Below are 144,179 nucleotides of genomic sequence, written 5' to 3'. Positions count from 1 at the left end.
ACAGGCGAGCGTGTCGTCTACATACGACTTGTAAGTGGCGCTCGACTGAAAACAGTTCGAAGGCCAAATCAAATACCATTTTGAAAAGTATTAAAATCCATGCTGTGGGAATTATGCCTAGTGTTTCAGATAATTTAATATTTTCTACAGCTAATTTACAGAAAAGAACATACAATGTATCAAATGCAATGATATTTCACGTAAAATTAAAAATAATTACTGAATACTGGGTTAGTGTTACATTGGTATCAACAATTCATAAAACAATTGATGCCCACTTACCTCTTTCTTAGAATTCATAATAGCTATAGTCCACCACGGAGTATATTTGTGGTCTGGGTATCTTTATAGGAGTAAGGTCTAGATAACTATCCTTTTGACATTTGTTCTTATTTTGTAATAGTTAATTTTTGCCTAAACCTTTTATATGTAATATGAAACATTGACTTGTTCGTTTGGTGTGTTTTCCGTTAACACAAGATCATACAACGCTTTTTATTCATACTTCATCTGTCATAGGATACGTTTTGTAAATCGTTGCCATGGAAATAGAATTTTACCGATATTGATCATTAATATTTCCAATATAGGTAAAACTAGATAATTACAATAAATGTATATTTGATACTAATTACAGGTAGAAATCAATATTAAATCTCAAAGTTTGAATCTCTAATTATTGTTGTATACAAATTCTTACAAAAAAAATCACTTGAGGGTAGTATAGGTGGTTCACTTTGTCTGGCACTGCGGTAAAACAGAAACAAAAAAGGTTTGGACGTACAGAAGATACCAAGAGAGACAATGATTTCAATTCAAAGTGAAAGGAATAATTAAACAAACTACTGAATAAATGTATAGTAAATTGTACGAGTAGAACATTTTAAGGATCCCAATGTAATGTATAGTTTATTACCAAGTACGCGTCGTACAAAAGTCTTGCTCCAACATCTCAACAAATTTAATTTACGAGTATTGAGCACGTAAACATTGATTAGGCAGCAATACATCAAATAATATCAAATATGAAAATGTTCATAAGAGTTCCTTATCAGATAATAATTCAAATAACACCATTTTGATATAGGAGCATCAACAATTTTGTGATTATTCTGTTTTTATTACTTTTATTTCATTTTTTTCTTAATAAATATGTGTTTATTTGTTGGGTTTATTTTTGCACTACAAGTTACCTTGTGATTAACAAAAGATGGGTTTGCTTTTCGTTTGTCTGTTGTTTTTTATTATTGGGGGAGATTAATGTCTAATTGGTCTTTTTCAATTGCAGAGGGATGTGTAAAATAATGAATGCACGTTATAAAAAATGTCCAGAATTTACACGTATGTGTAATTTATCCAATATAAGTGATGAAGCAAATTGTAATTCTAACTTATTTGAATCTTTTCAGATTGTGATTACGGCGATAAGATACAGACTGCCAAAGAGCCAAATCACTTGGTCAGTGTTCTAGATTCAGCAATTACAGGGAATCGTAGGTCCTTCAACAATGAGAAAAATCAATACCATATAGTCGGCTATAAAGAGCCCCGGCATGAAAAATGTGAAAAATTTAAACAAGACAACTAACGGTCTGATTTATAACAATAGAGTTTACGAAAAACAAATATGCCAGGCATGAACCAACGACAACCACTGAACTACAGATTCCTGACTTTGGACAGGATCGGTACGAGGCACACAAACAACTAACATAAAAACAATAGACACAACGCACTGAAATAAGAGTATTAACTAGCAGTTACTGAAAGCTAGTTCAAAGCCAACTATATATCGTCATGATTATAGAGGCAAGAAGTTACTGACGGAGGTAGCCAAATTTTCAGGAGAAGCCACCAACCTTCGGCAGGAAAACGTGCAATCATTAATTCAACAATTAGTAAAACCCATGCCGCATAGCAAGCTAAAAAAAAAACCAAGACATGACCAATCCAAACAAGAAAAGCAACGGACTGATTTATGTAAAAAAACTACAAACAAACACATATAAGATAAACAGCAACAAACATCCACAACTTAATTAAATGGTCCTGACTTGGGACAAGCACATGCAGAATATGGCGGGGTTAAAGATGTTTGCGGGCGCCAAACCCTCCTGACCTGGGACATTGGTATACAGTACAGCATAAGAACAAACTACAAGATCAGTTTACAAACGATAAAATCACCAGATCGATACAAAGCAGAAAACTTGTTGGCATAAGAGGTTTAGGGACAAGCAATGTCCAAGGAAAAATATCCATTTATTTAACTTTATAAAATGGGCTGTTTAAAGATATTTTCCATTTTTATCTAAAAAAATTAGTTTTATTCATTTTAATTTATTATTGATTATTGGTTCTTGCACTTCTGAAGCCGGGCGTAATGTTTTTTTTTTAAATTTAAACATGTCAAAGTGAACTGTCTAGTTGGAAAACATATCATTATGCTGTTAGTTCTTTATTTACTGGGCAAAGTTAGGCTAAAAATTTGAAAGCCTATTCTAAAGTCCGCGCTCAAGCCACAAAACATGACTTATTTCTAATTCAGTAACTTTTACTAAACTCGAGTAATTATATTATGCAGAACACATATGCGAAGATGTAACCTAAATATTTAATTGTCTGTAGCTAGGAATTAATAATCTATTTTTGAACACCACAGATCCTTTACATTGACTATCAGACCTTTTTTTGGTTTTGCTTTTATGTCGCTTACATCATATATAAAATTGAGAATGGAAATGGGGAATGTGTCAAAGAGACAACAACCCGACCATAGAGCAGACAACAGCCGAAGGCCACCAATGGGTCTTCAATGCAGCGAGAAACTCCCGCACCCGGAGGCGTCCTTCAGCTGGCCCATAAACAAATATGTATACTAGTTCAGTAATAATGGACGTCATACTAAACTCCAAATTATACACAAGAAACTAAAATTAAAAATGATACAAGACTAACAAAGTATATCATACCTCGACTATTTAACAGTTTAATAAGCAGGTGCTGTGAATGAATTCGAATCGAGCAGAGGCTGAAAGTAGTCAGCATGCAACAGAACACTAGATCCATTCGGTAAATTTGTTACATGTATGTATAAAGTTTTTTAGTGCTAATACCTTGATTTCGACCATTTTAGATTTATAAAAAAAACTTTAAAATGATTAAGATGCGTCATTGGTTGCATTTGACGCGGCACATAAGCACTCTCTTGTTATGTATCTCTTCAATGGCGGATCCATGTGACGTAGACGGCATACTTCCAGGCACGTGGCTACGTTTACGTCAAAACGTCGGGCGTAAACATGAATTTTCAAGAAAAAATATTTTAATCTGTCAGTGAATTGATTAAATAAACTGGATAAAAGCGTATGAGCCTTGTAATTCTTTCTTCAACGAATTGTAATTGAAGATAGAAGTGACGAAATTTTCTTTGTAATCACATGGTATCATATTTTATATATCTGTTAATATCATATTATATATATCTGTTAATTTCCTATCAAATCTTTATCTACTGTGATTTTACCCAGTTTCTCATTGTTTAAAGCAATTCATCATATGCTGAGACCTTCAGTAGGAAAACTGACAATCCTAGACTAGTCAATTGAGATTGGAGTCGAGCGCACCTGCTACGTGTGGAATTCGAACACACAACCTCAGTGTTGACAGGGTAGTCAGTATAGTTCCACCAACTACTAACACCAGTCAGCCACGGAGGCCCCTGTTCATTTACTTAATATGCGCATAAAAGGGACAGTTCCTTTAAAAAGTAAATTGATGAATGATAATTGATAAATTAAAAAAAAAGGAAAATAAAGAAAAATAAGAAACTAAAATAGGACAAAAAATAAAGTATGTGCCACCCTAATCCGGAACAAGAAAAAAGGCCAATTGACAAAGAGCAGAAGTGACGTTGTTGCAGCAGTACATCATCAGCCAAGTAAAGAGTAGAAATTTGCTATGCCAAATTGTGTATGTGCATTTAGTTTCCAAATGTGGTGTATAAACCCAAATAGGTCAAATTATGTGTTTGTGAATTAAGGAATAATGATTGGAAAAAGTTTTATATGTACATCAAAAAGATAAGGCATGCAGTGTAATAAAATAATAATACAAAAGAAAGCAAAGGGTGTATAGTATATAATTTTGACTGCTTTGTGCTAACCTACCTTAGTTGCAGGACTTTATGGTGCTACGGTAGTACATCGGGACGATGTCTGCAGGAAGACAAACGCCCCACTCTAATTAAAACTTGGTTAGCGCAAACCAGGTCTTACGAAGTACCAGTTACTAAGACTTTGATTTGACCTGTTTTATCCATAAAAATATAATAAAGTGCTTTTAATTATCCTTAACATATAACTAATATTTATCCAGGTAATTTAATTAAAAAAATAAACGCGTATATTTTCCTATGCGGTAACCCTGCAAATAGTTAGAAAAAGACATTGCTATTGATGAGTTTTTTATGACATAAACGGTATCTCTTTCTCAATAACGCCTGAGCTTAGGGGGTGGGGGTGGTTGGTCCGCCTCCTCAAATCCCTTACCTGAGGGTCCTCTGTCCTGGATCCCTGTGACCCTCAGACCACGTTGTGGTTCGGGCGTTTTTTTAAATCTCATACTTTTTCAATATATTTTATATTTACATATAAATATAAATTTTTAGCATAAAATCGTCCAAATACTGGTTCACCTCGGTCCACTCCGCAGTATATATTCAATAGTCGAGAATTACGCCCCCCCCCTCTATCCTGTTTCCTCCCCTGAAGACTCAATCACAAGATCACTAACCCGAATAATGGGTTTAGTCACGATTCTCCAACATTTAAAAAATCCAACTAACGTTTATCCAACAAGTTTCAAACAATAGATGGGCTTGGTGTTTATATCACAATTAAAATTGTTGTTTTTAGGAAGAAACCTCTTTATGATTCATAATATAAATTACATTTATAAAATTTTTAATACTAAATGTCAAATAATAAGCAAATTCAGCAAAATAAAAATATTGATGATGGGAGTTTTTAACGACCTTGACTGGCTATACAGCCCTCGCACGGTCGGCCCTGGCGTGTAAAGTACATGCATAATAACGATCTTGTCGTTTATGAATAAAATTATTGTTTATTACTGCTTATATTGTTTATCATGATTCTGTTTTTGTATGATATTATAGTGCTCTTTGATACAATAAATATATATACTTTTCTAATTTTGACATCCATTTGGTATTATTGTTATTTTATTAAATAGTTCATTTGGTTGAATTCTGGTATTAATTTTCCCTCAACTTAAAGCGTTTCAAGATTTTCTAAAGTATTTGTCTATTAGTGCTTTATCAAAAAAAATTATTCTGTTGTTTGTATGATATTAATGCTCTTAGATACAATAAATATATATTTTTTTATAATTTTGACTTTTTCATTTGGTATTATTAATATATTATTAAAAAGTTCATTCCAGCGGGATTTACTGTAACTCAAATTACAGGTACATTCCGTTAATCCCTAATGTAAAAAAATTACGTTTCTCCAACAAGAAATTCATTACCTGTATATAAAAAAATAAAATGTGATCACACCGAATAAAGTATAGGAAACACATCATTGGTGTTCTGCGGTATTCAGTTTACTGTTGTGGTATTCTGTAGGGGTTCTTTTGTAGTTTTCTGTAGGGTTCTGTGGTATTCTGCAATATTCCCATGGTTGCGTTCTGTCAGTGGTATTCTGTGGTGTTCTGTGGTATTCTGTTTTGTCTCGCGTATACGTCATTCTATGGTGTTCTACAGTATCATATGGTGTTATCATGGCTATGATGTATTCTAATCTATACCCACGGCCTACCCTCAATTACGTATTCTTTAATTTTTTAAGACATGTTTCTCTATTTTTTCCCGGGCTTTCTTTTTTGTTTGCTTAATTTGCTGTATTCTTGATTTTTTTGGCCTAAATTTCAGTAGTATTGGTCCAATATTCTCTATTTTGTTAACCCCATCCAGACCCTCATATCTCAATGAACGGACTTGGGTATTCAGAGTGCTGTATTTATTCCGAAATTTATGGTTTTTTTTTAACTTCTCTGTTTCTTAACATAAACCTCAGTGGCGGATCCAGAGGGGGGTCAAGGGTTGGACCCTTTTTAACGATAAATGCTAATGAATGGGGACATATGGTTGGACCCCCCCTCTTCCCCCCACTTTTAAAAATGGCTGGATCCTCCCCTGATGTTACCTTAATCAGTTTTGGGGTCCACCGTATAAAGACAATGCATGGTAGTAAAATGCAAACAATTACTGAGAATATAAAATACATGTACATAATGAAAATCTACTGCAATAGATAATTACTTCTCGCATTGAAACAATTTGCTACGATATATAATTGCGTGAACCCCTGAGGGTTCACGCATATATATATTAATTGATGTTGTAGTCTTTCGGAATACCGGAAATGCCTACTGTCTTTCAAAATACATCTGTTCTTTTCTATGGCCGCCTGCGTAATGGGTAATAAATTGATCTAAGGAATATGTATTAGCGTTTTACAGTTGCTATAGAGATAAGTGTTAATCGAGGCGGACTGATATCCTACATCAGTAGTTAATTAAATTAGCGTCGCATATGTTAAGTTTTCTAAATTACAAGCTGGGTTCACATTGCAGATTAAGTGACGGTCAATGAATAGGGCGTTTTAAAACAGCCATTTTAGCGTGATTAAAAATGAGCAAAGTCTGTTTGAGCAGCAATTAAAATTCTACGCCCAGGCAAGGACGTTTAACTAACATCTACGTCCTTGACCAGGAAAGATGCAAACATACAAGGAGTTTCTAAAATTGTTCCTACTTTATTTAAAATAGCAAAAAAATTTAAATGGAAATAGAAGTTCATTACTTTAATACGTAAAAAGTAAAATCACAAAAATACTGAACTCCGAGGAAAATTAAAACAGGAAAGTCCCTAATCAAATGGCAAAATCAAAAGCTCAAACACATCAAACGAATGGATAACAACTGTCATATTCCTGACTTGGTACAGACATTTTCTTATGTAGAAAATGGTGGATTAAACCTGGTTTTAAAGCTAGCTAAACCTCTCACTTGTATGACAGTCGCATCAAATTCCATTATATTGAAAACGATGTGTGAACAAAACAAACACAATAGGTAAAAATGACACAAATAGGGGTACAACCGCAACACGAACCCCACCAAAAATTGGGGTGATCTCAGGTGCTCCGGAAGGGTAAGCAGATCCTGCTCCACATCTGGCACCCGTCGTGTTGCTCATGTTATTACAAAGCCGAAAAAAGTCTAATTCGGTAGGTCACATTCGTGATTAGGGAACGGGATTGTAGTTACGACATAAGAAACATATCCGATATCATCTGAAATTTACTAGTAGGACTGTATAAAAGAAGTTTGAAATTTACTGTTCATTATTAGACATTTTGTAGATAATTAAGTCTCCCTAAACCATATATATTCTTACCCCCACCCCCCTTCAATTTGAGAATGTGCTTTTATCTTGTTCAAGATCCCCACCCCTAAACCATATATATTCTTTTATGGGACAAGTCCCGGGGTTCACCCCACCCCCCTTCTTTTTGAAAACTTGTAAACGGTCAGGATCCTCACCCTGAAACCATATATATTCTTGTATGGGACAATAAAACTAATCAAATGTAATAAAAGGCGAGCCTCCTGGGGTCACCCCCACCCCCTCCTGTTTGAGAACTTGTAAACGGTCGAGATCCCCACCCCTGAACCGTAGATATTCTTGTATGGGACAATAACACAAATCAAATGAAATATAGGGGAAGTCCGGAGGAGTCACCTCCACCCGTCTTCTTTTTGAAAACTTGTAAACGGTCAAGATCCCCAACCCAAAACCATATATATTCTTGTATGGGACAATAAAACAAATCAAATGAAATAAAAGGCGAGTCCCCAGGGGTCACCCCCACCCCACCCTATTTGAGAACTTGTAAACGGTCGAGATCCCCACCCCTATACCATATATATATGGGACAATAAAACAAATCAAATGAAATATAGGGGTAGTCCATGGGGGTAACCCCCACCCCCCTTCTTTTTGATAACTTGTAAACGGTCGAGATCCCCACCCCTAAACCATATATAGTCTTGAATGGGACAATAACACAAATCAAATGAAAATGAGGGGAAGTCCCCTGGGGTAACTTGTAAACGGTCAAGATCCCCACCCCAAAACCATATATATTCTTGTATGGGACAATAAAACAAATCAAATGAAATAAAAGGCGAGTCCCCAGGGGCCACTCCACCCCACCCTATTTGAGAACTTGTAAACAGTCGAGATCCCCACCCCTAAACCATATATATTTTCTTGAATGGGACAATAAAACAAATCAAATGAAATTGAGGGGAAGTCCCCTGGGGTAACCCCCACCCCCTTCTTTTTGAAAACTTGTAAACGGTCAAGATCCCCACCCCGAAACCATATATTTTCTTGTATGGGACAATAAAACAAATCAAATGAAATATAAGGCGAGTCCCCTGGGGTCACCCCACCCCTCCTGTTTAAGAACTTGTAAATGGTTGAGATCCCCACCCCTAAAACATATATATTCCTGTATGGGACAAAAAAACAAATCATATGAAATTAAGGGCGAGTCCCCTGGGGATCACCCCCCTTTCCCTTTTGGGAACTTGTAAATGGTCGAGATCTCCACCCCTAAACCATATATATTCCTGTTCGTAATTTCAAGAAGATTTGAATGACATACAGGGTCAATCCATAGGCTTCACTTATGCATATCACAAACCAATTTGTACTGGACTTTGCCCAATGTCAGGCGACCATGGGAATGACGAATTATTGGAGCTTTGTTTGGGAGACTTAGTAACAGCATCCTGTTACAATTATTTCTTGTTACTGATAAGTTTTATAGATTTTGATAAGACATTGTATTAATGATAAATAAAATTTTGGATTTTTTTCTTCTTTTCTTTGGTAAATTATTTGAAGAATTTTGTGTCAAGTTTGTTTGTTATTCTTTAAAAACTAATTTTCTGAATGCTATATATTTTTTTTGATGAAGTGAACTCCTTTAAAAACTAAGTCTATATTGTCTATTAATAAACATATATTAGATTTCTGATTTTGGGCCCACTTTTCAAGTTTTTCCAAATCGGGGTCCAAAATGAAACTGTGTTTGATTTCAACATAAATTGAATATATATAGGGTTCTTTGAAATGCTTAACCTTAACCTGTATTTCTCTTCATTTTTAATAAGATAATACCACATTGAGGTCCAAAGGGTCCTAAATGAAACTTTTGTTTAATTTCATCAAAAAATGAATTCTTTGGTTCTTTGATATGCTGATTCTAACAATGTTTGAGTGTTAAATCATATCTAATTTTAGAGAACTTAATCATCACTGGTTGTTGTTATTATATTATTGATTATAATTTGAAAAATTGCATCATATCTTATTTTAGAGAACTATTTATCCAGTTTGAGTTATTTCCCTTTGCACAGAAATTATTATGGATAAAATTAACCTGCGTTTCATTTTTCACATAAATTAAATATATATAGGGTTCTTTCAAATGCTGAATTATAATCCTGTATTTAAATATTAGTTTTTTGGGCCCAGTTTTCAAGTTGGTCCAAATCAGGGTCCAAAACTAAACTTTGTTTGATTCCACAAAAAATGAATTTATGGGGTTCTTTGAAATGCTGAATCTAACCATGTATTGAGAGATTTTGGATTGTGGGCTCCTTTATCAAATTGGTCCACATTGAGGTCCAAAGGGTCCTAAATTAAATTTTTGTCTGATTTCATCAAAAATTGAATTCTTGGGGTTCTTTGATATGCTTATTCTAATATGTACTTAGATTTTGGATATTGGACCATAATAGGTATTTAAATGTCCAATTTCAAATAAATTCAGTTCTTTGACCACATTCGTTTTGTGTCACAAACCTATGCTGTGTCAAATATTCAATCACTATCCAAATTCAGAGCTGTTTTAATCTTAAATGTAGTGTCCATACTTGCTCAACTGTGCAGGGTTCGACCTCTGCAGGAAAATCCGGTTTGCCGTCACTCTGACAGCCTCTTGTTAAATTTCTCAATTGGTTTATGAACTTCATATAACTTCCTTAGAGCGTCTAAATCCCTATCAACAAGTTCTTTATAGTCATTTTTAAAAAGTTAATTTTTTGAAGCCTTACTAAGATTTTCAAAATAATCCGCCCAAGCATTCTCAATAGCACGAGATGTATCATGAATAGTTCCATTTACTTTTAAACTGGTTAATTTTTGTACTGGGTTACTTCTCTGCCTACGTCTATAGAAAAGATTTTGATTATATTCGTGACTCTCCATAATTTCAAAATATATATTATTTCTGTTTTCAGCTTCTAGCTGCCTTTGAGCTTTCCTTAGATTACGTTTGGCTTCTTTACAATCTATATATAAAGTCAGTGTCCTTCCCCCTCCTTTATTTTTCCATTTCCAATGAGCTTTTTTACTTATTTAAATTAATTTCTTAATGTCTTCACTAATAGGTTTCCCCTTCTTTTCACTACTCAGTTTCCCCTTCGGTTTTACCTCATTTGATTGTATGGCACTGGTACATGTATTCAAGATTTCAGCTAGTTTTATCACTTGCAGTTGTATATCTTCTGTACCCAATATATTAACTTTATTACACTTTTCATCTACTAATAATTGATATTTGCAAATGTCAACAGTATTCCAATTTAGTTTACTATTAAAGACTAAATTATTTCTTCAGTTTTTATCTATATCCATTTCATCTTGTACATTATCATTATAAAAGTTAAAATAAATTTTTCCAATTACTGGATCATGTATAGAAGTGTTCTCATGGTTCCTTTCTAACACGTTTGTATTAAATACCAAATTGTCATTTTTAAAAGGTAAAATATAGTCTATCTGGGATGTTGACACTCCATTATAATGGTGAAACGTCAGTATTAACGGATAATTTACAGGAAGCACCAGCTCCATTTCTCGCATGGCTTCAATAAAATTTTTGTCCCTTGAAGAAACTTTATCTCTAATGAAAGATTCATTCATGTCTCCCATAATAATAAACTCACAATTTTCAAACTTTTGTCTTATTTCATGGATCTCGTCTAAACATGCATTATACAGTTGATCATAAGTCTTGTTACCAGTAGTTTGCATATAAGTAGCCATTATTCATAATGGGTTGGACTGTTTGATATAAATACCACATAACCGTTCACAACCGTCTTCTATTGGGTTAACATATTTGTCTAAAGTTTTTCTCTATAAAATTGCACTATTAGTTTGTGATTAGATCAGTTTAAGATGAACTGCTAATGTTAAGTCAATGATATTTGGTATGCAAATTTATTGGCATTTGCAAGTATCGTTTCCATGGAGATTATATAGCCCCATCTCTGATCATGGTTCATTGACTTTGAAACTTTTACACAGTTTACAAGTTAATGTTAGTGTTTAGGTTTGTTTAAAGGGAACGACTTATATTAAGTCAATGGTATTTGGTATGCAGTTGTATTAGCATTGGCACATCTCATTTCATGGAGATTGTTTAGCCATGTACCTTCAGTCATGGTTCATCGACTTTGCAATTTGCATAACTTACATGTTAAAGTATTGGTATTTTAATTTCAACATTTGCATTATCAAAATTACAAAAAGGCGAGACATATCTCTGTGATAACAGTTTATTATATATAAGCTTGAGATGTTGCAAGTTTTTGTATGGTCTCTGCCAGTTCTTTTTCCTTCTTGCAAATTTGAGCCTTTCTGGACTTTAGCTCTTTTTCCTTACTTTTAATAGAATTTTCTTGTTTAACCAGGACTTCATATTTATCTACATCAAAATTTGTTATTAAAGTATTTGACCCCATATCTATATTTTTTCCGTTTGGCTAATAGGCTGACACGGGCTTGACACAGTATTTCTACAGTCTAACATCATTAAGTCTTTACATCCCTTACAGGTAAATATACCATTATTATCTTCAATATTATTTATATCAGTCTCACTTAAGCCTTCACATTTATAATGCACCCACGAATTAAAATTGTCACACAATACTGAATCTTTTTTGCAGTATAAATTACATACAAGGCAATTTGCGTGTTTTGTCCGACAATAACATCACTAACTGGTGTGTCCACTTTAGCGGCATCTAATCTAGAGTCAGAAATGTTGGTATCGTCTAAACTAGTTTGGCTCTTACAAGAATGATTTCTACTGTTAGTTTTGGATACTAGTTCAGTGAGTTGCTGTTGTAAAAGTTTATTCATTTCAGCAAAGTTACCCATATTTTCCATCATGTCAGCTATGACTGGCAAGTGTTCAGTAATTAAATAATTGTAGCTTGGAGCCATTTACATTCACAGTAGAAGTGGTCAGGTATAGATTTATCATATACCACTGTTTACTCCCACCAACAGATATAGATTCTTCAGCAAAAACGCTACCATTTTTAGATTTTCGTCGACAAGGCACCCCACTTTACATCTGGGAATGGGTTTGAATTTAAAATGTCATTGAGAACAGCACGTAGCAGTTCAAAGGCAGCTGTGGAAAAGGTCATTACTAGATTACCCCTCGTTAGTTCTGCTGTAATGTTTTGTCTAGTGGTAGCATCTAATTTTTGTTGCAAAGCCTTTTCAGAATTAATATTATAGTTTGTTCTTAGTTGCTGGTTTCCATCCCTAGAAGGTGTATATGGAAGTTTAGACTGTCTCAATCGAAGACTTCTGTTTGTAGACATGCTGTAGTAGATTGAGACTTACAATGCCAGAGTCAAAGGACAAGGCTGGACTTTAAAATTATATATATAAAATTCTATTTACTTTTAAAATAGTAAAAACAACAGGCTTGCTCTATTTATTTCATAGCAATATTGAGACTACAAATTTCTAATGGGTTTAAAAAGTAAAAATGCAAATCTTGCTCTATTTAGTGTGTAGTAGTAATGAGACTACTAAGTCATGCTCGACAGTATGTATGACTCTATGAGGATTGAACTACGCAAAAGATATATATATATATACACACACACGAAATTAGTAATAAATTTAAAATATTCAGGTGCAATCTATACTACAGGTGAGAGATAAAAGCGCAGAAACATCAGCAAACACGCAAGGAAATGAAAATAATAAAAGATGGCTGAATAAAAAATGGCCGACCTGTGCCGGGGAAATATGAAAAAGAATTTTTACAAGAAGGTTGACGACAACGAGGTGGTGGGTTTAAAAGTACAAACATCTGTTAAAACACTAAAAACCACTCTAGGAATGTTATGCATATGAATATACAGTTCCCACACTCAGGAAATATAACTTTTCTTCAGATTCTCAGGAGCGGAAATTTCTGTCGACCTTCTCCACCCGCACATGCGCCTGCTGTTCATCACTGGTTGTTAACATTAATTGTTATTATATTATTGATTATTTGAAAAATTACATCTTATCTAATTTTAGAAAAAATATATGGATAAAATTAAACTGTGTTTCTCTTTTAACATAAATCAAATATATATAGGGTTCTTTCAAATGCTGAATCTAAACTTGTGTTTAGATATTTGATTTTTTGGCCCAGATTTCAAGTTGGTCCAAATCAGGGTCCAAAATTTAACTTTGTTTGATTCCACAAAAATTGAATTTATGGGGTTCTTTGAAATGCTGAATCTAACCATGTATTGAAAGATTTTGGATTGTGGGCTCCTTTATCAAATTTGTCCACATTGAGGTCCAAAGGGTCCTTAATTAAACTTTCGTTTTATTTGATCAAAAAATGAATTCTTGGGGTTCGTCGATATGTTGATTCTTGTAACAATGTACTTAGATTTTGGATATTAGACCATAATAGGTAAATATCCAATTTCAAATTTTTCATTTCTTTGACTACATTCATTTAGTGTCACAAACCTATGCTGTGTCAAATATTCAATCACAATCCAAATTCAGAGCTGTTTTCAGCTAAAATGGTGTGTCCATACTTGCTCAACTGTTCAATCTAGTTTGCTGTCACTCGACAGCCTCTTATTCAATTTTCCTCGGAGTTCAGTATTTTTGTGATTTTACTTTTCACTTATTTAAAGTTATTCAAATAATCAGTCTAACACATCAATTGCAAATCTGTCTCAAAATTTGCAAATTTAAGCAAAGAACTAGACCAATTGTGTAGTGCTGTTTTACAATCCAAGTTGGCGGTATACATTTAATCTACCATAAAAATAGAATGTGACATTGAGACCTTGTAAATTCTGAGAACTCTCATACATAGTAGGGTTGTTTGCCACAAAGTGTTGTTGACCATGTTGTACAGTCATTTTGTTTTAAAAAAGTAAAGGGAGTTATGGGACATTAATAATTCATTTTACTATTGTACCACATTCACACCTTGTGACACACTATTTTGTTCATCAATTACACTGTTGTGGGGAACATTTTTCTTGTACATTATATACACAAGTGAATTTTTGTATCACTTGGTAAACCATCTTTAAATTAGTATTATAATTTATATATTTATATACTAGGCTATTTTCCGTCTTGGTGGACCATCACTGCTACAGGAATCACAGTCTGCACAACATATTGTTCTAGATACATCTCTTACAGATATATTATACACACTAAAAATCTGTGAAAAAGAGGTTTGTCACCTACTGATGTCACAAGAGAAGCACACCAGCATGATAGATAATTTTCAAACAACATGTGATAATCAGAGGTCAGTAAAAGAAAAACATGAAACTGGAATTCAGCAGCTTCATATTTCCCTTCAGAAAGGTGAAACTGTGGCACAGAACCTTGCTACCAAACTTTCTGACACCACAGTATCAATTGATAAATCTAAAGAGGAAATTGAGGCCTGTCAGAAAGAAATAGAAACAAATGAAGTAAGATTTAAAGTTTTACAAGAACAATTGGTGAACAAACAAAATGAGATTGGTAAGCTAATTACACAAGTAGACAAACTTGAAATCAAAAATGGACAACATGTCAAAATGTTAAAAGAACATTGTGAACAGATGGCAAAACATGATGGAAAGCTGTCAAAACAATCTGAACATATGGCAAAACATGATGAACAGATTGCAATAAATGCAAAAAATATTGATGATATAAAGAAGAAACAACATAATACTGATGACTCATCAAGTAAGACTTGTTCTGTTATTTGTTTTAAGATGTATACTTAGAGCTAAGTCAAACCAACAGCATAATAGGTTTATGTTGACAAAGGTTGAGTATTTCCTGTTAGATTTTTATGAAATTAATATTAAATATATATATATATCAAAAGTGACACAGAAGAGGTCGGAAAGTAGTACTTGTCAACTTTTTTTTTTATCTCAACTTGGCCTATTTGCCAATTTAGCTACTGACATCACTTGGTGTTAGCTGCTATTTCCACTTGTCAGTCATTGTAAAAGTACATTTATTGTAAAGGATTTCAAAAATTTCCTCCAGAATTAGATCTACTAAAGTAAGTAACTTTGATTTGGATGTATGTCCCTAACAGTACTTGAACAGAGATCTACCAACAATCATGACAATGGAATAAGACTTGTAAAGAAATGATTAGATGTATTGGTATAAATGAGTAGATGCTCAGGTTAGACAAAATTAATTTTTAACTAGTTTAAGAGAGATTAAAAAAGTAACATTTTGATTTTAAAAAAGCAACTGTGCCAAGAAGTATAAATAGATGAACAATAAGAGAAAGGCCATTATTTAACTGTTGTATATTTTTTTAGATGAAAGTCTAAGAAAGAGACTTGAAGGTAAATATTAACTATTTAGTAATCAATGATTGTTTATGAATATTTGCATTTCTAGCCTTAAACTTTATCATTTTTTAGCTCACCAGGGCCTGCCATCACTTGGAGTCCATCATCGTCCGTAGTCTGTCTTTGTCTGTCGTCGTCGTCATCTGTCATCGTTGTTGTAAACTATTTCAAGAATCTTTTCCTCCACTACTGTGCCAAATACCTTCAAAATTTAAATTAATGTTTCTTAGGGTATCTAGTTGTAAATAGCAAAAATGTTCAGCAAAGTAAGATCTACAAGTAAGTTCATATGACAAAAATTATCAATTGACCCCTTAAGGAGTTATTGCCCTTTGAAGACAATTTTACACAATTTGTTCATCATGTTTGCTAACATTTAAAAATCTTCTCTGAAACTACTGGGCCTAATACCTCTAAACTGAATGTTCCTTAGGGTAACTGGTTTATAAATTGTATCCGAAGTTTTGATCCATTAACAAACATGGCCGCCATGGCTAAAATTAAAATATAGAGGTCAAATGCAGTTTTTGGCTTTTAACTCCAAAACTATAGCATTAAGAGCAAAATTGACCAGATTTAAAGTGATGAATAAATCAAAACTATCTGTAATGAAATTTTCAGACCAATTTGACCACCCATTGTAGGGAAATACAACTGTCCGAAATAGTTTATTTTTATTTTTATGAAATTTTACTGTTATAAGCCCCCTACCGACGAAGTCGAAGGGGACTTTAGGTTTGCACTCCGTCCGTCTGTTTGTCCTTCTGTCAGTCCGACAAATCAGCTTTCCACACTTTTTTCTTCGTTCTTGAAGATATTTTGATATTTGGTATATAGTTTTATCATGACAAGTTATAGATCAAGTTCAAATTTTGTTCCGGTCTGATGATTTAATCCAGAGTTATGGACCATAACTCTGGACCATATCTTATGTTAGAGTACTATGTTAAACCATATTTCTGTACAAAGGGAGAGAACTAATTTTTTAAAAGACATTCTCTGTTCAATCATTTGAAGAATTTATTGGCAGGTTTGTTAGTTATTTAGTATAAACTAATTTTCTGAATGCTATATATATAAAAAAAAATTATGAAGAGAAATCCTTTAATTAGACAATAATCTATTTTTATTATGTATATATTTCAATACATTACATTGTGTAGATAAAAGTTGTTGACATTTTATAGATAAGTTACAAATCTATATTAGTTTGTGACAAATGAAAAAAAAAATATTTGGAACTATTAATAATATTTGATTATAATTTGAAAATAGATATACACTGTATTACATCATATCTAATTTTAGAGAACTATTAATCATATCTAATGTTTTTTTCATCATGCTTATATGATATTGATTGATAATTGGTATATAGTTTTATCATGACAAGTTACAGATCAAGTTCAAATTTTTGTTTCGGTCTAATAATTTTGTGCAGAGTTATGGTCCTTGGACTTGAAAATCTTATTTAAAAGTATATGTTTTATTGCAATGGAACAGTAACTTGGAACTAGAAGTATAGCAAATTATGTGATATTACATCCCATTTTACAGTAGAAACTTAAATATTGTTATATGTTTTATATGTTTTATATTTGAATAGAAAATATTCTCACTTACTATTGAATATATATGATAAACAAGTTTCTTATGGTTTCTGTAATTTTCTGTAATTCAGTTATGTTTTAAAATAATTTCAGATGATACTAAAGCCCTTATAGATGAAGATTTACTAGAGGGTACATTTGTGACAATTGGGGCAGCAAAAGATGGTTTATTGCTCCTGAAACAGAATGGTGTCTTGTTGATAACTGGTCATGCAGGTACAGGGAAAAGTCGGATAAGCCGTCATATTCTTCATATGTATTGTACAGAATATTCTTTATTCAAGGGTATGAAGCTAAATAAATTGCAGGATCGGGAGAACATGGTTAGTAGAGAAGATAATGTTGTCCTTTCAATTGATGATATATTCGGTGAAACTAATTGTATTTATGATAAAGAGACAGATATACCAACTCTTGACAAGGTTCATGCATATGTACGAAAAGGTAACATTAAAGTGATTTTAACAATTAGAGACACAGTCAAACGTCAGTGTCAAGAAGTGTTTGACAGTCACAGGTTATTTAAGTTTAACTTTTGTGATCTAAGTTCAGCCAAGTATAAACTTAGTGATGGTGAGAAACAAGATATTCTAACTATGTACATGAACACAGTTCGCGAAACTGACTATATAAACTTAAAGGGATTTGTTGATCATAATGGTATTACAATATTAGGGTGGGATAAATTATATCAAAAATAAAAATGGCAAATCCAGTGTTAGGGTTTCCACTAGTAGTTAATCAATTTGTCCAAAATAATCAGTATTTTCAGCAAGGAAGCAAATTTTTTGACAGGCCAACAGAGGCAATTTTAGAAGAAATAAATGAAATAAGGCGTAAGGGTGAAATTCTTAAGAAGTTTAAGATCCGGTATGGAGTTATGGTCCTCGCAGTGATAAAAGAATATGGTTTTAACCCTGGTGACAACTCAAATGTTACAGAAGTTGTAGAAATAATTGATGCAATATACGGAGAGACCATTACAATGAATCAATGCCACATAGCAGATGCAGTTAAGGATCTCAAAGGAAGTTATTTAGTAAAAATTCCTGATCGTGCTAATCAAAGTTCCTACAGATACCACCATCCAATACTACAGGAAAGTGTCATTTTATCTTTTGCTCAAATTAATGACCAAACTATGAACATGATCATTCGTTTACTCAGCTGGACATTTTTCCTGAAAATGGTAAAACCAAATGCTTACAACGAAAAAGAGGGAGAAGTTGTACTGAGAATTCCAACTAACTCTTATAAACTATTAGCTGGTAGAATAGTTGAAATATATATGCAAAAAAACTTGCCTGTCAGAACTTGGAATTCATCTTTTTCTAGTCTATTTAAGTAATTCAGAAATATTCCAACAAAAAGATTGTGTCTTTCTGGCTTATTTAATAGATGCGGTAGAAAAGACAGATCACGAAGATAATTATACTGAAAAAATGATCAGATCTGATAATGAGATTAGTTATTTTTTATACTTGAAGAACAAAGACGTTTTCCTTGCAGTCCTCCTTGTAATTTTAGCAATGAAAGAAGGACAGTTTGCGACGTTTCAATTCATATTGCAGAAGATTAAACAAACAATCAGAACAGATAATAACTATTTCACCACTGACTACATAAAATCTGCACTAATAGCATCTTTATATCAGATCTGTCTAAAGAAAGATGTAAGAAGTGTTAAACAGGTTAAAGCATTATTGGATATTGTAGAAGAAAACAAAATACCAGTTTTACTTGATCAAAATATAAGATTAAAGGAAATTCAAGTACTTTGCATAGAATCATCCATGTGTGGTCATTATGGTAGTGTTACTACATGTGTGTTTCTTTCTTTATGCATACTGAATGCATATAAACAATGTGATTTACCTTTATTGGAGTACCTAATTTCAAGATACCATGACACTCCATTTGATGTTAATTTATTCAAGATGTGTTACTCGGAGGACTGGGTAGGAAAATTGTCATCATTATCCCATAAGTCACTGAAATGGATGATAGAAAAGTTTGAAGACCAGGAAGTAATTGATATTGACTTTATTTTAGAAACTGCTTGCCAGTGCCAGATGCTTGATACAGTGGAGTATCTTGCACCAAAAAGTAAAAGATTTGATGCCATTTCCTGTCTAAAATTGTGTCTGCATACGGGTAATTTACCTCATAATAACATCCGAATGACATATGATCATGATCTACCAAGATATAATAAAGACATGTTTAATTTTCTTGTTTCAAAAATTGACAATTTTTCCACTAATCCGACTTCTATTGCTATGTTAGTTTTACAGGAAGAAAATGTTCCTGATTATGTGTTTGATGCTTTCCTTCCAGTTTGCTTAAATAATAAAGAGATGTTGACTTTGGCTTGCAAGAATGCACATGTTTATGTTGCAAAGCAAATAATGGAAAAAAGTCAGAATGTAGACATTCAATCAGCTCTATCAGCTTGCATTGCAATACAAAGTGACAAACATAGGGTAATTTTTTTCTGGGCAATTGATAAAACGCATTTGATAGAGGAAAGACGATTTGAAATAATGAAATACATCATTGAAAAATTCGGATATGAAAAGTGTGATTTGAAAGCTTTATGTCAACAGGCATATCATTGTAAAAAAATCAAAATTATAGAATGGTGTGTTATAAACACTGATTTAACTTTGCTGGACATGGATTTCATTAGAACCTCAATTTTAGAGGAAGGGGGGTTGGACTTATTAGAATACACATTCAATAAGACTATACTCTCAAGTTTCGAAAACATGAAAATTTTAAAATCTATTACTAAGTGCTACACTACTGAATGTTCAACTAGAATATTAGAAATAGTAAGGGCAGTCTGGAATAGTACAGAAGATAAGGATGGGTTAAAAATGGAGGAAATAGTCATTGCTGCGTATAAAAGAAACTGCTTCAATTTATTGCTGTGGATTTATGAAACGTGCAACTCATACATATCTACCGATGTGAGGAAACTATTAATGAGAGCCTGTAAAGATGGAAAGTTTGAAGTGGCAAAATGGATACTTCAGGCTTTTGACACAACATTGTTGGAAATTAATGAAGGAGAATTATTCATATTAGCTTGCAATAAGATGTTAAAATCTTATTATTCAGGAAGTCGAACATGTGGAAGGCTGCGCATGGTAAAATTCGTTTATAGAAATTTTCAAATAAAACCATTGGATCTTAGATCAGGATTGTATAGGTTAATAAGTGTACTATGCAGTGAATAAATGAGAGAAAACAGAGATGAGGTTTCTGATTTATTTGTTTCTTTATTAGAAAACTGTTTTAATTTCCTTAGTGCGAAAGATTTGGAGGAAATGATGAAAATATTTCTTGATCAGAAATATTATGTTCTTGTAAATTGGTTTTTAGAAAAAGAAAACTTTTGCTCGATTAATAAACAAATTATTCTAAATAACGCATGTGCCGATGCTGAATTGGACACACTCAAGATTCTAATTAAATACTTTCTTTCTTTGGACATCAATTATGCAATGATCTATGCATGCACCTCCGACTTAAATGAGTATTTCAAACATGAACCATATAAGGGAAAAAGACAAACAGTTGCCTGTTTGGATCTCTTGTTGAAAGAAACTGGTCTCGAGTCCATTGATATAAGTAGAATAGTGAGTACAGTATGTAAGCAGGAATATGTCGGTGACAAAGTTATATCATGGATTCTTCAAAACCTTCCACATAATCAAATTCCAATCAATGAAGTTTTAAAAAGTTGTTGTGAACAAGAAAAACTTTATCATGTCAAGTATATATTTCAGAAAGTAGAAAATATACAGCTTGATATAATTGAAGCATTCTTTCATGCGTGTGGAAAGAGATCTTCAGGGTATAGTTCAAAAAAATATCATAATGTTATGCTTGTAGTTTTTTTTTTTGTTTCAAAGGTTACCTGATAAAACTTCCAGTGTATCTGCACTTCTGAATGAAATATACTATCAGAATTGCTTTGATTTAATGGTGTACCTTATGAAGAAAGGATATCACATGAACATGGACATCAAGCCTCTAATGAATCAAGTATGTAGAGCTGGTGATAGTAACATAGTGCAGTGGATCTTAGCAAATATTCAACATACAAAACTTGATATTAGATCTGCATTCCATGAAGCATGTAAATGTACACTGCAGTGTGTTGCTTTAATTTGGCATTATATACAGGATATAAACATGCTTGGAATTGACACTGTATTAGAAACTTTTAAATTAAATAAATCACCATACTACTCAGCTCATGAATATGATGTTCTAATGAACTGGATAAAGTACATACAGAACATAAATCAGAGAAGAATGAATAAATCTGAGACTTCAATGTTAAATACTGAAGAAAAGAAAACTTAACAGAGTCAGCAAGTACGTGATAATCAACATTAACAGCAAGCTTTGATCGAGGACTCATAAAGATGTGCAACAATGACATGTCTAGTAATACAGTTTGTCGATCATCTATAAAATTTTTCAATTTAAAAACTCAACATAAAGATTTGTCAAATGGATATAAAATAGTTATATCATTTAATATCTAATTGTCAATCACTTTATTGAAAATAACACGTTTAAACTTTGATAGTACTAATCACTTCATAAATCATTTATAAATGTATAGCAGGATCTGACTACTCCCAGAGGTATTTTTTGGTGCGTTTTGTTTTGCATATTTCTTTAGCTTTACTATGTTGTGGTTCGGTTTGTTTCTCGCATACTTTAAGAAATAGATCACCTTTATTTTGTGTGTAAATAATCATATGGTGTAAATGTCCCTCTTGCAGGTTTGATCTTACCTTGACATTAGTCATTGGTCAGTATTTTTAGTTTGTAAGATATTTTTGACCTGTCCGTAAGTCTGTCTATCAGTCATGTTCCTCATCTCAACTACTGTGATACCACACACTAGAATATCATGAAACTTTGTAGATAAAAAGGAATCTTTTATGGAGATGTGCATATCCACAGGAAATAACTTTTTAGCTCACCGGGGCCCGAAAAGTCCCATGCGAGCTTATGCCATCATTTGGCGTCCGTCGTTGTCCGTCGTCTGTCGTCATAAACTATTTAAAAAATCTTCTCCTCTGAAACTACTGGGCCAAATACCTTCAAACTTTAAGTAAATGTTCCTTAGGGTGTCTAGTTTATAAATTGTATCCGAAGTTTTGATCCATCGACAAACATGGTCGCCATGGCTAAAAATAGAACATAGGGGTCAAATGCAGTTTTTGGCTTATATCTCAAAAACTAAAGCTTTAAGAGCAAATCTGACATGGGGTAAAATTGTTCAATTAGTCAAGATCAATCAGCTGTAAAATTTTCAGATGAATCGAACAACCCGTTGTTGGGTTGCTGCCACTAAATTGGTAGTTTTAAGGAAATTTTGCAGTTTTTTTTGTTATTATCTTGAATATTATTATAGATAGATATAAACTGTAAATAGAAATAATGGTCAGCAAAGTAAGATCTACAAAAATGTTAATATGACCAAAATTGTCAATTGACCCCTTAAGGATTTATTACCCTTTGAAGACAATTTTACACAATTTGTTCATCAAGTTTGCTAACATTTAAAAATCTTCTCCTCTGAAACTATTGTGCCTAATACTTCTTAACTTTAAATGAATGTTCATTTAGAATCTAGTTGATGGATTGTATCCGAATTTTTTAACGTCAAACAAACATGGCCACCATGGCTTAAAATAGAAAACAGCGGTCAAATGCAGTTTTTGGCTTATATCTCAGAAACTAAAGCATTTAGAGCAAATCTAACATGGGATATAAATGTTTAAAGGTAAAGATCTATCAGCTCTGAAATTTTCAGACAAACCGAACAACCCATTGTTGGGTTGCTGCCACTAAATTGGAAATTTTAAGGAAATTATGCCGCTTTTGGTTATTATTTTGAATATTATTGAATATAAAGATAACTGTAAACAGCAAAAATGTTCAGCAAAGTAAGATCTACAATGAAGATTTTATATGACCAAAATTGTCAATTGACCCCTTAAGGAGTCATTGCCTTTAAAGACAATTTTACACAAGTTGTTTATGTTTTTTAACTTTAAAAATCTTCTCAAATGAATATAGTATAAATTTTGTATTTTATTTCCTTGTACGTTAAGAAACAGACACTATGGGTAAAATGCATTTATTTGCTTTTGAAGAAAATGTGACAGATACAGTGAACATTTAAATGGCATTTTTGGCTTATATCTCAGAAACTAAAGCATTTAGAGCAAATCTGACATGGGGTATAAATGTTTAAAGGTCGAGATGTATCAGCCCTGAAATTTTCAGACAAACCGAACAACCCATTGTTTTTTTGCAGTTTTTGGTTATTATCTTGAATATTATTGAATCTAAAGATAAACAGCAAAAATGTTCAGCAAAGTAAGATCTACAAAAAAGTTTTTATATGACCAAAATTGTCAATTGACCCCTTAAGGAGTTATTGCCCTTTAAGGACAATTTTACACAAGTTGTTTATGTTTTTTAACTTTAAAAATCTTCTCATATAAATCTAGTATAAATTTTGTATTTTATTTCCTTGTAAGTCAAGAAACATAGACATTATGGCTAAAATGGAACATATGGGTAAAATGCATTTATTTGCTTTTGAAGAAAATATGACAGATACAATGAACATTTAAATAGCATTTTTAAGCCACTCATTAATATATATTGAAAAACAAAAATAATCATTGATGAAAGATTTAAGCAAATAAATAACAGGTGAGCGATTCAGGCTCTTGAGAGCCTCTTGTTTCTATTAATTATCTCCCTTTTGGACTTAGAATTTTGGCCTAAATATACTACTGCAACAGATTGTATTCTTAACTCCTCTCACTACAAAAGTCAAAAAGTCTGAAAAGACCAGTTTCTGTCTGAATTTGCATGAATTTTTACTCGACATTCTTAATTTGTCTGAATAATTTAAAAAAATTCTTGACATAGTATGAATTTGTCTAATAAGGTTCTTGATTTTTCTTGACAAGTGTCTTGACAGTATGAACATTGTCTTAAAATTTCCCGACACTTCCTGTATCATCTGATAAGAGTCTGGATTAGTCTCGACCAATTCTTGACTGTCTTAAATTTGTCTCGATCTGTCTTGACATATTCTTGACATTCTAAATAATGTCTGAATATGTCTCGACATATTCTTGACATTCTAAATAATGTGTGAATATGTCTCGACACATTCTTGACAGTCTTAAATATGTCTTGACACTTTCTCAACAGAATAAATTTCGCCTGAAATGTGAACAGACTTATTCTGCACTGTTTATGACATTCTATTGCTGTTATATACTCCTTTTTATTATGGCTAAACTAAACTTTGAAGAATCAAGGATTAATTTGGTATATATAGTAAGATACCCTTTTGGTGCAACTAAGTTGTAATACCCTGAATAATCCCCCGTGAAGTTTAATTTTGATTTATTTTTATTAAACATTTAAGTAATTGTTTTTACTTGGAATATAAGTAGAAGGTATTGTCAAACAGCATTTAGATTTTTGCCGTTCGCAAAACTGCCAGTCAAATTTGCTTTACTAAAATAAGTGTCTTGTATCTCTTTTGGACCCCACAATTCATCTTTTGGGTTTGTGTAGCTAAAAAAAGAGGGGGGCTTTCGTTTAGGTCAAAGAATTTGTTCCCATCTTGATTCAAAAACCTTATTCATTTTTTAGAACAACCCAAAAACATTTTTTATTCAATTTTGAGTGTTGAATTTTATAATTTTTTATCAAAAATAAATATTAATAAATAATAAAAAAAACTCATTCCTGAAAAGAAAAAAATGTTTAGATCTATATTATGCATGTCTGTTTGAGAACCATTTCTATAGAAATCATTGATGGGACCCATTATAAATACATTTTTTTAATTATTCCTGGAGTAGATAATAATTTTCTTTTAATCTTTGGGAATTATTCAATTTGTTTTTATGTTAAAATAATTAACTTCATTATTTTGATGAAGAAAATCCATTTCAATTCAATTTTTTTTCATCAAAATGATGATTTTCATTTTCATCTATCAACAAACTTTTTAAATTGTAGTGGCATGGTCGGTCAACTGATAAGTTGTATGGCTGATTACAGGTAAAGCAATAACTTCTATTTGACAGTTGCGTGTACTCTGGGGTGTGGAATACCTTAATTTTTTGGGGAACATCCTGTCCATGTGTAATACTTAATATATTCCAACAGATGACATTACACAAATTTTTCTTCTGTTAAATGAATGATTTGTATATCATTATAAATTGCTATTTATATAAACCACATTTTGGTATAATAATTATTTACCATATCAACATTGAATATTATGAATGTAGAATGAAATATGTCTACAGTATGATTGGTTTGAATCATTTAATTTATAAGATTTAGGAATCAAAATTTGTAATTATTTAAAAACCCACATTGAAATTGTTTTATATCAACACAACCACATTTGAATTATTTTATACTTTAGATTTCATAGCCATATTTGCATTTGTAAAAATATTTATATACCAAATTTTCAATTAATTTACATTCCCAACTTTTATTTTTGTTGTAAAGAAGTGTAACTTGAAACAACAGTATATCATATAAAGAGAAATAAAGATTAAAGTTATATCATGAATATTGGTCATGATTTGTAAAACTCAGAACTGTCAAGTAAATTTAAGACACGATTCAAAATGTTCAGAATATGTCAAGCCATACTGAGAAAAAATAAGAATGTCGAGAATATGTCGAGAATTTGAAGACAGTATTCAAATGTCAAGAATTTGTCAAGAAATTTTAAGACCATATTCAGAATGGCGAGAATATGTCGAGTAAATTTCATACAAATTTAATATAAATGAGAATTTGTCAAGAAAAATTAAGACACAAGTCATACTTTTGGAGAATTTCGAGTAAAAGTTTATGCAAATTAAGACAAAAACTGGTCTTTTCAGACTTTTAGACTTTTGTAGTGTCTGAAACCACACAAAAGAATTTCATGAAACTTTGTAGATGATATTTATATCATATATGCATGTGCATAACAATAGGAAATTATGATTCAAGTTTTTTTCTAGGAGTTATGATCCTTTGATCTTAGAATTTTGCCGCAAATATTCTACTGCAACACATTGTCATTGCAATTTCTCTTATACCCCACAATAGAATTATATAACACTTTGTAGATGATAAGGACATAATATGTACATGTGTAAGGAGAGCCGTGGTGTAGTGGTTAGCGCATCAAACTTTTAACACAAAGGTTCCTGGTTCGATCCTAGCTTCAGGGAGAAAATTTCAGGGACTGAATTTTCGGCTCTCCCTTGACACCATTTGCGAGTATGATCTTCAGAAACGATGATACTCCGTCGGAAGGGGACGATAAATGGCTGACCCGTGTTAAGAGAGAGTCATATCTCTTGCACGTAAAAGACACCCTTGTAGATTTCGAAAAAGAGCAGGCTAATGCCACTACAAGGCAGCACTCGCACCCGCAAAGTGGAAAGGGATTAATATAAGTTGCAATTACTTGTTTCCCAATCCATTATAAATAAATATGTTTAAACTAATATGTTCAGGTGCATAACGACAGGAGATTAAGATTCAATTTTTTTTCTATGAGTTATGCTCCTTTGATCTTAGAATTTTGATACAAATATACTACTGCAACACATTGTCATTGCAATTTTTCTTAAACCTCACACACTAATTTTATGAAACTTTGTAGTTAATGAGGATAATATATGTAGATGTGAATATCAACATGACATTGTTACCAGTGGACTTATTTTTAAGAGTAAAGAGTCTTTGAACGTAGACATCTGATGAGAATTTGTGTGTCGTGTGACAATTCGGGGGCGTTGGGTATGAGAGCGTGCTCACAAAGGTTCTTTAAGTGTGGTTTGAACTTTCTCGGATACTATTATCAATATGTCAACTCTATTTTGTGTATGGAATGGTTTGAAAGTGTATACAGTCATGTCTTTCAGACAGGGTTCATCTGACTTTAATCTCATTTTCATGGTACATTGGTCGATGTTAAGCTTTCATGGTTATATCAGTTTCTCAAAAACTATAATCAGTATGTCAACTGTACGTTATGTATAGATAGTGTTCATGATGTGCATGTTCTCCTTCAGGGTTCACCTGGCCTTGATCTTAATGTCATATGAGCGTTTGCCATCATTTTGCTTCTGCCCGTCAAATTTTTATCGTTCGGAAACTTCTTCTCCTTTTAAACTGGCTAACGATTGAAATCAATGTTTGTCTGCTTCGTCCGTAGGATATCAACTATAAAGTTAAGGATTTTCAATCAGGGTGATCAATCAAAATGGCCGACATGTTTGAAAATAGAAGATAAGAGTCAAAATATTGTTTTGACTAATATCTCTAAACTATAGCATTTGAAGAAAAAAACGACAGGGTAAAATGGTCAGAATGACAATTAATATATACTAATATTTAATAGGACAGTATTAACCTGTTTCAGAGTTATTGTTTTAAAAGGTAGTTTTTTTGGGTTTTTTTTTTTACATTTTCGTGAAGTTTGTATGATAAAGTGTGTTTCTCATATACTTAAAGCAAACATTTGAAATTTTCCACCTTTTTTCATATAATAAATATAATATTAAACCTTTAAGTAGTGGTAACTATTGTTGATATCATCTTCAAACTTGGACCAGTAATAATGATTGCATAGTAAATATGCTCAATAGATAAAAGTAAATGTAATATACCAGTGTTAAAGTGCTCAAATGCAAGTGGTATTAGTAATATAAATCATAGCTTTGAAAATACATTATCATTTTTTTTTAAATCTATCAGATATAATTATTGCTGTATTGTTGTAGCATGTTTAAACGTGGACTAGAAGTAAACATTGTATATATATACATACTAAATATTATGTTCAAACTTTATTATTCATAATCGTGATGTGCACATGTGTTAGTGTTCATATTTGCAATAAATATCATGTTTTATTTGGATTTGAATGATCAATATGATTTTGCATTTTGGCTTAAATGCGAAAATAAATATACTGACAGTTTGTTAAAGCATTGATAATCGTAAAACATGTTAATCATTGTACTGTAAATATCACCGGCGGATCCTGTTCAAACATTGATTAGTAATAGTTTAAACATATTTTCATATTGAAAAGGACAAATGGATTATATAAAGTGTTTGAACTACTAAGTAACTATATCCTTATCTTTTAGAAAGACTTTTAGTTCAAACAGAGATCAGTGATAATAATTGTATTATAGATATCATTTTAAAATTATACTTTTATCAGATGATAGTCTTATTATAAGTATCGTGTTTTACACTGGAACAAAAATACCCTGTTTTAAAAATTTGGATCAGTAATATTTTTTTAAATTATAAAACACGGATCAGTTAAATAATTTCTACATTTGTAAATTAATTAACAATGTTCAGAAATAGTTGTTGTATATCTAAAATCATGTTTAAACTTGGATTAGTAAAAAAATTTGATAACACTGTTGTTCAATCATTGTTTTGTAAGTGTAATTGCTAAATAATCAACAAATAAGATATGTGGGGTAAAAGTACCATTAAAACGTTTAATCCCGCTGCAAATGTTTGCACCTGTCCTACGTCAGGAATCTGATTACAGTAGTTGTCGTCTGTTTATGTAGTTCATACGTGTTTCTCGTTTCTCGTTTTTATATAGATTAGACCGTTGGTTTTTCCGTTTGAATGGTTTTACACTAGTAATTTTTGGGGGCCCTTTATAGCTTGCTGTTCGGTGTAAGCCAATGCTCCGTGTTGTAGGCCGTACCTTGACCTGAAATGGTTTACTTTTATAAATTGTAACTTGGATGGAGAATTGTCTCATTGGCACTCATACCAAATCTTCCTATATCTATAAAACACAACATAGAAAACTGAGGACTTAGCACCACGAATCCCACAAAAAACTGGGGGCGATGTAAGGTGCTCCGGAAGAGTAAACAGATCCTGCTCCACATGTGGCAGCCGTAGTGTTGCTCATATTAGTACAAACCCAGTGATAAGTCTAATTTGGTAGGTAACATTCGGGAAAAAGAAATTAATCAACGGTCATCACCATATTCACTAAAAAAAACCAGTCTATACAGAAAATTAAAAAATGAGCAACACAAATCCAATTAAAATCAGCGTTTATTTTGGATGCTTAGCCAGTGGCCCCAAGTACCAGTTGTATGATGCCCTAATCGATGAGAAAAGGACACAATTGTGGATACGACATCTGTGGTCATCAGTGACACAGATATTTCAATAACGGCCAATCAACTTATAATGGCATTTGCAAATCATTCGAGGGATGATCTCAACTTTAACAGTAGGAAACCTTGGTTTGAGTAGCTTCCATATAAGCAACCACCATCTTTCAAGCAACTCATAATAGGACATGCGAGCTTTTAAAGGGAAATATATTCTATATAATACAGGCGATACTGAAATTTTGATAAAGAGCGATAAAAATTTACAATTGGAAAACTGGCATCGTCTTTTTGTTTTAAAGTAAAGTTTACAGCAGACTCTCGTCTATTTCTAGATGTTGATCAAAATATGCATCATTTAAGTCAACATTATCTGAGCAACCATCTTTTAAAGTACTCAGGACAGGAAACGTAAGCTTTTGAATATCGCAGTTTTATTGGTATTTTTATTACTGAAACTAATTCTTACCAAATTTAGAACAGACCTGACAAAACTACTATCCTAGCTGAAATATAAAACCAAGAAAACAAGAACACGCCTATCGGACCTGTGTCGGTTTTATAGTTGTTAAAGTGGCTGAAAAAAACAGTAACACGGAAATATAAACTATACTTTACAACAAAAAAGATCAGTTCAGCTTTGCAATTGTGAACTTTCCAGTTCTATGTTTCAACACACCAATGTCGCCTGCATATAGAGTACATATATTTCAGTTAATAAGAAATTCCAAAGTTTGCATTTCCTTACAATAGTTTCTTGAAAGATTGTAGCAGCATACATCTAAGGTATTGAATCAAAGTGTCCAACTGGTTAAGTTCAGAACATCCCTTCGGATAATTGCAGATGTCGTCATGATTTGGTTGACTCCATACACGAGTGTTCTCAGGAATCATTGAAAGAATCTGCCATAAACTATGGAAATGCGGAAGTAAATTAGCGGAGCGGGGATTTATAAACATGTCTTACAAAGAAATAAACTAATAAATGAATACCACTAACCATTGTGGCTTCCCTCCCCCACAATATTCAAATGTTCACCAGCTTTTATGAAATTACAACTGTAATTTTAATTCTAACGAAAGTACAGAAATTAGCTATTTTGTTTTCTGTGACCTTTTTTAAGCTTCAAATAAGTTTTGCCACCAAGGATTTTTACACACAATAAGCTGTAGCCAGGCATGTTTTGTAATGATTTGAAAGTTTCTTGAACAATATACATCAGTGACAATCTTGTTTGAGCTTTGCAGTCTTTCAGCTTGGGGCCCATGTTGCTCCAGCGGTCAATGTAGTTCATATACTGTGTCACTAGACTCATCATCGAACTCCGCACATGGCAGGTGCGTTTAACTTCAATCTATATTGACTAGGATTATCCGTTTGTTTTATACCGAAGGTCATAGGTTTTTTTTTACCGAGAACTAAAGCTTCCTCCTCCAAATAAAACCGACCACTATGTCTAATGATATAGCCAATTAGAGTACTGAAAGTTTATTGAAAAATACTTTTTTTTTTAATTCTGGAAAAGCCTTTAGGTACCCTTTTTTCCCACACCACCAAAATCATCATACAATAATACCTTCTAACAATAAAAAAAATAAGAAGATGTGGTACGATTGTGAATAAAACAACTATCCACTAGAGACCAAATGACGTATATTGGACCTTAAAGTTTTTATTTGTATAAAAAATATAAAAAAAAATCTTTTGGTATATGGAATGAATGTATTCTAGTGGTGGCGTGAATCAGATATGGATACTAAAAAGCTATTTAACCAAGAGTTCCAAATGATGCAGTTGAAATCATCCCTTCGTAAATTTTACGAACGTCATCACGAATTAGTTGACCGTTATGAAATATCCGTTTCACAGATGATATCGGATATGTTCCTAATGTCGTAACTACAATCCTGTTCCCTTTTCACGAATGTGACCTACCGAATTAGACTTATTTACCGGGTTTGTAATAACAAGCAGCATGACCAGTGCCACATGTGGAGCAGGATCTGCCTACCCTTCCGGTGCACCTGAGTGCACCAAGTTTTTGGTGGGGTTCCTGTTGCTTAGTCCTCATTTTTCTAGTTTGTGTTTTGTGTGCTATTGTTTGTCTGTGCAGTGTTAATCGGACCTTGACCATACAGTAATGGCTCATTGGTCAATGCTAATGTTCCATGGTTATGTCTGTTCTTGGATACTTTCAGCAATAAATCAAGTATATTTAATTTGGTGTGGAATGTTTGCGTGACAAACATGTTGTCTGGCAGAGTGCACCTGATCTTGACCTTTTTTAAAGTTCATTGTTCAAAATTCAATTTTCGTAATCATGTCCGTTTCACATATGATATAACCAATATTACGCACTATTTGGTGTATTGTATGATTGTAAGGTGAAGATGTCTGACAGGCCTCCTTATGACCTCTCAATGGACCAGATCTTGACCTAATTTCGATGAATAATGTAAAGTTTATGGTAAACTTGTGATAAAACCTTCATATAACAACCTTTAATCATAAGTATAATTGCAATCAGTAAAGCAGGCGAGACAATTCAATGGGACACTCTTGTAATAATAATAGTTTATAATGTTTAATATTATCAAAAAATAATTAGTTCTTAATTCATTCGCATTGGAATTGTTTAAAGTATTGCTATTAATTTGATGTCATAAAGCAGTGATAGAAAACCTACACATATTTTGTATAACCTGAAATAGCAAATATATAATGAAACTAAAGCCACGGCTGACCCAATGATAATGAATTCCTAGTAGTTTTATCAAGTCAACGAAAGTATGCTAGTGTTATTTTCCTCCTCATGTCAACTATGTTTGATTTTGACATCTAGATTTCATTATAATGTCAGACACGCAGAATATTTGATAGTATAGGCATTCCAGTAAAAAAAGAGTGCGCTGAAATGTCTCACCTGCTTTATTGACCATTGATTTCATGTTGATAGCCCTCAATATAAAGTTTTACTGCAAGTATCACATAAATAAAGGCAACAGTAGTATACCGCTGTTCAAAAGTCATAAATCGATTGAGAGAAAACAAATCCGGATTACAAACTAAAACCGAGGGAAACACATCAACTATAAGAGGAAAACAACGAAACAACAGAACACTGAAAAAACAAACGGCAATGCAACATACATAGAAACGAACTATTACATAACAGCTGCCATATTCCTTAACATAAACTTAACATGTGTTCAAGGTTAGATAAATAAAACCAGAAATACATGTATACCTTACAATATTTTCCTTCAACAGTTGACCTATTGCTTATAGCTTACAAGAAACGGACCAAACGATGAAAATTTTATATTCACCAAAGAACCAAGAATTGAGTCAAGGTCATAAATCCCTGCCAGACAGACATATAAACCTTACAATTATTCCATATATCAAATAAAGTTGTTTATAGTATCTAAGAAACAAACTTAACCAGGAAACTTAACATTGACCAATTAACCAATAAAATGAGGTTAAGGTCAGATGATCTCTGCCAGACAAACATATAGACCTTACAATTATTCCACACACTAAATATAGTTAATCTTTGTTCATACTTTAAGAAAAACAGATCAAATCACAAAAACTTAACATTAAGCGATGAACTGTGAAAGTGAGGTCAAGTTAAAATGAAACCTGCCAGACTGACATGTAAATCGTAAATAATTTCCAAACACCAAATATAGTTGACCTATTGTATATATTATTAGAAAACAGATCAAAACACAAAACTTAACTTAACCACTGAACCATGAAAAAGGAGGTCAAGGTCAGATGACACCTGAAAGTTGGACATATAAACCTTACAATCATTACATACACCAACTATAGAAGACCAATTGCTTATAGTATGTGAGTTATGGACGACCACGAAACTTAAACTTGTTCACTGATACATGAAATGAGGTGAAGGTCAAGTGAAAACTGTCTGACAGCCATGAGATCCTTGCAAGGTACCAACATACTAAATATAGTTATCATATTACTAATAATAAGAGAGAAATCAACATTACAAAAATTTTCACCTTTTTTTCAAGTTATCGCTGAACCCTGAAAATAAAACCAAGGACAAAAGACATGTGACAGACGGAAACATCGTAACATAAGGCATCTATATATGAAATATGAGGCTTTTAGGTCTTCTACCTTCAGAAATATCAAGCTTTTAAGTTGTAAGTTAACACAGCCACTACGGCAGGATCACTATCCCTATGTCTCGCTTTCTGCAATTTCTGTCTCAGGCTCCACAAAAATAATGTTTATAACCAATGCTCATGTTTTTGGGGTGTAGCATTCTTCATGATAAATTTTGGTTATGTTCTAACAGTTCGAATCTTTTTTCATTAAATTACGCACCATAAATCTCCCAGTTTATACACTAGTCCATGGCTTGTATTTCCTATCATGATTTCCTTGATCGAGGGTTGCTGCTCACAATGAAGCTATTTAACCAAGAGTTCCAAGTGGTGAAAAGTAAAATCACAAAAATACTGAACTCCGAGGAAAATTCAAAACGAAAATTTCCTAATCAAATGGCAAAATCAAATGATAAAACACATCAAACGAATGGACAACAACTGTCATATTTCTGACTTGGTACAGGCATTTTCAAATGTAGAAAATGGTGGATTGAACCTGGTTTTATAGCGCTAAACCTCTCACTTGTATGACAGTCGCATCAAATTCCGTTATATTTATAACGATGCGTGAACAAAACAGACATAATAGGTAAAATAGTCACAATATGGGTACAGCAGTCATCACTGTGTCACAATCTCAAAACAAACAAATATTTAACAAAAAAGCACAAAAAAGTAAAATCACGAAATTACTGAACCATGAGGAAGTTGAAATCATCACTGCATAAATTTTACAGACGCCATCACGAATTGGTTGACCGTTATGGAATATCTGTTTCACAGATGACGACAGATATGTTCCAATTGTCGTAACTACAATCCCGTCCCCTTTCCCCGAATGTGACCTACCGAATTAGACTTATGACCGGGTTTCTACTTACATGAGCAACACGACGAATTCCACACGTGGAGCATGATCTGCTTCCCGTTCTGGAGCACATGAGATCACCCCAAGTTTTTGGTGGGGTTTGGGTTGCTGAGTCTTTAGATTTCTATGTTGTGTTATGTGTACTGTTGTGTGTCTGTTGGTCTTTTGAACTTTTAGCCATAGCGTTGTCAAGTTTTATTTTCAACTTGTGAGTTTGAATGTCCTTTTGGTATGTTTTGCTTCTCTTTTAAAGATATGTATATACTGTGACTACATTATTATTCATTAGGTACCAATTTTCATTGATTTTGTTGGTATATGCTGTAGCTTAAAATAAGTAGAAAGTCTAAAACATATTGTAACTTTTAATAATTTACATTTCATTCTTTTTTCCAAACATCCATTTAACTAAATAATAACAATAATAATATTTTCATAAATATTAATTTACAAAACTGATGTATCTGCAAGTAGTGATGTTCTGATAATCGATTATAATAGAAAATTGGTCCATTGAAGCAATATTATTCAAACTAGATAATCTATTGTAAAATTTCAGAAATGAATAGAATCAGTTATTAATAAATTGTTTGATTGGCTAAGAACATTCATAAAATGGTTGCATGAAGAATCACTGTAAAACATGTGTCAGTAGTAAATGTTGTTCAACACCTATATAATATCACTGCAATGTGCCCATTATCATCAAGTAAAAAGTTTTGTTGCATAATCAATGAACTTTAATAAGGCATTACATTTCATATGCATGAATAATGCATGGGCTTAAGGTCATAAAACATTTCTCAGAACTAATAAATATAAAATTTATACTCAAATCTGTTATCACAAAATGCAGTTTTTTGATCAGTGGACTTCTGAGTCTGAGTACGATAATCATGCTCACAATATTTATGACACAAGGCCTGAAATAGCAGCAGACATAAATTATTGAATCTGGTACCTTTTGTTTTTCTTATAAGTCCAAGTTACTGCTGAGTAATTTTTCAGTAATTTTAAACATCTGCGTGATAAGTGACAATAATTTAATTTTGGGTGTAACACGTCTTCTGATTTGCTGAAATTTTTTTTGTCTATCAGCTCACAGACATAATATTTGTCTTGTGATTGTGGTCATCAACGTTTTTTCATGATTTACTCCATAAAAATGGAAATAAGAATTAAATTATAAGGAAAGATTGTAATATTTTTCCTGTCTATTTGAAATAACCTCAAAACTGTGGTGCACACTTTAAAATAACACCCTTCACAAGTTATTCAGTGTGCAACACATTTTTAAAATTATTTCTTCATAGACAGAAACAATATTACAGTCATTCCTTAAATAAAACTGTTAAACCATAGTATTTCTTGGTTCACATTGAGAATTGTTTAAATACATTTTGATACAATTATCCCAGTACTTCACCACTATAACTTTAAATTAATCAAAATTTATCAAAGGGAAATAACTAATTACTCTAAATTGAGAAATGAATGTGACGTGTTTATTCATATGAATAATGTGACTGGGTTCAGATCCAATTATATGGATAATTCTTACTGGTAATTCTAAAACAGAAGCTTTGTAAGAGTTGAATAAATAAATTTTGTATTTCAGTCAATTTGAATGATTAACATTTATAAATGTACACCTTAACTTCTAAGATTTCTGTATAATAAATTACATTTTAACTTTTGATTTCAACAACGTATATTTTATTTCTTTGATTTTTATACATATCACATACATTCTTATAATAAACAGTGTCTAGTTAGGTTTATCTACAAAAAATTGGAAAAACAGTTATGAACAGACAAAATTAACAAGTCATTATATTAGATTAGTACTTTTAATTTATAACATTTTGATTATTTCCATCTATCTGTAGACTTGCAAAAAGGTTGTAATCTAACTCTTAACATTGTTTGTGACCTGCACAAAGCTACTAACACTAAATAGAATTTGAGCCAGCAAATTCAGTCAAATCACTACAATATTATAATCTATTTCTAAATGAATCAGCTTTTTAAAATAAAATATTATTACTGTGAAAACATACGATTGTGGCACCATATTTTGAATATTGTTGAAAAAAAATAGTTGAATTATGGATTTTTAGTATATTCTTCTGATAATATGTATTTCTGTATTGCCAAAAAAAAATCAGGTCAACCTCCTAAGTTACATGACTGCCAAGACTTTGGTATGTACAATGTGATGAAATTCATGTAGGTGTTTGTCTTCAACAACTTTTGCCATATATTTCATATAATAACACATTTTTTACACAAACAAATACTTTCAAAGCATTTTATGTTGGATTTTAACAAACCACCTGTTAGAAGATATTTTCTGAAGTTCGTTTATTTGGTCATAATTTTATCTTTAGTTGTCTTTGCCCAATTTCTTCAGATGTAAATGAGTATAAAAATGTTTTACTATTTAATTTGATTCAAAAGTATAGCAAACTTCCTAACAATCATAAGAAAATGAGAATGCTTTAGAAAAAAATAACCAAATGAACACATAAACCTGTGACAATTTTGCTTCTATTAAATCCAAGTTTAATAAAATCCAACCACAAACAATCTGACAATATATCTTTTTTAAATAAAGTTTCATATGAAATATAAAGCAAATGATATTAAGTGACGATTATTTATGGCTTAACACTGGCTAATTAAAGCCAATTATTTCAGCAGGATTAATTTTCAAATAAAATTATGTTTATAGCAATAAAAACTATATTTATTAGATGGATGTGTCTTCTGAAACACAATTCAAAATAGGAACAATCAAAAGATAAAGTTGGATAGATCATATCTTACCATGCTATATATATAAGTATAGAGAATATGATCTAAATTGCTAATTTACCCCTTTGTTCTATTTATAGTAATGGAAGCCATGTTGGTTGGTTGGTGGAAAGTCATTCTGAGAATGAGACAAATTACTATTTGCCCAAGACTGGCTCAGTGATTTAACAAAAAAAAACTATTGAAAAAATATTTAAAGGCAAATAGACGTCTAGCAATGCAAAATTGAACCCATGTTTTAAACAATACTTGTGCATTTCTTTTTAAAAGAGTACCACTCCATAATAAATTTTACTACAATATGCTAGTCAATAAACAAAAGATCCTAGGGAAATAAAGTATCTTGACAAACTATGCATGAAGCATACATATAAACTGAAAAATATAACAATCTGTATTTTGTAACAATGATATTTAACTATTGTCTATTTTTCTAACTCTATAAATAAGTACAATTTATCACAAAATAATGAAAGACATATAGTTATTCTTACAGCCATTTTGAAACAATAACAAGATTGCATGCATTTTCTTGCAAAACATACCCCTACTCGTCATTCAAAAAATGTGAAAACAGGAAGTATGTGTCTGACAGATCCGATAAGTGGTAATAACAAAGAACTAATCAACTGTCAAGCTACTGACCAAATATTAAGTCATTTTGTAAAGTAGTTTCTAAGAAAAGTGTGATCAAAATATTTGTTGGACAAACAGACAGATAGACAAGGTGATTGTAATTAAACCCCTCTTTTAGAGTTGGGATACAATTATTCTATGCGAATAACATGTAACAATAACTATACTGCACTGAAACATTTCTTTAAAAAAAAAACCTTCAAACACTGGAAGGGTTATTAAAAATTAATAGGAAGTTTAAATTACATGTTATTGATGCCAATAGTACATTTATGATGTATAAATATTATGATATAAGTAGCAAATGAGATGAGAAAAGCAAATCTTGTTCACCACATGTATAAATTCATATTACACTATTCTTATACTCCTGTGAAGAGTTTTCAAAATCATTATAAATTAACTGCAACATAATAATTTTCAGCACCTTTCAAGGAAAAGAAATATTTTAAGCACCTTTCAAAGAAAAGAAATCATAAGCACCTAACTATGAACAAGTAAACAGTCTATAATCAATAAAATACATACAAATTCTCAATTGAGCATATAACAATTTCTATCTTACAAGTGCCCCTTTTCCTTAACAACCCCTCCCTTATTGAAAAGATGACAATTACTATCTTATAAGTGTCCTATTCCTTTTTGACAATCCTTCCCCTATTTTTGAAAATATGACAATTACTAACTTACAAGTGCCCATTATTCATTAGCAATCCCTCCCTTATTTTTGAAGATATAACAATTACTAGATAATAAGTGCCCCTTATCCTTCCTTGCAATCTTTGAATCATCTGAAGCAACAAGGCACTTATAAGTTATAAGTCTACACAAAAGAAACAAATTAAGAAATTTATTGTTTCAGAATCAAATGCATTCTGGCAATAATTTCAAAAGCCTAAACCATTACAATCTATTTGGTTGAGCCGTTTTGAAAAAAATGGATATTTAACCAATGGCTTAGCATCATTACCTACAATCCTTTTGGTTCTGAAACAACAAAAAATTATATAAATAATTGCAACAAAGGAAATATAATATCTTCAACAAAAATAAATTAGCACAAACACATATATAACTGAAATAAATTTAGCATAGTTACAAAGAGGGAGCTGTAAAATAATGGGTTCTCTCCCTTTGTTTTTAAATATCATTAGTATGCTATTGACTAACACAATATAATATTTCATGGCTGAATGTAAAGTGATATCTTCATTTTTTTACAAGGGAATTTTTAGGTTAACAATAGTGCATACTCCTTTAAAAATAATAATAACTCTTTTTTGCAATGTTTTGACTTTCTATAAACAGTCTTTAGTTAAAATATGAATTGGAATGTATAATTTGTTGATATATGGCATCCATACCGACCGTGCAAGGCCTGTATAGCCAGTCAAGGTCGTTAAAAACTTCCATTTGTTGTTGCATCCATGCAAAACCCTCATGGGTAGTCAAGGTAATTAAAAACCCCCCTCATCAGGAATATTCATCTGTGGAAAATAAAATTCCAGGCAGAGTACAAAAGTTACAAACTGAAGGATACATTCTATAAAAACTAAAATAATCTACCCTGAATAAATATTTGAATGAAATCTGTGACATGTTGCAATAACTCTTTCTTTTAAATCATAATCCCTTCTCAAATCAGAGAAAGTATGTTTGGTTTATAGTTAACAAGCTTCCCAAAATTCATCAAAGAACTTTTGGACAATTGGTCAGACAGACTGCAATGATTCATCTGATTAACAAAAAATCTGTAGCACAAAAATAATTTTGCTATATCTTTTTTTCACTAAAATCTGGAAAAATTACATGGTTTTAGTATCTGGTATTAAGCCCATGCTCGGTAGAAATAATGACAAAATCACAACATTTAAAGAGTTTATCAACTTTCTACATAATTGCTCATGAATCAAAAAGAAAATTTCAGTGGGTACTATATTTACGGTGAAATTACAATACTGGTGATGAAAAAATTGATTTATGAACACGTTTAAATTTGATTTTGGATTTTTGTTTACCAAACATTTGAACTGGTGACTTGCCGATATTTGTCTACATGACGGCATAATTGTCAGACTTCTCCAATGGTCTGGCACACTTCCGGAAGCCGAGTACACATTGTTAATACAAAAATCAACAATACTTACTTCAAATAACATACAAAAAATGCTGACAATCGTTTTTGGTTAGTCTTAAAACATGTTGCATAGCACCATAACAGTGAATAAGATTCATTTCTATCAAATTCATAGCTTTAACTTAAAATTGTTAAAAGTGATTCCCCTTCAACTGACCTAATCTCAAACTCCCATACAAGCCAAAGTCTCCGTTCTGCAACCTCAGCTTTGTGGAGGAGAGACAAAAATTTGTATGTCAGATTGATAACTTTTTTTTATGATTTACTGAAGATAAATTTATATTTAAAATTACCTTCCAAAATGCAACTAACAATGATGAATGAATTGCAAATATGTAAATTGATAACATAAATAAATAACTAACAAAAATGAGGTAACTCCCTACGGATGGAATGTAATAGTTAAGTAGCATCAAATTTCTCCTTAAGTAGCATCAAAATTTCTCCCTAAGTCACATCAAATTCCTCCTTAAGTAGCATCAAATTTCTCCCTAAGCCACATCAAATTTCTCCTTAAGCGGCATCAAATTTCTCCTTAAGTCACATCAAATTTCTCTATTAGTAGCATCAAATATCTCCTTAAGTCACATCAAATTTTTCTTTAAGTACAAAGTTGTGAGGATATTTATGTTAATCAATCAACTGAAGAGTATTTTATTTTAGACATCATTGTAAAATGTCAATCTCACTTCCAAATTTACCCTTAGATATTTTCTCAATTCGTGGTTAACTTAAGTTTACTGCATATTAAATCTGAACTCGATTAAATTGTACATGATTTCTTGGCTATCTAATCTTTAACATGAAATGGTCCTAAACTTTCCTTAAATATATATTTTTCTTTTTCTTTGTTAGAAATAAAATAATAATGTCCACATATAAAAGCAAACTTAGATTTTGACTTTTGGAATTCTGTCTTTCAGAACTGAACTTAATGTAAAAAATTTACCTAATCTGTAAATACTAATTGGCATATAATATTTCAATGAATTAGCTTAAAAATAATATAATTTTGTAATACAAAAAATTAACCACAATTTAAAATACTGTAATCATTCTTTATTTTCAGATTTTATTGGTTCATGGAAAATGCAATAGTTCAGGAGACTATTCAAAAACTGAATATAACAAAAATCATAAGTTAACATGGTCTAGGTTTAAATTTCTTAGTTATATCGAATTATGAAAACCAATGACAAAAGACACCAAAGAGATATTTTTGGAAAAGAATATCAAACTATCCAAAAATGATTTTGACGATAAAACTTCACTTTGGTGAAGTCGGTAAGTTAAAAACTTATTTATCAAAAATGTGCACAAACATATTCTCAAAAACTTAATTGTTTTACATTCTATCAAGTAAACAAAATCAACTAAATAAATTATAATTCTGTAGACTCATCTTCTTCATTGATATATACATAATCAGAATACACAAATGGAATGCTATTACTACGTAAATAAACAACTTCCTCATTTTCCCCAGCATTCAGCTTTGATTTGCCAGTGCCAGGTATTTTCAAACTCTTATTGGATTTGTTGTCTGTGTCCTTTAAATTCTTTAAAGCAATATGTTCATCCGTATTTGGGCAACAAATACACATTCCACTATCAGCATCTGAATCCACATAAGAAATATAACTGTCATCCATATCTTCACCTATAGAAGAAGAGTAGTCTCCCTCGAATGAAATCTTCGAAGTTGAAGGTACATGTGGTACTGGGAATGTTTCTAACAGTTGTGGTGATTGGATAAGACTGTAACGATCCCAGCTATTGGTTGAAACTGTGCTGATCATGCTCTGTCGAATACGCTGAAATCTGGTTATACCCTTTGACTGACAATAATCTGTAACAAAATAAGTTTAAACTATAAATGGAAGTTATGAGCATGAAGAGGTTGGGAAAAGTACCAAATCTAAACAAATCATAGCAGATTCACATGTATTCCATTATGAATAAGTGAATAGTAGTATCAAGCTTTTAGTGATAATGTTTTGCAAAATTTAAAAGAGAAACGTAATTTATGTGCTTTGCTTATTATTTGTGCAGTTTCAATCCGACAATATAGACTTTTCCTTTAAATTAAATATGCCAACACTCCATCATTGGACTATAAGCTATAGCTATCAACTCTGAATCTTGCAGAGAGTCTCAAATTTTTCTTTTATTTGAATATTCTGCTATTGTGTCTTAATTTATCATAATAACATATAAAGAAAGATTCTTCATTTCCTAGTTTGTATTTTTTCTCTCAATTTTTTATGAAAATGTTGCTTTGATGACCAGACTGGAAAACAAAGACCAAGATAAAGAATATTCAGCATGGGCAAATGCTTTATGAAAACTTATTTGGTATAATGCATATAGTTTTTTGGGGAAAAAAAAACATGTTATTTTAACCGCTTTTACCTTAAATTCATTATACAATAAAAACCTTTGCATGAGGTCAACTCAAGAATATATCAACCTTAAAAAAAGAATATGGACTGAGGATGAAGTCTGAGGTCGATACATCCTCATACAAAGACTATAGTGTTATACTATTAATGTCAATAAACCTAAATAGTGCTGAAATTCATTTGATTGGCCGATTCAGTCTACCTTTGTAAATACAGTTAAACATGTGACTCTTTTAGAACAAATCAAATTAGAATATACAAAATAATAATAATATATCAACATAATAACTTTCTGCAATATACATTACCATCTATGATTTCTTTTTCTTGTTGTTCTAGTTCTTTCAAGGCCAATTTCTTGTGAGCTAGAATTTCCTAAATACACACAAAAAAAAACATTCATATCAAAATAGATTATATTTACAAAATAATATATTCCTTCAAAAAAATGAACAATGAAATTCATATCATGATTTAAAAAGTCCCTTTTGAAATATCATGTTACAAGTGCTTGTGTTCCAATTAAATAACACCACCAGGACAATACCGCATTACTATAATTCTTAACTGGTGGGTTGAGAATGACGGGTTTGAAGTATTTTAGTTAAGAAATTGTTGGTTTAAGTACCATGTCAATGCAAAAATGTGTTTTATTTGTCATGTTCAAGCTTAATTATTTGGTTTTAGGTAATGTGATTGTAGTAATTCGATTTCAGAAAACTCCACCCATCCCATGACTGACATGGATTGGAGGTTCATTAACATGATTAACTTGAAGGGTATTTTGTGAGCAGTTAAAAAAAAAACCACACTATTTTTATTTCACTAAATAAAATGTTTAGCAGTCTGTTGTCAATCAATCAATCATACTTTAATGTGTTGATTTGCAATGACTGTACTTAAATATTTACATACAATTGTTATCATTTATCAGCAAAAAGTTCAGATTTTGTTAATTAAACCAGTAAAAGACGCGATAGTACAGAGATTCATATTGCCATACAAAAGCAGTGATATAAGGCATTAATTTGATGAAAGAAAAATAGACGCAATTAAGATTTCATTCCAAATCCATAACTACAAAACATCTTTTGAAAGTGTTACTGCATCTGGAAAATTTGAGATAATGGCACTATTCCTATTTTATCAAAACCAATTGTTCTTTTAAGAACAATAGAACAGATAAAATAATTATTTATTACTTCTATGTAAATCAGATGTAGTCATCTCGTATCTTTGGGCTGATGCCCCTCAGATATGAGAAGCGTACATCTAATACTTACAGCACACAATTTTAGTATATGACTCCTTTATTTTATATTATAACATGAATATGGGGACAGGAACATGCAAATGTAAAATAACAAGAAATGATTGTAACAGGATGCTGTTATGAAGTCTCCCAAACGAAGCTCCCATAATTCGTAATTCCCAGGGTCGCCTGACATTGGGCAACGTCCAGTGAAAATTGGTTTGGTCCAGTAAAGTTATATGCATAAGTGATGCCTGGGGACTAACCTTGTATATCATTCAAATCATCTTGGCATGACAAACCAGAATATATATGGTTTAGGGGTGGGGATCTCGACCATTTACAAGATACTAGAACATTGGGGGTGGGGAGGAACCCCTGGGGACTGGCCCTATACGTCATTCAAATGTTCATTACATGACGAACAGGAATATATATGGTTTAGGGGTGGGGATCTCAACCATTTACAAGATATTAGAACATTGGGGGTGGGGGGAACCCCTGGAGACTGACCGTATACGTCATTCAAATGTTCGAGACATGACAAATAGGAATATATATGGTTTAGGGGTGGGGATCTCAACCATTTACAAGATATTAGAACTTTCTCAAATGGCAAGGGGTCAGGATGACCCCTGGGGACTAACCCTGTATATCATTCAAACCATCTTAGCATGACAAACCAGAATATATATGGTTTAGGGGTGGGGATCTTGACCACTTAGAAGATATTAGAACTTTCTTAAATGGCAGGGGGTGGGGGTGACCCCTGGGGACTAACCCTGTATTTCATTTGATGTGCTTTATCATGACAAACCAGAATATATATGGTTTAGGGGTGGGGATCTCAACCATTTACAAGATATTAGAAACTTTCTCAAATGGCAGGGGGTCAGGATGACCCCTGGGGACTAACCCTGTATATCATTCAAACCATCTTAGCATGACAAACCAGAATATATATGGTTTAGGGGTGGGGATCTTGACCACTTACAAGATATTAGAACTTTCTTAAATGGCAGGGGGTGGGGGTGACCCCTGGGGACTAACCCTGTATAACATTTGATGTGCTTTATCATGACAAACCAGAATATATATGGTTTAGGGGTGGGGATCTCAACCATTTATAAGATATTAGAACTTTCTCAAATGGCAGGGGGTGGGGATGACCCCTGGGGACTAACCCTGTATATCAATCAAACCATCTTAGCAAGACAAACCAGAATATATATGGTTTAGGGGTGGGGATCTTGACCACTTACAAAGATATTAGAACTTTCTTAAATGGCAGGGGGTGGGGGTGATCCCTGGGGACTAACCCTGTATTTCATTTGATGTGCTTTATCATGACAAACCAGAATATATATGGTTTAGGGGTGGGGATCTCGACCATTTACAAGATATTAGAACTTTCTCAAATGGCAGGGGGTCGGAATGACCCCTGGGGACTAACCCTGTATATCATTCAAACCATCTTAGCATGACAAACCAGAATATATATGGTTTAGGGGTGGGGATCTTGACCACTTACAAGATATTAGAACTTTCTTAAATGGCAGGGGGTGGGGGTGACCCCTGGGGACTAACCCTGTATTACATTTGATGTGCTTTATCATGACAAACCAGAATATATATGGTTTAGGGGTGGGGATCTCGACCATTTACAAGATATAAGAACTTTCTCAAATGGCAGGGGGTGGGGATGATCCCTGGGGACTAACCCTGTATATCATTCAAACCATCTTAGCATGACAAACCAGAATATATATGGTTTAGGGGTGGGGATCTTTACGACTTACAAGGTATTAGAACTTTCTTAAATGGCAGGGGGTGGGGGTGACCCCTGGGGACTAACCCTGTATTTCATTAAATGGGCTTTATCATTTAGAACATTTTCAATTAAAAAGATTGTGTCTATCACAAACGGTTTTCAATTTATAATCATTTGAAAATTTAAAAAAATAAAATCCCATAGGGTTCTATAGTAAAACCCTCTTTTCTTTTTGCCCCCCAAAGTACCCCTTTATAAACCCCATTGCACAAACAAAACCCTGATTGCACCACTAGACATGTTAGTCTAACATATTGTGAAACCCTAAGTTAATCTGACAAGCGGTTTTGGAGAACAGGTGCGGACAAGTTCAAATTTAAAAGTGGCGGAAGAAGAAGAAGAAGAAGAAGAAGAAGAAGAAGAAGAAGAATAATAATAATAATAATAAGAACTGAGCAAAAACAATAAGTCTTCCCAAACTTCGTTTGGGAGACTTAAATATGAATATCTGGCACACTAAGCTAGATTTTTAACATGTTAGTTCACATGGCAAGTCCGCATAAAGAATTGTCACCCTACCCAGAAACATTATTCTAAGATTACTTTAAACTTTTTTTGGCAAAACCTTTCGGACTTTTGAGTCCTAATGCTCTTCAACTTAATTTGGCCTATTAACATTTTTGATATGAGCATCACTGATGAATATATTGTAGACGAAACATGCATCTGGCGTATAAAAGTTAAATCATGGTATCTATGATAAGTTTTATTCTGACTTCGAGCAGATCAATCTTTAGTTTTACTTCCTAATGCTAATTTAATTGAATAAACTGACCTTTAATCTAAATATTCTGTCATGAAGTTCTACCTTCTTACAACAATCTTCAAACATTACAACCATTCTAAAATATAAAATATTTTCAAATATTACAAAATGTGTATCTCTTCAAAACTATTCTGTTGTTTATTGTGTAGTTTGTCTTGTGACATTATTCTGATAACCAACAACCCAGACTTTTGCTCTTAAATCCTGAGGGTTATAAAAATAAATGGGGAATGTGTCCATTGGACACAGATGAATGAGATGATGCCCCTGCTTGCATGTCATATAAAGTTTTAAAGGGACATAACTGAAGAACGGTAAAAGTGACACTACCCAAATTTGAACTTGATCTGAGTTTTGTGGTAATAAGTATTATATATAAGTTTCATAACATTTGGTTGAGGCAAACTTAAGTTAGAAAATGGAAACGAAAAATTCAGCAATTTTTCCATTTGTAAAGGGGCATAACTCTAGAACAGTAAAAATGACGCCACCAAAACATTACACGAGGTATCTGAGCTCCGAGCAAAGGTGATATTTACCAATATGGGAAAAAGTTACATTTTTACCTACGCAATATATGAAAAGGTATACATTTTTAAAATCTAAATTATATGAAAAGGTTGGGGTAACAGAACTCCAGCAGCATCCCCTATCAATTAAGTATTGAAGTTGACCCCCCCCCCCCCCCCCAAAAGTCATTAGTCAATTTCTGCCCATATGATGTGTGCAAAGTTACTGAAAGAAATACTTTAAGTGTTGGATGTGGGGAAACTTTGAAATACCCTTCCATATCAATTTAATGGTATAGCCCTGAACACTATGTGGATAGTTGTCTCATTTGAATCATATCGCATCTTCTTATTTTCATATTCTTTCTTAATAATTCATATACAAAGCACAGCAGTCATTTCATTCATGAGGCTCATTCTAGAAACTAAACGTGACCAATGGAGATGGAAAATGAAGTAGAAGTTTTTGTGTAATTAGGTTGTTGTAACATTTGTGTATACCCAACATATTCTTTTATTCATAACAAGAACATCTGACAAATATGCTACATGAACTCATACACTTCATCATAACCAAATATGGCTGACCTACCATGCATAGTTATTGAGAACTGTTTTTTAATACTTTTGTAATTGGTGACCTTCACCTTTGATCTATGACCTTGAAAAAATATATAGTTCATTTTTTGTATTACGGGATAAAAGACTGGAGTCCTTAACATTCCTACAAGCTCTGCAAGCTCTAACATCATTATCATGTTGAATCTTTGACCTTTCAACTTTAACCTTGAAATTACAGGAGTAAAAGTTTTATATATTACAAAATTTAGATGCAAGTTAGAAGTAATACTACATGTACTATATTGTTTCATATTTTTTTGTAAAGACGTGAAAAGGATTCAGGTATCTCAGAGAAAGAAAGTACCTCATTGAGTCACCACAACCTCTTATCACTCTGACTAATTCTTTATGAGAATTTCTGTCAACTGAATCTCCATTTACTGAGAGTATTACATCACCTGTCAATAGAGAATAGTATATTATAATTAACTGTAAAAACAGTAAATTAGAAAAAAAAATACATGACAAAACTCAATGTCAAATCTGTTACTTTTTGTAAGCAATAACTATGAGATTTAACTTTCAATATATACACTTATTACTTGATTCATTTGATAAACAATCCTAATGAAACTTGATTCAATGAAGAACAAGAATGCACAAGTTGTTGAACTTAGCATACACCCACTTGTTATTCAAAGTATTGGAAAACAGGAAGTATGTATACATGTGTCTGACAGAGTTAAAACTGATATAAATGTTACAGATCTCTAGTGTTTTAATATCAAAATGCCCATCATAGCTTTTGCTGACTTTTACCAGTAACATTAAACAATTTTGATTAGATTGGAGAGCCTGGTTAAATATGTGGGCTCATTTTTTTATGGTTTACAAACAGTAAATTCATTATTTATTATTCATGTTATTCATTGGGTACCAATTTATATGGATTTCATGAGTTGAGGTTAACCAATTACAATTATATCAACCCTAGAGATATGATATTCACCGAGGCCAACGTTGAATGTACTACCTCTGTGGTTGATAAATCATTGTATCAACTGAAATCAAACGTCAACAATTCTTTTGTTATATGACTTTTTATCCTTCTCCAATTTTCTAATATTTGCTCAAGATACTTTTAAAATTGCTCCCTGTTACTATACTAAATATATCATCTGCTTTTGCAGTTGCTAATTTTCATAAGTTGAAATATTCAATAAAGTTTACCAAAAAAATACACCAAAACAAGAAGAAGAGAAAAAAAATACACCGAAGACAATAAGAAAAAGAAAAAAAATGGGAATTTACATGACGTCATAAACCTACATGTACTTCACTGACATTGCCTTGGAATATCTATATTTAGGTATACAGACGCTGTTCCATATCTTATATTAACCTCTCGTGATTTTTGCCGTGGTGAATATACCGTTTTATCAAAGAGAATTTCCTATGCTTTTGACCAATGAGAAAACACATAATTTATAGTCATATAATAATGAATTAAAATGTTCAATTAAGTGTAAATTTCTATAGGCGTTTCTGCAGAATTTGGAAATTCCATGAAATCAAATATCCAAGAATAAACAATTTTTCCACAATCCCTGAAAGTTGATATCCACAAAAATAAATGAATCCACAGTAGTAATAATATCAAGTGTTTTGTATTTTATACTGGATTTTATTAGACAAAATTCATAGATAAAGTTGCACTTCCTGTGATTACTTACAAAATTGAGAATGTAAACGGGAATGTGTCAAAGAGACAACAACCCAGCCAAAGTGCAGAAAGAAGCCCAAGGACACCAATGGATCTTCAACACAGTGAGAAAATCCCACACCCGGAGGCTGCTTCAGCTGGCCCCTAAACAATAATGTATACTAGTTCAGCAAAAATGGACGTCACACTGAACTCCAAAACATATAAATGAACCAAAATTAAAAAAAACATACAAGACCTACAGAGGCCAGAGGTTCCTAGTGTGGGACAGGCAAAATAATGGGAACATACTAATAATGTAACCATACCTTTCCTCATTCCAGCCATGTATGCTGGACCAGTAATCTCAATGTAGTCAACATAAGTCATTATTTCAATCTCATTCGTTTTCTTGTGTTTAATGCCATAAGTCTGAAATATGAAATTAAGTCAAATAATGTTTAATATATATGAACACTGAATCTCTCCAACAGAGGTTTTAATTAATACTATCAGGTGGAAAAAATACCAGTGTCTTCAGATATTTGCTTTTTATTGTATATAGTCAAACCTGCTATAAAGATTACCTTTATGTAGAAAAACCTACCTTGTCAGCTAATATTTCCCTACTCATTAAATGTAGAGGAAACTTGATATGACATTTCAGAATCATTCCAACATTTTTAATCATTGCTGAATAAAGACACAAATTTTCTATTTTTGCTTTGCAAGAAGTCCTTCCAAGAAAAGCATAACTGAATAACAGTCTTAACACTGGATATTATAAAACAAGTAGGAATAAACTTATATTGCAGTGATTTGAGAATGCCAAAAAAAAGAAATATTATTTACAGTATAAAATATATTTAAGAGAGCAGGAATATATCAATGGAATATTCAAACTCTCTTAAATCTAAGACATGCTGACAACACTATGGCAAAAAAAAAAACACTTTAAAAATTCCTTATGACTCATCAACTATTCAAGCAGTACTGTAAAACAGAGGCGAAAGATACCAAAGGAACATTCAAACTCATAAGTTGAAAATAAACTGACAACGACATGGCAAAAAAAGAAAAAGACAGACAAACATGACAAACAGACAAACAATAGTACACAAAACACAACATAGAAAACTAAAGACTGAGCAACACGAACCCCACCAAAAACTGGGGGTGATTTCAGGTGCTCAGGAAGGGTAAGCATATAATTAGTAACATGATGGGTCATTGGGTGTCACTAGTGGAGCAGGAAATGCTGACCCTTCCATGGCACCTGTATTCATTCCTAGCTTAAGGGGCTTTAGTGTTAATGAATTTTTGGTCTTGGGTTTTGAGGAATGTTGTTTTGTCTTTTTGTTGTTTTTTTTTTTGTTGACATTGTGTTTTTATGTTTTTCTACGACTACATGTGCATGATGTAATTGCTTTTAATTGCCCTTTGGTATCTACACCCCTTTTTTAGCTGAAATCTTACCTGCAGAGTAAAGCCCCATGAATTATTAATCTTTTTCAGGAAGAGAGTGCGTCTTTTTGTGTTGTCATTGGGATGACTTTTGATGGATCGTTCCGGTTCTAAACAATGAAGATCAGCACCAATAGAACTACTTGATGGAATCATCTGGATTTTCTAAAGTAAAATTAAAATACTAAATTAGAAGGTATTTTAGATTATTTGCTTTGAAATACAGAGAACAAAGTTTTGCCCAATGACCATGATGTCTTTTAATTTATCTGCCAGTCATATCATTCACGAAAGAAAAAAAATCCCAACTTTAAGTCAGTAATTGGTAATATGATTGATTGTTGGCTACTACTGATAAAAATAAAAGTAGAATGTGTTGGAGGACGCGAATGCCCCCGTTCAAGCTTCAAACAAATGAAAATAGGACAGACAGATGGACGGAATGACCGAAAGTCAAGAGTAACACTTAATGTCCCTTTTGCCTATGGCAGGGGCAAAAAAATAATTTTATGTTTTAATCTATTCATACTGAATAGCAAGCTTTTTAGATAGGTCTAAAATACCATGAATACAGAATTTTGTTTACTTCTGTTTGTGAACACTGAAATAAAAAAGGTATAATTGGCACTTGTGTGCAAGGTCCATTTTTCAGTGCCATTGATTTTGCTATATAACCATGATAACATGATATAAATAATAGGAAATAAGATAGATAAAATGAAAATTACCCAATTGTAAATATAAATGACATCATACAATTTATTATATACATATATGTGATTTATTTGGCTATAGATATACATCAATTTATCAAAACAAGAAATAAATTCAAAAAAAATAATTCTTAGACAATGATGGTAGTCTGCAGAAAGCAATTGCCATTATGTGTAAGATCTGACCTCTTAGAGCAAAAAAAATAAATATTTTTAGATGAAAATAATAACTGCATGTACTTGTAAGTAAATAACAGAAATATTTAATCTTCTAAATGATTTTTTTTAAATGCAGCATTTATACAAGCTGTTGGTAAAGGGTTAAATTATGTACAATTTCTTATTCACATGATTTCATGCTTAAACTTATTAGTCACTTTATTTCGGTCAAATTGGTGAAAAAGCTATGATAAAGCTGTTTTTTATTTTTTCATTCATTGTGAATTAGCCATTCTATTTCCTTTTCATCCATACACATACCCCCCTCTTTACAACTCTAGTATAATGATACATGGAACCAAATCAATCATAAAGTAAAATCTATAGTTAGTAGGCCTGATGTACATATCATTTTACATTTTCGAAGTATACAATGTTTATAAACAGTATTTTCTACTATATTGACAAAATATTCTTAGTGCTGGTAATCATGCTGATGTTACCAATCAATAGTGTTGTAAGAAATAGTCAGAATTCAATGAAAACTGGCCAAATTTTATTGGTTTTTGTCAAATTTAGGATTGGAGTGTATGTTTCTACAAAACAGATCTTATGTTTCAAACCTAATTGCAAATTTCATAGAAATATCCAGCATGTGTACCCCATTTTCTATCGAAACTATATTTCAACATGAATTTGTTTACAAAGCAAAAGAACTTCATATTAGAATTTTCTTTCTCTCATGTCTATTCATTAACTTGTGACACTTTTCATCTTGAACTACTGTAAATGACTGATTATAATAGACCAAATATTGCACAATTCCTTTGTTGATTCAACAAAATCAATAGGTCCTGTCTTTTCAGAAACTGAAAAAATAAATGTGGATTGTGTCCACATGTGGACACAAATGATGCCCCAGCTTGCATATCATATAGTTATAAAGGGACATAATTGAAGAACCGTAAAAGTGACACTACCCGAATTTGAACTTGATCTGAGTTTTGTGGAAATAAGCATTGTGTGTGTTAGTCTCATAACATTTGGTTGAGGCTAACTTAAGTAGAGAACAGAAACTAAAAATTCAGCAATTTTTCTATTTGTAAACACGCATAACTCTAGAACGGTTGTGTATAAGTTTTATAACATTTGGTTGAGACAAACTAAAGTTAGAGAACGGAAATGAAAAATTCAGCAATTGTTATGTTTATAAAGGGACATAACTCAAGAATGGTAAAAGTGACGCCACCAAATTTCGTACTTTATCTGTATTATGTAGTAATAAGCATTGTGTATAACATTTGGTTGAGGCAAACTAAAGTTAGAGAACGGAAACAATATTTGTACTTGATCTTAGTTTTGTGGTAATGAGTATTGTGTATAGGTTTCATAATGTTTGGTTGGGGCAAACTTAAAGTTACTTAAGTTACAGAATGGAAACTAAAAATTTTGCATTTTTTTTTATTTATAAAGGGGCATAACTCAATAATGGTTAAAGTGACACTACCCAAATTCAACTTGATCTGTGTTTTATCAGTGGAAGGCAAAATTAAACATTGCATTGTATAAAGCATTGATTGTAGTTGATTTAACTATAATCATGGACAAAGGAAGATAACTCCAATTTTAAAAATTACTTGAATAATGACATTGATATTTTTTGAAAAAAAATGAAAAATTTAGCAATTTTTCCATTTGTAAAGGGGCATAACTCTAGAACAGTAAAAGTGACGCCCCCAAAATTCAAACTTGATCTGTGTTTTGTGGTAATAAGCATTGTGTTTAAGTTTCATAACATTTGGATGAGGCAAACTTAAGTTAGAGAACGGAAATACAAAATTTTGCAATTTTTCCATTTATAAAGGGTCATAACTCTAGAATGGTTAAAGTGACGCCACAAAAATTCAACCTTGATCTGTGTTTTGTGGTAATAAACATTGTGTATAAGTTTGATAACATTTGGTTGAGGCAAACTTAAGTTAGAGAACGGAAACCAATTTTGGGACGTACGGACGGACAAGGGTAAAACTTAATGCCCTCTCCGCTTCGGCAGGGGCATAAAAACCTTGGTTTTTTTAAACAGTCAGGGCACTTACTTATAATAAAATGAGTGATTAAGAAATCACTGATTCAAGTAGCATGTATTCAGAAATGTTGATAGTAAGAGTTGTCTTTCTTTAATAGTCACCTATTTAAGTAGTACAAATAAATCACTAGACTAAGCGTTTTAATTTTATTGTAGCTTTAAATATATAAAACTAATGATCCAGGGACTAATTATGTTGCTAAAATTATCAGAACCAACACCTGTGTTTATAGGATGACCGGTCATGTCAGGTCATGACCTTGTACTGAATCTGAGATAATGACATGAAAATCACTTGTTTAAGTATACTTATTATAATTACCCCCACTAATTTCAACACCCAGAACAGTAAAATTTTGGTCCAGAACAGTAAAATTTTATTACATAATCTGTAAGATGAAACCTTGAATTTTATAGGAAAAATACTCCCACTGCTGGGAAAAATCTGTTAAGAAAGTATTAGATCATTATTCAAAGCTTTATTATAGCATTTTTTTCAACAAATATTTACAGATGAATGATTGCATCAATGGTATACACCTTGCTACTTAAAGAAGCAAAAGGTTCATTTTTTTTTAATTTTACTAATAATTAGATATAATCTAAACCTGTATGTTTAAAATTTTGATAAAACTACAAAATTACAGAATTTCTAATTTGCTACTTAAATGAGTGATTAATAAATCACTTATTTCAGTAATTTCCCTGACTGTTAAAACAAATAACATATATGACTTGAATATTAAGTCTGTACTCTCACTAAGTTTTTTTTTTTTTTTTATTTACAGAGCAGTTTAAACTTACTTACCTAGATGCATTCAATCATTATCTATCAAAACTAATTATACAGTCACAAATGTAACAGTAAGTATCTCAACTGACTGGGAAAGCTACTTCCTTACATCATTGTGTTTTTCCTTCAATTTTTCAAATAATTGCACAGTTACATAAAGACAGGAAATTCTGATTAAAATGATAACATTTTCCTGTACATTTAATTTTAACAATTGATCAAATATCTATTATTTTCGTGTAAGACATTGAGATGCAGGAAGAGGATGAAAAAAACTAAAATCTTCCCATCACAAAACCTGGCTATCAATATGTAAAAAAAAAAATCCCAAAAAAACTCAAGCCTGGGCTCTCCGTCATAAAATTTTACTCAGTACTTGGAGTACAAAATTTGTGATCCAGTATTTTGATTGGTTAAGGTTCTGAGTACGATAATCAATAAATTTGTATAACTGCAAGGTCACTTCCTATATAACTAAAAAAAAAATTAAACATGATCAAGGAGTACTTATGGTAATTAAAATACTGTTGTTTTATCATCTGAGCTGACTGTGAAATGATATATAGACCAACACTAAATAGCTAAATCCACTTTCATCAAGTATGCCATTCACATAAAATTGTACTTCATATGTCAAATGTATGTATGATGCCAATTATACAATATTTGATACATTATACCTGATTACTTGGTATTCTCACTTACATCAGGAACATATATATATTGTTAGATATACTGTTCCCAGCTTACATGTATGAGGGTCTGAATGGGGGTCCTTCATTTCTGTATTCTTTAATTTTTTAGGTAATTTTTACTCTTTTCTTTGGCCATTATTCATGTTATTCATGATTTGCTATTCGTTATATCTTAGCACCACATTTTATATTTTGGCCTTATTTTTTTCGATTCTTTATCTTTTTGGTCCATTTTTCTGTAAATTATTCTCTATTCTGTAAATCCTATCCAGACCTCCATGTATTAACAAACTTGTCCAGAAACAGAGATTTTTGTTTTTGCATTGAGAAACAAAGCATTGCAAGTCAATAATGACAGACAGACATTCTTTTTATTATTAAAATCTGTGTTCTAACTTCTATATATACCTGTTTGAAATAATTCATTTCACACACTGAAAAATGAATTGACACCTTCAACATTTTATCCATGTTATCTGCATTGAGTATATGAAACATTTCAAATTACATCATACATGTACATGACTTTATTTCTAGTTATTTTCTACAATTTTGTTAATCATAAATGATAATTAAAAATCCCCAAAATACCTTGTCACAAATATGAAAATTAAAAGTAGTATTTTTTTTATAACCATGAAAATTTATTTAAATTGGCTGTTAACCAAGAGATATGTTTACATCTTTATGCAAATATACATGACTTTCTTTGATCTATATAATTTGTAATTCAAAATAAACATTTAATCCATTTATATATATAAAAATAATCTACCCTTACATCATAAATACACAGGTAAAATTCTCTATCAAAAATTCATCATTTATATAGTATATAACTATATATCAGTTAGTCATGTTTGTAAAGGTCATGATATGGGGTTATCTTGTAGAGATCAATCTTAATTTACAAAATATTACAAACATCTTGTATTCACCATATGTTCAAAATAAATAAAATGTGCAGAATAATGATACACAATGTAATATGCATCTTAGGCTATGTTCACTGCCAATGTGAAACATATTTTAAAGTAACAAGAGCTTTATTGTTAATTTTGTAATAATCAAAGCACAAATGTGCTGAAAAAGGCAGTGACTGTCTACAAAAAAATCTTGTATTGCTGGTAACTTTTGTTGTTCACAGTTCTACCTCATTTTTATAGTTTTCATAATAAAATGCAAAACTTTAAAATTAGTCAAAAAATCATCATTTAAGGGCAATAACTCCTATGAGGGTCATCCAATGACTTGGTTATATTTGCAATTTTGTACATCTTCTATTGCTAATCGTGACATGAATCATTTTTGCTGTTTACATTTTCTACCTCGGTATAATCACAATCACAGTTTTCAAGATTATAGGCCAAAACTAGAGAAAAAAATTAAAACAACACGTTATAAATTTCATGTAACCAAAGCGCTTTTCTGGATTTACCTTCATCAGGAACGCTCAAAGCCGAATAATTGAAAGCCGAAGATGTATAAGGACTAAAAACGTTGAAGAGCTATAAACCAGAACTATTAGTCAAAAATCTTCATTTAAGAGTGCTCAACTTATAAATGAAGATTTTTCATTTATAAGTTGAGCATTTAAGAGTGCTCAACTTATAAATGAAAAATCTTCATTTAAGAGTGCTCAACTTATAAATGAAAAATCTTCATTTAAGAGTGCTCAACTTATAAATGAAGCTTAAACAAAAATCATACCTTAACTTTACCTTGAAAAAAAATAAAATAGCAATTAAAAAACAAAATTGTTCATTCAATCAATAGGCCAACAGAATTAAACTGGTATCCAGGCTTACTTACAATGCAAAGCAAAAGATTGGCTAGGAACCCAAGATTCTCCAAGAACATGTGTATGCACTCCAAATGTTGTCATGCAAAGGCAATAAAAACACTGCCTTTTTGAAAAAAAAACCTAATCTAATTGGTTAAGATACATAATTCTATATTCAGAGGTCTATTCACAACTCCAACATTTTACAAAATTAACAGATTAATACTTAATAATAAATGTTCAAAATTAAAACTACCGGTAGTTTAAAATAAAATTGAGAATGGAAATGGGGAATGTGTCAAAGAAACAACAACCCGACCATAGAACAGACAACAGCAGAAGGTCACCAACAGGTCTTCAATGCAGCGAGAAATTCCCGCACCCGGAGGCGTCCTTCAGCTGGCCCCTAAACAAATATATATATACTAGTTCAGTGATAATGAACGCCATACTAAACTCCAAATTGTACACAAGAAACTAAAATTAAAAATAATACAAGACTAACAAAGGCTAGAGGCTCCTGACTTGGGACAGGCGCAAAAATGCGGCGGGGTTAAACATGTTTATGAGATCTCAACCCTCCCCCTATACCTCTAGCCAATGTAGAAAAGTAAACGCATAACAATACGCACATGTTTCAGTCTCCTTAGTGTTTATTCATAATGCAATTAGAGCATTGACCATCATTGACCATCATTGATCAATTCCCATTTTTAGTAAAACCTTTTAAGTTACTAATAACATTAATAAGTAAAACCTTTTACTAATATACGAATAAGACATGGTATGATTGCACATGATACAACTATTCATTAGAGACCAAAGAATGAGGATGTAAACATTAAGGAGTCAATGTACAGCCTTCAACAATGACCAAAAACGGTTAAACCTGTACCTTAAGGGCAGATTTTCTATGGCTTCATTTATCAAAACAGTTGTATGTTATATTTTTGTAGACATCATACCCATGATGCTAAAAGAAGATTATGAATTAAATAAGTCTGTGCATAACATGCATAATGATGGTTTTTCAAGTTGATATATAATTTTGATCTAAATATATTTGTTAAAGAGACAGAATAATAAATAAATAGATGTGCGGATTTTTAAATTTATGATAAACCATGATGTATAGCAAAATCAAATATTCCTTAAAAATAAAATTTAAACAAATATCACATGACAACTACACTAATGAACTGTTGATGCATAGATATGTCTCGCCTGTCTGCAAAAAATCAAACTAGAGGCTCTAAAGATATTAGGCATAAATGGGAAAATCGTCATTAAAGGGCAATAACTTCAATAAGGGGTCGACTACCTATTTCAGTCATGTTGACTTATCTTTAGATCCTGTCTTGCTAATCATTTTTGCTTTTTAAAGTTTCCATCTATCCCAATATAGTTTTTAAAATATTAGGTAAATAAATGTGGATAGTGTCCACATGTGGACACAGATGATGCCCCCGCTTGCATATCATATAGTTATAAAAGGACATAACTGAAGAACGGTAAAAGAGACGCTACCCAAATTTCAACTTGATCTGAGTTTTGTGGTAATAAGTATTGTGTGTAATTCTCATAACATTTGGTTGAGGCTAACATAAGTAGAGAACAGAAACTAAAACTTCAGCAATTTTTCTATTTGTAAACATGCATAACTCTAGAATGGTTGTGTATAAGTTTTATAACATTTGGTTGAGACAAACTAAAATTAGAGAACGGAAACAAAAAATTCAGCAATTTTTATGTTTATAAAGGGACATAACTCAAGAATGGTAAAAGTGTTGCCACCAAATTTCGTACTTAATCTGTATTATGTAGTAATAAGCATTGTGTTTCATAACATTTGGTTGAGGCAAACTAAAGTTAGAAAACGGAAACAAAAAATTTGTACTTGCTCTTAGTTTTGTGGTAATGAATATTGTGTATAGGTTTCATAATGTTTGGTTGGGGCAAACTTAAGTTACAGAATGGAAACTAAAAATTTTGCAATCTTTTGATTTATAAAGGGGCATAACTCAATATTGGTTAAAGTGACATTACCCAATTTCGACTTGATCTGTGTTTTATCAGTGGAAGTCAAAATTAAACATTGCATTGTATAACGCATTGATTGGTGTTGATTCAACTATAATCATGGACAAAGGAAGATAACTCCAATTTTAATAAAATGCTTCGCTGGGCGCAGCTTGATACGACCGCAGAGGTCGAACCCTGAACAGTTGGGGCAAGTATGGACACAACATTCAAGCTTGATACAGTTCTGAATTTGGATTGTGATTAAATATTTGACACAGCATAGGTTTCTGACACAGAAAGAATGTGGTCTAAGAACTTCAATTTTTTTAATTTACCTATTATGGTCCAATGTCCAAAATCAAAATACATGGTTAGATTCAGCATATCAAAGAACCCCATATATTCAATTTTTGTTGAAATCAAACAAAGTTTAATTTTGGACCCCAACTTGGACAAACTTGAAAACTGGTCCCATAATCAAAAATCTAAACACATGTTTAGATTCAGCATATCAAAGTACCCCAAGAATTCAATTTTTGTTAAAATCAAACTAAGTTTAATTTTGGACCCTTTGGACCTTAATGTAGACCAATTTAAAAAACAGGACCAAAAAATTAAAAATCTAAAAACACGGTTAGATTTGGCATATCAAAGAACCCCAATAATTCAATTTTTGATGAAATCAAACAAAGTTTAATTTTGGACCCTTTTGACCTCAATATGAACCAATTTGATAGCGGGCCCACAAAATAAAAAATCTAAATACATGGTAAGATTCAGCATATCAAAGAACCCCATATATTCAATTTTTGTTGAAATCAAACAAAGTTTAATTTTGGACCCCAATTTGGACCAACTTGAAAACTGGGCCAAAAATCTAAAATCTAAATATATGTTTAGATTCAGCATATCAAAGAACCCCATATATTCAATTTTTGTTGAAATCAAACAAATTTTAATTTTGGACCCCAATTTGGACCAACTTGAAAACTGGGCCAAAAATCTAAAATCTAAATACATGTTTAGATTCAGCATATCAAAGAACCCCATATATTCAATTTTTGTTGAAATCAAACAAAGTTTAATTTTGGACCCCAACTTGGACCAACTTGAAAACTGGGCCCATAATCAAAAATCTAAACACATGTTTATATTCAGCATATCAAAGAACCCCATATATTCAATTTTTGTTAAAATCAAACTAAGTTTAATTTTGGACCCTTTTGACCTTAATGTAGACCAATTTGAAAACGGAACCAAAAATTAAAAATCTAAATACACGGTTAGATTCAGCATATCAAAGAACCCCAATAATTCAATTTTTGATGAAATCAAACAAAGTTTAATTTTGGACCCTTTTGACCTCAATATGAACCAATTTGATAGCGGGTCCACAAATAAAAAATCTAAATACATGGTTAGATTCAGCATATCAAAGAACCCCAAGAATTCATTTTTTGATGAAATCAAACAAAGTTTAATTTTGGACCCTTTTGACCTCAATGTGGACAAAGTTGATAACGGGGCCCAAAAATCAAAAATCTAAATACATGGTTAGATTCAGCATATCAAAGAACCCCATATATTCAATTTTTGTTAAAATCAAACAAAGTTTAATTTTGGACCCCGATTTGGACCAACTTGAAAACTGGGCCCATAATCAAAAATCTAAATACATGTTTAGATTCAGCATATCAAAGAACCCTAAAAATTCAATTTTTGTTAAAATCAAACTAAGTTTAATTTTGGACCCTTTTGACCTTAATGTAGACCAATTTGAAAACGGAACCAAAAATTAAGAATTCAAATACACGGTTAGATTCGGCAGATCAAAGAACCCCAATAATTCAATTTTTGATGAAATCAAACAAAGTTAAATTTTGGACCCTTTGGACCTCAATGTGGACCAATTTAAAAACGGGGCCCAAAATCCAAAAACTTAATACACGGTTAGATTCAGCATATTAAAGAACCCCAAGAATTCAAGAATAAAACCCCATTGAAATTGATCAAGAAATAAGCAATTTATACGAAGTATCTTCTTTTGCACAATACTGTGCAATTGAATATTTCTTGCTATTGTGCAATACTGTACAATTGACAATTTCTTGCTATTGCGCAATATTGTGCTATTGGATATTTCTTGCTATTGCGCAATACTGTGCAATTGAAGATTTCTTGCTATTGCGCAATACTGTGCAATTGAAGATTTCTTGCAATTGTGCAATTGAAAATTTCTTGCTATTGCACAATACTTATTATATAATAATTTACACATCCTGTTTGGTGTGTATCTCCTACCATATCATTATTATTTGCTTTTAAATATTAATCAGAAATAACCAACTTAAAATGGAAAATTTTAAAAGAAAAAAAAAAGGAAAAAAAGAAAAAAAAAGAAAAAAAAAAATCCCCCCCCCAAATTTTTTGAACCCCCTTATGATTCATCACCCCCAAACTCAATCCCAGCCTTCCCTTTGTGGTATGGTACCTTGCAGTACAATTTCAGAGAGATCCATACACTTGAACACAAGTTATTGTCTGGAAACTAGAAAAATGCTTATTTTTGGCCCCTTTTTGGCCCCCAATTCCTAAACGTTTCAGGCAATTACCCCCAAACTCAATTCCAGCTTTCCCTTTGTGATATGGAACCTTGTAGTACAATTTCAGAAATATCCAAACACTTACACACAAGTTATTGTCATGAAACTAGAAAAATGCTTGTTTTTTGCCCCTTTTTTGGCCCCTAATTCCAAAAATTTTGAGGCAATTACCCCCAAAATCAATTACAGCCTTCCCTTTGTGATATGGAACCTTGTGGTACAATGTCAGAGAGATCCATACACTTACACACAAGTTATTGTCTGGAAGTTACAAAAATGCTTATTTTTGGCCCCTTTTTGGCCCCTAATTCCTTAACTGTTGGTACCATAACCCCCAAAATCAATCCCAACCTTTCTTTCGTGGTATTGAACCTTATGGTAAAATTTCATGGAGATCCATTCACTTAAACTAAAGTTAGAGTGCGAAAACCAATGTGTCTTCGGACGACGCCAGACGACGACGACGACGCCAACGTCATACCAATATACGACCAAAAAATTTTCAATTTTTGCGGTCATATAAAAATTACTTGATATTTAGAAGAAAATAAAAATTTTGCAATTTTTCCATTTCTAAAGGTGCATAACTCTGAAACGGTTAAAGTGACACCACCAAAATTAAAACTTGATCTGTGTTTTGTGGTAATAAGCATTGTGTATAAGTTTCATAATATTTGGTTGAGGCAAACTTAAGTTAGAGAACGAAAACTATAAAGTGGCATAACTCTAGAACGGTTAAAGTGACGCCACCAAAATTCAAACTTGATCTGTGTTTTGTGGTAATAAGCATTGTGTATAGGTTTCATAACATTTGGTTGAGGCAAACTCAAATTAGAGAACAGAAACCAATTTTGGGACATACATACAGACAGACAGACGGACAAGGGTAAAACTTAATGCCCCCACCGCTACGGCGGGGGCATAAATACACAAAAATTTGGTAAAAATCTTCATTGTCAAAATGATTGTAGGGCAATAACTCTAACAAGGAGTCAGCTGCACATTTCAGCCATGTTGACTTATTTGTAGATCTTGTCTTGTTGATCATTTTTGCTATTTAAAGTTTCTATCTATCTATTATAATTTTTGAGATAATGGGCAAAAAAATGGTAAAATTCATCCATTAAGGGCAATAACTCCTATAAGAAGTCATCTGACAGTTTTGACTTGAATGATCAAGAGGAAGAGCTCAACATTATAAACAGTTTTACCCTTGTTAGATTCTCTCTACTTAAAGCAATTTTGTAAAATGATAGGCAAAACTTGCATTTTACCTCTTTATATAAATATAAGGATGTGGTATGATTGCCAATGAGACAACTCTCCACAACAGACTAATTGACACAGAAATTAACAACTATAGGTCACTGTTTGGTCTATGTTCTATTTTTAGCCATGTCGGCCATCTTGGCTAGCTTGCGAGGTCATCAGACACATTTTTAAACTAGATACCCCAATGATGATTGTGGCCAAGTATTGTTAAAATTGGCTCAGTAGTTTCAGAGGAGATTTTAGAAAAAAGTTAACAGACAAAGATGAGGGACAACAGACGATGGATGCCAAATGATGAGAAAAGCTCACTAGGCCTTTTAGGCCAGACGAGCTAAAAAAAGACAATCAGGTGGACAGCAACATTGGTAATTAATTCCCTGGACCATGAATGACCTACATGACCTAGGGGGCAGGGCCTCCAAATAGTCATCAAACTGATGTATGCACGGATAGTACTTTTAATGCAAATTTATACAAAATATCATTAATCTATAAGGAATAGTTCCTATCAAACTAACTTAAGCAGAAAACAACATTGAAAATTGCTTATTAATTCAGTCACTGGACCATGACTTGGGAGGCAGTAACTTGAAATAGTTGTCAAACTGATATGTACTGATAGTAATGTAGCTTTATACAAAATATCATTGTTCTATCACAAGTAATTCCTATCAAACTGACCATGGTAAAACACGGACCCTAGATGGATAAGTGAAATCTGTGTACCTTTACAAAGCACAACTGAGTTTGAATAGTTCTTTCCATGTTATTTCTCCAAGAATTACTTGAAATGAATGTAAGATAAAGGAATAAATAAAATTTTTAAGCATTTTTGAATAATGCATAATTAAATCTCACACCGGCACACATGTAAGTTCATACATGGTTCTGTCGATTTTTTACTACCTTTTAAAACTTATGATAAAATCATATTTTAATACATATTTCTGATAGGCAAAATCATTTTCACTAAATTCATAAGATGTAGACCAGTGAAATTTTAGAAAATAACTTTAGACTGATCTATGTCTGCAGGTGCAAAACAGTTTGTTTACTTGTCGCCTGAACCATGTGAACAGGTAAATTTCAGCTTTCAGACAACTAATTAACCTTGATTGTAATGAGGGGGTATTAAGTAGGGCTTGCTTTTGTAGAATAGGCTTTACTTCAACTTATTCATCTTGTCACTTTTACTTTTATGAATGGAAACATGTTGATGGCAAATGGTCAGGTCAAAAAGATCGCATATACTTTTTGAATTATGTTAATATGGCAAATGTACAGCAAACTTTAAATTTTGCAATATAAATTTGGATCTGATGTGGGTGGTTCAGAACTGTTGATAGGTTTTAAGAAAAAGATTTTTTTTTGTTGGACCTTTTTCAACATGCAAGAGCTCCAACAAACTGAGCCCTGACTTGGCATGGCCTATTTACCATTTTCTTTAGTACTAGGACTATACATTTTAGTTTTTGGTCCATTACAAAGATTTTTCAGGTTTTTTTTCAATGATTCAATGTACCCATCATTTGTAACACTTTTAAAAACCTTTTGATCCGCCCCCTAAAACATTTATTGTTGCTGTTTTAAACTCCAATACATTATATATTCTTTCAAGAAAAAGAGCATATTAAATTTTGAATACATACTTTCATTATAATAGACTGTTTGTCCAATGCAAGTACGACATCACACGTTTTCTGTAACTTTATACTGTAATTGCATTAGTTGTGTCCCTTTAGCTGTTTAGTATACGATACAGATAGGCACATTTCTAAATGAATTTAACCAACAGTGATCAAACCTTTTTGTCTTGTTTCCAATTTAAATGGGACACCATTTCCATGGTATTCACCCATGTCATCACAACAGCACTGTCATCGCGGGGTTTAGGCAGGATTTATGATTAAACTGGTCATGCTGGTGCTAATCTCTGCCAGTGCGAGTGACAACCTGATCGTGCCGCTTAAGTGCACTGAAATAAAAACAATATTTCAAAAGTGTAATCTACTCATCACACATACTCATAACAAATCTATGGTTATCAATATATTTTTTTTCTTTTTTAATTGAATAAGTCTAAAATAAACTATGTGATACAGACGTCATTTGTTAATATTATTTAGTTCTTAAGCGACACAACCTTTGACCCAGCTTGGAAGCTGGAAAGATGGCAGGGTTGAGAAATGAAGCCCGGTTGTCGTTGGAAATTCGAACTAAATCTATTGAACAGACGTTGATTCCATTGGTAACACAGGTATTTTCTTACAACTGTATTTATATAGTTCCAAGATACAATTGCAAACTGTAATACAATGAGGATATTGCCTTGAAGTTGAATGAATGAACAATGAAAAAATTATATATGAATATTTACATAATTCATAAAACATGTAGGCTAGCATGTAAATTTGAATGTTATACAAATCTTATGCTTTTTTGCAGAAGATAAATATGCATTTTCAGGTCAGAAACACCAGATCAGATTCCTCTGTCGTGCTCCCTACATGTACATAGAATATATATATATATATGAGAAGTATTAAACAAAGATCTATACATGCTGTTGGTGACCTTCTGCTGTTGTCTGTTCTATGGTCGGGTTGTTGTCTCTTTGACACATTCCCCATTTCCATTCTCAATTTTATGCTATAGACATGATAGACGACTTTCGATTTCATGCACTTCACCATAAATTTTCCATGTCACAATGCTTATTATATTACATCGCAGTAAGAATTGAATGTTCAATGATGTCATTTACATCAATTTGATTTCGTCCGCATAGTGTGATCACACAATTTTGTTGACAGGACATTTACAGTTACAATGTAATGTTTATAGATAACAAAAAGTTAAATAGTTTTACAAATTAAGTTCATTTTGCTGGATATTTCTTATTTTGGGGTCATGATCAGCCTTTTCCTGTACATACTTATAATGATATTAAACAAAAAACAAATGCATAGAGCAGGAATTTCAAAGTAGAGCCAGAGGGATGCATAACAAATGAAAGGGTATAGCAGTGCACAGAAAAGGCAGAGGGGAGCTCCATACCTCATTTGGGCTAGCTGGAACACTGCTAAAAGTTCCTTAAGCGTTTCTTGTTGAAACAAAATTTAAATAGCTTCTATTTAACTTTTTATTATAATAATTATAATATTTATAAAGCAATCGATTGTGAAATCTAACCAGGCTTCCAGAAATATGCCGAACCATCAGACAAGTGAGACAATTATGCTGTCCAAATGTTCATTAAAAATAATTGTTCCCATTTTTGAAGCCAAAATCATTGTTCATTGACAAATTATAACATGTTTAAATAATGTTTGCGTGGTCACTTCCATTGTGATTACCCATTTAAATTAATTCTGTACCCACTAACCCTTGACCATGCTAACTTTTTCTTTCTAAATTCACATTTTTTTTGTGTGCAGAAAACTGCTAATTCTTTGAAAACATTTTGATTATGAAGATATATATTGATCAAAATATGACACAGGTTTGAAAATAACCACTTAAATCATCCTCAATCTGTTCATTGACAGATTATAAATGGCAAACTTAAGCTTCCAGTAGAAGAAACAAGAAGTCATATAAAACTGGAATTGGACTAGTCATGCATGCTAGTGAAGATATGCTTAATATTTGGATTAGAAATCCCATTCACATAACAGTGTTCTAATTATTATCTTAAAATGTTTTAATTATGATTTGTGACTTAAAATTTAAAGCATCATGTGCATGATGAGAACAAATTGTAAAACATGATCATACTGAATTAGTAAAAGAGTGGTTCTGATAAATCCAGTAAATTACTTTTAATTTCTAGTAAAATATTGTTTGATTCATGACCATTGTGACATGTCATGCATGTAATTGCCATTGATTCGGTTATTTTTTTTTATCAAAAATTGTTTCAAATGGGCTTCATCATTAACTAAGATTGCATATACCTGGTACATTCAGATTTCCAGAATGCATGCATGTTTATTGCGATTATAGTTAACTATATAATGTAAAAATAACTAAGAGTGTTATTATTGGTATTTGTGGTAAACATTTGAGTATTTTATCCAAGCCTATGTGTTTTAAAAAAGGTACATTTGATTCATCAAAATAAATGAGATATCAAAACAAATAAAATAAATGAGATAACAAGAATGGAATAATTCAATAAACCAAATTTTGTAATTAAGAAAAACATATTGAAAATCAAACAAAATAAACATGATGAATATGAAACAAATGGCATAAATTATGTGAAATGTCAACACCTTGTTATTAAACATGGCTAACTGGATTTACATGATTAACCTCATAAGTTAGTTGAAATTCATTTTTAATTACATTAAGCTTATTATGATAAATTTTATTAACCAATAACTGCAGTCTTTAATTGATTATGACAGATATTACATAATATTGTTATATAATCGTTTACACCTGGTACAAGTTAAGTGCAGGTAAATACAGAATCTCTTTCATTTGTCTTTTGATCACAATTACATTATAATATATATATACAAAATAACAGCTGTTCACCATTATCAAGGACCATTTTGTTACAAGAATAGTTTACCATGGTTTACATGAAATGATATTTGTTTCTCTGTTGCAAAGCAGATGCAAAAACTTTAGATTTATTTCTCTGATCAATATTCAAGGACAGATAATGCTGCAGGGCTCCTTTGCAATCTTAACAAAGGTATTCACAGTATGCAGTTACAGGATGCCTACATGAACATGATATACTCATAATAACAATATGTATTATAATGTTGCAATTTGTTGTACATACTGCATAAATATTTTACTATGAAATAAGGTTAAATTGCCGTCTTTTTCCATTCGTTTGTGTTCGAGTTTTTGATTTTGCCATTTGTTAAAGGACTTTCGGTTTTGATTTTTAGCTCACCTGGCCCAAAGGGCCAAGTGAGCTTTTCTCATCAATTGGCGTCCATCGTCCTGTAGTCGTCGTCCGTCGTCGTTAGCTTTTTACAAAAATCTTCTCCTCTGAAACCACTGGGCCAAATTTAACCAAACTTGGCCACAATCATCATTAGGGTATCTTGTCTAAAAAATGTGTCCGATGACCCCGCCAACCAACCAAGATGGCTGCCATGGCTAAAAATAGAACATAGGGGTAAAATGTAGATTTTGGCTTATATCTCTGAAACCAAAGCATTTAGAGTAAATCTGACATAGGGTAAAACTGATTGTGAGGTCAAGATCTATCTACCCTGAAATTTTCAGACAAATCTAACAACCTGTTGTTGGGTTGCTGCCCCTGAATTGGTAATTTTAAGGAAATTTTGCAGTTTTTATACGACCGCAAAAAAAATTTTTGTGGTCGTATATTGGTATGACGTTGGCGTCGTCGTCGTCGTCGGCGTCGTCGTCGTCGTCGTCCGGCGTCGTCGTCCGAATACACATTAGTTTTCGCACTCTAACTTTAGTTTAAGTGAATGGATCTCATTGAAATTTTACCATAAGGTTCAATACCACAAAAGGAAGGTGGGGATTGATTTTGGGGGTTATGGTACTAACAGTTAAGGAATTAGGGGCCAAAAGGGGCCAAAAATAAGCATTTTTGTAACTTCCAGACATAACTTGTGTGTAAGTGTATGGATCTCTCTGACATTGTACCACAAGGTTCCATATCACAAAGGGAATGCTGGGATTGATTTTGGGGGTAATTGTCTCCAAATTTTAGGAATTAGGGGCCAAAAAGGGGCAAAAAACAAGCTTTTTCTAGTTTCATGACAATAACTTGTTTGTAAGTGTATGGATCTTTATGAAATTGTACTACAAGGTTCCATATCACAAAGGGAATACTGGGATTGATTTTTGGGGTAATTTCCTCTAAATATTAGGAATTAGGGGCCAAAAAGGGGCAAAAAACAAGCATTTTTCTAGTTTCATGACAATAACTTGTTTGTAAGTGTATGGATCTTTATGAAATTGTACTACAAGGTTCCATATCACAAAGGGAAGGCTGGGATTGATTTTGGGGGTTTTCCCTCAAAATTTTAGTTATTAGGGGCCATAAAAGGGCAAAAAAAACATGCATTTTTCTAGTTTCAGGACAATAACTTGTAAGTGTATGGATCTTTATTAAATTGTACTGCAAGGTTCCATATCACAAAGGGAAAGCTGGAATTGAGTTTGGGGGTAATTGCCTTAAACGTTTAGGAATTTGGGGCCAAAAAGGGGCTAAAAAACAAGCATTTTTCTAGTTTCCAGACAACAACTTGTGTTCAAGTGTATGAATCTCTCTGAAATTGTACTGCAAGGTACCATACCACTAAGGGAAAGCTGGGATTGAGTTTGGGGGCGATGAATCATAAGGGGGTTCAAAAAATTGGGGGGGGGGATTTTTTTTTTCCTTTTTTTTCTTTAACATTTTCCATTTTAAATTGGTTATTTCTGATTTATATATAAAAGCAAATAATAATGATATGGTTTGAATAGGCATACATGTGAACCTCCCGATGGGAGTACAATAATCCCGTTTTCAGGGGTCTCCTCCCGACCTCCCGTTGAAAAAATCCCGTGTATGAAATTTTTCATGAATGAAAAATTTCTGCCCAACATAACATCTCAGGCATCTGGTGTAACTGACATTACCTGAAGTTATATTTTACCTGTAAATCAATTAACATGCATAATTATATGGCTTCACTTGTCAGCTTGGGTGTCAAACATACTGGTAAGCAACGATTTTTACCTCAGGCTAACTGCCGTTGTGTAACAAAAACTGTGTATTTATTGGGTTACTTCCCTTGATTTATCCTGTTTTAAGTTACTTTCCTTTTAATAATGAAAATTTTTAAAAGAATATAAATAAAATATAAATTGAACAAATAATCATAAAAGGATGGTTATTAAATGATTTTAAATGTCTTAGGACAAATAAAAAAATAATAATTTGAAAATTATTTGAGGATTCTATACTTCCTTTTAAGGCTTAAATTGAAATTTATATAATAACTATGACCCTAACTTTACAGATAGAATGAATTTCTGAGTTTGCAAATAAAAACTATTTGCAAGAGAAAAAAATAAAAAATAAAAACTATTTGCAGACAGCTAAACAAATGTTCTGGTTGCAATGATTGTTTTATAGAATATGAAGTAAAAAATTTAAAGAACATACTGGAAAAAAACAATGTTAAATTGAACATGTAGAATATAAAGATGGAGAAACTTTATAAGTACAAGGGTACTATAAACATAATAAATTGGTTGGAAAGTTGAAGAAAACACACTTTAAAAGACCATTTTTACAGCACACGGTTACATTTACAACAAAATTAATGTCGATTAAAAACCTCCTGATCTGAGTCCTAATCTCCTGACCAAAATTTCCCAATCTCCTGATCTGAGTTTCACAGTCCATCACATGTATGAATAGGTAAATTGAAAATTTTTAAGTTCTTAGACCACTTTCATTCTGTGTCAGAAACCTATGCTGTGTCAAATATTTAATTACAATCCAAATTCAGTGCTGTATCAAGCTTGAATGTTGTGTCCATACTTGCCCCAACTGTTCAGGGTTCGACCTCTGCGGTCGTATCAAGCTGCGCCCCAGCGGAGCATTTTATTGGTTATTATCTTGAATATTATTATAGATAGAGATAAACTGTAAACAGCAATAATGTTCAGCAAAGTAAGACCTACAAATAAGTTGTCATTACCAAAATTTTCAGTCGACCCCCTTAGGAGTTATTGCCCTTAATAGTCAATTTTTAACAATTTTTTGTAAATTTTTGTAATCTTTTACAAAAATCTTCTTCTCTGAAACTACTGAGACAAATTTAACCATACTTGGCCATAATCATTATTAGGGTATCTAGTTATAAAAGTTTGTCCGATGACCCCGCCTTCCAACCATCATGGCCAACTTGCTTAAAAATAGAACATAGGGGTAAAATGCAGTTTTTGGTTTATATCTCTGAAACTAAAGCATTTAGAGCAAATCCGACAGGTGGCAAAAATGTTCATCAGATTTAGATTTATCTGCCCTGAAATTTTCAGACGGATTCAACAACCCGTTGTTGGGTTGCTGCCCCTGAGTTAGTAATTTTACAAAAATTTTGCAGTTTTTTGTTAATATCTTAGATATCATTATAATATCTAATATCTAATACTATTAATTATGATTTTACATGATTTCCAAAGCATCAGTAAATACAGGTGAGCGACACAGGCTCTTGAGAGCCTCTAGTTCTTTGGAGTTCGGTATTTTTGTTATTTTACTTTTTGCTGCAAGCCCCCCTCCTAAGTTGTTGAAGCTACTCTTTTGCATTAACCATAATATCATGTTATAAGTTATATGTATACACTCAATCAAGTTAATGCCCTCATCATGCTCATGGATACATATTTAAAACATACATGACATAGTACATGTAGTAATTATGGTTGTCAATTTTAGCACATTGAAATTAAATTTCACATTTGCAATTGTACATGTATGCATAATAATCTGAACAATAGGGTTTCAAACTTTTATTTTTATGATGGGCATACAAATGTAGGTGGCTAAGTGGTCTAAGAAGTCCTTCTACTGTGTCTGTAGCCTGTCAACACTGAATTTAAGTTAGAACCCCTGCACATGGCAGGTTTGCTTGACTGCAATCTTTTTTTACTTAGATTGATAGTTTTTCTAACGAAGATTGTGGTTCTCTTTGGGGACTCTGGCTTCCTCCTCCAATAAAAACTGACTGCCACGAAATAGCAAATAGTGCTGAAAATTTTGTTAAACACCAATCAATCAATCAATCATTTTACTATGGTTTGATTACAATTTCTAATCAGAGTTCAACCTTTTATCTCAAGACCTGAACAAAGAAATCTGCTACCAACAGATGTTAGATAACTGTGCAAAGCCTTCAAAAGTTATTCATTGGAGGCTTGTAAATAGGCAGTATTTTCTAAGATAACAGACAAATGAGATTTTCATTGACCATTAAATTATACTTATACATGTATGAAATGTAAAGACTATTACTGTAACAGGTACACAAATATGGCCAAGAGTGGCAATCATTGCCAAAAAACAATTTGTTTAAAAAAGACAGCGAGTCTGAGCACCATAGTACTGAAATAAAATAATGAAATTACAAGAAACGAAAAATTGAGCAACAATAACCCCACCAGAAAAGATTGATTGTTTTTTGTGTAACATCCAGTGACAAGTATTTCATGCATATATATTCAGTGCATGGGAATACACTGACGTATACAATTTGTACTTCTGTGTATTTACAATCACTATGTTCATGTTGTTCGTCCCTACACCATGTACACTAAATAAATTATAATACTTCATATTAAGAATTTTTGGTGAATTTTCAGTTTGAAATTCTATATCCTGTAGAATTTTTACATTTTGGGTTAATACGTTGAATGTAATGTATATTTTTAAAACTTTTTTCTCCATTTTTTGGCATGCAATTTTATATATGTTTTTAAAAGAAACTTCAATTTTGAATAAGCAAACATTTTGTAAGATAAGCTTTGAGTTTATTGACAAGGCTAAACTGCCTATTTGATGTATTCCCTTTTAACTACAATATATATGAAATTTATCTTTAATAGCAATCATCCTAACACACAGACTTATATCTTTACTTTTTCCTTTTAATGATTGTTTACATAGTGTTAGAAGTGAAGTGTTAATGTCAAATTAATAGTTAGGCTTGAAAAAGTACATGTAATCAACTGTGATAGATATTTTATTATCCATGTGAGGCCACTCTTAAAAAATTCTTTGTTTGATGTTGCCTACCCATGCCTTGTAGGGTTGGGTAGGTAGGTATATATTTTGTTTTGCCAACAACATAAGTTACATGTTTTAGACAAGAAAATGATGTAAGAGGAGTAAAAAATCTTTAAAAAAAATTTGAATCGATTTGTGTCATAAACATATTTTGGGTAGGTAGGTAACATCAAACAATTTAAATTTTATTTTTGGCCTCAAGTAGATAAAAGTCTAAATATTTCAATTTACTGAAACTAACCAGAACACTACAACCAGGTTGAACATTCAGCAATGGGAGTGCGCTTCCATGTCTTCCTTTGCTTTTTTTATGCCCCACCTACGATAGTAGAGGGGCATTGTGTTTTTTGGTCTGTGCGTCAGTTCATTCGTCCATTCGTTTGTCCATCTGTCCCTTTTTCCATCCGTCCGTTTGTCCGTCTGTCTCCCTTCAGGTTAAAGTTTTTGGCGAGGTAGTTTTTGATGAAGTTAAAGTCCAATCAACTTGAAACTTAGTACACATGTTCCCTATGATATGATCTTTCTAATTTTAATGCCAAATTAGAGTTTTGACCCCAATTTCACGGTCCACTGAACATAGAAAATGATAGTGGGAGTGGGGCATCCCTGTACTATGGACACATTCTTGTTTTATGTATGCATAATCATTTTGTGCCATGAATTAATACATCTTTCCCTTTCTGTTCCATTGTTATTCAAATGGCTTTCACACTTTTCATGAGTCTGTTTTAAAATATATTTATATATAGTATTAAGTTTTTAACCAGTTGAACATAGTAAAGAAAAGATATAGACACATGTAATATAGTTTTGATATTATACAAAATTGTAATATATTGAAGTCAGTGTGTTGTCCAGTATATGCAATATACATTTGATTACTTTTCATTGTACTAGTGAAACCAACAATCAAAGAATTTGAAATATTTTTAACAAAACTTTGCCATTTTAATTAGAAATTTGAGGAAATTCAATCAGAAATGAACTTGCTTACAACTTTTGGAAAACAAAATTTGTACTTTGTTTTTATACTATATACAATGTAGCTATTCACTTATTTTAACCATGTTGAAAAAGCCAACATTCACTTATCAAACATTTAAAAAGCTGTATAATAACAATTTCTTTCTTATTCAGTCTTTAAATTCTATATTAGATATTTTTGTCCAAATGATCAAACCTTTTAATAAAAATAATTATTTAGAACTTAAAGTGAAGAAATAATGACTGCTACATTAGAACTTGAAACAAACATCAAACAGTCTGTAATAATTGGAGATAAATGTCCTCTGATAAGCATCAGTAATTATGAAAAGATGTCAGTTTCAATATGGCTATTTGAGCATGTTATATGATAATTAGGCCAATAAAAACGAATTTTCTAACACAATATTTCAGTCTCTTCTCTTTCTATCTAATTGTCATATACTGCTGTATCTATTTCGAAATGGCAGATGTCTGTTTTCACTGTAAAATTAACACCTTCCTCAGGAAAAAATAAAAGAAAGAGAGCATTAGACATTAAAGAATGACTTAGAGAAATGTCTGACCTAAGGGATGATTTGATTAAATGAATTTCAAAAAGGCAGATGTGGGTGGTAACCATAACTGTACAGTATTTTATATATATATATGATATATAATCAGATTTTAAGACAATCCCTAACAATTGGGGGAATGAAAACTCTGTTTCTGCCCCCTCCTTGCCCCATTGTACATGTATCTGTATTTACTGTAAAAATTATAAGTGGTTAAGTTGTTCATTTACAGTGATCATAATAGTCTGTCAAGTTGCTGACATTAAGGTTGTGAGTTTAAACCCTGCCAGTGCCAGGCAAGCACGACTCTGACCCTTATTGACTAGGATCTGCTACTTTAGGGTCTTGGTAATTACCTATTGATGATGGCGGTTTTTACCGACTTTAACTACCCATGAGGGTCTTGCACAGTCGGCCCTGGCTTGTGCCTTTTTGGGCAATTAAATAATTTATTTTTACCTTATGGTAATTGATATAATTTTAAGTGATTTCCTGTTGCTCTTGCTTCACCAATAGAAATGGGTTGCCATGATGTAGCCAAGCATGCTGAAAGAGGCAGCATTCTCACAAATTTCAAATAGCATCCTAGTAAACAAAGATATTTTGAAATACATTCCTGTTTATTAGAAATTTGAAAAAAACATCACATCCATAACACAATATGTAAGAAAATTGTTTCTTATAGTATCACATTCAATCAATATAGCATCACATTTAGTGATTATTTGATGTTAAAATGCGAAAGGGAGAAAACTGGAAAATGGGGTTAAACAACAAAAATCAAACAATTAATTGAACAAAATCTTTATTTTCATCCAGATTATAAAATGATTATGCTGATATTTCTACTAGTGGGGAAAAGGCAGTCAGACATCGTAGCAATCTGGGACTAATTCCTAATTTAAGGTAGATGAGGTGTCTTTTTCAGAGCATCACTTCTGGGCATGTTGCAAAAATACTTTTTTGGTTTAAAGAACATTCAATATACAACAGGACATCTAAAACTTGAACATGTTGAAATCTTAAGATTAAACTATAAAAAAATTAAGCAATTATATATGGTAAAATTTAAGTGTTTTTAAAATTTTCAGAAGAAAATCAAGAGCAGGTAATTATATTGAATTTAATAGCATAATTTGTGTCTTTGGATTTAAAAAACAAAGCCTGCAGTTACCCCTGTAACCCCATAATTATTTGAATCAATATTTCGTATGTGTTTATAAAAAGAAATTCTGTCATCGAATTTTAAGCAATTATTCGTTTAATCGTTTAATGTTTCCTCAATAAGGAAAAACTTAGTTCACCCTATATAACCCATATAAAATAACTTTGAATTCCTTAATTTCAATTTATTTTGACGAAAAGACAAAGTCTGTGACCCCCGGTTTTTATATGGAAATTTGAAAGTATATTGACTAAGAAGTCTTTTTTAGAAGTTAAAGAAAAATCTATTGTCAAACATTTAGACACCCCAGGTACAAATGAACCTTAACAGAACCTTGCTCATCCCTCACTCACAGGACACTTTAATTATTAGTTGATGAAGGAAAGAAAAATACTTCAAATCATTAGCTACGATAAATTACTTTAAACAAATTTAAAAAGAAATGTAAAATTACTTTATTATTGCCTGTTTGTGAAAAGATGTCATTTCTTTCAATTTAGCCATTTAAATGTTTTATTAGACCCATTACCCTATGTAATTTTAGACAGTGTATGTAACAGGATGTCTGTTATCATGATGTTTAACTTTTGAACTCCTATAATAATAGTATATAATCTGAAGTTTAAATAGAAAGTAATTTTATAAACATTGTCAAAGTGTGACTACTGGAGGCAGAAATGGAGACAAGGCCCTGCCAAAATAATAATAGGTTTGAATAGAAAGTAACTTTATAAACGATTACTTACTTGAGGCAGAAATGGAGACAAGGCCATACCAACATGACCAAAGTAATAATAAGTTTGAATAGAAAGTCATTTTATAAACATGGTCAAAGTTTGACTATGGAGACATTTAGACCATTCCATAGAAAGTAATATTATTATAAACATTGTCAAAGTGTGACCACTGGCTGTAATTGAGACAAGGCCATACTAAAGAGATAGTAGGTTTGAATAGAAAGTTATTTTATTAAAACATTGTCAAAGTGGGATTACTGGTTGCAGTAATGGAGACAAGGCCTTTCCAAAGAAATATTATGTTTGAATAAAAAGTAAATTTGTAAACATGGTCAGTGTGGCTACTGGTGGCAGTAATGGAGACAAAAAGCCATAATATGCCAAAGAAATAATATGTTGAAAGTAATTTTATAAATTGATATTCATGGCCAAATTCTTGACATCTGGAGGCAAGTCATGATTTTTTGAAGCAAGACTAGAATAAAAAAAGTTTATTTGATCATTCTAGTCAACTGACTAATTGAGACAAGGCCATATAAAAATTATAAGGTACAGGTTTATTTTTTCATTGCCAAAGTCTTTAAAGCTGCTGGAGGCCTGGATAAGGCCATAACAAATAAGTTTTAGTATTTTTTTTATCTTCAAAGTGTACACTGCAGATGGCCAGTTACAGTTTTTTATTCATTGCCAAAGTCTTAACTACTGGAGATGAGGCCAGAACAAAAAAAATATGTAGCTTTATTTTGTAATCATGGTCAAGGTTTTTGAATATAAGAGACAAAAAAAGTTATCGATGTTGCTCATATTGATACATATATCATTGGATTTTACAGTATTTGTCTGGCATCACTAATTTTTATACGCCCGTTTACGGGACGTATTATGGTATTCCGTCGTCAACATGTTAGACGATAAATAAAAAACACTTGAACCAATTTGCATGAATCTTTAGTGAATTGTTTATATCTATTGACGTGAGCTCCCTTTCGATTTTTATAAATTTGGGATTATACGTTTCCCGGTTATGGGGTGTTATTCATTAAAAAAGGGGGATTTTCCAGTTTTCTGACAATAACTCAAAAATGCTTTAAGCAGTTTTCATAAAACTTTAATGAATTGTTTATATCTATTGACGTGAGCTCCCTTTAGATTTTTATAAATTTTAGATGTTACTTTTCTGAATTATGGGATTTTATTCATTAAAAAAGGGGGATTTTCCAGTTTTCTGGCAGTAACTCAAAAATGCTTTAAATTTATATCTATTGTCGTAAGGTCCCTTTCGATTTTTATAAATTTTGGATTTTGCGTTTCCGAGTTATGGGGTTTTTATTCATTAAAAAAGGGGGAATTTCCAGTTTGTCGGAAAATAACTCAAAAGTGCTTTGAGCAGTTTTCATGAAACTTTGGTGACTGGTTTATATCTATTAAAATAACCTCCCTTTAGTTTTTTTTATAAATTTCTGGTATGACATTGAGGAGTTATGGAACATAATTCCTTGAAAAAGCAACAGGGGTATCATGCGCTTATGGTGCAGCTCTTTATTATTAAAAGCTACAAATAAAAAATTTGATTGAAAAAAAAGGTTACAGTCATTGTCAGTTGATTTGTAAGGTGAAATACAGTTTTAAATATAATTGTATATAAATATGTCATATTTTATCATCTAATCTATAAAAAAAATTCAAAACTGTCAACTGGATTAATTAAACTGTCCAAATATTTTGAAATGTGAATTTGTGTTTATCCCTCCCTGACCTTAGGGTCATAACTATACATGTATTTGAACAATAAGTCTAAGATGCATACATGTACACTCTTGTATTACCTTGAGCAGATAGTTGCATGTAAGTGCACTGCTATTGTAATAACAAGAATTTCATGTTTGTATAAAACATGTCATACCAATGGTAATTAAAAGTGACAAAGAAGTTCCGACACAATTGTATATGGATACCTTTTACAAGAGCCCTCTAAGTGCATCTTGTATGATTCAGGTCATGTCATATGTCACAAAGCATTCTGTTCAAAGAGACTTTAGGGTGTACAGATAAATGAATCTTTTTGATCTTTGAATAAAGGAAAGTTAAGCTTTGAAGATTCTTTGAAGCATATCATCATTAATCTTTGTATAATGAGATAAAGAAAATTAGCAACATATATTTTAACTTTAAAAACTATAGGTTGAAAATAATTTATTTATTGTTATGATTGGAAGTATAGTTTATTTTTAATTTTAAATGAAAAATATTCGTTGTTATTTTTTTTTTACTGCAATTATTGCAACATATATTTGATTAAAACTTTTAAATTAAAAATTTGCAATGTTGCAGAAATACATTTTCAACATTGATTATACTTTTAAAAATTGTTGTTAATGGTTTCTTTTTTTACAATCATTTATTTATTATTATGATCATGATGATTAGAAGTGTAGTTTAATTTTAATAAAAAATAGAAAAAATATTTGTTGCTAAACATTTTTTACTCAGTATATTATATGAATAAAGAATATAAACATTGATAAATAAAGATATAAAATTGAGCATGTAATGATATAGATAGAAATGTTTATTGATCTTATATACATGTGATATACTACTTTGCCAAGATTTTATATCTGTTAAATAAAACAGTTGCTTCCTTGAAAAGATAAAAGGTCAACTATTGATGTTTTGGTACAAATGTACAACAAAAGAGAAAGTTTTTAAGTGCATTTATTTTAGAATATTAATATTAAATAACATTGCTTAGATCTATAGAATACATACTACAACCAATTCTAAAATATAAAAAAGAAAATTTTCATTTTAAACGTGAATTATTTACATGGTTAATTGTTTTTTTTAGATTCCAAAGTTTTGTCATATTTGTATTAATAAGTAGTAGTTAAGAATAAATACTCTTATTTACTAAACTCCAAAATGAGCATGATGAGATGGAAAAGTCATAAAATGGTTACCAGTAGGGTATTAGCAACAGCAGGAATAGAAATTTTTGGGTCTCTGAAAACACTGCAAAAAAGGGACTTTAAGGTCCTTTGTGCTCTTATTAAACTCCTTTGTGCTACATTGTGCTCCTTTTTGCACAAAGGAGGCCATTTGCGGTGTTTTTAGAAACTGCAAATTTTCATCTGAAGTTTGTTTACAAGTTTTATTAGTAACTAACACTAAGATGTCATCAAATGTAATTTAATTACATATAGATATGCTGCATTTATCATGCTTTACCATAAATTAAGATATTTGCCACTGGACATGAAGTTAACAATTGATTAATCATTGTATTCTATAGTCTGTGACTGAGCTTGTTTATTATCGTTAAACAATTTATATATAAAAATAAGGAGATGTGGTATGATTGCCAATGAGACCACTATCCACTAAAGTTCAAATGAAGAGGATGTAAGTAATTATAGGCAATCGTACAGCCATCAACAATGAGAAAACCCTATAATGTATAGTCGGCTTTAAAAGGCCCTGGCATGAAAAATATTGAGAGAACTAAAGGCCTAATTTATAACAAAATAATTTATGAAAAACAAAAATATGCTAATTTCTTGTCCTTCAATTCTTTTAAAAAAAATTTTAAGCCATAAAAACCATGAAAACCATTAACCATTTAATTTGAACTGTTAATTGCATACTTTAAATGTTGAAAATATATCACTTATAATGAAAGAGATGAGGCTAGGGTGCCTAAAAGAATACAGTGCAAAATCAGCTGGAATCAATTTGACATATTTCATTCATACATATTACAATTATGTTCATACAAAATATCTACTTTCAGATTACAACCCTTGTAAACCATAAAGAGAAAGCTCGCTTTACAGAGAAGACAAGTCGGTCATTGATCAGAGTAGGACAAGGTGTAGCACTGGCTGTAGAAAAGTTTGTCTCCGTTGGACAGACAATTGCGGCAGAAAACATGGAAATATCTGAGGATATGTGTGAGGCTTGTGAGGAAGCCAGAATGGCGGGTAAACACATTTGAAATGGTTTGAATTCTATTTCCATTAACCTCACAGAGAATATTTGTCTTTTCTTCAGGTGACCTGTTTGTTGATATTTGGTTAATATTGTAATTTGAAAGTCATTAAAATGATAAAAGCCATTTTTATGCGCCATTTATGGGCATTATGTTTTTTGGTCTGTCACTGTGCGTCCTTTCGTTCGTCCGTCCTTTCGTTCGTCCGTCCGTCCGTTCGTCCTTATATCCCTCTTCAGGTTAAAGTTTTTGGTCAAGGTAGTTTTTGATGAAGTTGATGTCCAATCAACTTGAAACTTAGTACACATGTTCCCTATGTCTGATATAATCTTTCTAATTTTAATGCCAAATTAGAGTTTTGACCCCAATTTCACGGTCCACTGAACATAGAAAATGATAGTGCGAGTGGGGCATCCGTGTACTATGGACACATTCTTGTTTTGCATCTGAAATGGCAATACTAGTTAATTTCCTTAAACCTTTAAATTAAGGTTAACTTTGATTCTTGATTAATAAGCGAGTATAATGATCATGATATTGTAGTCTAGGTAGTCATATTGGTAATGTTAAGGTAGTTTTTGTCTCACCTTGACCGAGTAAAAATGTGAGACTTAGGTATGCCATTTACGAAGTGGCGTGGTCAGTGGCATCAACAATTTGTTTAAGTTTGTGATTAGTTCAGTTAAAATTAGAACCACTTATGATAAATCAATGATATTCCGTATGCAATTAACTGTATAAGCATTTGCACATTTCATTTTCAAGGAAATTATTTGGCCATGCCTCCCCAGTCATGGTCTATTGACTTTTAAACTTTTGCATAGTTTACATGCTAAAAGTTTGTGATTAGTTCAGTTTAAGGGGAACCATTTATGATAAGTCAATGATGTTTGGTATGCAGTTGTATAAGCATTGGCACATCCCATATCCACGTAGATTATTTGGCCCTATCATGGTCTATGGACTTTAAAACAATTTCAAGGTTTAAATGTTAAACTTTTGATAAGGTCAATTTAAAGGAACCGCTAATGGTTAGTCAATGATATTTAGTATGCAGTTGTATAAACATTGGAACATCTAACTTCCTCAGGGACTATTTGGCCCTGCCCCCTCAGTCATGGTCTATTGTAAATTAACTTTGAAACTTTTGCATATTTCACATTTAAAAGTATGTCTTTAAGTCAGTTTAAGTGGAATCACTTATAAAATGATATTTGGTTTGCAATTGTATATACATGATATAGGCATTGACACATCTCATTTCCATCCAGGGAGATAATTATTACTATTACATTTGGCCCTGTACCTTCAGTCATAGTTCATTAAATTTGAATATTTTGCATAATTTTCATGTAAAAGTATCTCAATTTTAATTTGCATTTTACTATCAAAATAACAAAAAGGCAAGACATATCTCTGTGTTAACAGTTTATTATTTAAAATCACTTGGTTTTTTTTCAGGATCTACAATACAAAGACTAACTATGATTGTGCCATCAAAAGGAAATAAAACAGTTACAGAGAAAACAGCCATGGTTAGGTCAGCTCGACAGTTACTGTCAGCCATTACAAGGGTCCTGCTGCTGGCGGATAAAGTTATTGTTAAACAGCTTTTAGTATCTAAGGACAAGGTAAAGCCATGGTTAGGTCAGCTTGACAGTCACTGTCAGCCATTACAAGGGTCCTGCTGCTGGCCGATAAAGTTATTGTTAAACAGCTTTTAGTATCTAAGGACAAGGTAAAGCCATGGTTAGGTCAGCTTGACAGTCACTGTCAGCCATTACAAGGGTCCTGCTGCTGGCGGATAAAGTTATTGTTAAACAGCTTTTAGTATCTAAGGACAAGGTAAAGCCATGGTTAGGTCAGCTTGACAGTTACTGTCAGCCATTACAAGGGTCCTGCTGCTGGCGGATAAAGTTATTGTTAAACAGCTTTTAGTATCTAAGGACAAGGTAAAGCCATGGTTAGGTCAGCTTGACAGTTACTGTCAGCCATTACAAGGGTCCTACTGTTGGCGGATAAAGTTATTGTTAAACAGCTTTTAGTATCCAAGGACAAGGTAAAGCCATTTTTAGATCAGCTTACCTAAAAAATGGAAGAGCAGAACAATATATCCTCTTTTATTCAGAGACTTGATTGTACTTCTTTTGTAATGGTTTTTGTCGAGCCTGCGACTTTTGTCGCAGAAAGCTCGACATAGGGATAGTGATCCGGCGGTGGCGGCAGCGGCGGCGTTAGCTTACTTCTTAAAAGCTTTATATTTCAGAAGGTAGAAGATCTAGATGCTTTATACTTTGTATATGGATGCCTCATGTTACGAAGTTTCTGTCAGTCACATGTCCAATGTCCTTGACCTCATTTTCATGGTTCAGTGACTACTTGAAAAAAAAGTTAAGATTTTTTGTAATGTTAAATTCTCTCTTATTATAAGTAATAGGATAAGTATATTTGGTATGTGCGTACCTTGCAAGGTCCTCATGCCCGTCAGACAGTTTTCACTTGACCTCGACCTCATTTCATGGATCAGTGAACAAGGTTAAGTTTTGGTGGTCAAGTCCACATCTCAGATACTATAAGCAATAGGTCTAGTATATTCAGTGTATGGAAGGACTGTAAGGTGTACATGTCTAGCTGGCAGGTGTCATCTGACCTTGACCTCATTTTCATGGTTCGGTGGTCAAAGTTAAGTTTGTGTGTTTTGATCTTTTTTTCTAATACTATATGCAATAGTTCAACTATATTTCACAATGGTGTATGGAAATATTTTATGATCTATATGTCAGTCATGCAGATTTTATTTGACCTTGACCTCATTTTCAAGGTTCATTGCTCAGTGTTAAGTTTTTGTGTTTTGGTCTGTTTTTCTTAAACTATAAGCAATAGGTCAACTATATTTGTTGTATGGAAGAATTGTTAGCTGTACATGCCTGCCTAGCATGGTTCATCTGACCTTGACCTCATTTTCATGATTCATTGGTCAATGTTTAGTTTACTTGGTTAATGTTAAGTTTATGTGACAGTTGTAATAAAGCTTAATATTTAGGACTCTCAACATAATATCAATGATTAGTAAAGGAGGCGAGACATTTTAGCGTGTGCACTCTTGTTGAATTTAAAATAAAGGTAGATAACTCCTTTTTGCAATAATTCTTGACGAAACAGAAGATGAACAGGTGATTTGAAATATAATCTTGCAAGCAATTCCTTGACTGTTGCATCTCCTTCTGACATGTCTGAAGAATTGTCAACTTATAATATCTCAAAAACTGTAAGTTCAGAAATTTTGCATGCATTTAATTTAGCGAATGTCAGACAATGATCAGAATTGCGAGATTGATTTAGTTTATATTAGGATTTCGTTGGGAATTAGTGCATTTTAAATGCTGTTAAAATTTATGAAACTTTATATCTTGTCAACAGTTTTCATAATAATAAAAATTTACCAAAAAATTCTGAATTTACAGTTCTGAATAGAAGAAGAAGAAAAATCATGCAATTATTTTTTCATCATTATTTCATGTTTTATTTCAGGTTTTGAATGCCTTGAATGACCTTGATAAAGTGACCTCATTTACAGACTTTGTGAATTACTTCAGCAAGTTTGGGAATGATATGGTAGAACTTGCCCATCTTACAGGGGACAGGCAAAATGTAAGTATAATCATCAAGGTAATAAGGCCTTTGAAGTTGCAGCCAAAAACACACAATCAATACAGAAAAGGCATTGAATGAAAAATTTCAGTATTTAAGTTGACAAACTACATAACACCTAGTCAAGAGATTGTTCTAATGTCTATCAGTCTGTTATAGGACTTGCTGGGGCCATAGGATGTAAGAGCCCAGCCCATATAGAAAACATGGAAATTGCTGGCTCATATTTGCTAAAATGCCTTTAGGATAAATGAAAGCTTTATTTTCATCAACCCTCAGTTTGTGTGCTTATATCCTATGACCTAGAACAAGTTTAAACATGACTGTGTTTTCATTTATGATATCACACTTGGATGGAAATGTTGTTCTACAGCGTTGAATATTATTTGTCATAATCAATGCTGTACAAACAATATTTGAAACATTTGTCTTTTTGAATTACGATGATTTTGGTATACTCTAAAAAAACAAAACAAAAGTAAAACAACTCTGTTTTACATTGCAAATTTGTTTTGGAATTGAATTTTGCAATGTTTTAAACTCTTATAGGATATAAAAGTGAGAAACTACAATGTAAAAAAAACCAAAGTAAATCTTGTACCTTCTTACATTACAACCTTGTTTCAAAAAATTAAATTTTTAATTGTTTAAATTTCTTATAGGATCTAAAAAGTGAGAAACACAGAGCACAAATGGGTGCAGCCAGAGCCATATTAGAGAGATCAACTTCAATGTTGCTACCATCATGCAAGGTAAAAATATTTGCTTCAGAAAAAAATTTAAAAACTGGGTCCATTTGTGTTTAAACAGTTGCACTAAAACCAATGGTCAAGTTTTTTTCATATAAATCTTGATGATTACCATTTGTTAATATATAGGTGGTGTACTGTACAAAAACATTTTTTTTCTAAGAAGTAATAAAGTATTAAATATTAAAAAATGGCTTTAATAAAAGCATTTTAAAGAATAAACAAATGAATCACTCCGATCCATCCTGCATCAATAAATGATACTTATAAACTTATTTGTTCTGTGGTCAGTCAAAAATGCACTTGGAGAGAACACTACAGTAAAACGAACACATTTAAAAGATAGGAGATAGAAACCAAAGGGACATTCGAATGCATCAGTCAAAAATAAACTGACAATACCATGGCAAAAAAATGAAATAGATCCAAAGACAAATAACAGTATACAAAACACAACATAGAAAACTAAAGACTGAGCAACAGGAACCCCTCAAAAACCAGGGTTGATCTCAGGTGCTCTGAAAGAGTAAGCAGATCCTGCATGTGGCATGTTGCATAACACAAAACATCAATACCACTATTAAATTTAAAATGAACAGTACTGTAATATTGAAAGCAAGCTTAAATAACTATGAATTTCCTGTGAAATTGTGTCTTCTAACAATCAAATATTATCTTAACTAACTTATTTCTGCAAACGATTTATATACATAAATTTGTGGGTAGGGAAATAACACGAAAATGTTAAACTTGATCTTTTTTAAGATCTTAGATATATTTTAGTCAACAAAGCGTGAAAAAGCAAAAATTAAGCATATTTTGACTGATATATAATGTCAGATCAATTCTCAATCCCAAGATTTCTCTAAATTACAAGTTTTTATAATTACTTGAATATTATTTTTCAGACATGTTTAAGACACCCAGACTGTGGAACAGCTAAAAGAAACAGGGACTGTGTCTTCAAACAGATGAGACAAGCTCTGAACATGATACATTTCATTGTGACAGATGGAGGATGTAGTCAGATGAACGGTCACAGTTCACCGATTACAAATGGGGATTCTGGGATTGGTTTAGATAATGTTCATCCATTGGCCAGTAAAGCATTGAAAGATTTAGAGGTAACTATGGTAACAACTAGCAATTTATAAAAGTGAACTTATGAATACATGTAGTTACTTATGTAACAGCCACTATGTTTCGTCAGTTACTTTGTTCCGGCGGAACTTTTCAACTAGTTATTTCGTTCTGATGGAACTTTCCAACTAGTTGTTTTATTCGGAGTGCAGTCGAAAAGTTCCGGAAAAAAGTAGCTAGTTGAAAAGTCCCGGAACAATGTAGCTAGTTGATTAGTTCTGGCGGAACAGAACAACTAGTTACATCGTTACGAATACACCATATTTCGTCCTTTTTGTAGAAAGAGGGGGAAGAATGAGTATCAGTATATATAAGAGCAAATCATTAATTTACAAGAATACCCAACGCACTGAAAGGGGTTTCTTTGGGGACAAATATGCAAAATTTAAGTTGTATTTCATAGCTCACATAAAACGGAATAAGTTGCATTATCATGCAAATTTAGTATTCATAGTACCCTCAAGAGAGGGAAGAATACCCCCTCCTTATGTGGTTCTTTGCATCAATTCTCCAAATGGAACTTTGTGACTGGTTGATAAGTTCCGTTGGAACTTTTGGGCTAGTTTGTTAGTCCCGGTTTTGACTTATTTGCCAAAGAGGAACTTTGTGGCTAGTTGATAAGTTCCTTTTGACTTTTGTAATCAGTATCTTGGTTTCCCTTTGAAAGGTTCAAATATAATATGTTGCGTTTTTACTTTGCATCATTTCTCCAAATGGAACTTTCTGCCTGGTTGATAAGTTCCGTTGGAACTTTTGGCCTAGTTTGTTAGTTCCGGTTTTGACTAATTTGGCAAAAAGGAACTTTCTAACTAGTTGATATGTTCCGTTGGAACTTTTCAACTAGTCACTTTGTTCCAGTGGAACTTTTAAACCAGAGGAAGAACAAAGTAACTAGTTAATAAGTTCCTCCGGAACTTTTCGGCTAGTTAGTTCTTTCCGCCCGGAACTTTCCAAGGTCGGAACAAAAGAGCATTTACACTTACATCCATGTCTTTTGGTCTAATGTGAAAGGTTGTCTCTCTCATTGACAGTCATACCACATCTCCTTATTTTTGTATCAAACATTTTTGGAGAATTTGTCACTTCTCTCAAATTTCTAAAAAAAATAAAATGTATTGATTTCTAGATAAGAAAACTGTATTAAACAAGATGCTGTTTCAAAATTGACAAAATGTTTCTAAGTTTCAGTCTTTTAAATAAAAGGAACTTTCTTCATTACTGGTAATTAATTAACTACCAAAAGTACCCAATAATTAAGGTAGACATTATACATATAGTATTGGTAGGTAATCCCTTAACTTTGGTCAAATGACTCAAACAATTGGTACCATTTGGATTAGATATATGATATCTTCATTGCCATGATTATAATTTTTTTACTTCTTTATCTTCACATTCCAATTATTGTCTACCTGCTTCTTCCATTCCTGCAGTTAGAAAAAACAATATTAAAGATAATATTGACTGTCTTTAAAAGTTAATAGTAAATTATTTACCTTTTTTGTGTGTGAAATTATTCACATTATAGAAAATGGAACCGTTGACTATATGTTCAAAGGGAGATAATTGAGTATAAACATAATTATCTGCCCTGTGCAATTTTAAGATCATTTCTGTAAGTGTGATACCTACATGACCTACGAACATTTATATAATGGCATAAATGGCAACAATGCTGACACAGGGGTTCAAATTAACATTTGGTACTTGAAGGTCCAGGACCTTTGACACTCCAAACTGAAAGGTCCACAACCTAAATTCCAGGTTCTATTTTTACTTGAAATATTTCCTAACATAGTAAGATACAAGTAACAAAATTAATGTGCTGTTGGTGTTAGGTCAACTTGTTTCATTGTCAAAGTCACTGTTGTATAAAATATTTAATAACAATTGTAATTGTCTTGTATATTATAAATTCAGATAGTCTTTTTTTTTTATTGAGGAGGGTGTCACCATGGGTGGGTGTGTTGTCTCAACTATTGGTAATTTATTTCTACTTATACCATTTTATAAAACAGTTCAAATTCAAAGCTGTTTAAGCAGAGACGTATATACATGTGTTTCTCTAATTCTTCGTCAATTTATCCCTCTCTGCACCCATTGTATAAACAAAATTTAATCAACGTGTGGTTCGTTTGATCTCCGTTCTTCATTGGTTAAAATCCGATTATGACGTCGAATTTTCTTGCTTTCCTCTGAATTTCCTATTGTGACGGCATAAAAAACGGCGACCATGCCTGATGATGTCACATAGAAAGAACACATCTTTTTGCAGATCATTCGAAAATAATGAATAAATTCGCCTGCGTATTGTTTGAAAATCATTAGAGAAACAGATTCCACCACCAAATCTCGTGTAATACGATATTTATCCACTCTCGGCAGTTATATTTTAAATATTTAAAACGCTCGGCGAGCCTCGCGTTTTAAATTTGAAAATTTAACTGTCTCGAGTGGATAAATATCGTATCACACTCGATGCAGTGGTAGAATCTATATATATATATATATATGTCTCTGGTTTAAGTGTATCATATCTAGTTGCACTATTATAATGCATTTAATTTAGTTCCTCTGTGAAAATAAGATAAGAAACTTCCAGATTTGTACTGGTCCTTTAAAATTGAGAAGACATTACCTCTTGGAATTGTAGTAATACGTTTGCACTATACAAAAATCTACATGTAATATCAATATTTATTAATGATAAAGAAAATTACTGTCACATTTTTTTGGATTTTGAGATAAAAAATTTATGAACTAAAAGTAAATTTTGAGTTTCTGTAAAAAAATATTTCCTACTTTTTCTTTCTTTTCAATATATCTTTTGGTTTTCAATTCTAGTGTTTATATTTTATCATCATAGATGTATTTTGTCAACTGCCTAAAATTATTATTTTTTCATTGTAATTGATCGGCAAACCCGGAATTACCCTTATCCGCTCCTGAATCGGCAATTTCCGGTATAAAGCTAGCGGTTGAACAAAATGAACATCGCTGTCATGAATAATAATGATGAAAATAAATTTTGAGATTGTTTGGAAATTTGTGTTTAAAAAGGTCGGCAAAGTTTATTTTTATTTTCTTTCAAACTGAAGGTCCGTCGGGCGTAGCTTGTAACCAAAACGAGAGTCCGACTGCAAAAATGGAAGGTCGCGGACCTCGGACCACCGCTAATTTGAACCCCTGTGACATTGAATGAAATAAAAGTGTTTCAATTAAAATGTGCAAATATAATTTAAGAGGAACAGAACTTACTTATAATCAAATTCACATTTTGAAGTTATCCCCTTTAAATTACTGTACAGTCTCTATTTAAACCAAAATAATTAGTAAAAAACATTGAGTGGTCATAATTATATAAAAGAATTAATGTAGTCTAATAAAAAATACATCTTTTTGATTTCTTGTGACAATTATATGATTTATTGTATCACCTGACAGCATCCTGCTGTTTGTATCAATATGATATTATCCATTTCTTCATAGTCAAGTTCATTCTTTAAGTTAATTCGAAACTCTCCCAAAATGACTTGACAGAATTCAGCCAACTTGTACACAGATTCTTCAAGTAAACAACATTTTAACCTTTTAAGAAATAGTCTCCAAACAGTATTGTGTTACCAGAGGCTCAGAAAATGGTTTCCTCAACAAAAATGTCAATACATCCTTACAAAAAAAATTCTGCAATTGTAAAACCCTCCTCTACAGGAAATTGATAAATATGTATTAGTTATACCCCCGCTTTAAAAAAGTGAGGGTATACTGTTTTACCTCTGTCTGTCCATCCATCCATCCGTCAGTCTGTCAGTCCGTCAGTCCGTCCATCCATCCCATGAAAATTTTTTTGTCACATTTTTATCAGGAACTACAATACAATTTCTAAAATTTGGTTTCAAGGTTTATGTAAGTCGGCTATACCGTGTGATGTGTTTTCAGATTCATCACTCAACAACTTCCTGTTTACCGAACACTTGTATCATTTTACACATGATAGCCAAGTTGAAAATTTTCGGCACATTTTTCTCAGGATCCACAATAAAAGGATTTCTGAAATTTGGTTTCAGGGTTTATATAAGTCGGCTATACTGTGTGATGCGTTTTCAGATTCATCACTCAACAACTTCCTGTTTACAGAAATATTTGGGCAGGGGTATCATCAGCAGTGATTTTGCTAGCGCTCGTCATTTTCGTCATTTGAAACGGTTTTTAAAATGACAAAAGTATTCCAAATCAATTTCGTCACTTAAATTTGGAAAGAGTAAAAATATTTTTGCATGAAAATACTATAATTCTACCTGTCTTATTGTTTCTGACAAGTTTATGACCCTCAGCTAATTAACATTTACAACAGGTGTTATAAGTTGTGATTACAGATAATCCGCTTATCGCCATCGGATGGGTCACTAATCCGTTAATTATTTATCAACCTCATAATTGATCATCATAATTATTTTCCCCAGTAAAATCAGTCAGTCGGCATTTCAATTTCAATATTTATCAAACGAGCATAATTTGCAGTTTGTTTGTCGTAGTTTCGTCATTTGAGTTTTCCCTCGAACAGTTCGCATTTTAATTTCAATATTTCCTAAACGATCACAATTTGCAGTTCGCTTGTCGTAGTTTCGTCAAATGAACGTATTTTCGTCATATTTGATATAACTTTTAATCAAAAACTTTTGACAATTTAGATTAAAAAGATAGAACTTTATTCATAACATTCAGAAATGTTTACGCGAGTCAAACAGGTGCTACCTTTACGATGAACTGCGCATGCGCGAAATTATTATTATGAATTTAAAGACACTAAAACGTAAAATACGAAATAATTAAGTATCAAACTAAATGAGAGAGACAAATATAGTTCTTATTTAGCAAATTTAAATTAAAAAAGATAATTTACTGCCTTTTTAAACACGAACCAATCCGTAGATGAATCCGGATTCATTCTGAATTTATTATCCACTTGTCACTTCCCGTTTTCATTTCATTTGGAAATCGAAAGTAAACATGATCTATTCATGATAAATTTACAATTTAAAGTCATTAAAATTGTTCCAATAAGGATTTGTACAAATCCTTGGTTCCAACTTTATAGAATTAATTCTAAATATCGCTTTAAAACTTTTTTAAGGATAATGAGTATGAATAATGCAGTGAAATAGTCCTTACAAGTTCATTTATGCTGTGATTCCTGGTTTAAAAAAAATGTGGATCCCAACTTTTGCTGATTAGGAATGTACCCTGAAACTAACTGAAGTGAAATTGTGAACTAGATTTCTACATCTTATATCCTAATCTTTGTATTAAAGTGCCACATCAGTCAAATCATGCAGTAACTGCCTAGTATGCCTAAGTCCTACACAGTCTGACAAAGATGTAAATATAGTAATATACATCCTAGGTTCCTTGCTGCTACCCAAAATAAGGTTGATTTTCATCCTGCGCAAAAGTGACTAAAGCCCTCAAAATCCTAGCGTAAACCCTGATCGTCAGTGAGCAGTAGCTAGCAGTTTCATTAGTTTTCTTTACCAGACAGTACATTGAGAAATCATGGCATATTTAATGATATTTTGTTCTTTTGTTTTATCAACTGAGGTGCAATTCATTGAACATGACAAAAAATTAAGTATGTAAAGTTTTCTCTTTAAAAAATGGAGGACAGGTCAATTTTTTTCACAAGCCAGATAACTAGATATGTTAAGTCTTAAATGAATCTTGTTACGGTATCATAAACTTTGGATTACCAGAAACATATAGATTTCACCACTGCAACAAGTGTGTTACGATATTTCTCCACTCGAGACAGTTCAATTTTGATATTTAAAGCGCGAGGCTTGCCGAGCTTTTTAAATAATTAAAATTTAACTGTTGAGAGTGGAGAACTATTGAAATAAACGAGTTATAGTGGTGGAATCTGTTTCTCTAATGATTTTTATCCTTCCTGTTCAAAGATTTGCAACAAGTTTTGTTCTTTATATGTGACGTCATCAGGTATAGTCACCTTTTTTCATGACGTCACAATAGGAAAATTCAGAAGAAAGCAAGAAAATTTGACGTCATAATTAAATTTCGACCAATCATTTCCTGAGAACAGATATTTCACTAGTGAGGAGAAATATTTTTCTCACACCGATCAAGAAATGTGAAAATAGCACAAAAATAAGATAAAGAGCAGTTTACAATCAATCAGAAAACAAACATTGATGAAGATTTAATACATCCCTCCTGAAAATAAAAGTTAAACTATTTGTTAACAGGAAGCAGTAGAGGTGACCAGATTAGGTCTCTAAAACTAAAATGTAATTATTTGTTAACAGGAAGCAGAAGAGTTGACCAGATTAGGTCTCTAAAAATAAAGTGTAATTATTTGTTTACAGGAAGCAGTAGAGTTGACCAGATTAGGTCTCTAAAAATAAAGTGTAATTATTTGTTTACAGGAAGCAGTAGAGTTGGCCAGGTTAGGTCTCTAAAAATAAAATGTAATTATTTGTTTACAGGAAGCAGTAGAGTTGACCAGAGTTACTGGTGTGTCTGGTCAGTCCTGTGAGAAGTTACACAGTGCCTTGGATAGTGTGATTGAGACTGCTCAGGACTTCACTGACTCCGCCTACACATCACATGACAATAGGGAGAAAATAGTGCAGTCATGTGACCAACTTAAAAGTGATCTGCAAACAGTTTTTGAGAAATCATCTAGTCAGGTAAATATAGTACTCTTTAATCCGCACACCAGCCTGGCAATTTGCATCTTTCAGTAAAGACTGCAGACAAGACATGGTAGAATACGGTACATATACAAAATCTTCATTTGTTTGGGAAATCATGCTACTTTTGAAAAATGATATAAGTGTGTTGCATTTATCAAAACATTTTAAAAGTCAAACACTTAATTGATGACAGTGAATAAAACCATTTAGCAAAATGTCCACCCTCCCAGCTCAGAGCAAGACAAAACAGGCCAAGGCAACAGTTCAGAGACTCCATATCAGCTGTGAACTCAATTGAAAACTAAGTTTGTTTATTGGTGTTTAAAACCATTTTCCGATACCTTGGCAATATAATGATTGCCAATTTATATTGGTTGAGGAAGCCAGATTACCTTGAGAGAATCAGTTACCTTCAGCAGTATAAACTGTCAATCTGAAAATTCAAATGTCTGTGCTCTCAACAAAAACAAAAATAGCAGAGACATTAGTACTATTAAATAACAATATAAACATAGGGTAATGTAGCATGTTTGAAATTAAGTTACCTTTTATGATGTTGTTCATTCTTTAAATTTGAAGTTCAAGCTTCTGTCTATTTGTATATTCACTGCATCTTGACTATTGGCTACACTTTAATTGAAAATTATTGGATGTTTTAAACTTGTTAATACCGTAATGGGGCTTGTATAGTTCGCACTGGTACATAGTCCGCACCCCCTTCTCCCCACGAAATTTAAAGTAAAAAAACTTCTTGTAACTGTTAGAAAAAGTCTAATGAATCTCCGGTAATTTTAAATCGTGTATGGTTGTTTGCGGTATTTTCTTGGAAAAACCTATTTTCCATCACCAAACAGAAGCTGTAACTGCTTGTAAATGGTTCTAAAACACTTCACACTGGTTAAAATAAGTCTAAATCACACTAAAAACAATTTAGAAACTTGTGTATGTTTAAACCGGAAGTTTGAAAAGCACGTGTAAAAGATGAAAAAACCTGGTGAGAGTCGAAATCCGTACACAATAGATATCACTATAATACGACTTTGAAAGTAAAACAGTTCCCTCCTTATGTAAAACAGTGTTTAATATATCTATCACATTAATGTTTGAAGGGTCTTAAGCTAATACAAAACATATTTGTCAATAGGAAACACCAAAACCGAACGAATAATAACCGATTTCGTTTTGTAGTTTACACATCGTAAGCTGGTTTACAGTTGTCTTTTTTTACTTTTTTTGTACAATTTCATTCAAGCAGATACCAGTTTATATTTAGCAATGCATTGAAAAGAAACTAGAATTTTGAAATGAAGCATTTAATTTTTATTCAGTATTTATTTGATATTGAATAAAAATAACTTATTAATATGGATTGGGTAAAATTATTGGTTTGAAAAATGATAAGAGTGCCCTCTACAATGTCAATAACAAACATGGCGGAACGTAAACAAACCACATCGCGAAATTGAAATTTTCTCTCTTATTTCTTGCTCATTGTACTCTATAGTCCGCACCCCTGCTGTCATGTTCAATTTTGGAAAATAAAACCGCGGACTATACAAGACTTTTAACGGTAACTGAAAACCTGGCATAACATTGTTATTTCTATTTTTACAGAATCATTATGAAGTGTTGTCAACGCAATATTTTTTTTTATGTCAGCATAAAGTTATTTGTTAAATACACAATGATATTTTTTGTCTACACAATGATGTTTTTTGTCTACACAATGATGTTTTTTTTTCTACACGATGTTGTTTGTTGTCTACACAATGATGTTTTTTGTCTACACAATGATGTTTTTTTGTCTACACAATGATGTTTTTTTGTCTACACAATGTTGTTTGTTGTCTACACAATGATGTTTTTTGTCTACACAATGATGGTTTTTTGTTTACATAATATTGTATCTATTTTTACAGAATCAGAATGATTTGTTATCTACACAGGAAGCAGAGACTGCTGTTTTGAAAACTATAACATCAGTTAATGGCCTCAAGAAACAGGTTAGTTTACTCACTTCTATTTTAAATTCATATTCTTTCCCCCAAGTTTTGAAAATAATGTAAATTTCCAAAAAATTGCTTGCATTTATTATTGCAATATTTTAACATTGGACAGAAATGTCTGTCACAATTTTGAACAATAAAAACATATCAAAATTATCTGAATTTACAGTACATTGAACTTGTTCACTGATATCTTTTTGGTGATTATCATCCTAAAATGTATTTTATGTTTGTAATGGATCACAAATTATGAATTATTTCACATTTTTCATGTCAGGGCCAACTCTGCATTATGGTTTTTTTTCTCATTGTTGAAGGTCTATTATTGCTTACATCAACTTCATTTTAACTTTGGTTAATAGTTGTCTCAGTGGAAATCATACCACATCTCCTTATTATTATACAGTTAACTTCAAACGTGATCAGGATGTTAAGAAATCATCTATCAATGAATCAATCAAAAGTGATCAGAGCTGGATGGATAGTTTAAAGACTATAATCCAGATGATGTTTCCATTAGAAGTTTCAACCATATGTATTCCATTCCGATTGAGAGATTTAGATATTAACATATGTCTAATGTTGAAAACTAGATGTCTTCTTTTTTCGGTATTGTTGCGTAAAACTGCTTAAACATCATCATTTAATATATTACCAGTAATAAAGATAAAATTCTTTTTTTTTTAACCACACAACAAATTGAACCAATGACTTACCAAAACTTTTCATCGGAAACAAAATTATAAAGACAGGAAAAAGTAGCCAATCACTGATTGGCTAGATAGATTGAGGTATTTATTCCTATTTTAACATACCGTACAACAAGATTATTAATTGCTTTCATTTTTTTGTAGCTTCAAGAAACAGCTATGGACCAAGCATCAGAATTATTCAAAGCAAATGAAGACCATGACCTATTAAAATGTCTCAAACTTGGTGGAATCAATGGGAATGTCAAGAAAGTAGATGAACTGTCAGTTAAATTTGAAGAACACAGAGAACAGCTTGAGGAGGTACAGCAATATTTCATAGAAGACTCAAGCATGTTATATAATAGTGGAATAATTTTCTTCAATTAAGTTGAGTTTCATGTTTTTTTCTCTTGTGATTAATGTTGCTGAACACCAGACAGAGGTGTTGCTTTTCCATTGAAAAGGATAGGTGTCATCATTGTCGTTGGTGTTAACAATTGTTTAGTTTTTGCTTAAGTTGGTTTGATAGGAACTACTTGTGATAGATCATTGATATTTCCTATAAAGTTGTATTACTATCAGTACATATCAGTTTGACCACTATTTCGAGACCGTGCCCCCTAAACCATGGTCCAGTGACTGAATTAATTAGCAATTTTCAATGTTTAGTATTCTGCTAAAGTTAGTTGATAGGGACTATTTATGATTCATCAATAATATTTTGGGACTATTTATGATTCATCAATAATATTTTGGGACTATTTATGATTCATCAATAATATGTTCTATAAAGTTGCATTACTATCAGTACATATCAGATTGACAACTATTTCATGGCCCTTCCCCTGAAGGTCATGGTCCAGTAACTTTCAATTAATTACCAATTTTCAATGTTAAGTTTTCTGCTTAAGTTAGTTTGATACGAATAGGTATGATAGACACTGAAATTTTCTATAAAGTTGCATTACTATTACTACATCTCAGTTTGTCAGCTATTTCAAGGCCCTGTCCCCTAGGTCATGGTTGAATGACTTTTGATTAATTACCAATTTTCAATGTTAAGTTTTCTGATAAGTTAGTTTGATAGGAGCTACTTGCATTGTGATAGATCAATGATATTTTTTATAAAGTTGCATAACTATCAGTACATCTCAGTTTGTTGAGCATTTCGATGCCCTTCCCTATAAGTCATGGTCCAGCAACTTTGAATTAATTAGCAATGTTGCTGTCCATCAGAGTGTCTTTTTTCTGAGTTTTCTGCCAAAAGGTGGAACATATCTGTGTCAACAGTTTATTTTACCCCTGTTACTGCTAGTGAAAGTGTTCTTAGTGGTGATATCCACCACTGGTAACAGCAACAAAGTACTGTGGATTCATTATTATTCGTTGCATACCAATTTTCCTGGACTTCGTGGTAACAGGGGAACCACAAATTTAAATGTTCAACAAATGACTAATTTTCTATAGAAATGTATACATACTTTTGCTAAACCACAAAATTAACTATCCACTAATATGCAAGTGTTCCTCAATCCACGAAAATAAATGACTCAACAGAATAAGGTATTCATGGTGTCCGTATATACATTGCACTGTCTATTCGTTCAACTACCTTGAAATTAATTTAGCCAAACTAATGATATTACTAAGTCGGGTAGTGTTGATGTGCACCTTGTACATATTTATACCCCACGCAACGAGTTGCGGAGGGTATAATGTTTTTGACCCGTCCGTCCGTCTGTCCGTCCGTCCGTCAGTCCTGTTTCTTGTCATCGCAACTCCTCTCAAACCACACAACAGAATTTCACGAAACCTTTTTAGATAATAAGGACATACATGTACTATGTAGTTGTGCATATTAACAGGAAATTACGATTCAATTTTTTTCTCCAGGAGTTACGCCCCTTTGAACTTATTTGCCCAATATACTACTGCAACAGTTTGTCATCGCAACTCCTCTCAAACAACACATCAGAATTTCATGAAACCTTTTCAGATAATAAGGACATACTACGTAGATGTGCATATCGACAGGAAATTACGATTCAATTTTTTTTTCCAGGAGTTACACCCCTTTGAACTTATTTGCCCAATATACTACTGCAACCTTTTGTCATCTCAACTCCTCTCAAACCACACAACAGAATTTCACAAAACTTTTTTAGATAATAAGGACATACTATCTAGTTGTGCATATCGACAGGAAATTATGATTCAATTGTTTTTCTAGGAGTTACGCCCCTTTGAACTTATTTACTTTAATGTACTACTGCAACAGTTTGTCATCGCAACTCCTCTCAAACCACACAACAGAATTTCATGAAACCTTTTCAGATAATAAGGACATACTACGTAGATGTGCATATCGACAGGAAATTACAATTCAATTTTTTTTTCAGAAGTTACGCCCCTTTGAACTTATTTGCCCAATATACTACTGCAACCTTCTGTCATCGCAACTCCTCTCAAACCACACAACAGAATTTCACGAAACCTTTTTAGATAATAAGGACATACTATGTAGATGTGCATATTGACAGGAAATTACGATTCAATTTTTTTTTCAGGAGTTATGCCCCTTTGAACTTATTTGCCCAATATACTACTGCCAACAGTTTGTCATCGCAACTCCTCTCAAACCACACAACAGAATTACATGAAACCTTTTCAGATAATAAGGACATACTACGTAGATGTGCATATTGACAGGAAATTATGATTCAATTTTTTTTTTTGATACAATTTTTTTTTCTTACACTTATTTTATTTCTCCAATGACAATGTGGGGACGTGGGGTATGTGAGTGCGCTCACTAAGGTTCTTTCATTTTTGCATTTAAGGAATACAGAGGCCATTGAGGAAAAAATTGAAAGGGGAAGTCCTGTATTTGTATTGAATTAGGATTACACCTGCAAACTTCATTATCAACTCCCAAACCAATCAGTGTTTTAAATTACATACAAGTTTCACATATTTGACAGTTAAGCACCATGCATTTAACTAGTAAGAGATAAATCATGATTTATATCTTTGATATTAGTATCAGAATATTCAATGAGTGATTGCTATTATAAAAATTTCCATCCATTAGAAATTAAAAAAAAATGTCAGTTGTGAACAAAACCCTATTTAATGAGTTTATTTTGTTTTGAGGCATCAATATAAAACAAATATATATTAGCATCAGTGATTTTCAGTTGTTTAATGATACAGGCAGACTGAAATAACTGGTAAATTACCACACAAGACAAAGATAAAATAGGGGGAGGGTTGTGTTCTAAATAAAAGTAGGTTAAGTCTGCCACTTATTCATGTGCCTGTCTCAAAATCTGGATCCTTGTCTGACAGTAAGTTGTCTCTAATCATATTTTACTGTATTTATTTATTTACCTAACATTGATTCTAAATCTTTGATTTGAATTTATTTACAACTTTGTATAGACTAGGGCTTGACATATTGTACAGACAATTTGTCTATATGTTGAAGACCTATATCATGTATATGTATTCATGATCTTTTAATGACTTTTGGTACTTTGTGCACTTGGGTTGCTGTGTTGACATTGGTGTTTATCTAACATGTCTTTTTTCATTCTTATATAAGACATTCATAATTCAAGAAAAAAAACTAATATCGCTCACAACAACATTTATGGACTCGTTATTTTCATTTTTGTCCCACAATAATTTGTAAAAATATTAGCCTTGTACATTGTTTTATATTTCTAGGTGTGTAAGCTGTTCCGACATATAGCTACAACAGAGCCACTGGTCATTACAGCTGAACATAATGAGTATGTTCTTAGGAATATAGGGGAGATGGTAGGTAAAAAAAAAAATTTTTTTTTTCAAAATCGACATTTTTGAGATGATTATTTTAGTAATTTCCATCCTCAGCATATCCTCATATTCTTACTACAGATAAAATACTAAAATTTTATGAAACAATTCAATTTTTTTAAGTTAATAAAAAAGATAAGGTTAATGCAGGTAGTTGTCAGTGAAGTATGTACAGAAAAATGTAAGTTTTGGAGGCCATGTCAAATGATTATGCCCCAGGTGGGTCTTCAACACAGGGAGAAAATCCTGCATCTGGAGGTGGGCTTTAGCTGGCCCGTAAACAAAAATGTATACTGGTAACAACAGTTTACTTAAGAATTAATTTCATAATACACTGTCAGAAAGTAATTTTTTGTTTATTTTAGGTTTTGCTAGCTGCCAGAACACTTGCAGAATATTCCAATAGTAAAATTGCTCGAGAAAATCTGGAGAATTTTGCAGAGGCATGGGAGAGTCAGATTAATGACCTTTCTGTTCTGGTAAAGGAAGTCAATGATTTTTGTCAAGGACGTATGGATAAACCTGTTTATTTGTCATTACCAAGACCAGGGGTTAGTATTTTATAATTCTTAAAGGTGCATTACATTTGCCTCATTCTATAAATAAACAGTGGTCTAACCAGATTTTCATACATGACTAATAATCTTTCCTAAGTATCAAATGATACCAAAATTCCTCTGCCATATTTCTGTAAGAATTATCTAATATTAATCACTCCCCATAAAATCCACCATAGATGCCACTATTGGTGTAAGAGCTGCTTACCCATCTAGAGTACAAATGTACCTGTGTTCACCCCTGATTTTCAAGGGAGTTCTTCTGTGTACTGTTTTGAAGCCAGTTGTTTGGCTTTGTCTTTTCTTTTCTCACTTGGATGCCTTCTATCTGTTGATTATTTCCCATGGTATCTTAATTCTTTTTGTAAACATGAATAAAAAATGTTTCTTAGTTATCGTTGTAGATGGGAGGCAACTCTTGTTCCAATTACATCAAAATATAGTAGGAATGAGTATTATTTAGTCATCCAAATCTAGAAGTGTTGGGATTGGGAGTACATGAAGGATTCTGTTGGCCACTTACACCCTACATGTGTATATTTCGTATTTCACTGGGTTTTTTTTTTTTTGCTTTATGTAGAACATCAGGTGTGGTTCAAAGAACAAAGAGATCCTAAATTTTTTTATAGAACTTAAATTTTAGGGTTGTCATGTTTTTGAACACACATTTTTCTTCAAATTTAAATCATGGTTTCCTGTCACTTAGTACACATCACTGATGAATAATATTTGGTGAGCATTAAATTTTGTGCTTTTAGTCAAAATTGAAGTCACAAAAATTGGTTTTCGATGAGAAGTATTAGATTTGATATCTTCAGCTTAGCAGCTGATATTACATTCTTTATATAAGGTATATATGAGATCATTTATTGTCTCATACTAACATTCACACATTTACTAACAGACAGCACCTAACACACCACAAGTAAGTTATCTATATATAAGGGAGATAATTTATTGTCGAATACTTACATTGACACATTTATTGTCACATACTAACATTAACACATTTATTGTCACATACTAACATTAACACATACTAACATTAACACATTTATTGTCACATACTAACATTAACACATACTAACATTAACACATTTACTAACAGCCAGCAACTTACACACCACAAGTAAGTTGTCTATATATAAGGGAGATAATTTATCGTCACAAACTTACATTAACACATTTTCTAACAGCCGACACCTAACACACCAGAAGTAAGTTATCTATATATAATGGAGATAATATATTGTCACATACTAAGTAAGTTATCTATATATAAGGGAGATAATTTATTGTCACATACTATTATTAACACATTTACTAACAGCCAGCACCTAACACACCACAAGTAATTTATTTATATAAAAGGGAGATAATTTATTGTCACATACTAACATTAACACATTTACTAACAGACAGCACCTAACACACCACATGGCACAAGTAAATTATCTATATGTAAGGGAGATAATTTATTGTCACATACAAGTATTAACACATTTACTAACAATTAGTACCTAACACACCACAAGTAAGTTATCTATATAAAAGGAAGACAATTTATTGTCACATACTAACATTAACACATTGACTAACGGCCAGCATCTAACACACCAAAAGTAAGTTATCTTCATAAAGGGGACATAATTTATTGCCCAATACTAACATGTAACATATTTACTAACAGCCAGCACTTAACACACCACAAGTAAGTTATCTATATAAAAGGGAGATAATTTATTGCCCAATACTTTAACAAGTTTACTAACAGACAGCACCTAACACACCACAAGTAAGTTATCTATATATAAGGGAGATAATTTATTGTCAAATACTAACATTAACACATTTTCTAACAGACAGCACCTAACACACCACAAGTAAGTTATATGTGTTGTGTTTACATTGTCTTTTGTATTGATATTATGTTGAATTAAAAATCATATATAATATGCATGTGTTTAATCTGAATAATTTCTAGAGTTTGTTTGCCTATTTTTTGTTTTCTATGAATGTTGTTATATAAATATGTTAAATCAGAAAATGAATCTAGCCATTAAATTTTAGACATTTCCACATAATCTGAGTATTTAGGATGTCGTTTCTCTTAATTTTGACTTTTTATACGACCGCAAAAAATTTTTGCGGTCGTATATTGGTATGACGTTGGCGGCGGCGTCGTCGTCGTCCGAAAACACATCGGTTTTCGCACTCTAGCTTTAGTTTAAGTGAATGGATCTCTTTGAAATTTTACCACAAGGTAAAATACAACAAAAGGAAGGTTGGGATTGATTTTGGGGGTTATGGTACCAACAGTTAAGGAAATAGGGGCCAAAAAGGGGCCAAAAATAAGCATTTTCTAGTTTCCAGACAATAACTGTGGAACAGTGTATGGATCTCTCTGAAATTATACTTCAAGTTTCCATACCACAAAGGGATGGTTAGGATTTGCTTTGGGGGGTTATGGCTCAAACCGTTTAGGAATTACAGACAAAAAAGGGGGAAAAACAAGGTTGTCCTGGTTAATGGACAAATACTTTAGTACAAAACATAAATTGAAGCAGGGTAAGGGAGATAAATCAAATACATCATTGAAATTACCTCCCTTACACTGCTTTTAAATTATGTATAAAGTAATGGTTAATGAACAATTAAGATAATTTAAAACAGTGTAAGGGAGGTAATCCAAATACAACTTTTTGGTTACTTCCCTTACACTACTTTTTAATTATGTTTAAAGAAATGCATATTTATAAAGGAAGACCAGTAAAAATATCTGCAAATGTTGCATCTTTTTTTTTTACAAAAAAATCCATATGAAAGATTTGACACTATATTTTAAATTCTATTATAAAATAGATTAAGTTAGCACTATGGTAAATTTAAATGGGTAATTATGGTTGCAAACTCCATTGGAAATTTGAATTGAGATTATGACCATATCTTGAGGGAAAGAATTTTTTGGGGAAAAAGGGGGGGGGGGGGGGGGGGGGGGTAAAAAGAAATTGTTGGGGGTCAATTTTTTCTCATTATTATTGCGAAAAATGCGACAGGGTTATAATCACAATAATTTAAACTCGCAATTTGAAATTTTTTATGTGAATTTAAGAGGATTTTTCTCAATATCGCAAAAAATAAAATTGCATTGTAGTCTAAAATGACAAAATCGCAATAATAAATGCACGCAATAATTTCTGAATTTACAGTATTATTTTTTTTTCAAATTTCAAATATTGAAAAATTTCAAGAAGTAATCTTTAATTGCACAGTATGGCGCATTAGATTTGTAAAATCTTTGACCACATTTATTTATTTGTTATGCCGAATCTAACCGTGTATTTAGATTTTTAATTTTTGGGTCCAGTTTTCTACATTAAGGTCCAAAGGGTCCAAAATTAAACTTTGTTTGATTTTAACAAAAATTGAATATATGGGGTTCTTTGATATGCTGAATCTAAACATGTATTTAGATTTTAGATTTTTGGCCCAGTTTTCAAGTTGGTCCAAATTGGGGTCCAAAATTAAACTTTGTTTGATTTCAACAAAAATTGAATATATGGGGTTCTTTGATATGCTGAATCTAACCATGTATTTAGAATTTTTTATTTGTGGGCATGCTATCAAATTGGTTCATATTGAGGTCAAAAGGGTCCAAAATTAAACTTTGTTTGATTTCATCAAAAATTGAATTATTGGGGTTCTTTGATATGCCAAATCTAACCGTGTTTTTATATTTTTCATTTTGGGTCCCGTTTTTTAAATTGGTCTACATTAAGGTCCAAAGGGTCCAAAATTAAACTTAGTTTGATTTTAACAAAAATTGAATTCTTGGGGTTCTATGATATGCTGAATCTAAACATGTGTTTAGATTTTTGATTATGGGCCCAGTTTTCAAGTTGGTTTAAGTTGGGGTCCAAAATTAAACTTTTTTTGATTTCAACAAAAATTGAATATATGGAGTTCTTTGATATGCTGAATCTAACCATGTATTTAGAATTTTTTATTTGTGGGCCCCACTATCAAATTGGTTCATATTGAGGTCAAAAGGGTCCAAAATTAAACTTTGTTTGATTTCATCAAAAATTGAATTATTGGGGTTCTTTGATAAGCCAAATCTAACCGTGGTTTTAGATTTTTCATTTTGAGTCCCGTTTTTTAAATTGGTCTACATTAAGGTCCAAAGGGTCCAAAATTAAACTTAGTTTGATTTTAACAAAAATTGAATTCTTGGGGTTCTTTGATATGCTGAATCTACACATGTGTTTAGATTTTTGATTATGGGCCCAGTTTTCAAGTTTGTCCAAGTTGGGGTCCAAAATTAAACTTTGTTTGATTTCAACAAAAATTGAATATATGGGGTTCTTTGATATGCTGAATCTAACCATGTATTTTGATTTTGGACATTGGACCATAATAGGTAAATTAAAAAAACTCAAGTTCTTAGACCACATTCTTTATGTGTCAGAAACCTATGCTGTGTCAAATATTTAATCACAATCGAATTTCAGATCTGTTTCAAGCTTGAATGTTGTGTCCATACTTGCCCCAACTGTTCAGGGTTCGACCTCTGCGGTCGTATCAAGCTGCACCCAGCGAAGCATTTTATTGTCAAGATATTCCGAAAATTCTCTGGTTTTATCCATGTGGTGCCATTATAAATTTTGCCCGCTAACCCCTACTTTTCTTTTCCTAATTTTATTCCATATAGTTTGAAAAGCCATTTTTGAAAATTTTATAAAATCCTTGATATTTTTTTTTTATATGTTTTGAAAGAAAAAAGGTGCCAATTTTAAATGTATGAAAAATTCAGAGAGAACCATTTCCCACCAATTTTTCAATGACATATATATCTCAAAAACAAGGGCATGGACCTTACATTTTTTTCTGCTTTTTCTGTTCTGTTATTTATATACCGGTACTATCTTTTTATCACAGTCTTTCAAAAAGCTTGTTATTTTGAAACAGAGTAGCAAACATCTTTAATGTTATATGTTTCTATTTTATTTCTTTTGAAAGAAATTTGTATTTTAAGGCTAGCTTTGAAATAACATTAAAACCAAGGTCATCTCTAGGTGATGAGGTTATGTCCCTGCTTGTGTTGATTAATTCACATAATGTGTTAAAAAACCCAGAAAACTCAACATTTCCTTGTTTCAGTCAATTCAAACAAATACAGGTTTTTAAAGATGAAAGAAAAGTACATGTCTAAATGTAATAGCATTATACTGTATATAGAATAAGCAATGCTTTCGTATTTGTACAAAATGCCTGGTGACAGTAATTGATGGTTCCTGATCTTGGACCAGTACTATTCCATAATTTTAGTTTGAAAATGTTTATAGGTGATACTCAAGCAATTGTTAACTTGTTATGCCCCACCTACGATAGTAGAGGGACATTATGTTTTTTCGGTCTGTGCGTCTGTTCGTTCGTCTGTCCGTTCATCCATCCGTCTGTCTGTCCCGCTTCAGGTTAAAGTTTTTGGTCAAGGTAGTTTTTGATGAAGTTGAAGTCCAATCAACTTGAAACTTAGTACACATGTTCCCTATGATATGATCTTTCTAATTTTAATGCCAAATCAGAGTTTTGACCCCAATTTCACAGTCCACTGAACATAGAAAATGAAAGTGCCAGTGGGCAGGTTAAAGTTTTTGGTCAAGGTAGTTTTTGATGAAGTTGAAGTCCAATCAATCTGAAACTTAGTACACATGTTCCCTATGATATGATCTTTCTAATTTTAATGCCAAATTAGAGCTTTGACCCCAATTTCACGGTCCACTGAACATAGAAAAATGATAGTGCGAGTGGGGCGTCCGTGTACTTTGGACACATTATTGTTTTATATATAATAGCATAAAGACTTCTTGTCAACACTACTCCCCAGAGACCATTTGTTTAAAAGCTTTCATACTTAGAGAGATTGATTGTCATAATGTGTAGTAGACCATACTATGAAGCGATATTGATGTAACAATTATCTGCTGGAGTTATGGAACTTTCACAATTTTGATTTAATTTGGTAAAATGACACTCTTAGACCTATAGGTCTAACTTAAACATGATCCTGACAAGCACTTACCCATGAATCTGACAAGTACTTACCCATGAACCTGACAGGCACTTTCCCATAAACTTGACCTTACCAAGCATTTGCTCAATCTTTAGTTTTCTATGTTGTGTAATGTTGAATGTTGTTGTTGTACAACCAAAATTTTTTTGTGTTCGTATTATGTTATTTTATTGTCTGCGACGTTGTTGTCCGAAGACATTTGGTTTGCAGACAATAACTTGAGTATAAGTGTATAGATCTATAAAATTGTACCACAAGGTTCTATACCACAATAGGAAGTTTGGGTTTGATTTTGGGGGTTATTGTTCGTACTGTTATGGAATTAGGGACCAAAAAGGGGTCAAAAACAAGCATTTTTCCTTGTTTCAGGACAATTGCTTGTGTATAAGTGAATGTATCTCTATGAAATTGTACCACAAGGTTCCATATCTCTAAAGGAAGGTTGGGATTGATTTTGGGGATTATGGCATAAACTGTGTAGGGATTAGGGGCCAAAAAAACCCTAAGATTTTCATGTTTCCAGACAATAACTTCAGTATAATTCAGTGGATCTCTATGAAACTATACCACAAGGTTCCATACCAAAAATAGAAGGTTTGGAATGATTTTGGGGGTTATATCCTAGAGAAAAAGATCAGTGGAATTGCACTGGAATACCACTGATATTCCATTGTAATTTCCACTGGAATTCCAGTGATTTTCAGTGGAATAATTTGGCTGGAATTCCACTGGAACTACATTGGCTTTCCACTGGAATTACAGTGGAAAATCCAGTGTTATTCCACTGGTATTCCAGTGGAATTCCAGCCAAAATATTCCACTGCATCACTGGAATTCCAGTGGAAATTACAGTGTTATTTCACTGGTATTCCAGTGGAATTCCAACCAAATTATTCCAGTGGAATGCAAATGTAATTCCAGTGGTATTTTGCACACACAAACTGATTAACTAATATAAAAATTATGTGTCAGATATAAACTTCTCTTCCTTTCTGTAATTTAAAACTTGCTGTCTCTGTACTTCCAACTAGAATTGCCGAATAAAGGTACTCAAATGGAGTCTGCATAAAATCTGTTTCATATCATTGCTGGCAGCTCATATTTAATCCCCTAAAAGTACAAAAATATCCACAAAGAATCAATTGTTCAAGAGGTATTAATGATTCTATGAAGCAATAAATTCAATAGAAACAGTATTATGCATATATATTATATATATCATAATCTTACATTCATTGGAAGCCTAAACTCAAATTAAGTACCCCCCCCTTTTTTATCCCTTGAAGATAAAACTGGCGACTTATAATTTTCACCAAGTTAATTTACACAATTTAATTTCTACATATTAGATTATCATATACCATTTACATGTCAGATTTATGTCTGTTATGAAACTGACAACAATATATATATTCATTTACATTAATTGTCTGTCAAAACTTTCTGATGTTTTGCTCAGATTAAAATCCTAAATGTTTTATAGTGCCTCAACAAATTGTATTTTATAATTATCATATGTAAAATCAAATACTTATCTGAAAACATTTGCGTTTGGATTCTCCATTTTGTTTATCCAGCGTAATCATATTTTGATGACGTATGTCAGTGCGTTTACGTCAAGGTGTCAATCTTGCCCCATATAATATCGGCCCGAAGTTGATTCGTCCCCGTAACGGTATTCCAGTGAAACTTTCCAAAACCGGTCGCCCATTGGACCACAAAAAACGGCTTATTTGCAGGGGTTGCCGGTTTGTTGAAATTTGAAATCACCAAGAGTTACTTCCCTTTAATATGGGTGTTTGAGAATATTTGAAAATGTATTTTACCTTAATCAAAATATACGTTTTCCTTTGTGAATTTTAGTTTTGTAAATAATATCTATCGTAAAATACAGCTACAACTTCTATTTCACTTATTTGAAAAAAAATATTTTGCAGGAATAAAAAATAAAAATACCATACATTAATGATATTTCACAAATAATTAGTTAAAATGTTCTACTGACCCACAATTAACCGACCGTGCAAGGGCTGTATTGTCAGTCTAGGTCGTTAAAAACTTCCATTTGTTGTTGACCCACAATCTCATCAGTACTCACGATACTGTTTCATAATTACCTGTACGTAAGTGTGCTGTAAGTGTAATTGTTACAAACTGTCATAACACAATGAAAGAAGGTATTGAAACTAAATTGACAGGTGAACAGTAATCACAGCCTCAGAGTATTCAGTTGACCTGATTGACCGGACGATCTGAAGTTTACATTACAAATGATAGGTACTGATCAGTGATTTCAGATGACAAGGCCCGTTTTATGAGGATGAATTTTATTGATTTTAATTATTTTAATTATTTAAATACAAAAATACCGGCCGGTTCCCGATTTCAAGGAATAACCATTTAATTAAACGCAAATCTGCAGGGTCTTCTTGATTTGGCCGGTATGGTGGGAGAACTGTATTCAGATCGAGAAATTTCAATGTATAAGAAACAAATTAGGGTGTTGTATTAACTTTTTTCAACAGAATGGCAATTTTATTTTTTGGCTTTGCACGTTGCTGCAGAAGGTGTCAAAGCAACAATTAAATAGCCTTTCAAGACATCATAATTATTTGGACTAGGTACAAATGAATTGTACTGATAATAGCTATTAGAATTTAATATAAGTACTTTTTTTCTAACAAAAATAATGCCCATCAGTATCTTAATGATAAATCACGCAACCCTGCTTTAATTTTTGAAAACAATCTTTTAAAGTGCACTCAAGTTTTTGTTCATGGTTTTTCATCACTAAATTATCAAACTACTCATGAGCTTTTTTTATGTACACTTGGTTTTCCAAGGTATTTTAATATCATGAAAATAGTTATAAATGCATGTATATATTTAAATCAAGGAACAATGTATTTATTATTACAGTGGAATTACAGTGGTAAAATATTCCAATGTCATTCCAGTGGAATCACCAATCAAATTCCACTGGAATTTTTAGTTTTATATGATTTACCAGTGGAATTCCAATGAGTCAATGGAATCCAGTGGAATTCCAGTGGAATCAACTGATATTCCACTGGAATTCCATTGACATTTTCTATGGGGTAGCCCTAACTGTTTTGGAAAAAGGGTCCAAAATTAAACTTTTGTTTGATTTTATCAAAAAATGAATTCTTGGAGTTCTTTGATATGCTGAATCTAACCATGTATTAAGTTTTTGGATATTAGACCATAAAAGGTATATGTCAAGTTTCAAATTTTAATTTTCTTAGACCACATTCGTTCTGTGCCAGAAACTTATGCTATGTCAAATATTTAATCACAATCCAAATTCAGAGATGTATTGCACAGTTTTTTTTAACTTTTGTAACTTCCAGACAATAACTTGTGTTTAAGTGTATGGATCTCTCTGAAATTATACCACAAGTTTCCATACCACAAAGGGATGGTTAGGGTTGGCTTTGGGGGGGTTGTGGCTCAAACCGTTTAGGAATTAGGGGTAAAAAAGGGGAAAAAACAAGGGTTTCCTGGTTAATGGACACTTTAAAAGCAGTGTAAGGGAGGTAATCCAAAAACAAAATTGTACAATGTTGTACAATGTAGGATTACTTCCCTTACACTGCTTTTAGATTATATATTTAAGATTTTTATGATGTATTTAAATTGATAATTATGGTTGCAAACTCCATTGGAAATTTGAATTGAGATTATGACCATATCTTAAAGGAAAGAATTTTTTTTTTTGGAAAAAGGGGGTGGGGGGGAGGGGGGTTAAAAAGAAATTGTGGGGGGCAATTTTTTTTTCATTTCAGATTTCAGAAATTAAAAAGAAAATTTCTTCAAATATTTTTTTTTTGCAAAAAAAGGGGGGGGGGGGGGGGGGGGGGGTCGGCATAGTGTATTGCTCAAAAGCAAAAAATTGAATATAAATTCAAATCATATAACCAATTCTAAGTTCTTCGACTACAGTTATTCAGTGTCAGAAACCTATTAGGTGTCAAATTACAATCCAAATTCAGACCTGTATCAAGCGCGAATATTGTTTCAATTTTCGCCCCAACTGTTCAGGGTTGGACCTCTGCGGTCGTATCCAGCTGCGCTCAGTGAAGCATTTTATTTTCTGATACTTAGAGTTAATAGAAATTGAAAGTAGATTCATAGTTAAAAATAGATATAGGATCATCATATTCTATTTTTTTTCTGATACTTGGATATGCTGAATCTACCGGTAACTGTGGATTTAGTTTTTTGATATTGGACCATAATAGGTAAAATCCAGTTTCAAATTTTTCAGTTCTTTGACCACATTCATTCTGTGACAATAACCTTTGCTGTGTCAAATATTTAATCACAATCCAAATTCAGAGCTTAAATATAGTATCCATACATGCCCCAACTGTTCAGGGTTTGACTTCTGCAGTCGTATCTAGCTGCGTTCTGCGGAGCATTTTATCTTTTTTTATTTATTATACCCCCACTTTAAAAAAGGGGGGGTATACTGTGATACCTCTGTCTGTCCTTCAGTCAATCCATCCGTCAGTCCATCAGTCGGTCCGTCCGTCCATCCGTCCGTCCCATGAATATTTTCGTCGCATTTTTCTCAGGAACTACTTGACAAGGATTTCTGAAATTTGGTTTCAGGGTTTATATAAGTAAGTTACACCGTATGATGCGTTATCAGATTCATCACTCAACAACTTCCTGTTTACCGAACACTTGAATTTTTTTACACATGATAGCCAAGTTGAAAAGTTTCGTCACATTTTTCTCAGGAACTACTTGACAAGGATTTCTAAAATTTAGTTTCAGGATTTATATAAGTCAGCTATACCGTGTGATGTGTTTTCAGATTCATCACTCAACAACTTCCTGTTTACCGAAATATTTCGGCGGGGGTATCATCAGTGAGCAGTAGCTCACAGTTTTACTTGTTTTTTTGTAAATTGCCTTGGCGCTGTCAGTTTGTCTTCGACGTATGAGTTTTAATACCCCTTTGGAATGTAATCTGCCTCTCTTTGAACAATACTAATTTAAATAAGTGAAAATTTTTGTCTCCCCTCAACAACGTGTTAAAAGGGAGATAATAGAATGTTCTTACCTCAGTATTGCAATATAGCGTAATAGTCTCTGGTAAAGCAAGGGTATCCTTTGCAAGTTCACAGCTCTTGTTATTTGGGGTGGGAGTATAAATTCCTGAAAAAAATTACGCATTCTTTCCTGAGTGAGAATCCCCCAAAATTAAAAATTAATACCAGAAGTCATGAAATTTTTTTCATACTGTGAGTGAGTTAAGTATTCATTTATACCCATGCATTTTATATGAAAAATCCAGAGAAATCACTTTTCTGCCAACAATTCTAATTTATCAAGTGTTTATATCTTAAAAGCAAACACATCATAAGTCCTATCTTAATTTAATATAACATATTATAAATTTTATTTTGAAAAAGAGGAATTTATGAAAAAATTGTCACTTTAAATTTGATAGCGGCAAATATCCTTGACATAAGTAATTTTCAATGTTCAATTCAGGAAGAAAAAGGAATTCTGTACATTGTATTCAAATATAATTGTAGGTTTGTGACAGACGATTAGATTTTTATCTTGGTCCTTTTGGTTTAATCTGCCTTTTTCAGCCTAAATGACAAATTAACCAAATCTGCTAAACATAGTTCTTTAAAATGTCATACCTTATTTAATTTATTTTTGTCTGTGAGTGGTTTAGATGAATGAATTGCTTTAACTAGACAATAACGAAAATAATGACCATGTGCTGGAGTCATTTTATAGTGTAATTGCATGGTTTTAAACAAAATGAAGCAGAAATTGAAGTTTTAATGTCTTGTCTCTATTGATTTGTATTGATACAGCTATGGAGAAACTTCTTGCTGGGATGGTTGAGATAAATTGTTTCTTCTGTGCTCTACTCTAATAGTTATTGAATTTTTACATACATTTATCCATTTCAGTGTACACATAAAGGAATCTTATAGAATATACATAAATAGAAACTTTTTCTTGTTTTTTGATATGTGAATTCAGGAAAATACTTAAAGGAAATAGAAAATAGAGCATTTGGGCTTTGTACTAATGAATATGCTATGTGCTTTGATGATCATTTATAAATCAATTATACTCAATATTAGTATATAAAGCATTGTTACTTAATTAACTCAGTGTAATTATTATAAATGATTTATTGACCTAAATTTTCCACACAAATTTTAAGCTCATTATTAAAAAAATAGTTAGAGAGATATTCAAATGTATCAAAAGCAAAAGATTAAAACTCCAGTTGAAATCACAAGACATTTTAATTACATTTTCTTGTAAATCATATATAATATGTCAAAAGTCAATTAATTGGTATTTTCTTCCTGGTCTAAGCAAATTGTAAGAATAATTCAAAACTACAATTCTGTGATTCACTTTGACAAATAGAATGAATATAGAAAATTAAAAAATCTCAACATTTACCAAAAGCCTAAAGTTTCATCTATTATTATTAGATATTGCTTTAACAGCATGTCAGGGACTTGCTATTGCTTTGGCTGGGGCATTAACAAATACCATAAAAGGCCGTCAGTCGGAGAGTATTTTCCTACTCGATGTTATCATATGATACGTATGTTGTATTGGATGTATGTAAGTACAGGATCCTATCTGAAGTTGGTGACTCGTTGGCTGAGTGGTCTAACTTGTCCATCTACAGTAATCACTTGATAGATTGTCAGTTTTCCTGCTGAAGGTTGGTGGTTCTCTTTGAGTCCTCTGAATTCCTCCACCAATAAAAACTGGCCACCATTATATAGCAAAGAGTACTGAAAGTGGTGTTAGACACCAACAATCAATCAATCAATTCTGACTCAACTGAACTCTTGTATCAGCACAAGCAATGAATATAATTTATTCATATTTGTTTTGAATTGCCATTTTAATTTAGCTTGAAGTCATATGTTGGAAGAGGGAGTCCCTAGGTTTATAAGCATGGTATTTTTACCTGCCCGAGTCCTGTGTGCAATTGCACATGCCAATTAAGCTTTTGTCTAATATATACATTTAACAGTCACAATTAATTTAAACCATAATATATTTATTAATTTGCCAAAATCAATCTTAGATTTTACAGTCACAAATACTTGTTTTCTGGATCAGTGAGCATGTCACATCCAATCTCAGTTTGTGACAGTAAATCAACTATAGATGTTGACAAATGTAAGACTTCAATTAATCAATTATTTCTTCAGTAACTTAACTTTTTGTAAACTAAATAAAATCTTCAGTTATGTAGGGTTTGGTTGTGACAGATTTCACTGTACAAACCCGATCAAGTTATATGATCTCCTACGTATTCCTTCGTAAGAATTTGGTGAATTATTTATATGTCTGGATTGAGAAATGAAAAACTGATGTACATCATGTACATGGTCATCTTGAAGACATCTTTGGAAAATTAATATGGAATAAGACATTGTGTGAATCACCCATCACCAACCAATCATCCAAAAAAGTCTATAAATGTTTATACAACTTTTGACGAGATATTTTTAGTTGATTAGTAATACAGGGATCAATAGTGTAAAATTTGGCGTGTTTTCTGCTTACCAGTCACTGCCAAGTACAATACTGCAGTCATGATTTAATATTTTATGTGCTTTAAGTAAAAATAAAGTATCTATAAACATTGTAAATTAGTTGGTAAATGTGAAATTATATTACGGTACCAAAGAAATGCTTTAAGAAAATATGCTTTATTGCTCTTTAGAGGGGAGCATTATCTATTTTGTAGAGACGAAAGTATATATACATGTATATAAAAAGAGCTATCATTACTCATGTTCCTGAGACTGTAGATAACAAATATAGTGTGATTTTTATACCCATGCTTAACAAAGTGGGGTTATATAGTGACCAGTGTACGTCTGTCTCTCCATATTGTATCATATATATATATCTGATGAATTAAGTAAAAGTTTTAAGTGATTTTAGTATTATGTATTTGGTATGAATAAAAGAAGTTGAGAGATGCGAGTCAATAACACAGCATGCGTTGTTGTGTATCTGTAAATCTTAAGAAAAACTGATCCTTCAACTCTCCTATTTTCTGATATATCGCAACATATCAGAAAAAGGGAACGATACCAGATTGGCTTTTAATTAGATTGAGTATCTCTCTAGTTGACTTATACTTCACAACTCTGTGGATTGTAAATGTTGATTGGGTATATATATAGGATGATATGGTCACATGCACTTCTCTGACCCAGTGGCAAGACCTGTGCTAAAGAGGTTCATTTGTTTGTATGAGAGATGTAAATACACACGCAGAAGTGTCTAGTCAGTAATGGACATTAACAGTAATATTAAATATGATGCCTAATGTTTACCTAGACTGCCAGGCTCTTTGCATGTAAAAAAGACTGTTTACAGTCCCTCATTCAGTGGTATGTAGGTAATTTGTTTTGTTATAGGGCAAGATTTCTCTGATTTCAGTTACTCTAAATAATTTATGGGTAGTCATCAGGATTGACCACCTTGTGAAACCTACCTAATTGATTTTTGGTTTAAATTATTCTGGTCCTGAATATACATGATATGTTTACTACTGGACATTAAACAAACAACCTATCAATCACAACTTCTTTCAATATTGTTTTTTCTTCTTCTTTGAAATCCTCATAGGACCGTATAGATTTCAAAGGTTATAAACACCTTCATTCAGAAGTCTGACAACTTAGATGTTGGATTTTTACTAGTTGAATGATTTATGATTTTCTTCTTTGTATTGATTAGTATACTTAGTAAAACACTCTTGGGATCTGTTATTTAGAATGCCCTGTTTTAATACTAAAGATAATTGATTAGAAGTAATTGTATATATCTGTGTCCTGAAAATTTATTTACCAATAAATTGTCAGAAGGTCTCTATTGGAATTAATCTCAAAGCTTGGTGTAATTGTTATAGTCCTGATTGACAGTGTTGCACATTTTTTTTAGCATTTCAAAAATATCAATATTACATGATATTGAAAGGATTTAACTTAGTATAACACGGAAGTTATATTTGTTAAGGAACTACTTTAATACATCTAGATATGTGTAAGTACTTCTTGCTAGCTTTCAATACACTACATGCATATTTTTTAACTTTAAACTTTTTTAACAGTGTTTGTGTTGACATTATTTAGTATTTTTTACCTGTTATTTGTGTTTTTTTTGTTGTCTGCAGTACAAATATAAATGATTTTAGAACTTTATAAAATGTTTATGCCGTGCCTAAGATAATAGGGAGCATTATCTGTTCTTATGTTGACCGACTACACAATTGTCCCAGTTTAAGGGAGGGTAGGGCTCATAATTTTTAACTCTGCAACATTCTGTAGTCAGCTTTTGTCACTGTTTGCTGCTTGCATGCTGCTTGATATATCTGTTTTTCTTTGTCATTTTGTTATAATCAGGCTGTTGGTTTTTTCCTTTAAATTTGTTTCACATTTTGTCATATCTTGGCCTTGTAAAGCTGATTAATTTAGGGTATGGGTTTTGCTCATTGTTGAAGGCCGTACAGTGACCTATAATTGCTTAAATAAATCCACATCATTTACACACTGTTAGATAGTTGTCTCACTGGCAATCATACTACATATCCATATTTTATATTATGTTTTGGTATGTCCATCTATCCTTTAATCGATCCTGTATCTAAAAGTAAAGTTTTTGTTTAAGCTCACATCAAATTGAAACTTAGTATCCATGTTCATTCGTTGTGAACTTTTTTCAAATATATACCAAATTAAGAATCTTGTAATATATGTATCATTTAATTTACTATTCAAATCATTAATTAATGGTCATGTTGAATTATGATTAAGTATTGAAGCTTCATTTTGACCGAGTACAAATTGACGATTTATCTTGACTAGCTGTAGACCATGATTGTTAGTACTCTGTTTTATTTGATTTAGTTAATGAACTATATAAGTTAATACACATTATATGTTTGCTTGATTAATCGTCTGCCTGATTAATCGTCTGATTGATGATCAACAATTGTTGTGTTTTATTGATGATTGGGAAATGACTTTCACTTGAAACAGATCTGCCTCATTTGGATAGAATTTTTCTGATAAGATTGTTGTAAGTATTAAACATTTGTACTTGAAATTTCCTTTTTACATGGTCGATAAAGCACTTTAGAATTGCTTACTTTATCAACTTTATAAATTTGTTTTTGTATATCATACAATTGAATATTGGATGATTTGTTGTCCTGGGATAAATGAGTAGATTTCTTTTAGTAGAACTATTTCATAGATAAAACAATTACCTTAATGAACTGAGTAGCTTTAAAAACTAGACTAGGAACTAGGAATAATTTAAAAATTTAAGCAATAAAAAATGTTCAAGATTTTGGTTTTATATAAATGATACTGATTACAGCTCTCAATTCTGCGTTTTAGCAGATATAACATTTGCAACCTTTCAAAATACTGGATTTATTGTTTCGACCACCAATTTTGCACTCTGAGTACTGAGTAAAGTTTTATGACTGAGAGCCCGGACCCTAAAACATTTTGCAATTTTCCAGGAAGAGGGAAAAATTGTTTATTACTATCAATTTCAATTCAAAGTCACATTTATCAGGGGATCCTCTTCTTTGAGGCAATCTCTTTTAATTCGTCAAATTTCTTTTTATTTATTTTCTAATGAAACTCAGGGAATTGATCTTCTTTCAATGTGTGCAGGGAATTCTTAGTAATGATATTTGAACTTATTTTCTTAAAGATAGTTTAGAGTTGAAAGTTAGATAATCTCTGTAACAAGCTTATTTTCTTAAAGATAGTTTAGAGTTGAAAGTTAGATAATATCTGTAACCTGGTAACAAGCTTATTTTCTTAAATACAGTTTAGAGTTGAAAGTTAGATAATCTCTGTAACAAGCTTATTTTCTTAAAGATAGTTTAGAGTTGAAAGTTAGATAATCTCTGTAACAAGCTTATTTTCTTAAGGATAGTTTAGAGTTGAAAGTTAGATAATATCTGTAACCTGGTAACAAGCTTATTTTCTTAAAGATAGTTTAGAGTTGAAAGTAAGATAATCTCTGTAACAAGCTTATTTTCTTAAAGATAGTTTAGAGTTGAAAGTTAGATAATCTCTGTAACAAGCTTATTTTCTTAAAGATAGTTTAGAGTTGAAAGTTAGATAATCTCTGTAACAAGCTTATTTTCTTAAAGATAGTTTAGAGTTGATAGTTAGATAATCTCTGTAACAAGCTTATTTTCTTAAAGATAGTTTAGAGTTGAAAGTTAGATAATCTCTGTAACAAGCTTATTTTCTTAAAGATAGTTTAGAGTTGATAGTTAGATAATCTCTGTAACAAGCTTTATTATTCCTTCTGTTTCTTTATTTGTATTGAAAAATGAATAAATACAATGGAACCAAATTGTCTTTTTTACTATCAATTTGATATCAAAGTCACATTTATTTCTGTTTTATGTCAAGGGATCCTTCTCTTTTCATGCTTTTGTCTTGTCAAATTTCTTTTTTTTTATATTCTTATGAAGCTTGGGAAATGGATCTTCTTTCAACCTATCCAGGGAATCCTTATTAGGGTAATAACATTTGAACTTATTTTAACAAAGGAAGTCCAGAGTTGAAAGTTAGATAAACTCTACAATAAGAACATGTTTTGAAGGCTTTATTATCCCTGGTGTTTCTTTATATCTGAATAACTACAATGGAACCAAATTGTCTGGTCATCAGTAAAATTGACTATCAATATATTAACATTGTACATGATCTGTTTATACAGTAAATAATTCCTTGGTGAGATTAACAGCAGTAATTGATCAATATTTTGTTTTTACAGAACCAAGTAGAACTAATTTAACATTTGTTTTCATGCAGACATGCAATACATCAGTAAAGGCCAATATTTATGTTAGAAAATGAGCTTTTGATTAAATTAAAGATACTGATAAATTTTTCTTTTGATGATCAGGGCAAATTGAAGTGATTAGTGTCCAAGATATCTCTTCTTTTGGTGATGTTGGTAGATTCTTATAAATATTTAGATTTTTACAGAATGTGAAAATATTTTTGGGTTATCTAGATTTTCACAAAATTTGAAAATATTTGGTATGCCTACACACCACCACCGAGTGTATCAACCCGAAATCTGTGGAGGGATCCGAATCCAGAGGAGCAATAATACACCAAAAATACAGACGGTGGGTAAGTAAAATCTGTATCCGATTCCCACAGAGGATTATGCTATGTGGAAATCAGAACCAGTGCACACCCACTGTTTATATTTTTTGTGTGATTGCTGCTCTGGATTAGGATCCCTCTATAATAAGATATTGGATCGGGATACCCAGTGTGTACCTTATCAGTGATCTATACATTAATTTTATTTTTCCCTAATTTTTTTATGTATTTAGAAAAAGATTTTCATCAAAAACTTCTGAGAAGAAGCATTTAGAGTTGTACTGTTGAAAACCATAGGAGAATTGATAAGAAAAAAGATAACAACCTATTGTCAACTAGTATGTTTTCTCTTTACAGAAACATGGTACATCTATGAGAGGACCAAGACCAATCAAGCTTGATGCCGAGGTAAGAATCATGTAATAAGTAGCTTAGCCAAACAAAACAGGTCAGAGTAACTGTAAAAAATACACTTGAATGAAATAAGTAGTATATTCCAGTAAGGAGGACTAGTTCAACAACCTGTCAATACAACCAAAGCAGAAATATCCTGGAGAAATCACTTTCTCATATTTTCATGCTATTTTCACATGTCTCGATTGATGTGAGAAAGATATTTCTTATCTCTAGAGAAAACTTTGTTCTCGACAAAGAATTGGTCGAAATTTCAATTATGACGTCAAATTTTCTTAATTTCTTCTGAATTTCTTATTGTGAGGTCATGAAAAAAGGCGACCATGCCTGATGATGTCACACATATAAAGAACACAACTTTCTGCAAATCTTTGAAGGGGAAGGATAAACTTGTTTAGATATTGTCTTAAAATCATTAGAGAAACAGATTCCACCACTCTATCTCGTGTATTACAATATTTCTCCACTCTCGACAGTTAAATTTTAAATATTTATAAAGCTTGGCAAGCCTCGTGCTTTAAATTATAAAATCAAACTGTCTCCAGTTGAGAAATATCGTAACACACTTGATGCAGTGGTTGAATCTATATAAACATACCAGTCTGCAATCCTTTTAAGTTTTAAAGTAACACACAATATCAGGATCTCCAATCGATTTATATTAAAAGAAAAAAAACATTCAATGTATGTTAAAAGAAAGAAAACATTCACTTTTGTAAAAAGCAATTTCATTTATTTGCTAAGGAAGTACAAAATAGAAGAGGGATTGTCATGCGTTAATACTTTTGTAAGATATTTTTCTAGTACCCTAGCTGTCTTAAATATGTTTTATATCAAGTGATGAATTTAAAGACAGGAATTTCAGACAAAACTTAACTTCCAATTGGAGTATGTAATGATGGATATACAGGATTTTCAATTCCATCTTGTAAATATATCACAATGAGGGTCTAGATGGGGTTTACAGAATAGAGAATAATGGACAAAAGAATTAAAGAATAGAGAAAAATGAACCAAAAATAAAAAAATAGTGAATAATGGCCAAAAAAAATAAAGAATAGAGAAAAATCAGCAAAAAAAATAAAGAATGTAGAATAATGGGGTGCAAAAGTATAAAGAAAAATTGTGAAAAATAAAAAAACAATACAATACTGATTACAGAAATGATTTCTGAACAGAATAAAGAAATTATCTCATAACAGAAAAAATTAATAGTAAAATCATTGTCATAAGATATTTTTAAAAATAATGAAAAATTACCTTAAAATTTAAAGAATACAGAAGTTCAAGAACCTCATCCAGACCCTCCTAAATGTACTAACTGTTATCAAATGAAAAAAGTTAAAAGCTTTTACAAAAATAAATTATATTTTTCTTTTAAAACATATATTGATTTGAAAACTTCTTGTTTTGTGATACTTTAGATCTTAAAAGGAATGATGTAAGATTTTTTTCAGAATTGAGTTTGTAACACTTAAAGGATTTCATTGGACATTGAAATGAATGTCACTAGAAGTTTCCAGCAATTTTATTGAACAGTTCTTTGAGTTTTATGATGTAGAAGTGAAGTTGAAAGATCCACAATTGTTACATGAGCTGATGGCAAAATTTATTGCAGGATTTATATTTGGCATCAAGAATAGATTTGAATTCATTTGATTTTCTTTGTTTTGTCTTAACTTTATTGTATAATTTGAATTGAAAAAGTATGGACACGCCCAAAAAACAACTTTATTTTGTGGAGGATATATGGATAGCTATAATACATGTAATAAAGCTAATTTGAAATTATTTTTTTGAAATCATTTCATTATAGAGTTGTCTATTTCATTTAATATTTATAAATATTCATTGATTATATATATTTTCATTTCTTAATTTGCAAATAATTGATATTTGTAGTAGTTCTGAAAATTTTCCTTTGCATGGGACAAATAACATGCATATGATTAAAGACCTTATTGCTCAAAAAAATTGAAAACAACACGTTTAATAATTTCATGCGTCTGAAGTGCTTTTCTGGATTTACCTTCATCAGGAACGCTCAAAGCCAAACATTTGAAATCCGAGGATGTATAAGTACCGAAACAGTTGAAGAGCTTTATGACAAAAATACCTAAAAAATAGCCAAATTCATCTAAGGCCAATGCCTGAGGGAGTTGAAACCTTAGTTTCTTTATAATTTCAAAATTTATAATTGGACAATTTTAGAAAGGTTTGTTATAAATCATGTCAGTACCGAAGTACTGACTACTGAGCTGATGATCCCCTGGGGGACTGATAGTCCACCAGCAGAGGTATCGACCCAGTGCTGTAAAAATGACAAAATAATATATGTATAATATTTGGAAAAATATTTAAATGTTTCATCAATTAATATTTTTTGCCTATTCGTAACTCCAATCAATATCTTATAATTGACAAGCCTGACAATTTCACTATTTCTTTTGACAAAGATATTATCCTTTGATTTGTGACATACTTTTCCCATACACAATTAAAACAGAACTAATGCATACAGTTACATTAGATTTTTGTCCTGAATAAACAAACTGTTAAAGATTTCTGATATTTGAGCCATGATTTAATTACAGTAATAAAGATTTCTGATTCCTTTGTATTTAGTTTCCGTCTCGGTGTATTGATTGTAAACAATGTTTTGTACGACTGTGTTTACCAATTTCGAGTTGTTATTTCATTTAATTTTTAAGAAAGCTGATTTAAAGAAATATATCAGTTGTTTGAATCAAGTTTGCTCAGTGCATTCTATAGTTGTCTAAGCTTAATTATGAATAACCTAAATCAGACTTTTAACTTGTGAAATATTAATTTCAAAGAATACATTTGTTTTTAATAGCTCTTGATAGAATTTGATATAGATTGACATGTTACAATTTGTTCATGTAGAACTATTATCTGTGGGTTAAAGAAACAGAATCGGGTTATTCTAAAAACACATTAATGGTTTTAACTATAAAGGGGGTCTGGTTGTCAGAGTGGTCTAAGTTGTTCATCTATAGCATCATTCACTAGCATGTCAACACTGAGGTTGTGAGTTGGAACCCTGCATGTGGCATGTGTATGAGACGCTGACCTTAATTACTGTGGATTCATAATTTTTCGTTGGATACCAATTTTCGTCGATTTCGTTGGTATAGGTAAACCACGAAATTAAATGTTCCAACGAATGACAAATTTTCTATAGGCTTGCATACAGACTTCGGCAAAACCATGAAATTAAATATCCACGAATATGTAAGTTTTCCTTTATCCACGAAAATTGGTACCCACGAAAATAAATGAATCCACAGTAACTAGGATTGTGAAGGTTGTGGTTCTCTCCAGGCTCTCAGACTTTACTCTATCATTAAAAAGTGGCTGCAATGATAAAGCTGAAAGTCAAGTTATTTATTGGTACATGAAATTGCAAAAATAAAAGAATTCTTCATTCCTTTCAGTATAATATTCATTTTACTAATAAACAGACAAAATTATGGAAATCGGGCAGTTTCTTAGTACTTAAATGTCATCAACTGATTGGTCTAAATGTCCTTTCATTAAACTATTGCAGTATTTTTGAAACAATAACAAATATTTGTCTTTGCAGGAACAAGCCAAAATTGCCAAGTTGGGGCTGGAGATGAAATTGATTACATCTGAGATGGATGCTGAAACAGACAAGTGGGAGGAGCCAGACAATGACATTGTCAAGCGAGCCAAAAACATGTCAAGCATGGCATTTTCTATGTATCTGTTTACAAGAGGGGAGGGACCATTGAAAACAACACAAGATCTGTTTGTACAGGCTGAATATTTCTCAGAAGAAGGATATAAACTGTACAAATCTGTCAGGGAGTTTGTTGATAGGGTAGGTTTAATAGAGTGTAGAGGATGTAAACTGTAGAAATCTGTCAGGCAGTTTGTTGATCTGGTAGGTTTAAAAAAGGGTTTAAAAGATATTGACTGTAGAAATCTGTCAAGGAGTTTGTTGATAGGGTAGGTTTAATAAAGGGTTTGGAGGATATAAACTGTAGAAATCTGTCAGGGAGTTTGTTGATCTGGTAGGTTTAATAAAGAGTTTGAAGGATATAAACTGTAGAAATCTGTCAGGGAGTTGTTGATCTGGTAGGTTTAATAAAGGGTTTGAAGGATATAAACTGTATAAATCTGTCAGGGAGTTTGTTGATCTGGTAGGTTTAATAAAGGGTTTGAAGGATATAAACTATAAATCTGTTAGGGAGTTTGTTGATCTGGTAGGTTTAATAAAAGGATTGAAGGATATAAACTGTATAAATCTGTCAGGGAGTTTGTTGATCTGGTAGGTTTAATAAAGGGTTTGAAGGATATACACTGTATAAATCTGTCAGGGAGTTTGTTGATAGGGTAGGTTTTATAAAGGGTTTGAAGGATGTAAACTATAAACCTGTCAGGGAGTTTGTTGATCTGGTAGGTTTAATAAAGGGTTTGGAGGATATAATCTATAAATCTGTCAGAGAGTTTGTTGATCTGGTAGGTTTAATAAAGGGTTTGAAGGATATAAACTGTATAAATCTGTCAGGGAGTTTGTTGATAGGGTAGGTTTTATAAAGGGTTTGAAGGATGTAAACTATAAACCTGTCAGGGAGTTTGCTGATCTGGTAGGTTTAATAAAGGGTTTGAAGGATATAAACTATATAAATCTGTCAGGGAGTTTGTTGATAGGGTAGGTTTGATAAAGAGTTTGAGGGATATAAACTTATAAATCTGTCAGGGAGTTTGTTGATCTGGTAGGTTTAATAAAGGGTTTAAAGGATTTTAACTGTATAAATCTGTCAGTGAGTTTGTTGATAGGGTAGGTTTAATAAAGGGTTTGAAGGATATAAACTGTATAAATCTGTCAGGTAGTTTGTTGATCTGGTAGGTTTAATAAAAGATTTAAAGGAGATAAATTTTATAAATCTGTCAGGGAGTTTGTTGATCTGGTAGGTTTAATAAAGGGTTTAAAGGATATAAACTGTATAAATCTGTCAGGGAGTTTTTTGATAGGGTAGGTTTAATAAAGGGTTTGAAGGATGTAAACTATAAATCTGTCAGGGAGTTTGTTGATCTGGTAGGTTTAATAAAGGGTTTGAAGGATATAAACTGTATAAATCTGTCAGGGAGTTTGTTGATAGGGTAGGTTTAATAAAGGGTTTGAAGGCAAGAGATATTATTTCTGTGGTCGATGCAAACAGTACAGGCTGTAAGTGAGTATATAGTGTATGATTGGAAGTGTGGGGAGAGTAAAGATATGATCTGTATAGATGACGGACTGAATGTATGAGGTGAGGAATGATACATTTTATACCCCATCTATAATAGTGGAGGGGCATAATATGTTTTTTGGTCTGTACTTCTGTCTATTAGTCCAGCTGTCTTTCCCATAAGAGCTTGAAGTTTTGATTTAAAGAAGGTTAAAGTTTTAGTTTAAGTTTATGGTCACATCAACTTTAAACTTAGTACACATTTTCATTATTTAGTGAAGCGTTTAGTATATATATATATATGCCAAATAAAGGTTTTAATCAATATTTCATGGTCACTGAAGATGGAAATGTGATAGTGTGGCTAGGGTGATGTGTCCTATGAACATGTTTTATTTCAGACAGTAGGTAGGTACTGTATTATATTTCAAAAGAAGTCTGCTTTAATGGTAGGCAGTTCACATTGTAGAACAAGAGATATTTGACCAACACTGATTTAACCCAAATAATTCTGTCATTATAAATGCCTGAATGCATTGTCAAAGAAAAATCGTTCATCGGAATTAGCTTGTCATTTACCTATTTCGATAAAACATAGCTGACTGCGGATTTATAACCTCTCCAACAGGGCACCAATCAAAATCCATAATTCATGAAATTTTTTTATAGTGTGTTAGGACCACAGGCCCTCACAAGTAGGCGAGATCTATTACAGGGAGGAACTGAATTATGTGACACTTTTTTTCACATCCATGGCTCATCAACTTCCTGTTCATCGAATGAATATATAGCAGGTGTAAATTTGTAAGCAATAGCTCTGAGTTCAATTTGTTTACCTTATAATGTTGTAATTACAGGTACCAGTTTGTGCACACAGAGATGAACTGCTTTCCTATCTTGAGAAGATTCCTCCCTCATGTCAACAACTACACTCCACATTGAAAATCTCCACTGTAGGTAAAGCAGCTACATTCAGCAAGGTAAGAATATGGAAATATTTCTTTAAGTTTGAGCAGATCTGAAATGTAGATGCAATATTTTGATACCCCAATGGGTACAATTTTATGCACCAAATACTGTAAATTCAGAAATTATTGCATGCAATATTTTTGTCGAGCCTGTGTCTTCTGTTGGAGAAAGATCGACATAGGGATAGTGATCCGCCGGTGGTCGCGTTAACTAACTACTTAAGAGCTTTATATTTTAGAAGGTGGAAGACCTGGATGCTTCATACTTTGTATATAGATGCCTTATGTTATAAAGTTTCAGTCTGTCTTATGTCCATTGTCCTTGACCTCATTTTCATGGTTCAGTAACTACTTGAAAAAAAAGTTAAGATTTTTTGTAATGTTAATTTCTCTCTTATTATAAGTAATAGGATAACTATATTTAGTATGTGCATACCTTGCAAGGTCCTCATGCCTGTCAGACAGTTTTCATCTGACCTCGCCTCATTTCATGGATCAGTGAACACGGTTAAGTTTTCGTGGTCAAGTCCATATATCAGATACTATAAGCAATAGGTCTACCATATTTGGTGTATGGAATGATTGTAAGGTGTACATGTCCAATTGGCAGGTGTCATATGACCTTGACCTCATTTTCATGGTTTAGTGGTTAAAGTTAAGTTTTTGCGTTTTGGTCCTTTTTTTCTAATACTATATGCAAAAGGTCAACTATATTTGGTGTATGGAAATATTTTACAATGTACATGTCAGTCTGGCAGGTTTTATTTGACCTTGACCTCATTTTCAAAGTTTATTGCTCAGCGTTAAGTTTTTGTGTTTTGGTCTGTTTTTCTTAAACTATAAGCCATAGGTCTACTATATTTGGTGTATGGAATGATTGTAAGGGGTATATGTCTGTTTGGCAGGTATCATCTGACCTTGACCTCATTTTCATGGTTCATTGCTCAATGTTAAATTTTCAAGGTTAAGTTTGTTTCTTAGATACTATAAGCAAAAGGTCAGCTATATGTAATGCATAGATTGATTGTAAGGTATACATGTCTGTCAGTCATGGTTCATCTAATCTTGGCCTCATTTTCATGGTTCATTGGTCAATGTTAAGTTTTCCTGGTTAAGTTTGTTTCTTAGAAACTATAAGCAATAGGTCAAGTATATTTGGTGTATGGAATGATTGTAAGGTGTACATGTATTTCCGGTTTGGTTTATCTGACCTTGACAAATGTATATATTATTTCAAGGAACAAGGTATTGAAATGAAAGAAAAATGTGTACTGATAAAAAATTTGTCAACAATACATGTATGTGCTTAAGTATATTGATAGTATTTGGGGAAACATCAGCAAGACATCAAGTAAGGAAATAAGATGTCTAAAGGTCTACAAGTGTTAATGAATATAATATTTATTATACCCCCGCTTTAAAAAAGTGGGGATATACTGTTTTACCTCTGTCTATCCTTCCGTCAGTCAGTCCATCCCATGAATATTTTGTTCGCATTTTTCTCAGGAACTACTTGTCAAGGATTTCTGAAATTTGGTTTCAGGGTTTATATAAGTAAGTTACACCTTGTGATGCGTTTTCAGATTCATCACTCAACAACTTCCTGTTTACCGAACACTTGTATTATTTTAAACATGATAGCCAAGTTGAAAATTTTCGTCACATTTTTCTCAGGAACTACTTGACAAGGATTTCTGAAATTTGGATTCAGGGTTTATATAAGTCAGCTATACTGTGTGATGTGTTTTCAGATTCATCACTCAACAACTTCCTGTTTACCGAAATATTTCGGCAGGGTTATCATCAGTGAGCAGTAGCTCACAGTTTTACTTGTTATTTCTGCATGTAGATAAAGCCGTACAATTTTTGCAAAATTATTGCCTGAATCTGTACGATGCTAGCTAGTGTTTAATACTGAACAATTTTTTTATTCCTCATTGCAGGTTGATGGTGCTATTCAGGAAACAAAGAACTTGATGAATGTCATTGCTAAGGTTGTCACTACATCATTTATATGTGCTACAAAGGTATGATTTCAGAAGCTAATGCATTCTGGGTAATATTTCAAAGCATATGCCAAAACATTGTGATTGGTTAAAAACACCCTGAACAATGGAAGTTCAATCAATGACATGGCATTATTTAATTTTGAGGATGTAAATAATGAAATTACCAATGGTCCTTTAGATGCTGAGATGATGTAACCAGTTTTTGTTATGTTTTTCATTATATCTCAAATTTGCCAAAATCTGATTTTTCAAGAATCAGGGGAAAAAAATTACTCCGTTGGGATTTGTTTATGTTTTTGACAAACTTTTTCATCTTAAAAGTGAAAAATGATTTTAAGTACCTCAAAAATGTGAATAGCTCTTGGTGGAATTAATATTGAGAATGATTAGGTGGGTTGTAAATGGGGGGGGGGGGGGGGGGGGAGGTATTTGGAAGTACATACTGGAAAATAGCCATTTCACAATGAACAACATAAAAGTGTCTTACATGTTTCTTTTCCTCCAATTTTCATAAAACAGGTGTTAACAATCGGCAGGAATGAAAACACTTGAAATAAAAGTTGCACAAAAATTACCTTTACCACCCTCGATTAAGTGTACACATGAATAATTTCTGAAATAAGGACCAGAATGTCTTTTGGTAAATTGAATTAAAGAATGATGGAAGTTTACCAAATAGACTAGAGAAAAATGGATAAAAACATTAACAAAATAGTCTTATCGCTCAATTTTAGAAAAAAAGATTACAGATTCTGCTATTTGAGGCATTTTCACACTACTGACTTGATATTGCAGTGAGGTGTTTGGCTTTTTCTTTGGTTTGAAGTCCTCAAGAAAAAGAGCAATTAAAGCACCATAATAATTTTATTGTTTTCAAGCCCATAAGGGATTTTGTGTTACAAATCTTTACACCAACTCCATAGTTTTTCATTGGGTTTGTTTTGTATTTTAAAAGATGTCCTTTGTTTATTATAGTATAGCATAGACTATCGTAGATCCCCAGGAGGAACAAGACGATGGCGAACGTCCTACGAGAACAGGTCCAGTAGTGACAGCGAATCAATGCACAGCAGTACACAATCAGATGGTCTTAATAGAAGTTCATCATCAAATAGACAGTTCTCAAGTAACAACAGTCTGGAAAAAGAATCTTAGCGTTAATATTAGTCGTCGTTGTAAATCCACGTCATAAAACTACACTCAGTACTCAGAGTACACAATGTGTGCTTGAAACATCCAAACCAGAATTTTGAATGGTTGATTTCTGAGTCTGAGAATGATAATCGTAATGGAAAGTTTTATGACTACTGAGAGCTGTTCCATAAAAACATACATGGGACCTAGAGAAGGCACTTCAAAATCTCAAATATGAGTGGGTATCAAATATTTGTTTGTAACATTTTTAAATTGTTTAGGTTATTCTCTTACTTTCAAAATGCTTTCACTAGGTATCATATATGTTTTAATGAAACAGCCCTGGTGTTCAAGCTGCTACTTGGTGATGTTCAGTGAAATAGGATTTGAGGCTTTTCTTTACTATATATTTATAGACTAAAATGACAAAATCAGGATGGAAAAAAAAAACATTTGAGCTGTGTCAGATAGAATTTGACCTTGTGCAAGTGCATGTATACATGTACATGTATAAGACTTTGATTGATTTTGGAACATTCAAATACGAAATAAAAGATGAATTTTGGTCTATTTTGTAGAGTTCTTATAACAAATCAATTTTCAAACAGTTACAGACTTTCTGTATAGATTTTTTCATCCAGAAATATGTTAACAGATGCACTGATAATCAATTGCATAAGGTCAATTTCTATCCGATGCAGCTCATTTGTTATGTGTCAAGTCCTGTTTCATACCATTAAGTTAAGAACAATTCATTTATATGTGTGCAACTTTTAAGAAATATTTATAGGAACAGGAAAAGAATCTTCCAGTCCACTGTGTACATGAAAGTAGTCACACACTCTTCCTACAAACAAGTGATAATTCTATTATCTGCTAATGAAATAACAAATGACTCTAGATCTTGGAAGAAAAAAACGGCAGTTAGCTTAGAAAAATTTAAAATAGGAAGTTTTTCATTGTGGTGCGATTTTTTACAGGATTTACTGCTTACATAGGAGAATTAATGAAATTCTCACATTGACAAATCACAAATGAGCGCCCTTTTTTCGAAAGCAGGGAGGGATGGAGTTTGGGCAATTTCCTTGGAGGGTGTAGCAACAATTGTTTTCTGTTTGAAAAATCTGTTCTGAATCAGTACAGTAAAATACAAAAAGAATACAAAAAAAAAAAAGTAATGTTCATATATATACCATTGAAGCATTCCTTTTCTTTTAGATACCCACTATTAACAGAAAATTTTTACTGATCTTTTGATATTTTATAAAAGTTGCCATCTAATTTGAGCAAGTATTTGCAAGATAAACAAGAGCAGTGTTTCAATGAAAAGTATACTTTTTGTGTAGAAATTGTACATTTTGAATTATTCAATAATTCTCACTTTTAGAGGATTTATGAATTTAAATGTATATTAATCCATACGTTTTACAGTTTTGTCTTTTTTTTATTTGTTCATGTGTGTTAGTGAAATATTTGTGTGATGTTGACCATGATAATGTGTAAATATTTAAAACTTTTTGATTAATATTTGCCTGCTTTAATTAGAAAATATCCAAAATGATTGTGTGTATCTATTTATAGATTACAGTCAAACCAGCTGTAAAGGTCACTTTTTTTTAAAAAGATCCCGTCTTATCAGGACACCCTGTTCTTGTCCTTCTGTAGTAATACCTATGCCCTTTAAACCTCAATTCAAAGGTCACCAGCTCTCTTATGAGGTCAGTTTTCTCTGGTCCCTAGAGTGCATTTCATATACAGGTTCTACTGTATATATGTTTGACTGTCGTCTGCTTTGAAAACAGAGAGGAGATAGTAAGTGTCAATCACAAACCATAAAATAAAACAAAAACAGACAAGGGACCTTTTACTTGATGGTAATAGTTAGAGTTAAGGTTAAGGTAAGATATGGACATGGGTACCCGATAAGTTTATTGCAGGGGCCAGGCATAATATCCCCAACTACTAATTTGACCAGTTTCACTTAATGAAATAAAGGCCATATTTTTGTATGTGTGTTCTGTTTTTTTTTTATTTCTCAAGAAGTAAACTGTTCATCATTTTATATTATTACACTGAGTTTGAAAATGCCAAAGAAAATTTATAATTTGATTAAGAATAAGGTTGTATTTTAAAATTTTTACCTCTTTTTCTTGTGTTCAAATTTTATGGTCTGTTATTGATTGACAGAAGGTCAAATGAGCACCTTTTCATGTAACTTTTGTCAATCAATTTCCTGGCTATTCTATTAAAATGAAGGTGGAAGGGTAGCTATAGGAATTTTTATTTTTGGACATGAGTAGGGGGTCATTAATGGTTGTATGTTCATTTAAAGTATGTAAAATTACTCACAGAATTTATTTTTTTGTGAAGGTGATTTTGGAAGTTCCTTCTACTGTTCACATCTATTTTAATAGAATAGCTCTCATAATAAAGAAATTAGTTTATCATTGCACCAATGCATTACATAGGTTGCTATCAAATATTGAACATTTTAATTGTATATTTTAATAAAGTGTATTATGTGACCTGAATTGTTGCTTTTGTTTTCTCTGATATCCATTAATTGTAAAGCAAGATATTATTCTATGCTAGAAAAAAATTTTGTAAGGTCTCATCTGATTGGCCCACGTCGGCGTTTTGCATTTGCGCTGATCTGCATTTTACTTGCGCTGATTTTTTCTTTCACTTGTGTCGATTTTTTCTTTTATTTGCGCCGATTGTGTACAGGTAAATTATAGGTGAATTGTCAATTATAACATGTATATAACTATTATCTCTTTCTAACCACGGGGAGGGGAAGTCGAAATTTTGAGCAGAATAAGTCAATTTAAAAGATTAAAGAACTCTGTTTACATCCACTAAAATCACAGAATAAAAATCTATTTACAGCATTCAATAGCACAACATTAAAATCCATAAAAACAGAATACAATGAATTATAAATCTGTTCTTGCTGAGTATTTATATGCTACACAACTGATGAATTCCTTCCTTGTAATTTCATCTCTTCTGAACTTGTTGTACTTGCCGATAACGAAGTCCATCTTTTCTTACTCCGGCTTTCGTACAGAGGCGGGCATTTCAAGAGTTATCATTTTGCCATAAGTAACGGCCTGGGTTTTCTTAATGACATCCATAAAGACATATATGTTAGGGTGGTGTGAATAGAACTGTTCATTATAATGCGAATGAAACGATTCTGGACCGTTTTCGTCCTCTTACAGTTTTCAACGGGTGCAGCAGCCCAGAAATAGGAGCAAATATAGAATTGTCGCTAATGAAAGAATCAAATCGTCGCAAATGAAAGATAGAAAATTTTTTTAAATCGGCGCAAATGTCATACGCCCGCCCACGTCACTTAAATGAGGAATTCTAATTCTGAAAATGTTTTTGTTTACATTAACCACACACTCCCTGAAACTAAAAATAGACAAAATCATTCCAGCTATAATCTAGACCTAAATTTGATATCTAATATATTATCTGCATTTTTTTACTTTTAAAATGATTATCCATTACTTAAATCTAAATGTAAACCGTTATTTTTTATTTATTAATTATAAAAAAAGATCATTACCCATATGAAAATTAAAAAAAAAAATGACAAATCAATAAGATGGTCTAGAAATTGAATAAAATTGAATAGCTATTACAGTTTATTTTAAGAAAATTTTTTCTTCATGTATGAATTTGTATTATATAATTTTCAATCTATTCTAGGATTACATGAACTTTTAAATTCATGTTTTTATTTTCTTTACTTAGATGCTGGTATTGTATAATATAATACTTTTGTAATATTCTAAAAAGAATTATTCTTATGTAGACAATTTATTGAAATCATGACCACTATATTGTTATACTAAATTGATGAGGTTTGTATTTATCAGATTTTTTAATAATTTATAAAAATCAAGATCAATATATTATGAATGTAATGTGAAGAGTTTTGTATTTTATATTAGAAGACTTGTCTCCCTTTAATGGGATAAATTTGCGTATTTCTTTTGAAAAGTGTTTTTTTTTAATGTACATTTTGATTTAATTTGTATATTTCAAATGAAGTGATATAGTATAGAATTCTTTAGATTGCTAGATATTTTTTAAATCATTAATTTCTCAGGCCGAATTTGCATTTTATGAATAAACCCGTTAATGTGATCTGTGCTCCTGATCTTGCAGAGGTCAAACAAGACAGGATCACATAATACTTGTTTCATCATAATAACTATTATTTTTTGTTATTACATGGCAGTATGAAATATATTGCTGTCTAGAAGTAAAAAAAGGGAAAACAATTTATGAATTTAATTTTATACCTTCCTGCAACAAATTGCATCTTTTTGAAAATGCATTTTTTTAAATGATCACATGTGAATTTTTTATAGGTTATAAAGCCTGAAAAAATTAGTTGTGTTCAAAATTATCCTGTTTGTATTTCACCTGAAAATCTTTAATGTTGTCTTTTTATAATTAATTTTGAATAATGTGTTCATATCTGGAGAAATATGTTTAACTGAATTCCAGACATCAGTTGGTTCTAATTTAAAGCATTATTTGTGATTTTATTCATGCATTGAAACTCTCATCAAAGTCTTTCTGAACTAGAGAACCATTTGTGCTTTGTCATTTAATGCATTAAAACTCTCATCTAAGATATTACTAAGTTAAGTTTACCTGATCCAACATAGCATAGATTGTAACATAACCATCAAAGTTTGTTAAAGAAAAGGTTATCTGAATCATTCCAAAAAAATGATCAATACATACATATGTTGGTAGATTGATAATAAGATAATTGGTTTTGCTCCGAACACATAGCTGTTTAAGTGAACCTGTTCAGATTAAATTCATGTAGTGTAGTAATAAGCATTATATTTTTATATTTTGCAAAAACCTCATTATAGAGGTCTTTTAAAAAATAACTTAGGTTTATACCTTATGAGAGAAAATCAACTAGGTCTTAAATGTTGCACTTTTTATCATTTTACCATTTTGCTACTGGTTTTGTAATGTTTTGAGTTATTCCCCTTTGATATATTAATTCAGTAAATTAGGTTTAAAAAGATTTTTCTAAATGGTTCCAATTTTCTGCTTGTTGCATTTTGGAAGTTTTAATTATCAGTCTTTTGTATGCCTTCACTCCAGCAGTTTTTTTTTTATGTCTATCTTAAAAAGAGAATTTTCTCACAGATAAAACATTTGATCCCAGTTTTACATTTTTTAAAGTGCTTCTACTTTTGAAATTATAATCAGTTAGGTATATTTAAGAATCTTCTTATGCTTTCATAAACAAGATCAATAACTCATACATTACAAAATAGACAATTCAGAAGCTTTTACATCCATTCCAATTTTTTTTTATTCATTCCAGTTATATGCTTGTTATTATATTTTTTGCTTTTTGTATAAAACTGCCATATTTATTTATTGCCTTTTTAACTTAACAACATTTGTGTGCTGTATATGATGAATCGTGTGAATTTATAATTTGTGTGTGAGAGACTGAAGCCTAGAATCTTAGGTAGTGTTGATAAGTGTCAGGTAAAATAAAGCTTGCATGAAAATGGAGTGCAGCAGTTGTGCGTTTTTCCTAAGCAAACTTATGCATACATGAATTTTTATTTTATCTGCAATTTTAAGAATTCCAGTAATTTTCTGGTTTTTTTTTTAATTCTGTTACAAAAAAAAATATTTGACAGCATAGCTATATATTTATAATTGAATAGAATAGAATAGAATAGAACATTTTATTTTAAGACGGGTTTACATGAAACATTACAAACATAAGCTCTGTAGAGCTTTTTGCTGATATTATAACAATAACAACACATACAATATTAAGACATATAAAACATACATATTAGACATACAAAGTAAGACAGCTATATTGCATAAGCAAAAAATATTCATATATAAAAGCAAAGAACAAACAAGTAAAGCACTATGTTTTCTTATGTCATTAGTTTAACTTATTTTAACTTAGTTCAGTATTTGTAATTTCCAGCAATGCTCAAATCAGACAGCTTCCAAATTTCAATAAATATCTTGACATATAGAAGTACTAAAGAACTTTAAGTTGGGAAGATGTGAGAATATTGCAAAAACTATTATGGCTGCACAAATAAAAAAAAGTTTCCCTTTAAAAGGATTTCAAAAGGTTAAGCTATGTAAAGGTACTAAATCTTAAAAAAAAATCACTAGACCATATATGTTTGGGTCAACTGTTTTCATTAATCAATTGTAAAGTTTTAAGTGTTGATACAGATCAATTAAATTCTGTTTCACATGTATGCTTTAAAAACATAGATGAAACTGGCTATTATAAACACAGTACTGATTTATAGAATTATCTCCCTTTAGCTAAGTATTTTGCTTATGTGAGGGGCTTTGAAAATAAGAATTTGAAAGGATGTTGTGAGTTACTTGCTATTGACTGAACTAAATGAATTGAAGGAAATGGGATAATTTTTATACTTGCTGATCTATACTTAAATGGCCAGTCACTTTCTATTAATTTCTGAAGTGTACTTTGGTGTCTGACAAAATATTTAATATATTTTTCTCAAAATATTTGTTTGTACTTTAGTGTTTTTTTTAATGAAATCTAATTTTTTTTTAGTTCAAATTATTTGAATGATTGTTACGGAAATACAAGAAAATCTGCATCTTTATTTATAAAATCTTTTTCGATACAAAATGTATGAAATATCAAAGTTATATGAAGATAGTTCCATATGGATGTTTTTCAGATAGAGTTTAAAAAAAAAACAAGTGGGAAAAATGTTTCCTGTTTACATATGAAATTTAGGAAACCCAAATTAAATATTAAATGGTATAAACTTATAGTAAAAAAAGCATAAAATTGACATTATTTTGTCAGATGTGTACTTGGAATGTATGATTTTGAAATGTAAGAGAGGTGTGCAAAATTGTTAAGGGCTATTCTATTAAAATGTATGTGGGAGGGTAGGAAGGGACTTTCAAAATATCCCTACAACCAAGAACCATTTTTTAGATAATTTTGTATAATGGTAATAGATGCATACTGAACAAAGACCCATGACCCACATTCAAAAATTAAACTTCCCTTCCTACCCTCCCACATACATTTTAATGGAATAGCCCTAACTGTAGTACCAAGGAAAAAGTCAGAAAGACTAGGAATCAGAGGATATTTTTTTCTACAGTCAACAATTTTATACTATACAAATACTGGTGTCTAGATAAACCAAAACCATATATGTATAGTATACAGGAGATCTATGTATTGTATACTTTTATTGCCTCATGGTATACTGCTTCAATTGCAAGAAAAAAGTAACATTCAAATGACGGTTTACCTCACAGTTAATTTTGGTGCCCCTTGTAGTCTATATCAAAGCAATTTGATTTCTTTAAGGAGTATGAATTTTAAAAACTGAAAATTAGAAAGTAATTGAAAATATCAAATTTGTTTATACTCTCAAAGAAGCTATGGAAAAGTAAAATACTATATTTTCTAACAACATACTTATTGGATATATATATATGAAGCTGATATCAGTATATGAGACACAATATTAATTGTTGCTAATTAGATCTTTGTTGTAATTTGTTGATGAGGCCTCATTAAATTTTCCAACAATGAATTTGTGCTAAGAATTTTTCAAAAGAAAAAATGTTTCCAAGCATTAGAGAAAAGCTATTGTACTATTTCTTACTCGATTGCACATTTGATTAAATTAGACTCATATTTCCATTTTTTGGAAATATTTTTTTATTATTCATTTAGACCAAAACAAATATTTTCATTGGTCAAATTAGGCATTTTAGCCTCTGCATTATTTTCAAGACTATAATGACAAATGAAAATGTTTCTTTACTATAAGATAGTAATAGTTTTTTTGTTTCCATAACATTAAAAGAGTACCAGTTTTGCAGTGCCTTTGTTACTTTGTTTTACTTAATATGGACGTCATTAGTGCAATTTCATGTATGTGCAATTACAGAACTAATCCAACCAAGGGTATTATATACAACATGTTGTTTTTTTTTCGTTTGTACGAAGTGAGTTTACCTCTTTTATCTTAAATGAAACATTTAAGGTTGTAAAGTTTATGTATTTATACTGTAGTATCTTTTTTTTTAAATCAGATTTTCATTTGATTCTGTTCACTACTTTAGGGCATTCAAATTTGGTTACCTTGTATGAATGAGTTTCTATTTATGATTATTTATGCTAAGATTTGATTAAATAATTATGCTCGTTTTTTAGTTATTTTGTTTTTTAAATAGCCATGTGTATATCACTTTAATTTGCAGTAATTAACAGTGTCTATTTTGCTATGTAATAAAACCGCATATGACACCAGACAAACAACATTAAGCCAAACACTGCACAGAAAACAAAACTTATATTAAGCAAACAAAAGTCAACAAAATACCGCACAGAAAACAAAATATTACACAAGGCAAAAATAGTCAACAAAGAATTGAAACAAGAGAGCTTTTTGTAAACAAAGAGCAATGTTGAATTAAACTGTGAACACTGAGACATTGATCCAACCATTTTTTAGGAAATATTGTGTGACACAATCAAAACCCTCATGCCACTGGCTTGATATCTATATTTTCCAGAGTTTATCACTACCTCTGACAGTTAATACAACATAGTGTAGAGACCTAAACATTCTTTAGATCCTGTCCAGTCAATGTCGTGCAATTTATTGATATATAAATTTAAGATTTTCCGGTTACGAAAACACAATGTCAATGCACTGAATGAGGACAAATCCCCTAGTGGGATCTCAGAGCATTGCATTTGATGGTGTATGGCAAAGGCAAGGCTAAACCTAGCTGCGGAACCGTAGATTTTATGTCCTTTTGGTATTTGTTGACAATTTGCGGACCTACCTATGGTCCGCAAATTGTCAAAGAATATCAAAAGAACCTAATAGCTACGGTTCCGCAGCTAGGCTAAACCCTAACCATTGCATTTCTGGAAGTATGAACTTAAAAATTAAACGTACTTATAGCCTAAATACGTTTAAATAATTATGTAGGTTGAAAAGTACAATATTTTTAGACAAAACCAATTTGATACGAAACTTGTTTACAAACTTTGATAAGATATGTTAACATGGTTAACTTGTACAAATACTTTCATGTTTGTTTGACGTCATCTGAAGATTTTACTCCATGTTTTTCAATATTTTTATGTTCGAGTACCTCCTAATCGTCTGCCAGGTGTATCTCTGACGATTGAAAATTGGAATTGGCGCAGCGGAAGAAACTTGTTTTAATTGGTGATTTTATACATTTTTCCTCGATCATTGTCAACATCACTTGAAAGAAAACAAATTCCCCGGAGCTTTCGTTTACATTCTCAATGGCCAATGACGTTTATATTCCTAGTGATTGCATAAGAGAGCGCGACATTATTTTAATGGTGGGATAACAACTTTGGTATTTAACTTGAGGAAGAGGTGTTGTATGTACACTATTGGTATTTATTTCACACCATTTCATTTGTAGTGGGAGTCTCGACACTTTATCATAAAGGGAATACCAGCTGTACAATCCAATTAGCAGGTTGTAAACAAACTATTAGGTGGCAAATTATGTTGTGCTGTTACACCACTGTCCTATGTTGGGAAAGGATCGGGCGCCCGCAATCTTGTCACATGTCAGGAGCCTGTTATTCAGTGGTTGCCGTTTGTTTGATGGGAAGTTGTCTCAATGGCAATCATACCGCATCTTTTTACTATATATAGAAACGAAACATTATTTACTTTGAAAATTCTTTTTATGTTACATTTTATTAGCACACATTGATGAAAGTGATTCCAGAACATTTATTTTAACTCATTAAATTTAGTGTTAAATTGTTGATTTTGAAGAATTCTTTTTTTTTTCAATGAGTTGTTTACCATCCTCTGAGATATGATTATATTTCAATGTTGAAGGAAATGTTTTGTTTTATCATATCAAATTCGTTTTTTATTGAATATTTAATCTCTTTTTAAGTACAAAATTCATAACGTTAACACTAAAAATGCAGTAACTCATAGTTTGAATACTCCGTATTTTCTAGTTTCGAAATGTTATATATCTAATGAAAAAGTATAACAAAAATACTGAACTCCAAGGCCAATTCATAAAGGGGAAGTCCATAGAAACTGACAAAATTAAACTCTATCAATCAACAAAAACAACTGCCATATTTTTGACTTGGTACAGGCATTTTCCAAAGAAAATGGTGGGTTAAACCTGGTTTTATAACGATAGCTAAACCTTCCACTTGCATGGAAGTTCTTTTTAGTTACGTTATATTGATAAAATTGAGTGAGCAACCCAAAAAGACACAATAGGGTAATAGGACAATATTTGGGATCCAACCATTGACTGCCATTTGAAATTAGGGTGAATTGGATAAAGACATCCTTGTGACAGGCCGCATACGGACCCCTCAAAGAGTTGTTACAAGGGTTTTTAACGTTCAGAGAACATGACATTCTCTCAACACGAAGCATCGGATTCGACGTCCCCATACTGAGTAGACGTGGCTGCGAATTTATACATCTCGCACAACAAAATGCACCTCAACTTTAGCTCAGGTTTTAATGCCAGTCGGAAGAAGACCAAAAGTCACCATACATCTATTCCTCAGCCACCCTTGGAGTTTAACGATAGGATGATCAATTAATTTAACACAAGAAAAATCTACTGAAGAGCGTTTTTGCATCATATATTATATGGTTTATTTTACATCTTCTCGTTCAATTTACAATAATTTCACTGTAAGGATTTTCGAAATGCATTAAGCTTGAAATCCATGAGACATATCTTGTCCTCATAGCTTCCGCTGCCTATGTGAATGACCTTTGACGAAACGCCATCAAGTTTCGACAGATTACTGAAACTACCGAAACCATATGGTGTACCACCTGTTATCAAATGATAGACTAAGTGTGGATTGCAAACACAATGCGGAAATTAACAACAATTATCGACTTAATAGATAATAGCCACACACAATTTTCTTCTACGTGCTTGTTTATATCTTGCTGTCATGCTCATCTTGGATACAATAGGTTCTTTGTAAAATTAAACAGAAAGGTATTTGCTGCTTCACCTCTCAGTACAAAACTTTGAAATAAGCCTTGTAGGCTTGTCCCTGTCCTAAGTCAGGAGCCTGCATTTCAGTGGTTGTCGTTTATAGCTGTATATTATATTTGTTTTTGTTCATTGTTTTGTACATAAATCAGTCCGTTAGTTTTCTTCTTTGAAATGTTTTAAATTTGTCCTGTCGGGGCATGCAGCTATCCATGCTATATGGGTTTTGCTCATTGTTATAGGTCTTACGGTGACCTATATTTGCAAACTTCTACGTCATTTGCATTGGTCTCAGTTGTGTAAATTATCTCTTTGGCAATCATACCACATTTTCCTTTTTATATTGAAGTGAGAATAAAATGTTCAAAGGTGCTTCAGGAGTGTTGGTAGATCCTGCTCCGCATGTGAGACCTGTAGTTGTACTCCTTTAAATATGTTGATATATAAGTTATATCAAGTGATAAGGTATCCCACAATAGTGGATACGGTAATTTACTCTAAACCATTACCAACATGTCCCACATCACAAACGAAAGTCACTTTCACAGTAATTTTTAAAGTGGTTCGTTTCAGCATTACTGATTTACAATCTCTATTTGATGGATGCATATTTTACCGAACCAGTCCAACCATTAAAACAAAACATCACCCACATCGAGGAAGAAATTTCACCACCATATATTTGATTAACATCTATATTAGTGAAAATAACCAAAATTAATGTTGTATTGTAGAGCATATTGTAAAAAAAAAGAAGGTACCGCAACGAGTAGAATAGAAAACACTGGCTATCCGCAACCTCCTGATACTAGGTGTATTTACCAATTAAAAGGTTTTCTTGATTTTGATACTTTCAAAGACCTATCACTAAAAGGAATGGTAAAAAGGCGAAATCTTATGGTATAAAGCTGACGTCGTGATTTCATTTATAATGTTTAAATATGAACTAATATTTTCTTTTCCCAAAAATATTAAGAAAATACACCCAATACTTTATCAAGAAAAATCTTTTAAGATTCAATTTTTACAACACCATGTGAATTTGGTACTTTCAAAATAGAAGTGGTAGCAACACCAACACAACCCCTCTAAATGCCTTCGTATAATTTACACGACGGGTGCCACATGTGGAGTAGGATCTGCTAACCCTTCTGGAGCACCTGCGATCACCCCCAGTTTTTGGTTGGGTTTGTGTTGCTTAGTCTTTAGTTTTCTATGTTGTGTCATCTGTACTATTATTTGTCTGTTTGTCTTTTTATTTTTAGCCTTGGCGTTGTCAGTTAGTTTTCGATCTATGAGTTTGACTGTCCATCAGGTATCTTTCGTCCCTCATTTACAATATCATAAAGGATTTTGTTTACTTTCTTTGTATGAAATCAAACCTTTATTTTGAAAGAAACTTTTTTCGAACCTTAAAAAATTATATTCGAAAAAAATCAAAAAGGAAGGATTAGGAATATGTATTTTCGTTTAAAGGTAGTTTCAAAATAAAGAGTGATTTATATACTGTTTCAATAGATTATATGACCATTACTAAATGCCAATAATTTTATTGTATGTCTCCGATACTAGACAGAGTCAGATCTAGATGGATGTTTGTCGGGAGAGCTATAAGAACGGACGAGCACACATAAACTTTATGTTTTGTCAAGCACTTGATACTTTACAATCGATTTAACAAATCATAAATGTATGTATTTCGTACTGTAAATTATAATTTTTATTTGTTCTACCAGAACATTGATCATGTTGATAGAGGTCTTAGCATGGCTTAGAACCACTAAATCGGGTCCTGTCGAAGAAACTATTACATAGAAGTATATATAGTACATACAATAGTTCCTGTTCACAGTGTGACTATGTAAAGAACAAAAATATTTGGGAAATTTGATATCAAATGAAAGCGTAAGGACTTGGGATCACTGTAGAACCATTTTTATAGTCCTGCATATTGGTGACAAAATTGTGGGTTTGATGATAAAAGCACCAGATTTGGTATGGTAGTAGTACTGGGTGTTTCAAATATTATTGTTATGGACCCGCCTTGAAATTTCAAGATGGCGGTTTTTTTCCAAGATGGCCGCCATAATGTATCAAAATCAACAGATATTACTTATATAACCTCATATTAGGCATAGTAGTAGTGATGAGTGCTTCAAACAATATTAGCTATGAACCCAATTTGAAATTTCAATATAGCGACTTTTTTCAAAATGTTGGATTATATTTCATTTGCGGTTACAAAATTTAGTTTGAATATCATTTGCTTAAATTTATACATGGTTGTGAAATTTGAACTGATTGGCAGCCATCTTGAAAGTGGCCGCCATATTGGATTTTTCAGGTTGGGTCTATAGCTTGAATTGACAACTAAATATATATCTACTGTTGTGCAAAGTTTCATGCTTTTATCATCAAACCCACGATTCTTCTAAAAATATGCATGAATCAGCTGGACTATAAAATGATTCTTTTGAATAAACAAAAAATATATGAAATTAGAATAGGAAGGCATATTTTACCTGTTGCTCAGATCATAAGTTTAAAACATACAGAAACCAGTGGATCGTACATGCAATTAAAAGTAATGTTCAATTGTTCAGTACAAGCTAGAATAAGATATAGTTTTGATAAGAAGCTTTTTAAAACTTAAGACAAATAAGCTATGAATTATGGATATTACAGAATTTTACATAGAAAGCCATGGTGGTATGAAATAGTGGTTTATTCCATAATTTCGGGTCTACATAATAACATTTGGGAAGATTCAAAGTTATCTATGATTAGCGAATATCCTGTGTTGTAAATCAACACCAAATCCTTGTGTTATCATATTACACTAAATGCTTCTAATAAAAGTGGGATTATTTTTCAAAACTGTAGGTATGCCTTCCTCATAAGATATATGGCTCAATTTTTACTCTGTCATGCAAAGTAGACCTTAGATGGATTTCGATATGTTTTATGTCTTTTTTGGACATATAGCTCTTCAACTATTTCGGTTCTTATACATCCTTAGCTTTCAAATGTTTGACTCTGAGTGTTCCTGATGAACGTTAATCCAGAAAAGAGCCTCGTACGCATGAAATTTATAAAGCGTTTTTTAAATTTTTTAATTAGTGTTTAGATTGCTTACTGTTATATTATCAACACGTAGATCATTGACACTGCATTTACGGAATGCACTTCAAGAGAACTTTAACACTGACGCACGTAACTTAAAATCCTATCATGTAGGTAGTGTCAATTTTAATTAAATACTGAGAAAAACATATCAAGGAAATTTAACATTAATTATCACTTTTAACATTTCAAATATAAAAACCAATGTCCAATCATTGCAAATACTAAAAGATATATTAGACCTTCTGCGAACCACCAATAGTTAACAAATATGTCTTTAGTTTTACCTTCATCAAGATTCTTTGGAACGCAAGTATTTTGCAATTCGAATTTGTTGCAAGAATTATCATCTACTGACAAAAGGTATTGTTTACTGATGTGTTCTGACCAATATGGAAGAAATATTGAAGAAAGCTTAAGCTTTATAGACAAAGGAACATCAACGTTAATATTTGCTGACAAAGAACATTAGACACTACCATCTTATCGTATTTGTGTGATGCAAATGGAAATGTAACAAAGCGAAAGAATCTAGATACTGTGGATTCATTATTATTCATGGGGTACCAATTTTCGTTGATTTCGTGGGTACAGATAAACCACGAATTTAGATGTTGAACGAATTACACATTTTCTATAAGGTTGTATGCAGACATTGGCAAAACCACGAAATCAAATGTCTATGAAAATGCAAGTTTTTTTCAATCCACGAAAAATGGTATCCACGAAAACAAATGAATCCACAGTATACATCAGCCATCCGACAATAAGTTCTGTAAATAAACTCATCTTACATACCAGAATTAGACAGTTCACGCTAGACGCGCGTTTCGTTTACACTATAACTACGAACAGAATAACAGGAGGTGGACGTTAACTACTGAAGACCTTTTCAATATGTTCTATTGAGGAAAACGACCTTAGTAACTTAATACATCTGAAAAATGTTTGTATAATACTTATGATTTATTTTGAAATATTATAAAAAAAAGTTAATCATTAACATTGCATTATATTACATACGTGTTCAGAATACTCCAGAAATAAATAATTACAGCTAAATAAAAACAACAACGAAAACGAAATTTGAATGGATAATATATATCGTGTACCAGTTTTCGAACAAATCTTATTTCATTAGGCGAGTAGAATATTAAAGCACTTGGTTCAACATGCCTTTCATTCACATCTGACTACTGCTGTTGTATTTTATTTATGTAAAGCTTTGACCTATTTTTGTCTTAATGCTTTATGAAACATATTGTGATGTTATCAATGAAATATATCTTTAATTTACCAATAAAATATGTGTTTAATATATTGATTAAATTTTGTCTTTGGCGATAGATATGGATGGATGGAAAAGATGCCTATTGTACAAATCTTTTTTCATGGCTCCGCCCGGATTCACCAGTAGAACAGTATTTTCGATAGTAAAATTCCGGAAGTGGCAACTCTTTTACAATATTTATTGAGCACTACAAATTCCTTCAGTTGTCTATTGATATATAACCATTTTCACCTAACCTAACGTTGACCTATATATATATTTTGTCTTTGTGTTTTTTTTCTCATTTGCATGAAAGCTATATTCCTTACGTGTACTGATTTTCCTCTTTTTTCTTATCATTGAATATACAAACTTAACAGTTGTAATGTTAAGAACCAGGATTGAGCAGGAAATGTGTAGAGAATTACAACTGGAAAGAGCTGGTAGATGTATGATCTTCATATATCTATCACACCATGTATCATAGTTTACTGGGGACACACCATTTTTTAGTGTTTTCATTGCTCTTTAACCTTGTATAGTAATTCAGCCTTGAAACTCTATTAACCGTATGCCACTGATGAGTCTTATGTAGGCAAAACACATGTCTTGAGGAACAAATTGTAAGCTTAGTATATTTAAAGAAGTATTACAACCATTAGGTCGATGCCACTGCATGTCGAATTTTCGTCACCTAGAATATCATAGTGGAGTGACATTAACCATGGATTTTCATTTTTAATGCATCCACCTAAGAAAAATCTATTTCATAACCATTGGAAAGCATATCATTTGAACCAAATGTTTTGCCCAGTTGTAAAATATTCGTACAAAGCCGTTATTGTTTATTCTTATTTTTCATGATTCCAGCATTATTGCATATACTGTCTTCTGCATAATAAAATGACATACGAAAATAAAGAAAATATTAAGAACAGAGATTAACAATTACTTTTTTTGAAAGTGAAAATGATAAAAATGAGAGAAATACCAAATAAATGTAAATGTTACAAAGAAGCCACCAAAACTTTCTTAAAAGCAAAAGTAAAATCGCTTTGTTCAGATTGTAATGTTTTACATTTTATAATTGTTTTTCGTAAACTACAATAGGGGTCAAAAATTAATTCTTATATAATCAACGTAAAGTATGTATAAATATTAAAACAAATGTAAAAAAATTGAACAACTTTACTT

General features: G+C 31.9%; 2 protein-coding genes across 6 annotated transcripts; one reads left to right on the top strand and one right to left on the bottom strand.

Moving 5' to 3' along the window:
* Positions 1–35,064: 35,064 nt before the first annotated feature.
* Positions 35,065–64,831, bottom strand: LOC127717829 (cytohesin-interacting protein-like). Of its 2 annotated transcripts, none has more exons than XM_052223689.1 (7): positions 64,720–64,831; positions 50,802–50,954; positions 49,655–49,757; positions 47,988–48,081; positions 46,563–46,629; positions 43,013–43,079; positions 35,065–42,151 (listed from the first exon to the last, which is right to left on the bottom strand). In XM_052223689.1, the coding sequence occupies exons 1-7, from the start codon at positions 64,777–64,779 to the stop codon at positions 41,685–41,687; spliced, it is 1,011 nt and encodes a 336-aa protein (XP_052079649.1). In that variant the 5' UTR covers positions 64,780–64,831; the 3' UTR covers positions 35,065–41,684. The 2 variants fall into 2 exon arrangements, with proteins under 2 accessions (XP_052079649.1, XP_052079650.1); XM_052223690.1 differs by lacking the exon at positions 64,720–64,831 and adding an exon at positions 64,565–64,698.
* A 223-nt stretch (positions 64,832–65,054) lies between these two features.
* LOC127717822 (alpha-catulin-like) lies at positions 65,055–135,745 on the top strand. 4 transcript variants are annotated; one of them, XM_052223667.1, is made up of 17 exons: positions 65,055–65,172; positions 79,933–80,122; positions 81,592–81,761; positions 83,662–83,781; positions 84,444–84,533; positions 85,439–85,654; positions 92,171–92,374; positions 94,300–94,383; positions 95,241–95,399; positions 98,808–98,900; positions 99,284–99,469; positions 101,338–101,358; positions 118,106–118,156; positions 121,770–122,030; positions 124,242–124,364; positions 126,296–126,379; positions 127,337–135,745. In XM_052223667.1, exons 1-17 carry the CDS (start codon positions 65,086–65,088, stop codon positions 127,514–127,516), a joined length of 2,319 nt encoding a protein of 772 aa, XP_052079627.1. In that variant the 5' UTR covers positions 65,055–65,085; the 3' UTR covers positions 127,517–135,745. The 4 variants fall into 4 exon arrangements, with proteins under 4 accessions (XP_052079627.1, XP_052079626.1, XP_052079625.1 ...); XM_052223666.1 differs by lacking the exon at positions 101,338–101,358 and adding an exon at positions 101,250–101,270; XM_052223665.1 differs by lacking the exon at positions 101,338–101,358 and adding an exon at positions 100,380–100,400.
* Positions 135,746–144,179: the final 8,434 nt, after the last annotated feature.

Source organism: Mytilus californianus, unplaced genomic scaffold (assembly GCF_021869535.1).
Source record: "Mytilus californianus isolate M0D057914Y unplaced genomic scaffold, xbMytCali1.0.p SCAF_10, whole genome shotgun sequence".
Taxonomy (NCBI): Eukaryota; Metazoa; Mollusca; class Bivalvia; order Mytilida; family Mytilidae; genus Mytilus; species Mytilus californianus.
This window is presented reverse-complemented; position numbering and strand designations above follow the sequence as displayed.

What these genes read in the sequence shown, in the direction of transcription:
- LOC127717829 (XM_052223689.1), bottom strand. Translation starts at nt 64,779, where the DNA reads ATGACATGGGTGAATACCATGGAAATGGTGTCCCATTTAAATTGGAAA. An exon ending in ATTGGAAACAAGACAAAAAG is followed by an intron (nt 50,955 to 64,719) that starts GTTTGATCACTG and finishes ATTTTACTTTAG; the next exon opens with AAAATCCAGATGATTCCATC. An exon ending in CATGGCTGGAATGAGGAAAG is followed by an intron (nt 48,082 to 49,654) that starts GTATGGTTACAT and finishes CTCTATTGACAG; the next exon opens with GTGATGTAATACTCTCAGTA.
- LOC127717822 (XM_052223667.1), top strand. Translation starts at nt 65,086, where the DNA reads ATGGCAGGGTTGAGAAATGAAGCCCGGTTGTCGTTGGAAATTCGAACT. An exon ending in TGATTCCATTGGTAACACAG is followed by an intron (nt 65,173 to 79,932) that starts GTATTTTCTTAC and finishes ATCTACTTTCAG; the next exon opens with ATTACAACCCTTGTAAACCA. An exon ending in TGTTGCTACCATCATGCAAG is followed by an intron (nt 84,534 to 85,438) that starts GTAAAAATATTT and finishes ATTATTTTTCAG; the next exon opens with ACATGTTTAAGACACCCAGA.